At 39.5% G+C, this 121896-nt stretch overlaps 5 protein-coding genes and 1 long non-coding RNA gene across 9 annotated transcripts in view; 2 read left to right on the plus strand and 4 right to left on the minus strand.

Annotated features, from left to right (window-relative positions):
- Positions 1 to 47392, minus strand: part of LOC102219407 (FYVE, RhoGEF and PH domain-containing protein 3-like) — a 65649-nt gene extending 18257 nt beyond the window's left edge. The window contains exons 1-4 of one of the 2 annotated variants that reach the window (XM_023336204.1): positions 47084 to 47392; positions 5961 to 6131; positions 2395 to 2596; positions 586 to 1201 (exon numbers count right to left, since the gene is read on the minus strand). In XM_023336204.1, coding sequence (XP_023191972.1) covers positions 586 to 1201; positions 2395 to 2596; positions 5961 to 6131; positions 47084 to 47105 — 1011 coding nt within the window. In that variant the 5' untranslated portion in view covers positions 47106 to 47392. Of the gene's footprint in view, positions 1 to 585; positions 1202 to 2394; positions 2597 to 5960; positions 6132 to 9769; positions 9869 to 47083 lie in introns of those variants that run through there. The other variant, XM_023336202.1, reaches the window with a different exon arrangement.
- On the minus strand, positions 21241 to 23058 carry LOC111609049. The gene is made up of 3 exons (XR_002752975.1): positions 23034 to 23058; positions 22636 to 22688; positions 21241 to 21884 (listed from the first exon to the last, which is right to left on the minus strand). It is a non-coding gene; the product is annotated as an uncharacterized LOC111609049 (long non-coding RNA).
- Positions 47393 to 52533: 5141 nt separating the features above from the next.
- On the minus strand, positions 52534 to 96540 carry LOC102219911 (protein bicaudal D homolog 2-like). 3 transcript variants are annotated; one of them, XR_002752955.1, is made up of 11 exons: positions 96031 to 96540; positions 78517 to 78729; positions 69388 to 69540; positions 68040 to 68254; positions 67708 to 67951; positions 66048 to 66305; positions 65762 to 65965; positions 65139 to 65687; positions 63667 to 63818; positions 56151 to 58857; positions 52534 to 54714 (listed from the first exon to the last, which is right to left on the minus strand). XR_002752955.1 is itself a non-coding variant. In XM_023336113.1 (11 exons), the coding sequence occupies exons 1-11, from the start codon at positions 96265 to 96267 to the stop codon at positions 54712 to 54714; spliced, it is 2463 nt and encodes an 820-aa protein (XP_023191881.1). In that variant the 5' UTR covers positions 96268 to 96539; the 3' UTR covers positions 52534 to 54711. The 3 variants fall into 3 exon arrangements, 2 of the variants coding, with proteins under 2 accessions (XP_023191881.1, XP_005805753.1); XM_023336113.1 differs by having other exon boundaries at positions 58623 to 58857; positions 96031 to 96539; XM_005805696.3 differs by having other exon boundaries at positions 52534 to 58857.
- Positions 96541 to 96548: 8 nt separating this feature from the next.
- Positions 96549 to 105815, plus strand: LOC102220171 (protein tyrosine phosphatase domain-containing protein 1-like). The gene is made up of 11 exons (XM_005805697.3): positions 96549 to 96638; positions 99408 to 99624; positions 99969 to 100050; positions 101949 to 102114; positions 102735 to 102815; positions 102927 to 103045; positions 103542 to 103679; positions 103772 to 104763; positions 105162 to 105344; positions 105433 to 105543; positions 105636 to 105815. Exons 3-11 carry the CDS (start codon positions 100005 to 100007, stop codon positions 105768 to 105770), a joined length of 1971 nt encoding a protein of 656 aa, XP_005805754.2. The 5' UTR covers positions 96549 to 96638; positions 99408 to 99624; positions 99969 to 100004; the 3' UTR covers positions 105771 to 105815.
- A 194-nt stretch (positions 105816 to 106009) lies between these two features.
- On the minus strand, positions 106010 to 111995 carry fbxw12 (F-box and WD repeat domain containing 12). The gene is made up of 10 exons (XM_005805698.3): positions 111797 to 111995; positions 111671 to 111708; positions 110587 to 110753; positions 110369 to 110493; positions 109161 to 109367; positions 108928 to 109092; positions 108557 to 108767; positions 107536 to 107717; positions 107320 to 107450; positions 106010 to 106268 (listed from the first exon to the last, which is right to left on the minus strand). Exons 1-10 carry the CDS (start codon positions 111893 to 111895, stop codon positions 106169 to 106171), a joined length of 1425 nt encoding a protein of 474 aa, XP_005805755.1. The 5' UTR covers positions 111896 to 111995; the 3' UTR covers positions 106010 to 106168.
- Positions 111996 to 112448: 453 nt separating this feature from the next.
- Positions 112449 to 121250, plus strand: LOC102233666 (protein Wnt-7a). Its single transcript, XM_005805666.2, has 4 exons — positions 112449 to 112969; positions 113350 to 113576; positions 116387 to 116658; positions 119630 to 121250. The coding sequence occupies exons 1-4, from the start codon at positions 112899 to 112901 to the stop codon at positions 120110 to 120112; spliced, it is 1053 nt and encodes a 350-aa protein (XP_005805723.1). The 5' UTR covers positions 112449 to 112898; the 3' UTR covers positions 120113 to 121250.
- The last annotated feature ends 646 nt before the right edge of the window (positions 121251 to 121896 follow it).

Below are 121896 nucleotides of genomic sequence, written 5' to 3' on the forward strand. Positions count from 1 at the left end.
CACAAAAGTTTTCTTTGCATATGTTTTAATCTCTCTGGACTGGACTGGACTGGCCCCACTTGATCCTCTGAAATCAGAAACTTCAGGGTACTTACAGGACAGTCTGTCTCAGAGGGAAATGCATGCACACAGTTTCAAGTACAGGTGCTGTTTACAATCAATAGCCCAACTGAAATCTTAGTTCAGCTGTGGGAAAACTTCAGGCCGTGGACTTTGATCGAGCGATCCACTCCAGCTCCTGTTACAGCTTTCTGGCAGGTATTTACCCTTTTATGTATGGGAAGAGATGCTTTTAGATAGGAGTCAGTCACTTGTACCGACTAAACTCAGGCTATTAGTGTGTCTAAGGTTTCATGCATAAGAACTCTTTGAAACCATTCACCCAAGCCGAGATAATAATAGACACAGGCTGTTTTTTTCCGTGACATAAAATGCCGTCTGAGTGTCTGAGATAAAGTTTTTTACCTGCTGAAAAACCCAGAGAAATTACCTAAAGACAGGAAAATTAAACAAACTGCAGAGATGAAAGCTTTGAATTGGATTGATGAGAAAGTTTTGCAGGAGATAGGCATGCATGGTACTCACTTTCTGTGTGTCTGCGTGTGTATCTGTCAGATACCCAGTCTGTGTGTCTGTGAGAGACGGGATCTCCCCGCTGCTCCCCTCGTCTAAGTCACTGTCCTCGTCCTGCGTCGAGTCCCTCTTATTGTCCAGCGTAACACAGCAGGACATGCTTTCCGTTTCAGTGACGCTGTCATAATGATCCTCCTCGTCGATGGCATCCTCGTTGGGGAACGCCTCCCCTTCGGTGGCACACGATGGGCTGTCGATGCCGCTGTCCCGGTTGGGAATCTTCCCGTTCTGCTGCGAGGAGTCGGGATTGTCCGTAAGTTTATGGGAAGAGCCCTGTTCGCGGTCTGCATCATTGATGCAGTCCACCCTCTGTGTGATGTCATGCTCCATGCAGTCGTCCAGCCCGCCGTCGTCCGAGCCGTCGATGTGCATTGAGGCGAGATGAGAAAGTTCGGACACGCCGTCAGTTCGTTCGGAGGGGCTTAGTGCAAGTTTGTCCACGGAGGAGGAGTCTCCTGCGACCTTCGCTGAGGCGTCCACGCTGCAGGATGGAGGGAGGTCAGACGCAGTGTCCATTCTCAGACAAAGATGCAGCTGCGACCGTGGGAGCACCCCCAGGATGGGGACTCTGGGACAGAAAGATATTATTAATCACTAATTAATGACTAACTGGAAGCCGAAAGAAGAAATCTGTTAAATTTATCCACCAACAATTGCACATTTGTGAAATGCCTTGAAAAAGCATTCATACCCCCTTAACATGTTTATATTGGATCTTTTTACAAACTTTATGGTATTTTATGATGATTTTATATGACAGATCAACACAAAAAGGCACATAATTTTAATGTGGAAGGAAAATGATTCAAAGTTCAGAATGTTTTCAAAATAAAAATCTAAAAATTGTAACCTGCATTTGTATTCAGTCCCTTTTATTCTGATCCAACCTAATTAAACTTGTTGGATAGAATCCAGCTTTGTGTTATACTCTCAGTATGGATCCAGCTAATCTGTGAAATCAGACGTTTGCAATACCCCAAAATGCATCATGAAGAAAAAGGAACAGTTATGTTTATGGAAGATTGCCAAGAGAAAAGTGATTGTTGAAAGAAAGCTGCAAGTCCTACAGTGTATGGTTTGCCAGAAGACATATAAGGGACACACTAAGCAAGTGAAAGAAGCTGCTGTGGTCACAAGAGACTAAGATATTTTTGGACAATTCTGTGAGTTAAGGCACATCACTCTGAACCCACAACCTGTATGTTAAAACATGGCGGTGGCAGTACCATGCTATAGACATGGATTTCTTCCCAAGGGACAAGAAACTTGGTAGGATGGGAGGATAGACGGAGGCTTCTGTTAAAAGAAAACCTGAGACTGGGGCTGGTTTACCCACAGACAGGAAACAACCACAGTGGGGTTGTTTTGAGAAAAGCACAAAATAATAAAGTCAAAGCTTGAGCAAAAACCAGCCCAGAATATGTGGGAAGACTTGCTGCATCAAATATCGCTGAGGTTAAGCTATTATGCCAAGAATGAGCAAAAACGTAGATGACTAGATGTGCAAAGCTGGTAGAGACAAAACCCCACAAGACTTGCAGCTTCTGGGGTTTTCACAGTATCAATTGAAAAAAATAAAAAACACTTTTTTCTAAACTTCAAAATTACACAGAACATAGTGTGTTGCAAAAAATCTAAATAAAGATACTAAAGTTTGTGGTTGTAACATGACAGGATCTAAGAAGATTCTGTCATGGAGTACTAAAAAGTCCAAATTATGACTTTGATAAATGAACTGAGAGTTCCCTCCCAGCCTCTTACCTGGAGTTATTAAACCTCTCGATGAGCTGTCCAACCTTCTGAGGCTCTTTCTGTGGCTGCGCTCCCTGGCCAGTAGGGCTTAGGCAAGGCTTTGGCTTAGGAGGAGGAGGGGGCGCCGGCAGAGGTCTGGAGGGCGGCGGGGGGATCCTCTTAGGTTTCTTGTCTTGGCCAAGGGCGAGCAGGTGCGCAGGTTTAGGGGGCACTGCACATGCATAAATCCAGACAATACGAGAGCATCAGAACAGGAGGAGACGCATGAGGCTGCTGGCATGAAGAGAAACAATCAGGTGACACGGATAAATCCCAGAGAGAAAATCTCCATGGCTGAGTCAAAAACCTTGGTTGCTCCTTCCTGAGGCTTCGAGAGAGAAAACTTTTAAAAACTGTAAGGAACCGTAGCAGCAAGGCAGAGTAACTTCGACCGTCAGTGACAGCTTTCGGACTACTTCCTTATTTCAGAACAGGATGCTGACAGCTCTGCATGTGCGTGCATGCGTGTGTAAGCCGCAACACTTCCAGACAAAAAAAAAAAAAAAAAAAAACAAACAAAAAGAAAAACAAACAAAAAACTATAGTCTTGAAACCAAAACTGCTTCATGCGTGCATGCACATTACTGGCTTACCATTTTGATCTCAGTCTTTATATTTGCATTAATTTAACTTTAGGAAAACAATTTGTTTGAAAGCAGGAAATAAAGTTTAATGTCACAGTCGTTCAAGTGAGCGTTTCCTCTGTGTGCATGTTTCAGTCTGATGAAGCTAGACACAGAGGGAGAACTTTGCTTCACACCTGCATTCAAGTGTCCAAACAGAGCCTTTGTGAAAGAGACCAACCAGGACTATATACACTGCAAAATGTAGGAGGATTCAAGAAAATACAAATAATTTTCAAAAGCAGGTTGAAAAACAAAAGAGTGGATCCTGCTTTGTGTGTATTTGAGACAAACAAAATGACTGAATATGACATGTTCTACAGGAGACAAATTTCAGAGAAATGTCCGGCTAATAGCTTTAACTGAAGTTGAAGTTAAAGATATTTTAACCCAATTTAGACAATATTATGAGTCACAATATTGTATTTTTTAGTATTTTTGACTAAATACCAAAATTATACATTTAGATGTCAAATTTTAAATTAGATGTCAAATTTTAAGACTTTGTTTTTTTTAAACAAAGTCTTAAAAAAAAAGTTTATTTTAGGTCACGACAAATTAATGCCAACTTAGCTGCATAAATGAATGCAGTGTCAGTCTAAACAGAAGAACAAGAAAAGATGTGGAGTAAATGTAACTGTAGTTCCAAAACACTAAAATAATGGAAACTTTCCATGAAGATATAAACAGAATATCAAGATATTTAACTGTAGATCTCCTTTAGGGGAGTGGCTACTGACCTTATTTTGGATCTACAAAGAAAATAGACCCTTCCTTCCTGCCAAACCTATACTGACTCACTGGCAGATGTGTGTTCAAACAAAAAGGCTGTTTCCAAATTTTACTCATAATTCCATCCCAGGAAAGAGCTTCACTCCCATTTTTCCTCTCATGTCAGAACAAAATAGTAAACCCTATTTTTATCATCCAGTCAGGTGGTTCGTTTGTGACAAACTGGATGGTGACAGCTTTTCTCCATACAGTATTGTATTAGTTTATGAAAGGTCTACTCAGTGTGGGTGTAATGATGATAAACCAAAAACTGTTCGACACTAAATCCTACATCTCATAGAGATCAAAAGCTCATAATTTCTCCAACAAACCAAACTTTGAAAGCCATTAGCCAGACTTTTCAGTAAAATCAATAACATTCACAACATTTTGTGTTCAGTTTTTATTTGTTTCACAGTGTACTCAAAATAAAACACAAAAACAAGCTTTCTCTTGGTCTCTTGTGACGTCACATGAGGCAACAGGTCAGAGTTGTTTAAATTCTTTTTGTACATTTCTATCTGTCTTGTTCTTTAAAAATATGTATTCAAATGATTTCCATCAAATTCCTCTTTTAGAGGTTTTTGCTAATGCAAACTGATTGGTGAAGTCATCAGTTCAAATACACACAAAACATAACTAATGGTTGTTTTTCCTCAATGTGCTTTTTCAAAGCTTGGTTTTCTGCAGAAGTCTGCAGTGGAAATTCATATCAGATTATGCAGCTTTATCTAGTATCTTGAAAAGAGCAGGTATTTATTTGTTTCTTTATGTTCTATCAGACCATGAAACATGTCCAAAAAAAAAGAATTTGTGTCAACACCAGTGACAAAAGAATAATTCTTTCTTATCTATTAACAGAACAGAATTTGATCATGTTATACATTGCTATTTACAGTTTTGTTACTACAATGAAACCGAGGCATTTCTACAGGAGGATATCAACCGGAAAGAAACTCAAGTCAGCCCACACCTAGTCACTGACAAAATAAGACTTAAACATTTCCTCTTAATTTGTGTAGAGTACAGTGTTGTGTACATTCAAGCATAAATATCTACACAGAGGATTTTAAATGTGCCAGCGTAACTTAAGTTGTTCAACAACAAAAACAATTCAAAACATTTCCAAATCTTTACTGCATTCTCTTCTTTTGGAAAAAGAGCACATTTATAGACTCTGGTGACTAAATCAGGCTTTTTCATCCTGTTGCACTTTAGAGAGTCATTTATTTGTGGTCTCCTATTTTAGTCACTTTTTCCATGTGTTTATATCTTTTTAAAGCAGATTTTTAGTAATTTACTTTACTTATTTACGAAATCATCTAGTTTGCAAATCTTAGCTCTTTTGGCAGTTACTTTACATTTCAAAACACAAAAATCCTTGGTATTCTGGAACCAATGCTTTGCCATGAAGAGCTGAAAAAGTTTATTTGTTTAAAAATATTTGTCTAAACATTTTTAGGAGGATAAAGGATCAGAAAAATTCAGATATCTGTTCCAGTTCTAGTTCCTACTTAAAAATTCAAAAAGTGTGATACTTGTTTACTATTAAGTAATCTTTGTTATGTTGAGTTCTCTGAAGGATCAAGACTTTAATTTTATTTCAAATAGACATGATTAGCACCCAGATTCTTTGAATCTTTTTGAATTATTTCACCCACTAACACACTTGAATGAAGTATCGTTATATATTAATCTTCCCACGAGGATTTTCAGCTTGAGAAATTTCCAAAGACATATTTTGCTTTAAAGTTATCACCACTTTGATGATGAGCTATGTAGAGTTAGCAGGGATTTATCCCTGCACTTCTCATGGCATAAGAGGTCTTTTAAAAATCGGGGACAAGTCTGCGGTGTCCCAGTATTGCTCCTCAGAAGCTCTCTAAACTTAGCGCATGTTGTTCGTATTTTTCTTTCTTCAAATAAAACCAAAACACAAACACTTGGGAACCGCTGGCCTCCTTTCCCACCAGCTGCTCCTGCAGCAGCGACCTATTAAACAGCGTGAGTGGCAGAGTGAGGCCTCACAGAGAAAGGAGGTTTGTCGGCACAGAAGCAATGACAGATTAATAGCAGAGGTCCGATCCTGCGGACACCCTTCAATTACGACAACAGGGGCCACACCGTGCCATGGGATTTTACCTTGAGGTTTTTGAGCAGTCGGCGGTCGGGGTAAGGTGGAGGTCTGGGGCCGCGGCTTGATGGCTGGCTTGTCGTGACATGGTCTGGTGGTTGGGCCTTTCTTTGCCAGCCGTGGAGAACACAGGTAGTCCACTGATCCACACGAGTACTGCAGGGAGGAGGCCGGCAGATCTGCAGACAGGAAAACAAATCACCCACAATATTAGATATCGATCACTCCTAACAAGATTCCACTGAAAAGCATGTCTATATCCCACTATAATCCTGCTGCCACAGAAACGCAGCAGTGTCAGTGAATGACCTTCATGGCATTGTGTGCTTTAGGAAGTCGCTCTGAGATCAGAAATGGAGAAGAGGATCCTGAGAGCATCAGTCCTGCAGAGAAGAGCCACGGGCTTCTGTCAGTGTTTTGTGGCCTGAATCTGATTCATTGCATCTGACCTACTCTGAACGTCTTCTACAAATAGATTGTGTGTTTCTATGAGTGAGTTACATAAACAGAACAGAAGTATGCCCTTTTATTTTTTTTCCAACATAAAAATAAAGATGCAAGATATTCCAGTCAACTAACTTCCACTTTGAGGCAAAGGTAAAATGCAATTTTATTTTTTTTAAAAAGGGATTTTTTTTTTTTTGCAATATAATTTTCTTGACTTTATGAAACTCTGGTGTCTTTGTAGCCAGTTTCTGCCTAAACATATAAATGACTGAAGTACAAAATTTTCACGTTGGACATGAAAACTAAGTTAACACTAGTGTCAAAGGCGATATTAAAACCTATTTTGCATCTGCAATCAATATGACAAATAGGTTGATCCAAGAACAGCTGGAGTTTTCCAACATAGTCTAATTCTCTGAAGAAAAAGAAAACACTCCAATAACTGGAATTGGCAGAGAATGTCTTCCTCAGTCTGCATGTTAAGGACAGAAAATCTGTAAATGAAATAGTAAAAAGAACAGTTCCACTATAAAGAAAACTTTTATTCTTTATCAAGTCATGAACAAATCACTCAGGTTTTGACCTGACCTGTATGTTATTTTGTTTATTAAATGCATCAAAACCAAACTCAATCTGTACATGAATAAAAACATCTTATTCTTGGATGCAGTTTTAATATTTTGAGTTTAGTGAAAATCAGATAGTATGGGGACAAAATGCTTTGATGCACAAACAGGTCTTGCAATCCCTTCATTCTCTGTTGGATTTTAAACTTCTGCTTCAGTCAAGAAGACTGCAGCCCCTTTTCCATTTATGGTCAGTGTTTAATGCAATAAAATGTTAAAATTAAACAAGCTTAAACTGATGTATTTGTATCATTTATGCCTAGAGCAGAGTCATCTTGAAAAGATAATGTTGCCTTCCCTTTAAATAGTGGATGTAAAAGTTGCTCAGGCTAAACAAGCCTGACTTTCATCGCTTTCATTTAGGTTAAATGGGAACTAAAACGAATCAGATGGCAAACAGTTAACCTGAAGTAGCTGATAAAAACATCTATCGACTTGAAATTGCAAATCTGTCATCAATTTAAAACCTGATCAGTGCATCTCCATCTGCAACAGATGTAAAAACCCAGAATTTGCTCACTTCACCCCAGAATTTAATGTGGGACATCAAGGGGAGAGATAATGTCCTGAAGGAGAAGAGAGTATGACACTCAAAGAAGGCACATGTGTATTGAACTTTACAGGTCAGGAAATGGCTGCAATAAAACTGCTTAAACTTGCCAGCAATAATTAAAACATTTAAAACTACAACAGTAAAAAGAAAGGAGAAAAAAAAGGCTGGAACGTATTATACCATGCAGTGTGAGGAGGCTTGAAAAGGAGGCATTTAAAAAAATCTCTAAAGCTTACTGTTGAAGAACTGCAGCAAAGAGCGTTATCTCCAAAGTAACCTGAGATTTTTCTGTCCCACCATCACAAAAGTAGACTAACATAGCCACTTTTAACCCAAACAATGAGATTTCATCAGATGAGAAAAGGATTGAGGTTTTTGGGTATGGATAAAAACTATGGCTGAATAAGAGTAAAAGCAGTAGATACCCGTGGTAAAGCACACTGCAGGATCTCTGATGCTGTGGATCTGTTTTTCTCCTAAAAGTCCTGGGAACATTATAGAGTGCAGAGCGTCATGAACCTTTTGAAACAACAAAAGGTTCATTTGACATTTAAAATGTCAATGAGGTGGACTTTAACTACCATCTTATAGTGAGATCAAGATCCAAAATGTATAGCCAGTGTTTCACCAGAACCAAAATCCCACCTGCATATGTAGCAAAATTACCAGAACTTAAATCCTATAAAAAAGCTGTGATGAAACTAAGAGAAAACCCAGTTCCTTCTCTCTGTATATACAGCAACCTTATAAAATGTGAGATCTACAATAAGACTAAGTGCTTTCTTATTGGCAGAAGAGGGTTGTATTAATAGCAACAAATGGGTTGTAAAATAATGACAGCTGTTATTCCCTCCACTGAATAAAAATAATCCAAGTTAAATTTGGATTTTTCTAAAATGTGCAAAATGCAATACAATATAAATTTATTTTAGTTTCCTTACATTTCTTTACCCATAAACCTACCAAGCACCATATTTAGGATCAACCAAAGAAAAAACAGGAAGGAAAAGAGTTTACTGATATATTTTTAACATCTACAGCTCAGTTTTTTGTTCTATTTTGCTTTTGGCAAAGAATTTAAGTTACCTGGTGAAAAAAAAATCTCATCTCTTAAAACGCATTACATGTACGGCCTGTGGTTGGCTTCAAAAGCAGCAAGAGAGTAGACTTTGTTTGTGTTGCATCTAATTTCTTGGTTGGTTATTTTCCTCAGATTTGAATTTACCCCAGTGACACAGTGTCACAGCGGTTCTTTCTCAAATTAATTTTAACCCAAAATTACCCCAAGCACCTTACAAGAGTCCTGGCACATCTAATTTAGTGTTTTGAAGCTGTGCTGCAGGCAGTGGAAGCAGAAAAAAATTCAGTCGGTAATGAGTCCTGTTACGCTTCCCGCCCCGTGTGGCAGACGGCAGAGGGCTAAAAGCAGCTCTTCAGGCTCTGCTTTTTACACAGGAAGAAGGAAAAGAAAATAAAAACAAAAAAAAGAAACATTCTCCACGGAGAGGCTCACCAAATCAGCGCAGTAATCAGAGATGACTCAAGAAGGCAAGACAGGAAATGCTCAACCTGTGATGAAGAGGACAAAAATGTCCAGCAGTCAAAGGAGTAGATCGTCAAGAACTCCCAGAGCCAAGACTGGTTGAGGTCTCTCCTGGGAAAAGCAAACAGCCTTGGCAGAGGGAGGCACAAGAGCTGTTACCTATGGAAACACGGTGTAGCCATGGTTACCTGAGAGCTCAACCTGGCCCTCAAGTCGAGCAGCAACTTGATGACACAGCAGAGAGGAAGGCAGCTGATTCTCGCGCTTTTTAATAGGAAACTCTATCAAAGCAAAAAAAAAAAAAAAAAGCTGCACAGCTCAACTAAACCATCAGTATAACACCTGAATTGGTAAAATTAAATCAAAAAAAGAAGACACGTACAATACCATTACCTTGTGTAAAGTCTTTGAGCGCCAAATATCCAAAGTCCAAAGAACAAGTGCCGGTAAAACTCTGCTCAGCCAGTATCACAATAAATCCTGCCCTCCCAGTTTTTTCCAGCGCGCGTGTGTGCGGCTGAGACCAGTATGTGTCACGCACACGCCCTGGGAAGTCCTTCAAAGCTCACCTCTGCATTACGCTCCAGCACACACGTTTTACCTGCCGGTTCCCAGCAGTGTTCCTGAAGCTGCACCTGTCTGGCTCACCTGTTGAACTTGATCCCGGTTCCTCCTCCTCCTGGGGCCCCGAGTGACAAGACTGCATGTCACAGAGTAGCCCCATAATCCCTGGACTTTGTCCATGACACGCAACAACTCATATGACATTTAATAACTAAGCAGGCTTTACGAGTCCGGTACAGAGGAGATCCTAAAATGATTGCGCAGAAAACAAGGAAGTTATAAGAGTTTTTGTTCTAAACAAAAACAAGACAGATCTAATCTCAGTCTTTTTTTCTCTGTTCACAGTCACAGACAAACTAGTAATCTCCTGTTTTACCAGTCTCTTTACACCCGGTGTGACTCGGCACCTGAGAGCAGTCAGTGGGAATATTTTAAGCTGTAACCTGAAACTTTGCATTAATGTGTTTTCTTAAACCCACTTACAGTGTCTGCATTGCACCTGAGTAACAGAAACATCCAAACACTTTCAGGTATTTCAGTCTGACGCAAACAAAAGGACAGTGCCATCCTCTGTCTGAAATCTCTGGTTGCAACATGACAAAGAGCAAAGAACAACCTAAAGGAATGTGACTCTTATCCTAACAAAAACAACATGCATTCCTCTGCATATTTATCTTTCAGCTCTTTTAAGTTGTGTACGATTCATAAACAATAAGCAACACAAAGAACTTAACATAGCAACCAGTGGTGGGTTTTGGTATAGGTCCTTTGGGCGGTTTCCCAGGGTAGCATCAAAAGGGGCAGAGCAATGCACAAGAACTACATAATAAAAGTAGAACCTATTCAGTTTCCCCTTGAATACGTTGCATGCATGTGCATAGAGAGCAGGAAAGAAAATGGTAGCCATTTAACATTTCTCCAGGAGTTACATGATTTACTGCATTTTCATTGTTTGGAGAGCAGCAGAGCAGCAAAACGAGAGACTTTACCCAGGAACCATTCCTATAAGAAGCACCACGGATTAATACCAGTAATTACATTAGTGCAATCCTTTGTGATAGCAACATTGCACACTGATATTGTAATTCAACATGTTCTGCAGCTCTAAAATAAACTAAAAATGCAATAACAGCTTAACCTTAGGTTGATAGAAAATATGGATAATGTAAAATATGTTACATCCATATTAATAAAACTGAAACCCTAATCTCTAGACGGTGATTTAAAAGGAAAGATTCATACCCTACCTCTTATCAGCCTTCAAACATGTGTAAACACACACAATTCACAAATACAGCTGCCTGTCAGTCACTGTCAGCCCCGAGGCGACTCCCCTCCGTCCTCTCACAATCATTTATCACCCATCACCCCCTGAGTACAGTCCTCTCATCCCACTGATATCCGGGAGACGGATTGCTTTGAGTCAGCAGAGTCTCTGCACAGACAGACAGTCAATCGGGTCTCCAGCCCCGGTGAGGACAAGCTGACAGTAGGGCTCTGATAACAGACCGCCATGTTGTGATGCGCACACTAGAATAATGAAACGATACACTCACAAACACACATATCCCAGTTTCTCTAACTTTGTTGCACACATTCCATTATTTCAATTCTGATTGGCTACATTGGAAATATTTACTGAACAAAAAAAAGTAAAATTTGACCCATACATATTGAATCAGTCTATTTTCCCTTGAAATGAGGAAAACAACAGAAAGGAGAGAGATAGGTGACCCATCACTAATATCTTAACCCCATTTCATGTCCACTATTGCAATTTTTTTCCAATCTTCCTGCTCCTCCTCATTTTGCCTCCCCTTGTCTTTTTACTCCAGGTGAAGCAGGAGACAGTAATGAGCGCTCTGACCTCGATCTACTTCGGCTTTTACTCCATGATTAAACAACAGAAACACAAATCCAGAGACAATAACAAATAAAACAGTATATTCCATTTATATAAGTCCACAGAAAAAGAAAAACACATGGATTAACATAAAAAACAGAAAGCTGACAGGTTTCAGTACAAAAATAGATTTAATCTTTAAGTGACTGGTTAAAGTCCAGAGACGATCCAATATTTCTTTTTGGTTTCTGATTTTCTATCTTTGATTTTTGTGAAGCTGTGACCTGCCAACTTCTCTTAATTGGCAGCACTTTATTCTTTTTCTAGTTTCTTTCTGTTGCAACTGGTCATTCAATGTTTACCTTAGGGTCTGAGGCAACGTCGTTTGAGACAGGAACCACTGTTTTGTTCCGGAACTATTATTTAAAAACAAGCACATTTTGAACCATCTTTAGTATTTTATATTTGAGATTAACATAGTTACTGTTACTAGCACTACAAACCACAGAGTTCAGGCAATGTAGATCTTTGCATAACGGTGAAATTTTCAAAATGATTTTTAAGCCCAAAATGTTCCATGACAGACAAAAGGTAAAGGCTTTAAAAGAAGAAACATAATTCAGCCTTCCTGTTATCTACCAGAAGTCTTGTTCTCTCGCTCGCTATCTCAGCCTACACAAACTCTTTCTTAAGCTGTACAAAACTGTCCTTATAAATGACTTCTTAAACTCCAGGGCTATGCACACATTTTTACTAGGAGAACCAGCAATTAAGGGTGCTGTAAACGAAAGCCAAAGTTCCCACTAAACATTGAAATAACATAAGAGAATCAACTACAAACACTGAAATAACAAAAAAAACACACAGCAATATTAGTGAGGCAAGTTGGTGTCAACAACATATAAAAACAGGACTGTTGCAGGATTTAAGTCGGTTTCTACAAAGAGGCTTATTTCCTTCATGAACCAACAAAGCTTCAACTGTCACTCCACCGTTGGGTTTCTGAGAACTTACACACATAATATGCAGAGGGATCAACAGATTTCTAATCATCCATTGTGGCTGCAGATTGTACATCTACATTAATCTATTTCTTCTCTGCCCAGTTCTTCTAGTCAGCAGATCCATTTCAGATCCATATTTATTATGTTGTTTAAGGGTCAGTGGCGCCTGAAGTTTCTGCTGTATCAGTGAGCAAGCAAGGGGGGTGGTAGGATATCTTGTTAGGTGCCCTTATTCGGGTCAGTAGGCTCAGCGGGCACAGTGACATGTCTCCCACAGTAAGTGGGAAGATTTCAGATAAGCACTATGTGATATACTAGCAGGATAAGATAGGAAGAAGCTGAGAGCTTAGAAAGAGGATGAGGGTGCAGTAGATGGCTGGAATGTGTTAAGGAACTCAAAGAGTCAAAAAATGAATAAATTATGATTAAAATAATTTTATAGCAACACTCTTCAGTGGGGAATGTCGTTACTGAATGAAGAGAAGCTCACCAGGGCAAAGGTCTTATAGGAAACCATTTCCTACTGAGGCATGCAAGCTGTTTATTCAAGCTGCCATGACAGGGAGCCGAGAGCAGGAACCTGAACATTTCATAGCCTGGCTGCTTGGGTTTATTCTGGTAAAGAGTCCAGGTTTATTTGATATTTGCTGTGAATTTAGGAATATTTACAAATAAGACAGTTAAGGTCTTTTTACACCAGGGAACACACATGTTTATATGCTAATCGAACTAAGTATGCCAAAATATTTGTGAAAATAGACAATATATTGCAACAGAAAGACTAGTTAAAATCTCCTCTCAAATAGCAGATGTGCAAAAAAATTGTTCGCAACTGATGGCATGTTTTGTGAAGGAGTAATCAGGTTTCACTGTGTTCGCAGACACACACACAAAAAAGATATAGCCAAGACTCTAAAAATTCTAATTTAAATAGTTCTGTTATTTATCATTTTTAAAGAGAATTTGGAATATGCAAAATTTTATATAGACGAATCAGAGCTTTACAAAATTAATTATATTTAGTTAAGAATAATCAAAAACAGTGATTTGCAACTTAATATTAGACTAGTAACTCTTAAACAGTCTCAAAATGAATCACCTCCCTGTAAAATGTGCTCAAATCTTCCCTGAGAAAACAAGGGAGAGGGCATTGCTGTGGCAACAGACCTGATTTATACTGCTAATATAAAAACCAGGTCAGAGTATTCTCTTAAATGTAAACTCCCTCTAGTTGGAGCTCAAATCTGATAAAAGTGTGGGTGTTTAGTAAATGAATAAGTCAGAAATCTCTCTGAAAACCACAGCAAACATGTGCATCCTTTATTTCCCAGACATTCCACTGTCCTTGGCGACCGGTCATAAGAAAAGCCGAGGGTGAGATATGACACATTTAGTGACCTTTTCCCCACCACATGACTCAAGGCTTCACAATCAGTAACCAGGAACACGTTGAATAAGAGTCACAGGAGGACAGTCAGAGGCTACAATAAAAGCACAATGTCATCAGGCCTTGATTATTAAAATTTGAATACAGTTCTGTGGTTGCTTCCTCATTACCAGAGCTAATGTAACTGGATGTTTTAGAGGCATAGTGCAGAGAAATGAGTCTCTGTTTGGCTGCAGTCAGCTCTGTAACCCTGAGCATCCCATTACCAATCTGTAGTAAACAACTACAGATTGGCAATTAGGACAGCGCTCACACACATGCTTTGATGAAAACAAGAGGGTTTACAAACCTGCCGTTGGAGATGAGTGCCCAACTGTCCCAGAAACTTACTGAAGCCTTACTGAAAGCTACTGTGGCTGCTTTCAATGGTGGCTTTTCACAGTGCAACACAAAAACCCAACTGGACTCTGTGAACAACAATCAAAGCTGGTGCTTTTTTTTCCATTCCCAAAGGCAGTGAGGGAGGTCTTGACAAACATGGTTCTGCTCCATGACTCACCAGCACCTAGCGCCCAAAATAGCATTTTCAAAACAAATTTCAATCGCTTTCCACCCCAAGGGACTGGACTGTAATAGGAAAAATCCTCTGTGGTCAAGGCTTGATCAATTGTTGTACTGACGAAGGCTCTTTGAAGTGCAAATACTTTGATTATCTCATGCTGACAGGTGGGATTTACCAATCATTAACATAGTCAAGACTCATCAAAAATGGCCTCAGTGGCTTAATTCGTGATTGATTAAATGTTGATTGAATGAATAAATGCAGCTTCCACCTGGAACAAATGCATCAATGCATGGATGCCAAGTCCCAATGCATTATACTATGCAAACGCTGCAAAAAAGCTTCAGTTTTTCAATTTATCGAGATCCGTCTGCAGCACGGACCATTAAAGAACACTTAGCTCATCCCATATAGCAACTATCACACAGCGATATGCTAATGTTTTACTGCAGACTCTAAAGGGTTCAAATCCCACCAAAGAAAAACATTTATATGTAACCGAAAACACGACCGTCTAAATCATTGGTTTTCCCAAATAAAACACAGCCCACAGGGAGAGAACATTCTGCAAGCAAACAAAACACAGCTGGCCACAAAATTACACCTCTACAAAAGACAGAGAAGCAATTGGTGTATGTTGAACTTATTCAATGAATATAGTTTTTTCTATCTATACATTTGAAATTAAAATTAAACAGAGGTTGAAACCACAGGAAAATATTTTTTAAAAAAGCATTTAAACAAGTTTGCTGATGTTTCTTTAACATCACAGAAACATATACTACTGGTACTCCATTAACTTAATATTCACCTGAACAAAATATTTTTGAGGGTATTTTGACCCCAAAATGTGTAGTAAAACATCTGGAGTTACAACAGCTTTTATTAAAAGTAGGGAAGAATAAATGTTTATATTTACATATCTCAATGTCAATGCAGAGATGGTTAAGATTTTAACTGTAAGAGCTCCGCCCATAAAATACAACACACTGGCAGCAGCCAGGAGATCACTCTATAGTGCTTAACTACATAGACTGTTCTGTGTAACTGTGTCATCATGAAACACACTGCTGTACAGCTCATGCTTCACAAGATGTAATCAGAGCAGGTACAATATGTTCAAAAAAATAAATAAAAAACCCTACACTGCAGAGACAGCAGCTCTAACCCACACCGCTTTTAGCTCTGATCAAAAAAACTAATCTGTTTTAAATGAAGACTATATATTTTTTCTTAACGTGTCTAAACCCTGAGGGGTCACAGTGAGGCTGAGGCCTGCGGTGAATGAGTGAGAGTCACGGTGTATGCTACACACCTTACAGTTTTTGTTTGAGGGCATTGCTTTACTTTAATCTTATTTTTAAGATTTAGTGGGAATAAACCCCGTTTTAAAAAGTCCATCTGTTCCTGTTTTTGCTCTGGATTTGTTTGCGTGACATGGCGACACGAGCTGTAAGTGCTGCAGCCCCCGCAGCTTTACCCAATCAGCCTCTGGCAACCTTCAGATTCCACTCAGTTATCTCTGTATCAGGTTTATTTCTTTACTCTATTTAACAAAATAATATTTTTGTCCAAATATTCCCTTTTTCAACTAATTTTATCCACAGTGCTCAACAACTATTTTTTTTATGTGTGTCCATGCCTTTAACCGGGCTCCTCTCACACCACCCTGCATCTGTTCCAGGCAGGATGGATGTCAGCATGTGAACAAGGAGTGTCTGCAAAGGTGCTGACAGTCAAACAGCCCCAGAGTGACCCAGCCCGGCCCCGTGCAGATCAACGTGTTGCTCATTCCTGTCTGGATCAGCCCAGTCTGGTTGGTTTTATCCAGAAAGCGTGTGTGTATGCAGGTGTGAAGGACTGGGCCGATGAAATCGAAAGGTTGAGGGGGAGAGGAAGCGGGATGCTGCTCCTCTGTGCTGATACATCTTGGATTCACACCAACACACACAGAGAAAGAGAAAGGTCACTTGTACTGAGCAGCGAAAAGTCTTTTTTGACGTCAGAATAATTTTCAAAATGTCACTTTGCTCCTCGGAGGCAAAGTCAGCATCGAAGGAAGACTGAACTTTCAAGAAAATGTCTGACTCAGCAATTTTCAAGATTGGTCCCTCAAACTTCAAAAAGTTGCAAATAAGGTTTATACTAAAAATCAATGTTTGTAGGGAAAGCCCTGAACCGAAACAAACAAAACTACTGAAACAATTTTGAGATGAACGTCTGAAGAGTGAGACATACCAACAGCCATGAGGAAACACTCACACAACCACCACTATACAAGGAGAGGGTTGTTATAGGAGCCAGGTGTACAGTAGACAGACTAATAAAGGCTCCCGTTTCCTCTGTAATGGCTCCCTTGAGTTCAGCACAGCACAGCACAGCACAACGCAGCTTGGAGGCTCATTGGTGTTCTCAGAAAGAAGGGGACCAAATAACACTCGTATAAAACCAAACACTAAAGAACCTGTCTCGATATTTAAACTTGATAAATATGTGCTGACCTACATGAAAACTGGCACTATACTTCAAAATGACTGCACCATAATAGATTAGTCCCTCTGGGAAGAAAACATGCAATTATTATAATCTCTGATGTAATTAACATGCAAGCCACACCGACAAGACGTTAAGGGATTATTGTGAGATGTAAACTATAGATTTTATTATTTTTCAGCATGGGACTTAATTAAGACAAATATATTGCTTTATTAGAGTCAATATCTTAACTGAGGAAAAGGTCAAAAAAGAAAATAAAAGAATAAAAGTATAATCTACCAGTTAAGGTCAAAGGTAAAGTTAACTTTTTAATGTCACATAGCTATATAGACTGTCTGTGTGATCGTAGTGCTAAACACTTAATCCTGAGGTGGTGCAACATAAAATAAAATGACTGAACGAGAAGCATTTTTGAGGCTCAAAATACTCCAAAATATTTTCTGTCATGTCCTGATCTTTAATCCTAACCAAATACTGACTTCTTACATTAACACCAGGCTTAAATTATTTTTGTTTAGGTTTCTCCTTTGTGCCTAAGCATTAGGAGTCTTTACCCAAGTGTTATTGGATAGGAGCAGAAAGAGGGAGAACGCTTGTTTAGACTGGATAGTGTGTTAGAAGATTTGCTGCTCAGTATTAGGATACCAACGCTGTGCGAAACAGATCCGAAATCACTAGAAACACAGACAGAGAGTGGCTGTGGACTGGAATCAGACGATTTTCAGGATCATCCGCCCTGACTGTCCGTTGGAAACTAAGTAAAGAAATTTTCTTTTTCTTGTTAGTCACCATATTATTTTTATTTTCACCCTATCTGAGTGGAACTGGAATGGTAGTTTTAAGTATCACAAGTTCAGTCCTTATGATCTACTATCCTAGAACTGTTAGATGCTTTTCAACAACACAGCTGAATCGAATGACTTATCAGCATTTTTTAGCTCTACAGAAGCCTGGTAACGAGCCATTCATTTAAGCCAGTTGTGTAAAAGCTGGGATGTATTCAAAAGTTGCAAGATAGTAGATCTCAATGGGCACAATTCTGCCATTTAAAAGTAAAGTGTAGAAAGAAAATTAGAGTAATAGAGAGCAAGACTTTCAGCTCATAACGGAAAGGCTAAAAGGACTGAAGCATTGTTGGCTATTGGATGCTTTGAGCTTTTAACATACCTGGCCAAATTGTTTATTGCATAAATTGGGATACGCTTGTAATTCTTTTGTTTTCAGTTTGAGTCAAAATGTTTGTTTTGCTAGCATCTGGAACCGGGATGCCAGAAATTGGTATATGCAGATGATCAATGCATCTCCACAAAAAAGTGGAAACTAGACACTTTTTTGTACCGGGGTGGTAAAATGTACTACCATGAGCTGCCTTAGGGCTTACTCTGTAAAGAAGTTTGTCCAAACCTAGAATAGATTCAACAACTCACATGAAAACAATGTTACTAAAACTGTCACAAATCTTTAATTAAGACCTAGTTATCCACTATTCTCAGTTGGTCATATTACAACTTTAAAATGTAATATTAGGAAAGAGAATTTAGAGGCTTTTGGAAATTTTAGCTGGGACACACCTCCCCTGATTTATACAGTTTATATAGTCAACCTTTCTAAAAGCTGCTCATTGTTTTTCTTTTACCTAACTCGTGGTTAAATCAAAGCTCTAATGGAGATACTTTACAAAGAGCTGCAGGAAACTTAACTGCCTGCAGCTGGCAAATCTGCCCACCTGTCATCTGTCACCTCTCTCTGTCTCATTAGTTTGCTCCTCAGGGGGGTTTAATAACCCAGATTTATCAAGTGGGATCCCACAGAAATCTGAAAACAATTTCTCCAAGATATACAACACTGTAAAAACGAGCATGAAATAAACATATTTATATGAAGACAGCACGTTGTGGATTTTAATTTTCCTCCCTTTTGTCTCGTTGACAACCGCCCCTGTGGTTGCTCCTGCTCAGAAAAATGAGTCCGGCTGCGAGAAGAACAAAACAGAGATCACAAAGAATGACTTACTGTCATGAAATTTACCATTTATGGTAGCTCCCCGCAAGCAGGACCATGTGTGCACAGGTACTGACTTCACTTTACGAGAAGACATTAAACTCTGCCTGCTACTGATGTGAAAACAGCAAGAAAAGGACTCAATAGAATACATTCCTTGAGACAAAAAAACAATATTTATGAAAAATTTCTCACAATTAAACTTATAAATATAAAAGAAAGAACATTAAAACACCTTCAGAGTTTTCAGAGCAGAAGAAAAGCATTTCAGCTCCACTTGGCAGCCTCTGGAAGCCACCTTTCTGTCCGCCCTGCAGCAGCAGGCTGCAACTACAAAGCCAGTTTCTTCGTTAACGCTAAAACCCTGGGCGTTTAAAGGAAGCTGTGATTTTACAGCACAAGCCCACAATTAAAGGCAAAAGGCCTCTCTGTCTGAGGGAGGTCACATTAAAAAGATGTGAAGTTGCTCCTGACAGACCTTTGCAGGATGTGTGTGACGTTTGTGGGCATGTGTCATTTTCACTCCAAGCGTCTGACGCCAAAGTTTTGCACGAAGGCAGGACACATGCTTCAGCGGAGACAAGAGCGTGTCTAACAGTTTCCGACTGACTGCCCCGACTAAATGGGGAAGTAAAGTATAGAAGCCCACAGATGCACGCAAAGACCTGAGGAGACACATGATCCTAGAAAGCAGAAAAATATTTGTCTTGCTTGCTGATCAGCCTGAGGCATGGGGAAAAAAATGAACTCAATGTCAAACAGCTAAAGGTTTTCAAAAGACTGAATGGCAAGATGTCTGTAACGAACTTCAAAACAGGTTCTTACATTAACCAAGCAAAAACAAAACAAACCAAACCAAAAAAAACCCTCCAACTGTTGGGGAAAAGCTGGATTACAAGGAAGTTTCCAGTGTTTCCATACTTAAAAGTAAATATGGTCCCTTCATGTAATGTTTTTGTTTTCTGTCTATGTGCGCCATGGTCAGTGTCACCACACGTTCTCCATTATTTCTGACCAACAAGAAGCACTTCCTTCCCCTGAATCTGACCAAGGAACTGAGAGAAAACCACAAAAAGGAGTTGAAAGAGTTCACATCCCCAAGAGTTTGTCAAATGAGAAAATTCACTTCACAAATACGAACTTTCTAATAAAGGGGAACAGTTTTAAGGAATTAGACTAAATTGCAAATGTACACAGAAACTACAGCGATGCTAAAGGAAACCATAACACCTAGAATATATGTCCTATTACAAGTTTACAGAATGTGTGACTATATTCTATTTAAGTGAAATGATGGTCAGTGAAATATTTTATCTCCTCCAATAATAAATGTACATGCACTCTAAAATTGGTGGTAGCAGCATCATGCTCTGGGACTGCTTTCCTGCTAATGCTACTGGTGCAATGTAAAGTGGGAAAAATAATGAAGAAGCTTCAGCAGCCATGTGAATACCTCAACTCTAGCAAGGATTGAGAGAATGACTGTTTTTAGCACCAAGTATTTTTGTTCACTGAATGATTTCAGCTTAAGATTCCATGTTATTCTTTCTAGTCAGCAACAGCCAGAAGATTCATACATTTTCAGCTTTCAAAAAGTGTAAAAGCACAAGTACCTTAGTGATAACCTTGTCTCCAGCACAGTAGAGCTACATGCCATCCCAACCCAGCCCAGTATTAAATACTTGTGGACACTGTGGGCTTACAGAAATCCTTTCCTTTGGCTTCCTCTAAAAGCAAACCTGACAAGACGCAGGAAAATGGGTGCAGTATGACTAACTACTTTTTCCATTGCCAACGGGGTTCTGGGCTCTTTGCTTTTCACACAAGGTTACTGTGTGAGCCCTTTTGGCCTCGAGTGCTGACAGTTTCTACATGGGAGCTCCACCATAAATCTCAGCTTGAAGAGTTCCTGACTGATCTGAGATCTCCTGGTTAACCTGCTGTTGTTCAAAGTGTACCATAGCAACTGACTTTGTTTATGCTGTCTTTTGGAAAATATGGATGTTTTATTGTTTTTTGGAAAGAAGCAGCTATTTTGAAGCAAAAGATGTCCTTAAGATACAGGAAAGGAGAATTCAAATTCACATGATTTAGCCTTTTGAGACTATTGTGAGTTTGTTCTTGAGTTTTATATTTAACATTGAATTGAATTATCTGAGGCATCATGTATAAGGATTACCAGATCAATGTAACAAAAACCCTCTTTGGTGTGAATACTTTTATTGAGTGAAGATACAAAGTTTGTCGTGGAGCATGTGAATACCAAAACTACACCGATTTCTATGAGAGAATCACAAGAGACATACAGAGAAACTGACTGGCGAGCAAAATTAGACAATTTTATTTCTATCATCCGTGACTGGTGACTGACTGAAAACTCAAAAATCTTTCCCAGATTAGTAAAAGCACTAAAAGGTAAGCTTGAACATGGTGATTACAACTACTATTGAGTGACTCAATATGATTAATTTTAGCAATCAATAAGCAGCCTACTGCTGCATCACGGTCACATGGCAGCAAGATGGAAATATACATTGGCCATTATAAAATCAGTCCAATTTTACTGATGGAGTCGCTTCGATATGCTTAAAACCACACCAAAGCAAATTTTAATTTATTGTGCATTCTGGGTAAAAACAGCCTAAACAAACATGAGGGTAGAACGCTAACAGGACAAATAACTTGTGGTCTTTTTACCAAAGAGAAAAGAGAAATCCTTCAACTGCTAGAATCTAATGCCACTCTATTTTGACTATAGTTTGTGAAGAAGGAAGCTGCGCTCAGTGTCCTCTTCAGATGTTTTTGTGTCATTTCCTTCAGTAGTTCTTGGTGCAGCGCCACCACAGACGACGGGGTGAACAGGTTTTTCAAATTGTCGGATGGTTTGACACAGTGAACCACACCAGCTGAAAATGTAACAAATGTTGCAGCTTTGATCCACAATCAAACAGTGTGAAAATAACTTTAAACTGCTATTTTATTTATGATCGCTGAACTAAACTACCAATATAAGAAATCTGAGGACTTAAAATATAATTTAGAATAGTAAAATAGTTTCATGGTGCCTGCCTTATCAGAGAGGTGTGGCTTTACAAACACAAAGCTATTTAGGGCATAAATAGTCCTCATGGTAGGCTATATATGCATATCAGTACCACTGTTAGGCTGCTAGGCTCATTTCATTGATCTGGGTCAAAAGGTTGTTGATCAGTCTTGCAGTCTAAGCAATGCGACAGTGTCTGGCACAGATTGGGCTTCAGCTCTCCACAGCTGCCAACGGTCCTCATGGAAACACACACAGACTCCCCTCTCTTCAAGACGACTCCCTCGTCGGTCAGTTAAATTATAGCGTGGCCTGAAACAACTTGAAAACACTGGCTCCAAACACTAACATAACTGCGAGAAATAACTGTCAAAGTACACAAGTGGCAGCTGTGCAATCTGCTAAGCTTTAAATCATCTGTTACAATGATTCGCAATGACATCATTGTGCAAAAGGGGGTCATTTGTGTTGCTTCAGCTGCCACATTAGTGACCTTTTATTGATCGGTCGTTTAAAAATTGTCAAAGAAGAAGAATCTGAGTGTTGGTGTATTACAGATACATCAGAGGGAGGATGAAATGTTGCCACTGCTTCCCGCTAACTGAATTACTCACCAAGTCTGAGCAGTTCAAAGACCCAGAGGAGCTCAGTGCTTACTCCAAACAAACTGCAAGAAGAAAACATCTTACACTGTAATATTTCCTGGCAAAAAACAAACAAAAAAAAACCGCTGGAGGGAATCCAGGAATCAAGGCAGCAGAAAATTGCCCTCGATGTTCTCAATAAAACATGCAGCCTGGCATTTATATTTCAGAGGGCAGCGAAAAATAGCCTGGATTCTGGAGACATCTGCAAGCCCACACACTCAAACGTACGCCAGACAGAGGTTTGGTTTGGAGGAAAAGCACGTACAGCAGCTGCACGCTGTCATCCTAATACCACCTTACGTTAAATGTACGGTACACAACATGTTTATTTAAGAGGAGATGGTGAAGAACAATTACCAACTCACCGGACAAACTCAGATTCCTTTCGACCTCCCTGACCAAAAACTTGGTATTTCCAGTCACCTCCTGCTGTTTCACACAAACACGAACAGAAAAAGTAGATCTAGTCCATCGCAGAACCACAAGGAGGTTTCCTGATGACTCTGAATATTTTAGGCGTACAGCGTAAGTCTGCTACTGCCGCTACTACTACTACTACTCCTGCTCCCTCATCGATTCTGTCTAACCACCACGCTACCCCTCTCTCTCTTCCTCTTTCCTCCTGCCCTCCTCCTGCTCTGTCTCCACCTCCCTCACAGCCTACAAATGCTCAGTGCCTGCCCTAAAAAAAAAAAAAAAAAAAAAAAACAGAGGGTGAGATGCGTTCCTCCTGTCCTACGCTCTGATCCCCACATCATTCAGAGCAGCGGACTAAACAATGCCTCCACCGCCACCGCTCTGAAAAGAGCCTAGAAGCGGTTCTCAGTCGGCGATAATGCCTCCCCAGCTGTCGCTATGGAAACTAATGACAGGAGGGAGGGTGAAACACAGGGAGATGGAGAGGGAGGGGAGAGTTAAGTGAGAGGGAGAAGAGTGGAGGAGGGAAAGAGGAGAAGAAGGGGCTGAATGAACGATGGGGGAAGTGTGTATAACTACAAGTGGGTGTGACCGCAGTTGATGCACGAGAGAGTGCATGGGGGTATGAGGGAAGAAAATTGCTGTAAAAGTTGCCGCTTGGCACAAGGGGAGAAAATTGATTATCCAACTAATTAATTAATCTATTGGAAAAGTTGCTTTTTTTGTCCAGAAAATGCAACAGAAAAAAACAGCACTCCAAATAAAACCAATGTGTCTTCCTTTTTTAATTATTTTATATATGATAATATCAATTTACAGATCCATTAATACATTTGAATATTTCTGAAAGACCCATTTATTTCAGGAACGCTTCAGTGAAACACATTATATAGATTAACTACACAACGATGGACATATGAAAGTCTTTATTTTTGTTAACTATGATGAGTTTTCAATCACAGTCAAAAATATGACATTTTTAAAAACAGAAATGCGGTCCATGTCTGATACCTGTTTAAAGGTTATTTTAAAAAAACGTCTGCTCAATCTTACAAACAGGGCTCATCTGCACACAGATTCTAATTTATTGACTGTGCACATTATATTATATTTATAATTTTTTTCATTACATTTTTATTATATTTTGGAATTTATATGATATAACATGCTTTTCTTACTTCTAATAAAATAATAAAAGCTACATTCATTCCGACTGCTAAAATGTATTTTTACAATTATAATGCTATGACATTTACCTCTTGCTGCTTGAATACATATACTATACTAAAACTACATATTTTAAACACTTCCATCTTCAGAAGAATGTTAGATTTTAAGTAATTAAAATCTAACAAACTGTCATGCTGCTTGTTGATTGCCCACATTCATTTTAAAACTGCATCTCCTGTATAAGAGTGATGGGCTCAATACGTTTGTTTTGCATTATGAATTATTTCCAAACATCCTAATTTGTCCTTTTTTCTAAGCTAGGGAAAAGTGGTCAGCTGGTTAGCCAGCTGGTTAGCCAGCTGACCATCAGTGTGCAGCCACAGGTGGCGGAGTGACTCTGTTGCATCACTGTTCAGCATAAAGAGAGAGAAAACTCTGATGTCTCTTAGAAGGACTGAAGGGACGATATGATGGAAAATTTTAGGAATTTTTAAATTGTGTTGTAAAAGAAAAGAAGAAAGGACTTTACTTTATTGGACAATGCACTTTTCAGCTGTAGTCATTACAATAGTTACTATTTCTGATGTGTAAATAAATAAAACATGTTGCGTCTCCTGGGGACCCAGTTAACCAGCGCTCTCAGGGGGACGCATCCCTGTGCAGCTTCCCCCCACAGACCTGCGAAACACAAAAGCTGGCAGAATGACGCGCCCAAGCTGCTCCGACCCTCTTCGTATGCACATATAATTACAACCACCAACTCCCCCTCTTCACCCCAACCCATCCCCTTCATATCTCTCTGTGCTCCCCCCTTCTAAACACTCATGAGCTGATGTGGGCTTTAAAGACGGGGTGACATTGCCTGACACCGGCTCTGAATCCTGAGACGAATGCCAGCAATAACCATGGAAACACTGGTGAAGTATCACCAGTTTCAAAACGATAACAGGGCTTCGGATATGGGTGTGAGGAGTAGAGTGGAAGCGATGAAGAGCAAGCAGAGGGGGATGGGAGTCTATGTTCGATTTAAATTTAGAGGTGGGGGGGGGGAAAGCAGATAATTTAAAATCAGAGGAGAGTTGTGAGTAGGAGTAAGTGGGTTAAATTACTCCTTAATTTATCTTCTTGTCGTTCTACTGAATCATTAGTGACAGAATCCCCCTCCTCAAACCCCTCACCTCCTGCAGCTCTCACTAAACTGGTTAAAACTACTTTGTATAGTGAATTATGCATCGGTTTGCAAGGACGGAACAGGTGCTACAATAAAACTGGCTGCTCATCCCAGCAGACCTGACAAGGAGAAATCTCCTTACATAAAGCAAAGGTCAAGTAAAGAATTAGCTCTACAGCCACGTTGGAGTCTAATCTTAAAGGAGGAAAACAAGACCACAGACTTTCTTTTGCTGGCAGCGAAACATGGGGCTAATATTCATAGCTTCTAGACCAAACAGTGTTAGCTGATGGTTAGTTAAAAATATTGAATCTGGCATAATTTAGTTGCAGACTAAATTTTGTCAAAATGACAAAAAGGTTTAATAGTATGTGCACATTTATTTAACAAAAGGTACTTAGTTAATCATATATTTTTAATTGAATGTTTGTGGTAATAGAATGATACTATTAAAGTATTTTGACTCAAAGTACTTTGACTCAAGGTTATACTGTCAGAATGACTTTTAGGTTCAATTCCTTAAAGATTAAAAAATGGCAGTTTTTACTTTTAAATAGTGACATACTGACAGTCACCACGGAGACCAGGAGAAAACCAGCACAGATTGTCCATCTTTCTTTCACCCATTTCCTCCTCTCGCTAATCACATTTTCTTCCCATCTGTCCATAAATAGGAAACTTTGTGAGTTTATTCTGCCCGTCGCACACAAACCCCCTGAAATATTGACGACCGACCGCCTAAATCTCCTTCGCCTCACTGACCTACAGATGACATCTGTCAGACATCTGCTGACATACTTTCTTCTGTCACTTAGACATCAGTTAACTTAGGAAGGGAGATCAGTAAAGGGAATCCACTTCTTTTTTTTATTAAGAAATAGACATGTCAAACAATCTCCTGCTTTGTTCACGTTTGTTCTTGTGGATGTTTATGCATAAACTGTGTGGTCACAGTTTATAACTTGACAAGACTGCTAAATGAGCAATGCGCCGTCAACAAGAAGCAAAACTAAACAGTGCCGCTGTGTGAACGGCTGCCAGAGCTCTGTCAGCTTCCCCTCAGAGGTCTGCGCTGTGCACAAACACACTGCACACATTTTTCCTGTAGACATGCAGGCAAACTCAGGAGTACATCCAGCTCCACTCACAGAAGGACTCTAAAAGGACATCTGCACAGATAAATCAATGAAGACTTCCTTATCAATTCTTTATTAGGACTCTTTTTTTTTTTTTTTTTTTTTTTTTAAATCTGTGGCTGATTGCATGGCTGATCTGGCTCGGTTTCCTCAGCGCGCACCCCACTGAGGAAAGCCGGAAGAAGGTCGCTGGGTTTTTGTCATGGAGACAATTCAAATTCCACTGCATGTTGGCCCGACCAGAAAGCCCTTTCTAAATCACAGGGAGACGCATGAATAAATCCCACACACACGCTCACTCAGATGACAGACATAAGCTTAATCTGAGAAAATAAATAACCCTCTTATTCACACATCCCTGAAGGTCCTGGAGCGCCAGGAAGACACAACAACGACTCAGGCGTCTGGTGATCGAGCAAGGATGGAGCTTTATTCTTCCGTCAGTGGCACACATTCGTGTTTTCTCATTTACCCTCTGCCTCAGATAGAACTGCGCTCAATACAAACTCAAATCTGTTTCCTGGAGTAGATTAGAGATGAGGATGGAGTCGGATAATAACAGCGAGGTGAGATTTTACAAGTAAACTTTTTGCCGTCTTTGTTTGAACAAGTCTTTAGTGGTCATTCTCAAATATCTCCCTGCTCAAATATTGACCCTGGTATCCACCTACATCTCAAACATTCAGCAGCTAGAAATCAAAGAGCTGTTTAAAATTGCTCCAACAAGCACACCAGCACCCTCCCTCTCTCAAAGGAGAGTCTCATAAGGGGAGGTCATTAATATTTCACCCGTAGGACAATCTTTTAATTCATTATTAATGATTAAACTTATCTGCAGGAGGAGAGAGGTCTTATCTGAATTACAAAGAGTCTGGAGCCAACGATAATCTGTGCAACTACACAACCCCCCTTCTCGCCCCCTTTTTGAGAGGAAAGTGAGGCGGCAGACCTTCTGTCCCGTTCTGTTAGAGCTGCAGAGATCTGCAGAATATAATTCTGCATTGATCCCATGCTGTGAGCGAGTATCTGGCCCTGGGGCAAGGTGGCAACGATGGGTGCAATGCAAGAAAGAAAAGGTGGAGATTTGTCAGATAATATTTTTCTCTAACATAAAACAGATACAAACTGCTGCAGTTTAGGATAATATTTCTGAGAGCTGCCAAGCTGAAAGGTAAACATGAACACAGAAATTATATAGTGAATTATTTTAATCTAAGACATCTGATCTGTAACTGGCTAGTTGAAAAATTCAACTCTTAAACCAATCATAAATGCCCTATGATGTTTGTGTTTTTCAGCATATGTCTCCATGGTTCCTTGACATTATGAAAAAGCATCAGCGTACTTGAAAGCATGACTGCAATTATTGTGTGCTGTTAGGTGGTATAATTACACTACCTAATGCATTTATTGCATATTTATGGCAAAGATTTATTTTTAGAGCATGCTTGTGTTTTGGGGGTACCAAAAGTATTCAAGGACAGAAGTACTGCCAAAACCCAAACTTTTTAAATACTTGTCATCATCACTTTTATCATAAGACCATTTGCTGGAAGGCACCACCATGCAGGCCATGTAAGAAATCTACATGTATCACACAAAACGATTTCACAAAAAGTAAACTTTAAAGTGGTCTAAAGGCTTCCAGCTGGGGATCATCAGCAGGATGTATTTATGGATCTCAGTGAGCAGGAAAGAATATACCAGGTTGTTGGGAGTCTGGTATGCATTTATGTTTAGGATCAATTTGGGTTTTAAGGTGAGTTGTGAGATTTTATAACCGATTTATAAGTCTACCAAGAAGGCAGTACTGGAAGCCAAAAACAGAAAGTAACTTGTTGCTGCATTTTTGTCTTTTCTAGACAGCAGGGAGAGCTCTGACCAATACGATCAGTCATTAGTCTCGGTGGGAACAGAACAAAAAAAGTTTTTTGTACAACTTTAGCTGAAGAGAAGGAAACCAGTTTTAAGAAGTCTGTTTTAAGTAACTAGTCTTAGAGTAAAATTTTAAAAAATGTCAGTAAAAACACAATGGATTTGATGTGTGGATTGGTACACTTGTAGATTAAATAACTTAGATTAAAAGAAATTAAAATGAATTGAACAACTCGGCAAATACCAGATCAGTATTTTAATTAAGCCTAGAGATAACAAAGGGACCACTTTCTCTTTACCATGACTCAAGGTATAAAGCAGGTGGTAAAATTAAAACAAGTACTGAAATAGACTTAATATTTAGTTCTGTAGTTGAACAGCAAATGGTTTAATGACTTCCTTCTCTTTCTAAAAAAATAAAAATAACTTGGGAAGAAAGTTTCTTTATTTTCCATAACTTTGTAAATATGTCGTTTTTATAATTTTTCACAAGTTATGTAACCCAATCTCAAAGATTGAGCAGAAATGGAAAAACTCTGTCAAAACAGACACAATACGAGACATTCAAATGTGGTGGTTCTTTTACAATATGAGCCTTTATTATTGATTCTGGCACTAAATGTAATAAACTAAACATAAATGGTTGCACAAGGCATTTGGTTTTAAAATTCTGTACATTTTGGTAGTGCGTTTCCACTATGTCTGTGTTATATCTAAAATGTAACAAATTAAACTTCAATTTAAAAGGATTTGCTAATCCAAGTATTTCCATTTCTTCAAACATTTGCCAGTGTATTGCTACTAGGATTGATAAGGAAAAAATTATTTTAAACACTGTGTGAATACTGCTAGGACTTGTCATCGCAGCACTTTTTAAAACACGTTTTACCTAGTTCCTATGCCGCAGAAGACCAATTATAGCGTCATTAAGTGGCTTATAATGTAAAACTGTGATCGGTTTTTCCACAAACAGGATGATTTAAGTTTCTTTTAAAATTTTGCGGCAGTCAGCATTTCCTAACGGTAATAAGCTCTGCTGCAGACCATGAGGAGGGCATCGAGGACACTGCAGAGTAATTTTAGAAAGATCCTAAAAAAAATCCCCAAAAAACCACAGAGAGCATATTTGGATTGGACGGCTGTCTGGAGGTCAGATTATTGAATTTCAGACAACGTGAAGCCTGTCTGTACAAAGCAAAAATTACGACCCCATTATTTTTTCAATTTTTCTACCTTGTTTTGGGATTTATTCCACACCTCCACCCCCTCTCACTGCCTAGTTGGGCTTGATCCTCATCACAGGTACAATGGTCACTCTGTGGGAGATCAATACCTACAAATGAGGTTATTTTCTCCACCATGAGTCACAGCAGCAGTGTGCTTGGATGAACTTTGTGTCCTTGAATAAGCTCTCATAAAGGTGTGATGAACGTAAACAGGTACATGGCAATTTGTGAACATTAATGGTGTGACTGTGGATGTGCATGTCGTTTTGCCCACTGTGGGTTTGGTCATCTGATGAGCTGCAGGCTCATCTCTTCCTACAGCGCCCAGATGGCCTGTGATTATGAACGGCTCAGTAGAGATTACCGTGCAGCAAAGAGATGAAGAGAAATGGAGAGTTAAAAAAATAAAAGTTCAAACTAGGATAAAGAACGGATACAACTGAATGAAATGAATGTGGGGGTATGCAAGGTCAAAGAAACAGGCCAACAACATGGCACAGCAGCAACGACAGAAGGCAGTCATGAAGGCAAACCTCTCATCTGTCCTTCTGCACAGCACCGTAAAGACTTTCAACAACTTATCGCTTCCCTCGGCTTGTTTTCATTTCAGAAATGCTGACGACCAGTTATTATGATCTCAGATTTCACGAGAGTGAGGTGCAGGCAGATAAATGTGAGTGTGTGTCAGATGAGAATGTTTATAGCAACAAATACACTAGGGGACATTTGTCCCCAGCAGCTGGCTGAAATGATGGATCACACACAGGCAGGTAAAGCACGCCCAACAGAGTCGCATGAAAAATTATCAATGCTCTCCTGAACCAACAGTAGTTAACCTCTCGATGTGTTTGCTGTAGCAGCTTCACCTGAGGGGAAACACAGAATGTGTCTAAGAGAGCATAGGATGGCAAAAAACCTCAATGCACATTTCTGATCCATGGTACACATGGGATATACTGTATATCCCAAACTTTTGGTCTGTACTGTTTATATACTGTATATATATATATATATATATATATATATATATATATATATATATATATATATATATATATATATATATCTGTATAGCTGGTAGCAAGCTGGAGAAGCTCTATTACCTTGGTTCAGATTTGCTCTTTTACAGACTTTAACTTTTTTTTTTCTGGTTGACACATTTCATGTTTGGACAAATTATTTCCTCTGGCTTTGGATGCATCAGCGAGGATTTTGCTCTGTATTTCTTTACTTTCAGAGTTTATGATGCGCTACCATGGCAACACGATATCGTTTTTTTAGAACTGGGAGCAATTGATCAGCATCTCAAAAGCTCCAATAATTCTTCACCTACAACCCTGAACCTCAGAAAGCTTCATGGATGCAGAGACGGATTAAAGAGCAGAGAATGAAGCAAAGAACGTTCAAATTATTGCTTCCATTGAACACAAAGTTGAGGACGCTCATATCTGGACACTGAAAGGCACATCAGTAGGCAAATTTGGGTTCCCTGTTGATGCCCACCTTGTTGTGTGGCAGGAAAAATTTTGAATGAAATCTTTACATTTTAGATTGCAGGATGACTACCTAAAAACCACACCCATCCCAATTCGTGGTAATGTTACTGTTCATGTTTTTTTCTTAAAACCATATTACGTAATAATATCTAAGGCCTTGGGTATTCTTGTACATCCTTCTCCCTTCTACCTGACTTACATCTTCTTCTTGACATAAAGATCTCTGTAAAACTTTAGAAGCTCTCTGTGGACCATGGTGTTTTGTTGCGAGATCGAGATGTAAAAATGTCAGCGAATGTTTTATAGAACAGCTAGACTCTATTTGGTGTTAATCAGAGGAGCCAACTTGAGGGATGGTGTGTGTATACTGACTCTCCAAAACAGGAGTTTGAAAGTAGTGGTTATTTCTGGACATAACCACATCCCCAGTTATACGAGTGCTTGCACAGCATTATTTTAGCTTTGTATTTCCACCCCTAAAATATATCTGTTCACTTCTAAATCGAGTTGTGTGGGTTATAGGTCGTGTCAAATGTGCAAACAGCTCAATAATGATCTCTCAAGGCCTTATTTTTCTATTTAACAAAAATCTGCCATTTGTATATTATTTTTCTAAGTACGATACATGGAGGAGTTGCACAGCTAGATTGAACTGGAACAAAAAAAGATTGCTAAACATTCAGGGAGTCTCTGAAGGCATCATTACCTTGGACAGCTCAACCATCACAAATACTAAACTGGTAGTAGCACATTTTCACGGCTCAGCCCAGCTGCAAAACAGATCAGAAGTAAAGGCAGCACACCCTCCTGACTTGATTTTAGATATCCTTCACTGAGTGAGATATCAGAGAAGCACGATCTCACTTGGCAGAAGGCCAGGTTTAATAAGACTCATCATTCACGCCACAGAGTGACAGATGACAGTTTAACAACCGACTGTACAAGCCAGGCATTTCTCAAAGATGCCTTTACAGGAAGTCATTAGACAGTCTAGCTTCAGGAAACTCTGAGACAGCTTCAAAGGTAATCAGCTGATGCATGCAGACACAAACCTTCACACACATGCTTGGACTAAAACCCAGATGTTGTACCACCCAAGGCAGTCATCTGTTTCGTTACTTGTCGACCTTTTAGATTCTCCCAAACTCTGATGAGGAGCTTGTTAGTGAGTAACTAAACATAACAAAACATAACTTAAAATACAAAATAGAAAACAGGCAACTCCTGAGATATCAGCAGGAGGAAGATAATCCACAGCGGGATGCAGGAACAGGATCCATCTGTGTGGATGTACCTCTCATCTCCTCATTATGAGCAGGCCGTTATGACTGTCCTCTGATGAGAGCTGAGGAACACGCATCATAAAGTGGGAATTTAAACTAAAACGCTCAAATCACAGAATCAAGTCTTCCAAGCCAATTATATTAAAAAAATGAAAGTTTTGTCACAGAATAACCATGAAATTCAATGAATTGATGGGATTTTATATGATAGAGCAGCATAAAGTACTACATAATTTTCAAAAGTAACAAAAATTTGGTGTGTTTTTCTGAACAGTGTTGCAAGAAATACTTTGTAAGACCACCTAAATTGCGATTACAGCAAAAATCACTGTGTGTATATCTCAACCAACTTTGCACAGCTAAAGACTAAAATTTTAGTTTCAGTTCTGAATTGCGCAAAAGGTCTAGCTCAGTCAGATTAGATGGCGAATGTCAGCACAGGGAACGTTTTAAGTTTTGCCACAAATTCTTGACTGGATGCAAGTCTGAACTTTGACTAGGTCATTCAAACCATTTTCAGGTAATGGACAAAACAGTGTTCAATGATCTGTTCAAAGTTGGAAAAATTTTAATTTTCTCTTTCTCTCTGAGCTGCCTGGTGTATACTTAAGTAAACTTACACACAGATGAACTATGTTAATAAATTAATTACTTAAAAAAATTTTGCACTTCACATTTAGGAGTATCAGAGTAAATAATTAATAATTATTTTTTTACAATTATACAAAAACATTAGGTTAGTCTATCAAACTGAATCCAGATAAAATGGATTACAGTTTTTGTTGTAAAATGACAAAATGTGGAAACGTGCAAAAAATTTAAATACTCCTTGCAGGCGATGCATAGTTAATTCAGATACAAACATAACTTTAGCAGCCGTTGAGCAGTGAGTTAGAGTACAATTCGCACGACCATATGACATGGCTACGTCGCTTCACAAAGTCATTAGAGGAGCAGCACATGATAAATGGCCGAGGGCCAGCCCAGACTATAATAGGAAGAAGAAGAGGAGTCCGTCGAGAGTCAGTCGTCTGTTACCGGGGTGACCTTCAGCATGAAGAACCAAAAGGATACTAGCTCGACTGCTGCAGCTTCGAACCAGTCTGAAACGCAGGGACAGGATCCTGGTGAGCCATCAGGGTTCACTGTCCCTACAAATCACTGGCCGGTTACTGGAAATGTTTATTCCACTATACTGAATAGGAATAAAGCAAAGTTTAACACTTAATATGTAAAACAAACTCGTGTGTTTTAGCAGACTTCATTACAGAGTCTCAGTGGACTTTCAACAGCTTCAGTCTTAATGAGGCTGATTCCAGGATTTTGAGGTTACTCTTTATCAGGAGACTTCTTGGTCTGCGTCCTTGTGGGTTTAAGGTCTTTTTCATACAGAAAAAAAATTAAAGACAAATATAAATTAATGATATTTCACAAAAAATTATTCACAGCAAACTTAAAGCTGAAACCCTTCTTTTAACATCTAAATGTTTTTAAATCAAGTGAAAAGAATAACTGTTTGGGGTCTCCTGAAGCTGAGATTATGCTGCCACCTACTGGCAAAATAATAGCTGTACAGCCAAAGTACAACAATGATTTAACAATATCATTTTTTATGGGGAGGGGCAGAGAAAAGTACCCTGAAGTTTCTGGCTTTAAAAGCAAAAAATGAAGGAAACTATATGCCAGAGGTTTGTGAGGCCTCTTCGCTTGCTCGGTTTTATATATTACCTAGAGTGGCAAAAGGACTCCACTCAGGGTTTACTGCAACACCTTGATACCACCAATGAAGTAAATACCCTGTGTAAACACCAAAAAGGAAAAAAAGAAAAAAAAATTGTTGACAGATTGAAGCAGGTGCCTGTGAGGAGGAAAGGGAAGAAAAAGTTTAGAGCTTCCTGCTGACAGACGGGCCCCGAGGCTGTTTGTTGATGTCTGAGTGCATGAATCCTACCTGTGCGACATGTCAGCTTTTAAAAATGTGCAAAATGTTACACAGACCACACACACAACTCCGAGAATGTGAATCTTTAAGTCTGCCTAGTTTCTTTTGGATAAATACTTAGGCTTAAAAGGAAGGAAGAGTACAGAGAAAGACAATGGTTAATTGGAACAGAAGGACAGAGCAGAAGGAGGGGCATCCACAGGGGGAGAGAGCATGGAGAATTGAACACAGGCTGCTGTTGTTGGCTGCGATCAGCCAGACTGGGACGGCATTTACTGAAGGGTTTATGGCTGCATCAGGTGAGGCAGTGTGAATAGCAAAGATGATTAGGAGGGTGGTTAGGCTGAAGGAGGAACATCGAGCATGAAAAGTCCTGTAGGACAACTTTCAAATGTATAGATCCAGGATGGCTTTAAAGCAGTAGAATGTCATTTTTATAAAAAAGAAAAAGAAGCATGCTTTCACATATTTGTTAAACTTATCACTATGTCATGACAGTATAGTATGAGACAGATACTATGCGAAAAAAAGAGGTTCTCTACCTTCACCCTGCTGTCATCTGGACAAATACACAGCTCCATCAGAACTAACCAATTAGAGCGAGGCGGAGGGTCTTAGCGCTGTCAATCATTCTTGTGTATGCACTGCTCACATCCTCCCATTTGTACATGACGTTGACTGACATCACTACAACACCCCTCCTAGCTTTGATTGGTTGTTTTTGACTGGGAGCAGTGCATTTCTTCATACACTAACAGTAGCTCAGGGAGCGAGTGGAGAAGCTTGATCTTTTCACAGATTATCTGTCTCATATTATCCTGTCACAACATGGTGATACTTTTAGAAATTATGTAAAAAAATGTATATGCTGCAGCTCTAAAGCTCGCAGACTCAAAAAAATGTGGTGTAAAAATGAAGCTTCAGTCGCATCATCAACCAGCAGGTAAAAATTATGCATTTTTCTAGTTATAACTTGATGGCAAATAATAAAAGTACCTGAAGACTGCAGTTATTTCTAAATGGCTGAAAAGCCATGCACAAGCCATCACAACTCAGCCATCCATGTCCCTATAGGTTAATTCTAACCAACTTGAGTCTTTTCACAGAAAAAATGCAAATATCTGGTTCGAACTGTAGATACCCCCTTATTAGATTTTTAATAACCTACAGAAGAGCACATCACAAAATACATGCTGTCAGGTGATTTATTTATAGAACAGAAAAGGCCAAAGCTCCTTCGTTTTGATGCATTTAATGAATAAAAACTGTCAAACAAAATTAAGAAAGAGACAACAACACAGTCAGATACTGAACCACATATCTCTATTGTGGATATTAGCCCTTCCTTCAATAACATTTGACCACATTATGTTACTACCAGGTTTATTAAGTCACATGATTCTTAATCTAGTTATAAAAACTATTCTCAAAACCAAAATAACTAAATGATCTACCTTCCACAGAGGATATAAACAGAAAAACAAAGAAATCTTTACAGTCTTTGTAACAGAGTCTTGAAGAACAAATCTCCAGAGGCAGAACTATTTTTGGACATCAAAGTATTTAAAGCAGTTCATTGTTGCACGCCATGCAGTAAAGAGCTCATCAAAGAGCAATCTCAGGCTTTGTGTATACAGACAATAGATTATTTGTCGATGGCTTTGTGCTTAAGATGGTTTTGTTTGGAATTATTAAAATATCCTTAACATAATATTCAATAATAAAATGTGTGTATCTCACTTTTTTTTCCCTTTTATCAATGGATTAGCTTTTATGGTTATAGGCCTGTACTGAAGCTAACCCCTCTAACCTGACAGCAACCTTCACCTGGCTCTGTTCCCCACTTCCACCTCTTTTCTTCTGCCCTGCTTCCCTCCTCTCTAGATCCCAGGGCCTCACCCCACTGTGTACAGGAAGCTCTGATTCTGTAGAGCCTGCTCTTCTTGATGATGAGAGAGAGAGAGAAAAACACAATGCTTTCTGTGTGCTAGGAAGGAGCTGAACTCATAAAATGCACACACACGGACACACAGAAGGAGAGAAAATATAATGGAACATGCTTTTACTATTAGGGCTCAGTTTTTTTTTTTACTTTCCATATAACTTTCCCAGGAAAATCCCCCTCATCAGGAAAGGTCAGATCCAGACAGACAGCAGACTGGAGAAGAGAGACAAAGATACAGGCAGACCAGCAGAAAATGCTGTGCAGAAACATTCCTGTAACTGAAATACTTATTTTTCTGGAACCGACTACTGAACTGCGACGAAACCTGAGAGCATATCTGCAGATTTAAAATGATTTTCCACCACTTTAAGAGCGACCACGCTCCCACTCTCAGAAGCCCAAGACTTCTGCAGACAAACATCTGGCTTGCAAACATTTACACAGATGACCAGGGTGAGATTTATTTGTTCTTGAAGCTGGTGCACAATATCTCACATTAGCCCGCTTTATTGGGTGACGCCGAGTAATTCTGTTCTTTTCTGGAAGGCCTCCACAGTTGGTACCATTTAGGAAAACTAGGTCACTTCCGCCTTCTGTGTGTGTGTGTGTGGGGGGGGGGGGGGGGGGGGGGGGGTGCGTGTGTGTGTGTGTGTGTGGGCGTGAACGCGCAAGTGTGTGAGCCAAGAAAACTCCAGTATAAACAAAACGTGCAGGAAGAAGTGCTACTCTGAGCAGAAATATCCCAATCATAAACTATAGTTGACTTGGTTCTGCTGCAGTCACTGTCAAACTTCAGCAGGATCTTATTAATCTGGAAATGTGACTTCTTTGGGAAAACAACAACAACAACAAAACAGCCCATAAAATTGAAAAAGAAGAATTAACACATCACAAAAACATTTTCGTCAGACTACGATTTGTTTAATTATGTTTATTTTAATCTGTACTAGCTTTAGTAACAAACCACAGCGTTGATTAACTCTGTGCAATTACAACTTAGATCTCATCTGATGTCACTGGTTTTTCCAGATATATACACTTTCATGGAAAGAATACGGCTGCTTTGTGTAATTTCGAGACATCACAGTTTCTCCAGAACACTTGTTCACACTCTGCTATTGCAACACCTCCCATCCTCTCTACTAAAGCTTTTATAGCAGTGTACACCTCATAGCTTGGTTATGCTGTCGCTTAAAGGATATAATTAAGAGAACAAAGATAGGTAACATTTTATAGTAAGACGGGAATTATTTGAGTGACTTGAATGACAACACAAAACATTCCTGAGGCTAAATATTTGCCTCCATACCTCAGTCAAGTCAATTCACTGCAAACTGCTAATTACAGGTGAAAGAAAATCTTGTACTGCAAGGTGTTTTGACATTACAACAGCACTACTTTTCCAGTCCTACAATGTGCTATCCAGCTGAAAGCACATTGTAAAACAAATGTCTTACAATAACATGCCAGTATTTGCCGGCATGTTAAGCCGGCAAATACTGTTGTTTCTATGTTTGAGACTTTTATTTTGAAGTATGCAAGGAAGTTTCCCTGTTAGACTGACAAAGTTAGCTAATACAGACTCAAATGGGTTAAGTATAGAAGAGCACTTTCAATAATTTTTTGTGCGGAATTTCAGTCATGAGGCTTTGGTTTTAAGTTGGTATAAACAGTAGCTTTCATATATTTACAGCGTTCATACACTATAGACAGTATCTGATTAATAGCTACATATTGAAAGTAAACCTAACAACTAACTCATAAAAAAGAACGTGGAGTGCACTGTGTCATCTCTAGGTCAAAATCTAATGTATCAAAGATAATTTAGACATATTCCACTCTGAAATGAGATTCTTCAACACAAATTTTGAGAATCATAAAAATCCAAATAGACATCTTTTTGATTTTTTAGTATTAGCACCACCTTAAAATTAGGTACATGTAAAATATAACAATATATATATTAGACATGATTGCTCTACACCTATTACAGAGCTTTTAAAAACAATTTTATTCTATTTTTTAAGTTAAAATAAAAAAACAAAAAACTGAGATTCTAAATTTTTTGAATGCAAAAATTTTGTCTAGTGAATCTTGTCTCATTAGTTGAATGAATTGTTACAACTTTGCTGTTTGGTGTTCAGAATGTTTCAAAGTGGATAGATATTGATACTTAAATAAATATACAAAATAAATACAAAAATAATGTATTGAAATAATACAAAAAATACCTAAAATTAGGGACGAAACTAACGTGCACATTCTCTACAGTACATTGAATTAACTCAACACAAGACATTCCAGCCTCAGTCAGCAAAAGCTGCTTCTCCGACACACTTGAATTCAGTTAGTGACCACTTACTGAAAAAAATTTTTTTTTGTTTATTAAATGAAACAAATAAATATTTTTTAATTTAAAAAGAAACAAATGAACAAACAGCCTACCCATTGTTTCACTAGATTTGAGTAAAGTTAAAATCAGGTTTGTGACATTTGTTTTAATAATAAAAAAATATTCATACTCCTGTCAAATTTTGGTTTACAGTAACATTTTAAAAATTACCAGCACTCTTTTTATGTTTGCAAGTAATATTAATGTTTAGGAGTGACCTAGAAAAAGGAACATTTTATTCACAATATGTCGCCCTACTCTCATTTGGCTTAGTATTACTGTAGAGAGTGCGTGCTTGCTTATGGACGTAATGCCTGAGCCATGCCTAAAACTTATGCAATAACCAGTTAAACAGGAGTGTCAATTATGCGTTTGCTGTAGTTATAATAGAAAAGAAAAAAAACCATCAAAACAAACCAGTTCCTAATTCCATCCAGTCCACATTCAAATGCTTCTGCACTTCGCTCTCCCTCATCTACTAATGTTGCATCTGCGAAATACAGCAAACCACTGCGTTTATTAGGCACAAAAAAAAGCTAAGCCAACTTCCAAAGCTATTACAGTTTGAATAGACAGCTTGATTATTATTTGGAAACATCTCTCTTCCATAAAACATATTTGAGCTGTAGAAAACAAAACAACGAAAAAACTCTGTGTACACATGTTACCATATAACAAAGAAGACCTGTCAGAGAAACATTCCATCACCTCCAGGGCTGCTTTTCCGCTCACGCAAACAAACAAACCGCGTCACGTTCGGATGAATCTCAGCAACAGCAGGACACATGCATGACCACCATCAAGGAAATCAGACTGACACCCAGGCTGGCCGGGAAAGAGCCTGAAGCTTCTCACTGTTCCTGGATCTGAGTCATGCTGTCTCACACAGTTGTAACCAGATGAGACAGGAGGATGTAGAGATCCACAGGATGTATTCTGATAACCGAAATACACCCAGTTCTTCTGTTTATAAGTATTAGTCACCAAGAAGTTTTATGTCAGCAAATACTCAATGGGGTGTTGCTGTAAGAAGTCAAGCAGATGATTGCATTAAGCTCCTCAGATTCCAGCACATGCACTAGAGAACAACACAGGACAAACATGTTTGCTGTTATTTGGAGGCAACATTTATGTTCGAAGGGCGGAGGCTTTGTGGTTTCTGGGTTGAAAGGCATGAACCACACATGTTCACATGGGCTAAAACCTCTTAACTGATATTGTTTCCCAAACTGAAAAGAAACAACCGGGATAAGATAAAAAAGCTTCAGCATATAAGAGATGTCTGATGTACTTTTTGTAGTACTCTATTAAAACCTTTTGCTGTCTTCTTTCATTTGACTTAGAAAGGAGAGGAAACGCACAACAAAAGGGAATAAGCTCTTAGAATACAATGAAATCCAATAGTAATACGCCAAAAACATTTTCACATTTTGTCCTGGTACAACAATAAACTTCAGTCTTTTACTGGCAATTTTATGTAACAGACTCACACAAATGAGTCCATAATTGTGAACTGAATGGAAAATGATACATGGTTTGCCAAACAGCTCCCTCAACCCCAACAGCTGCGACATACATTTATACCCTGTCATTTTTTGACACCTCAGATTAAATTCCAATGAAATAAAATCAGTAAATACTGTCCACCTGTGCATGCCTTAATCTCATTATAGATATAGCTGTTCTGTGGAGGTCTTAGAGGTTTATTAGAGAATTAGGAAATAAAGGAACACAACGAACAGGTCCAAGATGAAGATTTGGAGAAGCAATGATAGCCTATAAAACAATACCCAAAGCTTTTGACATCTGATGGAGCTATGTTCAAACCATTATCCTACAATGGAAAGACTCGGACTGCAAACCTGCCAGGATAAAACCGTCCACATACATATACAGACAGATCAGACAAGGAGAGCATTATTCAGAGAAACGAGCAGTGGTGAATCTGAAAGAGCTGCAGAGGTCCACCGCTCAACTGGAAGAATCTGGTGACAGGACGGCTATAAGCCACCCAATCCACAAATATAGTCGTTATGAAAAAATGGCAAGCAGAAAGTCTGTTCTGAAAAGTCATTGAATACAGGACAATCATGAAAGGAAACAAGTTAGGAGTTGCAAAAGCCTTGAGACCGGTATTGAGCTTCATCTCCCAACAGAACAACTATAAACATCCAGCCAGAGCTGCAACAGAATATAGTTGAAACTATGTGTGTCACAATGGTCCAGTGAAAGTCCAGACCTAAGTCTAACTCAAAATTTGTAGAGTTAAAAACTTATGTTTTCAGGTGTTCTCCATCCAAACTATTGGGCTTTTAAAAAAAAAAAAAAAAAAAAGAGTAATGGGATAAAAGTCCCTGAATAAATGCAGCAAAGAGGGGCTCATAGGAAGCACTGACTTTAATTTTCACTTTACACTACATTTCAGTGGTCTACATAATACAATCGATCAATATACATTGAAGTTTGTGGTCGTAACTTGGCAAAATGTGTAAAAGGTCGAAGAACAAAAATACCTTTGCAAGTCATTGTAATTGAGAAGAACTATACTTACGACCAAGAGATCAGATTAGCATTCTTACAAAATTCAATAAAACCTGAGCCTGATTTAATTTAACCCATGCGGTTACACGATCCACATAGTTACACAGACTGAAAAGGTGCTGAAATCTCTCTGAAACTCACCACAATCAATATTTATAAGACACCTTGAGTGTCTGCTGGTATGTCTGAGGAGCTGACTCACACCTTTCAACTCTCTGTCTGGTTCACTCTCAAGAGAAATAATTTGAGTTCTTGTAAAAGTTGTTTTTTTCCAGCTCTGTACATCTGTGCAGCATCTCTAACTCTAGATGCCAGATATGGTCACTGAGCTCTGACTTTGTATATACAGCCCTGTACAGTCTATGGTCAAAGTGTGCTGCGTTATTGTAACTCCAGCTACAACCAATGAGCAGCCGATGCTAGCGTCAACTTCTCTCTCACCAGTCAGTAGAAAACATTTAGTGTGCTTCATATCTGCTCCTCAAATGTATGCACAAGCCTAACAAGTCTAGTCTTTCATGCATTCGAGCATGGTGATCAGTGGCTGCAAATCTAACTGCAAATTTGTCTCAGATGTGGGCCATTTCCTTCCAATCTTCAAAGGCTAGAGCAGCTGTCTACTTTTGTTTGTAGGGCTTTACATTTTGTATAAATGCCAGAAGCTCATATTTACTCTTTGGCCAAAATAAAGCACAACACTTTATTCTGTCTTTTTGGCCCAAAACCAAGTGTCTTTTTTAACATGCTGCTATGTTTTGGTCAATCACTCAATCTGTAGGATCCCAAAGTAGACAGAGCTGAGTGACGACAGTATTACCCACAAGAGGTGTTGCACATGTCCACTTCTACTTCCACTGTGCATGCCCCTCTACTCCAGCAACAATATCTATTGTTAATTCAGGGGTAGATCAGCTTCAACAAACTATAGACCCAATACATGTTTATATTTACCTCCTGAATACTAGCTCATGCACTGGTTGGCAGAAACCAGGAAAGAACTCAGTACCACGATAAAACTTTAAACAAATTGAGATAATGCTGATTTTCAAAAAAAACAAGCAAACAAAAAATGCTTCCTTCAAACCCAGAGTGGGGAGGAATGCTGGGGAAGCACAAAATTTGAGCTGCTTGAGTTCCAGTGTGACGTTTCCATAGTCAGTGCTGATTTGTGGAGCCGTGTCACCTGTTGGTATTGGTCCAATGTGTTTTATCAAGTCCAAAGTCAGAGCAGCAGTTTGGGAGAATACTTCACAGCACGTTCCTCTGCTGACTGGGTTCAAAGAAACTCTGACTTCATTTTCCAGACGTGGTATGGACTCCCACACTACAAAAAGTACCTCTAACCACTTTAATCATCATATTATCGCTGCTCTTGATCGTCCTGGAAACTCACCAGGAAGGTGAAAGTCACCAGATCCAACAATGCAGACAAGTTGCTCAGCAGGCTGATAGATGATGCAATAAGTCTTGCAAAAGGAGCCCAGACCAAGTATTGAGTGCATTTACCCTACAGTACTACATGGAGATACTGTTTAGTAGGCCAAAATCTGTATTAAAAGTCTTTTTTATTGGTCTTGCGTAATGAAAAAAATTTCATCTCTTTCTGCTTTTTAAAATTGTTTAAAACCACAGTTTTTCTCTTTGGCTTTTAACCCAGAAAGAGAAAGCATCTGTGATTTTTAATTTCTATTTTCTTATAGTTGTCTTACTGTTTTAATATTGTTCTTTGTTTTTATTTTTGTACGATATTTTTGGCCAGTTGCCATTTTGTTTCTTAAGTGCCTTAGAAATTAAGTAGTATGGTATTTTTGAGAAACTCTGTGTTTTTTGCAATAGGTTACGGTGACTAAAATTAGCAAACAATTGAAATGTATTATTGCTGTGTGTAATAAATCTTTATATAATACAGACAATTCACTTTAACAACTTAAATAATGCATTAAAGAGACTTATTTGTAGTACTATAATAAGCAAAACTATATCTACTTGCTGTCACATTACGTAGAAGTGCAGCTCATCCTCTATTATCCCCATGTTTCGTTTCCCATTTGAACCAATGATTAATCATCTAATGCCAACAGCAACAGTTCATAGGAACATTGGGTATGTAAATCCTGTTTAGAATCCAGGATTGAAAAAGGCCACATTGTTCTGTGGGTTTATGTTCCAGATTTCCTCTTGAATACTTGGTGACCCCTTTAACCCAGAGTAAATGCTGGGTACTCCCTCCGTGAGCTGCTGTAAACTGTTTCATTTATCATTACTGACATACAGACTTTACTATAAACAAGAAAAGATACAGTACAGGGCTGAAACCCTCCTCGGTGCTCCACTGGGTTCCTGTGCAATAATTCACACCCTGGGATAATTATGCTATGTTCCACAGACAATATTTACCAGCTAAGCTAAACAATGGTCTAAATTGCAAATAGTTGTGGGCAAATTTTTGCCGCGCAGGAAACTTTCCTTCCCGTCCTGTTCTCAAACTCCTAAGGAAAAGAGGAGGTGCTAGCAGTAGATCTGACGCTGAAGGATTTTTTTTCATGACACAAACTCCAAAACAGCCAGCCGGGACATCCATGCTGCCACTCATGAACCACTATCACCCTGTTTTTGTCAGAAAGACACTGACCCACCTCTGAGTGTAGGAATAAGAGCAAAATCTGTCCATAAAGTTTATGGAAACAAGTCAGAGGACTGTGGTGGACCTCAGACTGAGAGGCATGCTATCCATCCCACCACAGTTTATTTGTGATGTGGTTTGTTTTAATAGATTCTCCAATGATTCGATGCAAGCAGCCCGCAACCCGCACGACCCTGCTATCGTAAATACAAAAATAAGCATCGGAAAGCGCTCTGGCTGGGGTAGGGTTCCCATGTGGAAGTACAGTAAAGGGAAAAAGAAATAACGTATCTGATTGCGTGTGCTGTGCTGAGGGATGAGGATTTAAGGGAGAGGGGGAAAAAGATTGATCTGGGACAGTGTGGGAGAGAACGAGGGAACGGGAAAAACACAACAAATGAAAAAAAAAAAAGAAGAGCAAGGCCTTGAGAGTCAATATGAATGCGTGTGTGGGAGAGAAACGATACAGTGCTGTACTGCAGGAAAAAGAAAGTCAGCCAGGAGGACGGCAGATCGATTCCTCCCCTGAGCCTCACAACAAACAGACTCTCTTTCACTCTGCATAGTTTACCTCAGCTGCAGCCTGATATCGTCCCATCAGCACTTCATGTCAGCCATACCCTCCTACCACTTCTTTGTCTTAGGCATTGCTAACGCAGATGTATACAAAAATATATAGAAAGAAAGAAATCCTTAATTTTTACTTAATTTTCAGCAAATTCATGGTTTAATATTAATAATTAAAAAAAAAAAAACATGAAAGCTGAGTCAGACTATCCTGTAAAATCAATCAATCTCCTTAGAACACGTCATGCTCAGGTTTTCTATTTGGTCAGATTTTTTTTGTTGTAAATTGTAACGTGATCCAGATTTTCCCAGGGGAAAAAAAAGCTTTTATGTGGATATTTCTAGTAAAGTCTGAGTTCATTTAAAAATGTCAGTTAGCCTTTTTTCCATTTTTATTTGTAATCATAAAAATAAAATGTATGGCAGCAACAAAGCATTTAAGCTTTGTGAGAAAAATGTTTCAGTAAACTTTGTTTTGCCAACTAAATGTTCGTCATTTCACACCTTTGTAGCATAAGTCCAAACAACCTCGGAAGGTCCTATGCATCAATTTGAAACTTTTTTTTTCCCATTATGAGTTCTCTGTTTACTGTAAGCATTTGTAGCTCCAATAATGATGTTCTAATGAACATCTAATGATGACTTTGATTTGATCAGGGTTCATATTTCACAAGCCGTAATCAGAACCACAATCAATGCAAGTAAAGAATAATACAACAATTTTTGAAAATACACTACAAAATTAAATCATATATTGAAGTTTAGCCTTTTAATGAGAACTCATTTTCATTATATTACCTAATTACAAATATCAATAAAATGACGCACAGCTACTTATGCACATGGTGACGAAATGTTAATGTCCAGAAGCAAGCAGAAATTTGAAGGAATGAAATGGCAAGGGTTGGGTAGAAAATGTCAAAGGGGCCAAACTGACCTGGAGCCCAATGAAACACATGGAAGTGGTTTGTGAAGAGGACCAGTGCAGATCGGAATGGCCAGATATCATTATCAGAGATCAGACCAAGTTAAAATAAAAACCATCTGGTCTGGTCAATGTGTTGCATTAAGCTCCAAAGGTTTCCTGCAAAACTGCCGGTTCACAAGCTAATAGATAAAAATATAAATCAACCTCATACTGCCAGTTATAGTACAGTCTATCCTACTGCCATCATTCAGAAGGAAGAAAGGTAATCCCAAAGATCGGCAGTCAGCTCCACAATACTGACAAATCATTTAACAATTTAGGTCTTGCAGGCGGAATATACCTTTTGCCCATTTTACAAACAAGGAATATGCACAGAAACCAATAAGATGAAAACATTCAAACAGAAATATAAATAGATTCAGACCATTATGCAAGTCCTGTCATAGTTAAATTTACTTTACCATCATCAGTCACCGCATTGCTTGGGAAAGATGCAAAGATTTGCAGTGTTGCAATGCAATGTATCACAATCTTTGTTAAAATCTGTCAGTCACTTGCTAATCCATCTACCGGACATAATTGTATTTGTGTGAATTTAATTTATTGCTCTATTGTGTGTTATTGAAAATTAGTTGGATCTTTTTGTCATGTAAATGCTCTTGTTGCGTATTTGTTGTAAATTGGCACTGATCAACTCCATTCATGAGCCTTTTGTGATGTCACTGACCCAAATACGTACAAAATAGTGTTTGCATTTTTTCTTCTTCAGTACATTTGTAATTAAATCAGCCATTTCTGAAATTTTGCACTGGAAATCCAAACTTTATTACTCACCTTTAAAAAATTTTGACAGTGTACATCTGGTAGTGAAAAAAAATACAGCACTCAATAAATCTTTAAGACTGAACTGAACCATCATAAAGTTGGACAGCTAGGGAGTATGTTAATTATTTAGTTGTGGCAGAAATGCAAGTCAGGATCTCATGAAATCATCTTGCTACTAAGAATATGTCTGCACACACTGCAGAAGGGAAACCACAGAACACATACTCATCTCTAACCTGTGGTGTTCTACCGACCTGCAGGACAGATATACACCCAAACATTTTCATAGACCTGCAGACTTTTAATATCTGTCTCACACACACTGCAACTCCTCCACTTAGGTCACATTCCTCACAGGGACACTGTTACTGCCACTCACAATAGAGAGGACAGTGCAGAAGCCCTCTTGTTATCAGAAAGTGTGTTTACAGCCTGATTTCCGGTCACGGCTTACTAACTAAATTACTGCAGATATAATGTGAGTGTTTGTGTGTGTTTCAGAGAGAAGGGGCTCAGTCAGACCGGACACACAGTGAGGTCAGGGCCTTTTCTCTCAGGGTTTGGCACCGCTTTGCTCCTATTCTTGCCCTTTCTGCCAGTCAGCCCGAACTCCCGAGAAGCTCCAATATTAATGCTCCCTTCAGTTTGTGTTTATGAGGCCGCCTGACGAGCATAACAAGTCTTTTTTTTCTCTTTCTTTCTTTTGTAATTCTCTTGTTAGATACGGGCCTGTAGCTGCCCCGCTGACAGCTGGCAAAAGCATTTTGGAGATTCAAATCCTGTGCGCAAAACCCGCCGCGACTATTTGGAAACAACTCCAGAAAAGTGGAGGCTGTTTTCAATGCAGACCGAATGATCTGGAAGGGCAATTCACTTACCCGTCGCTGAAACCCCCTGCATTTTTTCCACAAAGTTTCTCTCAGGTCCTCCCTTGCTGAAGTCGTCTTTTTTCTGGGAGAAACTGGCAGCAACAGCGGCGGCTCCAGCGTACCGCGGACTAACAAAACTCTTGAGAGCGCTCCTCTTCTCCTCTTCGCCGACAAAAACTAACAGAGACACTGGGGACGCTTCATTTTGTCCTGATGTACAAAAAAAATGTTACCCGGGTCAGATTTTGTGCCGAATTAGAGTCCTGTATTCCTCCATGTAGCCCTTTCTCCTCCCCTCTCCTCCGGAGGCTGAACTCTCTCCTCTCCGTGCCGCTGGAAAAATGAATTGCGCGTTCCCGTCTGTGCAAGGCGCAAGCACGACAATCCCATTCATTTATATGTAGAATTGAGACTTTAGAAAATAACCATTAAAAGCTAGAGGTGTATCTTTTAACAATTGAATGTGTTTAAGCGCTACAAAACTAATACAGATAGAGTTTAATGTCAAACACTTAGCAACAATGGCGCTACCAAGGAGGAGCCAGGAGGTTTGACCCTAACCAATCACAATGAACTGTTTTAGGTTTGCAGTTGAAAGAGAGAAGGGTAAGCTTAAAATATAAAGTGAAGTGATAATGGTTTAAAAATGATGTTTTTTAAAATTAGTTAAGTCCTTTGATACAGTGAATTTCCAGTACTTATATTGTTATAGGGACAATAGTTCCACACAAATAGCTAAAATCTGCACATATTTGGAACCCACCTCTTAACAAGTTACATAATTGTCTGTTTTAATAGTTTAAACACCCAGTATACCTTAGTGTTCATTAACACGTATGGTAGAGACTGTGTTTGCACTGCCACAGAACCTAATAAGGTCTTCCTTATTTCAGTTGTTCAGACAACCTTAAACCCCCATTGGATATCAAGTCCAATGAAAATTAAAGGTACTCAGTCTGAAAACACTCCTGTATCTCAGCTTCCCATGCTGCATTATCTTTAGCATATTTTAAATGTGCTTCATGGAAAAAACAAAATCCACAAATAGGCAAACTTTCTGTGAATAATGTGGAGTTGCGCTTCACAGGAAAATCAATGAATACAGAACAACAAATAGGCTTGGGTTCACTGTATCTCCATATTTTGAACTACTTAAGCCTGGGTTTTGCCTTGAAAGTCAATTTGCTAGCTAAGCAGAGCTAATCTTTGCTACTATGCTAATAGCATGTTCAAATGAACTGATATGCTATATTTAGCTAGTAAGCTAGCCTCAACCATTATTAGCACGTTAACTATACATACTCTAACAATATGAAAATACGTGACACGTGACATGGAATTGTAACATAAATAAATATTTGAAGCTGAAGTCATGAGGTGGCAAAGGTGGCAGAGTTTGCCCTGCAATCAGTGAGTCACTAGTTAAATTCTCAGTCCATGTTGTTTATGTTCTTGGGCAAGATGCTTCACCCACCTTTCCTGCTGGTGTTGGTCAGAAACACTGATGGTGCAAAACTGCAGTCTCACATCTGTTAAACAGTGGCTATTATCCAGAAGCTTACCAGCATCAGTGTTTGAATGTGTCCTTCCAGATCTCAATTTGACATATCAATAAAATTTATTATTATAAAGAGCTGAACATTTAGATATAGCAAAAGTTGAAATAACATAAATGTTTCAAAGTAAATAGACGTAAAAAAAACAACAACAAAACAAAACAAAACACACAGAAGAATCTCAGTAGCATGGATGTTCTAAAGTTGTATCAAACGTTATCCTTTTGCTTATTTTAATTCATTATTGCTTTCTATTTTTAAGCACGGCTGTATCTTCAGCCATGACATGCCCACTGGCACAGAGGCATGACACTGGCTGTCACGTGAAGTCATGAAAAGGATGAAGAGGCCCGTTTCAATAGGCGGCTCTGCATGGAGAGCTCCACATCTGCCAAGTAGTGTGGAAAAAATCTTGGAGCACAAACTGGGACAAGGTTTCCATGTCACTGCACAGGCTTTCTCCTGATCTTCTAACTGATTCCAAGTTTTCAGAGTATTCAGTGATTGCTGTGAACTTAATAAGCAAGAAGAAATGGACAAGGGAGGAAAAATGCTGGGATTTGCCGTCTTGGTAAAGTAAAGCCTTTTTATTTGTGCTTACTTTCATCATTTTTATCTAAAAGTTGAGCTCAAGTGGTGCTAAAGTAGAGAAGAAAGTTATTTTGTCATTTTATACTTGATTTGCCATAGATTAATTTTAATTTATATTGCCACTTGTCATATCTAAGTTAAATCTTAAAAGCCTTCTAAGCAATAACCTACAAATGGTTTGATTGAACAGAAAACAATAGGATTATGAAAAAAAATGCGTAAATAATCTATGAACAAACAGATGTATAACCATGTTTAATCTTGTCCAGCATTTTGATGCTATATTATGTATTTCTCTCCCTCTCTCAACGCCTTACACATTTTTTAGCTTTGAGATTTGTTGTCGAAATCCTCCAGGTCCCAAACCATTGAGCTGACAACATCCAACCACCTTAACTGTAAGTAACATAGTTACAGCTCCACCCTAAACACCTGCCATAACAAAAACAACAGGCTCATCTGGTGAAGGATGATTAATAATTCAATGTTAGTCACAGAAGCATCTACAGGGGTGGTGATTAATCTTTTCATCGTCACATTAACCACATGAAATCCTTCCTTACTAATATTTTCTACAGCCAATCCTTAGAGGTGTGTGGCTGCTATCAATCCCTACGCCTCTCTGTGTTTGCACTCACTCCTCCTCCTCCATTCATTCGAAACTTGTCTATTCAGACACGCACCATTAAGTTCTTTGTTGCAGCTGCTTTGGCTGCACGCTTGCCTTCGGCTTGGATCGAAACAGACAACAGCAGAGTCTCTAAATGAATGTCTTCCTCTGTTTAGAACCTTCTCCCTGACCTGGACTTCTCTTTTTAGATCCATCGCTACAATCAGAAAAAATGAGGTGTACTCTGATTTCAAAAAATGTTATTTTCTTTCATTATTTGCTTTGGATTCATTCTAAGCATGTTACCAGAGAGAGGGTTTTGATGGTGAATGAACTCGTGTTTGTTATAGCAGAGGCCTCAGCTCCTTCTAACGCTTTGAACGGCCTGTCAGTACGAATGGAGCATGCTGGCCCACAGAAAGGAGAACGTCAAAGAGCTCTCTGGGAGAAGTCCTCTGTTTCCCCTCCCCTGAAGTTCATCCACTCACAACTACAGAGCAGAGAGAACATTCATGAAGAGAAAAAATAAAGAGAGGGTAAAAATGTTAACAGGAAGAGGGGGAAATGTGAGAGACAAAAGACAATTAGGAAAAAAAGATCGGAGCATCCAAGCTGAACAATGGGTGTGAAAGACAACACGTGTTGGAGATCAGCTTTTTACACTCATCTGAAGCCATCTGGGTGTAAATATAAATACACTAATCATATGGATGATCACACCACACAGACATGCCACTCTGTAGCTTTTCACTACTTTTCATGTGCAAATTAAAATCTCACACTGTGGTTATCAACATCTCATCTGATATTTGGCTCAGGCAAAGCTGCTGATTAGAGACAGTAGTAGAGACATTTAAAACCTCTGTCTACGTTAAGTTTAGGGAAAGAAGCTGAGATCACACTCCATAGCTAAGACACGCCTCAACCTTCTTTTAATTAAATTATATCTGCCTCAGTAGTGCAGTACAGAAATGTGATTTTTGTTTGTGTGTTCATTGCAAACCGGTCTATGTGAAGCACGTGTGCTGTTGACCATCTGATCACAGCTGCCTGGTCCTTCAGGCTCCATGTAGATTTATCACATGGCAGCACAGTCTGATTCACATGAAAAAAAAAAAGACTCTTTGTGAGAGCTGAAGAAACACTCTTGTTTTTTTTTTTTTTTAAGGCAAATACTCACCGTTGTGGTAAGCTACCGTTCTTGATGCGGAAACAGTTGTAGTATAGTGACCCCATGTGGCAGATTTTAAAAGTGCGCCAGATATGAGAGGCGAAACAGCTGCTGTAATAGGCGGACTCAGCTTCCCTAGAGTCTAAATAGAACCAGAACACCTGTATATTAAAAGGGCAGGACTAATGGCATGCCGACCCACATTTCTACTGTCAGCTGTGGGTGGATTTGAGAAGGGAGTGGCACTAACAAAAGCTCCAATATTAACCCCCGTACTGACCTCTTCTCTCTGGCTCTCAGTAATTCAATGATATTCACTTCAATCAGCGCTGCATATGGCAAATGGGAACAACTGGTTCATCATGGCAGTGTGTCAGGGTGACATGATGGATCATTCATATTATGGATCTCATGGCTAATCCTACATAATGTTAGCAGCTGCGCTAATATTAGGTTTCTCATGCTTACTGTTATGTGATCTAGTCATTTCTCTTTCAAGTATATATATTTTTTGCATTTATTGTGCAACCACAGTACCCAACAAATTGTATTGGTATTTTATGCAGCAGACTAACACAAATAAGTGTAGAATTGTAGAAAAGCAGGAAGAAAACGTATTTTACCTTATATATATATATATATATATATATATATACTTTTGTTTCCAGCCTCTAAATAAAATCTTGTGCAACCAACCTCAATGAGGAGTATTGCACTCTTGCAAGCATACTGAGACAACATGGTTTTATCAGAGAAGCATAAAAAAGTCCAATTAGACTCTGGAGGAGCTGCAAAGATCTCCCACTCAGGTGGAAACATCTTTTGAAATGATGTCTAATCATGAATGCCACAAGGAAAGTCTTTGTTGAAAGAAAACAACAAGGAATAACTTCTAACATATAGATCACCACGTAATACATGTATTTACTAATCTATCTGATTTAAAGATTAGTTTGATGATCTGAAATATTAAGTGAGACAAAAAAGCAAAAACAGAACAATCTGTAAGCAGACACATTACAGCTTTGCATTAAAGGGTCACACTGCACCTCTTAAAGTTGATAAAAAATATCTAATATCTACAAATCACATCAGAAAATGTCTGATTTTCTGTTTGTCTCTTTAGCTCTGGAAAGTATTAATTAGTCGGAAAGCCGGTCTCCACAGCCTGGAAAAAAAATTATCTTGAATGACTGTAGGTCAAACTTTGATCATGTGTAGGCGTATCACCAGACGGAAGTGAGGAAATGGAGTGAAGCAGGAGAGGGAAGGACAAAGTGGGAGGAGAGAGATTTAAGTGAGACAGCAGAAAAAAATACAGGGAGAAGAGCTGAGAAGGGGGATGGAGGTGCCTTTGTGTGTAATGTGATCACATCCTGGATCCCACTTGGACAGCTGGGAATCCCCTTCCTTCCCCCCTGACTTCCAGCTGGGAACACTCAGACGACACATCAGAGCAGAAGAAAATAGACGTTAACCCTTCATCCTCTCCTGCTGTGCATGAGCTATAAATAACAACACAGAAACAAAGTGGAACTTAGTCACATTTATTGATTTTAACCAGTATGACTCCCCTTACACAGCCACCCCACCTCTCAACTAGAAAACAAACACTTTTAGCGCAATAATTCAGCAGTAATACATCAAACTCAACTCGCTTCTTTTATTTCCCGGACAAAACTTTACATGTTTGTTTTCAATCCTGTGTAAAGGTCCCATGACTGAGGAACATGCATATGACATTTAGCTGGAATCAATATGCCACTAATCATAATGCACATTATTGATAAGAATACAGTACTGCATGACAGTTCAAATAAATACCAACATACAGGTGAAGTGGTTATTTTATATAAAGATATCAAACTCTTATGGATCAATACTGAAAGACAATATGACAATAGTTTGCACTGCTAATTTTATTATCACAATGCTATAGCTTCCAGCAAACAGAAAACTTTTCAGTTGAAAAAAATAAAAAAGTAAAACAGCATCTGAATTGCACTTTAATTGTTCAGCTTTATCTCCATATTGGTAACTTTTAACGCCTCAACAAGCAAGCATTGGCTGTAATGGCACTATTCAAGCTTGTTGATGCTAATTTTTGTTTTCTGTTTACTGAAAACGTAAATGTTGAAAACATGATGTAAAAAAAGAGATAATAATAAAAAACAAACTTAAAAAGAGACAAAAAGAAAAGAAAAAAAATGTGCTCCAAGCACATTTTTTTTCCAACAATACTATTAAGATCACATTACCTTCACCAAACACAGCTAGAGATGCGTAGATGTTTCCAAATGTACACCGATTTGCCCCTCAGCACATTTAGTTCAACAACAGGAGGCCAAAGGAATTCTTTTGGTTCCCAAAGTTTGGTAAAAAAAAAAAAAAAAAACAAATAAAAAAAACAACAACCTTTTCTTAATACCCCTGAATTGCTTGATCACTGACCTGCACAATTCAATACAATTTTAGTTATTGAGCTAATTTTAAAACTATTACCTCTCTCACGCAGAAAAAGGGGCTGAAATCACTTTGCTCTTTATTGCTGCTCATAGTCAGTTCAAACCCCATGTCCCTCACCTATAAAAAAAACCCCCATCAAAAACAACAACAGAAAAACGTGAAATCCTAATCTAAGATTCTCCCTTGAAACAATGAAAGGCACTACTGGTCAGAAACAAAGTACTAAACAAACCAACTGAACATAAAAACCCAAAAGCCCAGGTGCCCGCTCGCACGGAGAGCCGCGGCTGCCTCGTCTTCTTTCAGAGTTCTGATTCTTGTCGACCTAAACGGTGTGCCAATATTTGGCACGATAAACGAAGAGAGAATGAAGCAATTCCAATTTGGAATTTAATAGTCGCAACTTGCAGAGAATTCTGAAGGCCAGTGATCGGTTTCGATGGAACGCCCTCGGTAAGAAGCTCGGAGAAAACCTCGTCAAGCCAACCCGAATTTTATCTCCCGAACACAACTTACCCATTTGAATCAGAGCGTTGTCAAGTTTCATTGTGTAAAATTTCTTGTACTATTCCTAGGAATAATAAATACATGAAAAAACCCCAGAATCTGATCACCCTGGATTTTTTTTATATAGACCATGGCAGTAGAATGAACATACAACGAAAAAAACAACATAACATGTAAAATGTAACAAAACAAGTTAAGAATGGTTACTTGATGGATAAAATCTTGAGGACAGACTCATAATAGTACTCTTATGGTTTGTGGAGCATTTACTCAAGTAATTAGTATATTTAATCTGTGTTAAACTTGCGTTGGTTAACTCACAAACCATAGTACTACCACGCTTTCCTATTAGGTTAACAATAATATGTTAGAATCCTATATAATCAAAGTGCACATAGAGAAAAACTAAAATAAAAAAAGTAAAATAAAAACAGCTTGTTTACAATGAGAAACAGCCACATGTCCCCTGGCTTCTAATTGGACGGTTAGATTAGTCAATCATAATCTGTTTCAGAATGTTCACTGGACTTGTGAGAAGTTTGCTTCCAGCAGCGATGCACTATTTAAAAAAAAAAAAAAAAAAGATTTGATGTGCCACATTTAAGTGTTCAGATGTAGAAGACAGACAAGTGTTTTAGTCTTTACGTCCAAATCGGCTACAGTTCTAAGAGTTTTTGGAGCTGCAAGGGATAACTCTGTGTCGGTACTCCGTCGTCCTCGAGGAATTACTGTAAAATTACTGCAAAATGGAGACATAAAGAAATGATCAGCATTGTTAGCGTTCAGGTAGTCTGAAAGCAGCTGTCAGTAAAGTCAGGTGATGAACAAGACGGCAGCCGGTGTTAGTCAAAGCAGCAGAAGGCAATTTTAGGAGCTCAAAGCCAAATATGGTCTCATTTTGAAGTTTTTCCAATAAATTAAAATTGGAACTGCGCACACACTGCATTTTACCCCACAAGCGCAATTAGGAAGCCAAAAAATGTCACAAGTACTGTGAACCTTTCTTCTGAAGACAGCGATGAAGCCACAGAGAGATGCCATGCGGGTTAATGAAAAACGAGTAAAGTTTTCACATGCAGGCTTTAACGAACAAATACAAGACGTGATTTAAGGTGAAAACTCAGAGGTGGTGAGGGAAAAGCCTGCAGGCGGAGGTAGGAGGAGCTGCACAGGTGCCATATTGTAATGACACCAGATTAGTTAAACACATTGATTTCAAATTCGACGGGGCAGTCGACACTCGTCTAAGGATTCTAGTCACAATCACATCCTGAGATCTATCTACAGCTCAGTGAAACCACAGGGCCTATACATGGGAGAAGGTTAGATCATTTAAATCAATGTCCTTGGGTCAACTGAGTGACCGTTTATCGGTTTCCTGCCTCTGAATATCACCAGGAGTTTCTCCCTCTGGAAAATCCTGGACTTGTTTCTACACATTATTAGACAGACATCTGGTTTTCCCATCTAACGTGTAGGTCTCCCTCCTTTTCAGCACAAACTGATAGAAACTGAATGCATTGAACTACTTGTATGTTGAGTGATTATAAAACATAGAAGTAACCGACCTCTAAGGAGGCTCGTTTTTTCATTACGTCGTACAACAGCCTCGAGTGCTTTGTGCTGTGGCCTACTGATGCACGCTCAAGCAGGGTTGATCACCAACAGTTTTCCTTTTTTTTAATTAGGAATCAATCCGCATTGCATCGCATCGCATCAAAGATGGTGGAATACTGTCGTAAGATCCTGCAAGATCGCAACCTGAAGGAATATATCAAGAATATAGAGTTTAACATAGAGCTTTGTAGTGTTAGAAAATGGTACAATTTTTAAAAAACCTTGCAGGATCACCTTCCATCAACCCTGCTTTTAACATCATAAAGCAAACATGTTTATGATCCACAAGCGGTACATGGATTTAATAAACACAAGCCCCACTTTTATTCTTTTTTACTATTTGCTTAATACTAGCTTGCAATGGTTTAAAGCTATTGTAAATACTAAAACAGTGTGCAGTGTCGTTCTCGCACACCAAACGATACAGAAATGAGAGGCCCTCGATGCGCAAATGGTTAAAAACATACCGCGCACACACACATCCACGCATACACACATGAGGGCCCCTTCACTTCCAACACTGAGATATACACACGCAGCGTAACGAGAGGATGTTACCTGACAGAAATATTTTCCTCACAAGTCCTCTTTCTAGTTAAAGGGTGATTGGTGATGCTGAGGGAGCAAGCTGCTGACAATCTACGAGAGAGAAGGCGGTTATAGCTAACAAGACACTCAGATTGAAGACATAAGGAGAGCTCATTTTTAGCTGTAGGTATGGGCTGGTTACTGGCATCAAGGTGTGCCATGACTTTTAAAAGATACAGTTTCAAACTTAGCGATGCTCCTCTAACATCTGTAGCTATGAGCTATGTACAGGTTTTAGTGGCAATAGGAACATGTATTCATTTCTGTCTTAAACAAAAAGAATTTAACATGTTATATAATCATGTTCAAAACTAGTCATATTCCTGGCAGATGTAGATTCCAAGGGATCGTTTGGTAATGTTTTGAAGCTGGCCAGAGTCTTGACTTGAGGGCTTCTATCATCTCAAGAGTTGGAGCTCATTGTTAAATGCTCAAAAATATCAGTGTCAACACTCATGACAAGCCTTTAGCTGCCAAGAAAGGCTTTTCCATTTATTATTTAGGGAGGTATGGATATTTTGATATGACATTTTATAAATAAGAAGACAATTTATCTTTCTTCAAAAGTCAAAAATGCCTTTGAACTTTGTTTTGTCTTTTGGGAGACTGTTGCTTCATTTACAACCAGAAAGTCGCTTCCTGGATTAAGAAAAATTATTTTAAATCTATGTCCGGCAGGAATGTGAATAATTTTCAGTTCAATTCAATAATTTTGAGCCAAGCTATACATTTTTCTTTTTGAGTTCCATAAAAAAAAACTGTGAAATTTTTCCTCAATCTTATACAGCTGTGGCTACAATGTAGCTTATAACCATCAGGATGGGTGAATGACTAAAGGTAGCATGAAGCACTTTGGGGTCCTCTGAACTTGAAAAATGTGCTATTCAAGTACAGGCTATTTACTATTTACCATTTAAACTATGAACATCTGGAACCGGCCCATGCCTACTCGGTCACATGACTTTATGTTCTCTATTATATACTGGCAAGCTATGGCGTGATCTCCTACAGGTAAAGCAGGAACATGATAATGAGTGGGGGAGAGCCGAGACATGAGGACAGGGCTTTGCATCATCAACAGATAAATACACTGAATGTTTGCGTCGACAGGCACTTTCGCCGAGCAGTCAGTTTTGCTTAATCCAAATTTGAGGAAGTTCCTCTTGAAATAATTTGTGCTCTTCCAGAATTTTGCTGATTATTTAAAAAATAACCTTTGAACAAAACTATATTGTATCTCTGTTCACAGTAAAACAGAAGAAGTAACCTGAGGCACCTATGTTGAAGTGCACTTAATTTGGATGCGAAGATCGATTTGTCAAACGTTCTCCTTCTCTCTCTCTTGTGATATGGCTCTGATAGGACCCAATGTGACATGTAGGGTCACGCGGAGCTCACAGCCCCTCCTGTGTTTCACCGTACACCAATTAACTGGGATTTTTGCAATGTAGAGCCCTGCATTTCATCTGATAACACACCTGATGACAGAAAATAACGGTAAATCTTTTTTAAGCATTTTCAGCTGCAAAGCCATGCAATCCTACTGACGTTATTGTATTGGTGTGCTAGCATCACAGCTTTAAACTGATCCTGAAAAATACACCTGCGGTCACAGATGCTCCTTTTTCTGCCCGAACCTTTTCATTATAAAAGCAAGAAACTCCCCCCCCACTTCTCAGTTTAAATTGGTACATAGATCCATTTTGATGCTCCCCTAGCCACAAAGCAGAGGGAACTTGCATATTTTAGTTCATTTTCTTGTAAACATCAGTTACTTGATTTAAACAATGGGCTGCCGCATACAGGAGTCCCTGGTCAGGATGGAAAGGAAGGGAGAGAAGTTAAGGGCTATTTTCATCAAAGGAGCACCGACAGACACGCCAAACAGAGGATGTCGTTCAGTCCGACATCTTTACATGCCTCCACACCCCCCACCATGTGTTTATGTTACTGGGCCAGAACAGATAAACACAGAAGCTGCAACCTTTTACATCATAGGTACAGCACCATGACAGCGGAAAGAATAGACACTCCATAAAATCCACAACACCCTCCCATTATAACCAGGGCCCTTGAACCCACATGCCAGTTATGTCTACTACAGTCCACAGCACACTGTACATACATCTGCATTCCCCTAAGCGGTTACACGAGCACAAACGAGCAGCCGGTTAGTAACGCAGCAGTCCCTAGAGGAGAGCAGGCTGGCCGGGGAGCAAAGCGAGCGAGTGGGGCTCTTTTACACTAAGGGCAGGGAGGGTTCGGCCCCCCACCCTGCCCTCTGTACACAGCAGTCCAGCTGGACGTCCAAGCCGCCTCTCAGTCGCAGTAGATCTTGTACTTCTCACTGCAGAAGATGGCGGGGCCTCCCAGGATGCCGTTGGGCATGGTGTTGTTGAGCTCGGGTCGGCCAGAGCCAGAGCAGGTGAGACTCTGACTTACGTGGGGGTTGCTGGTGGCAGTGGTGCCGGCAGCCTTGCTGCGGGCCTTGGAGCGCCCGCTGTTACCGCCGCGTCGGGTTTGCTCGTGGTCGAACTCCAGGTCCTCCAGGCGCTGCGTCAGCGCCAGCTTCTGCTGGATGGCCATCCTCAGCAGAGAGTTGAGGGTCTTCTTCTCGTCCTCGGCTGCAGCCAGCTGCCTCTGCATCTCCTCCAGCTGGGTGACATATTCGTCACAGCTGCAGGAGGGAAGCAAACAGGAAAACGTGAAGCTTGACCTGCAGGTTCACCACAACCTGAATTTCTCACAAAACTTTCTAATGACCATTAGACAGCAAATACTTGGTCAGAGATCATTTCGCGTGAATAACTACATCAGTGAGGCGAGGCCCAGGCTGCACACAATCTTTTAACAGTATCAGATTCTGTGCAGAAGAACACCATCTTTGTCAAAGTCCCACTAAACCTAATCTGTAGAAAGATCAAGATTCTCAGTTGTTTTCATAACCAGCAGATGGCAGCAACAAGCCACAAAGCTCAAGCTTGCACCAAAGATGTTCCTGTAATATTAACTTCTGACTCAATCAGCCATTTTGCCACCTCTGCTACAAATACATCAACTAATATTAAACTAGTATTAAAATAACTTTTAAAAAAGTGAAAGGATGAGAAAAAGACTGTGCTTTATTACTTTCAACAGCTGCAGTGAGACTTCGTTCCACCCTGTCCATCAAACATATTGTCTCAAATATGCAGTATAACTAATAACTGTGTGCAGGACTGTCGCATTATTTCCTGTCCCTCATTCCATGTGTGTCTGTGTCTGTGAATGATTTAAAGCTGGACAGGTAAGAAAACCGGGTCACTCAACAGGATTGGGTTTAGTGGGTTGTATCTCGAGTCTCCATCTGCTGTGGAAGCACTCCTGTTTCAGTTTCATCCTCCTCCTCCTGGGTCTTATCTCACTTCACAAGCCTGAACATTTTCTGCTGCTTGTATCAGAGCCTTTCAGTCTCATTTGTGCTCATTTACACTTTCTTTGCTTGCTGATATAAAAATGCAGTGGACTTTTCTTCACTGAGTGAAGAGGAAAACAAAGAACTTTTGTTTAATTTTCTTGGCAAATTAGTAGCGACAACCCACTATTTTGCAAAGCCTGATTAGTGAAGTTAGTGCCAAGACAGGATAAGTTTATTTGTTTAGCACATTTCAGCAACAAGGCAATTCAAAGTGATTTAGATGAACTACTTGTGGTTTTACCATTTTAGCAAACCATTTTAGATAGAGACACACAGATCAGGTTATTCCTGGCTGACAAGGATTTCCATTTTTTAATATCTGACTTTGGAATTTTGATTTATTTTCCCCAAGGCCTGGATCACATGAAATAGAAAATATAATGCATTTCTCAATATCAGTCTAGCTTTTAATGTTTAGACATAAAATTGTCACAAGAAAGCCCAAAAGTACTCAAAGAACAAGTGGGACTGCCAACACCATCTGGAAGAAAACCTTTTGGAAAACTTTGCTGTGAAGTCAAAAGTCATCCGTGCCTGCAGATGTTTTTGTTGTGTTCAGGTCTGCACGTGGTTCATGGCCATGTGAACTCTGCCCTTACCAGACCACCATACAAACAAACTAACACCTCCACCCCTGAACCTCTGCTCTGCTCCACCCTTTGGGACACACCCAGACAAAAAGGGATCAGTGCCTCTTCATTAAACCCAGTGTGAGACTCTGGGGAGGGGGGCGACCCTGTTAGGTGTCGGCGCTAGTGTCGCTTCAGATAGTTCAGTGTGTCTTGCCTGGGAGTGGGAGGTCGTGCGATTTTTTTTCCCGGGAAAAAGACAACGGGATACAAAAGGAGCCTTTTTTGGCCCGCTGACGAGGTCATTGTGGCATGATAAAAGGGGAGAGCCAGGAGGCGGCTGCAGGCTTGTGTAGGATGAATACAAGCCGTATTGATGGCTGTGACAGACGAGCATATTATCTGCATCCTTTGTGGAAATGTACAGTGGCTCACTGCAGCTTACTGCCCTCATAAACAAGATGTTTCATGACTGAAACTGACCTTAAGGCATATAAACAACCTCCTGAGCTGCAGTCCTGATCTGAACATGACTGATCACGTTGAGATCACACAGATAAAATGAACAAAACAACATTTCTTAATAGCATGAAAACAACAGGTTAGGGTTACGCGTAATTGTTTGACCGTTGATCAGTGAGAGCAGAAAGGGAGAGCATGTTGAGGCATGTCTGAGGAATGTTGGAGGCAGGACTTTAACTGTTAACATGACACCAGAGCCCGCAGCTGGAGGGGCTCAGACTCTCGCAGGGAAACAAAGAGGAGAACGTAAACACATGTGAAAAATATTCCATGGACTTCCCACTGCAACATCCACTCCTGTTTTCAACAACTCCATAAGTAAAGTGTTGCAACAAAACCCTAAGCTTTCCCCAATTTCACTCCATCTCCAGGTTTTTCTTCCATGAGGACCACACATCATTTGTGTGTGAGAGATTTTGCCCCAAATCCCCTTTTCATTACTGTCAGAGGCGATCACTCTGAAAAATTGGGCTCCTGGAGTGGACTTCAACTACAAACCTGGTCCTTCCTCTTGTCACCAGATGCTTAAAGATGTGTGTGTTTGGTGCTGAGGAAGCACAGGAGGGGGACAAGGGATACAAAGGAGATGGGGAGTGTGGGAAACTTCACTCAGGCAAGTCCCCCAGCTTTTCAAAGACCCCCTGACCCAAACTCTGTGCCGTATAGCACAGAATTTACATACCAATGCATGAATCCCATAAACAGACTGAATGTAACCCTACAACAGTAGTGGGCAACCGGGACTGGGTGGGCACAGAAACAAATGTCATCTGGGGTAGGTATTTTGAGCATATCAATGAAAAGACGCATTGATGGCAGGTTTTAAGGCACATCAACAGCATCTTCAGAAAAGCAGAAGGATAAAAGAAATGAACTCAATGGGCTCATCCAGACCACAGTGCATTGCAAAGGTTTTTCTAGACCTTGAACTGTTTTGCTTTGTCTTTAGAAAGACTCACTTTTATGTTTTTTATTGGGAATTTTATGTGACAGAAGTGCAGAACTAAAGTGGAAGGGAAATAGGAATGGTTCAGAGTGATGTGCATCGTTAGCTTTCCCTCAACAGCAACTTTCATCCTGCATGTAAGCCTGTTACAATAACAAATTTTGCTGGAAGATAAACTGTCCTAGTAATTATTGCAATAGACAATAATACTGATGTTTGGAGACCATTTTTCAAGTAATATATTGATGGCATAATAATGCAGGTTTGCCCTCTCAAAGACCAATGAACTTAAATTTTCCAAACAACAATCAGCACTGGAACTGGAAGAGATTTTAAATATCCAAAGTAAAATACAAACATAAATAATAAATAAAACAGAAATAAAAAAACCACACACAACTGAAGACATACATAATATGGATTATGATGTCTCTGTAAACAAAATTGCCCTTTAAAATTTTTAATAATCAGAATGGAAACTATTTTGCTCATTTTAATTTACCATGCAATTAATGCTCAATTGCTTATTGCCACTGGCTTACCTGCAACTCTTCCATAAAGGCTAGATTTACGGGGCGTGAAATAAATAGCTACCCTGTCAAAGTTTTCTTCCGCTCCTCCGTAATTCAATTGAGCTTCGTAGCTGTTTCAGATATTAATTCTCTCATCGACAGGCCAGTATGCTTAAGTATATGGTGAGATCCTGTTAGATACTATTTACTATACTATACTCCTTTCAGTTGAAGGGTTGAACAGTGCTCTGCTATTTTTTTGGTCTTTATAAAGCAATCAATTGCACTGGGTTTTATGTAGGGCCATTACAGTAAAAGGGCTGAATACAAATACATGCCACACTCTCCAGGATATTAATTTGAAATCCCAATACAGTACATTCACTTGTTGTTGTAATGTAATAAAAGCTGAAAAAATTCTACGTGTTTGAATACTTCTGCAAAGTAACTGTAAATGTAACTCGGTAACAAGTCCTTTAGTCATTTCACTCAGTGGCAAACTAACAAAACTGACAATATGTACAGACCTGTGTGTACACAACTGTAACTACTTGATGAGACATTGCTCTTATATAGCGCTACATCAGAAAGTTCAATGCAGACGAAGGTAAGGTTTCAATTTCTACACGGGGAAGATGAGCTCCTAAAAGCCGCCAGTAGCCTTTCTCCACTTTAAAATTGCATTATCATCTCAGAGCACCATCACTATAACGATTTATCACTCAGTTGTGCATTGAAAAGGAGTCCTAAGTGCAGGAAGATGGACTGACTCTGCTATGAAAATCACATTTAAATGCATTTAAATTTAAAATCGTACAACAAATGCACACTTTGTTAGCTTTAACACTAACTTTGCACATAACGTAGGTAAACAAATAAGCAGTGTGTGAGGACTTAGTCTGCTATGTGATGAAAGCATAATCGCAGCCAAGATGAGGTGGGATTATGGACACAACCTCTGACCGGCTTCTCTTGGGAATCAGAAAAGATTAGTGAGTATGTCGGCCCATCTGAGACACAAGCACACACCCCGTCAGTAAACAAAACCAATACTTATGTGACATGTTTTAGCGCTAAATAGATGAGATTCATTCACTCTTTAATATTCAGTCTCATCGTAATAAAAAACCTCTTCTTCCTTGGTATGAATAAAACTAGGAGAGCTCAACCTTGGCAGACACAACATATGGTAAAGATGGATTACATTTTAACAATAATCCTGTCTTTAGCTACCTGCTTACTGTGTGTTTGGCCTTTGCATGCAACAATAGCTCTAAGAATAACACCCATTCCCTTTTTTAACACGAATTATACTTGTCTGGTTCCCTATAGTAACATGGCAGACTAGCACAGATTAGGATTGATGCCAGTTCATTAGTGTAAAGAGGAAATGCTGCCTAAGGCAATTTACCTGGAGATACAAACATAGTAAAGATTTGAAGGTTTTAAAATGCTTTGTCTTATGAGAGGTGCTTCTTACCGTGTGGCAAACATAGCTCGGAGAGAAGAGAAGGTAGCAGCGTCTTCCTTCAGAGCCTTCAGTTCGTTCCTCAGCTTCATCATGGTCTCTGTCACCATGGCCTTCTCGTTCTCATACTTGCTCTTCAGATTGGCCAAAGCAACCTCAGCTGTCTGTGAGTGAACAAGAGGAAATACAGAGTGAGAATCGCAGGTAAAAATGTCTTTTCTGTCGTAACAAGCAGATACACTGAGAAATCATCAACACATTCAGACAAACACAAGAGAATGCAGTTTGATGACAAACAAGAGAATGCAGTTTGATGACTTAAATAAACAAAATCTACCAGCAAGACAACACGCAGATGTCTTGCTGTAGATTATAATATACATTTACATTAAAATATATGTGGCGTGACAATTTCTATCCATAAAACATGAAAATGCTTGTACATCATAGTTTGTTTAAATAAATTGTTTACAGATACAAAATAGAAGTTTGAAGGGACAAAATTGATAAGTGTGATTTTATGTAGGGATACAAATTCTCCCAAAGCCTCCTCCAGACTGTACAGGCGACAGCACTCTTCTGTGTGGAAGTTGTTACTTAGATAAAAAGAGTAAAAATTACCCATTTGTCAATCAACCACTGAGGTGTTACAAAATTAAGTCAGGAAAAGCCGATTTAAGAAGCTATTTCAAAAGGAAACTATTTTCTACATCATGTTGTGTCTGAAGAAATCAGACAATATGACTTTCGGAGGATTCCAGGAGGCTTTTTACCCGTCATGTGGAAATGTTGCCAATTGCTAGTATAAGATGTTAAAGAGAGTTCAACATGACATCTCAGAAATCGGTTTGTGTAATTTACTGTAAAATCTCAGAACAACACAATTTCTCTTTCCAATACAGATGGAGTAAAGAATCACCCTTCTGCCTTCACTACAGGAAGGTGGTTCTTATAGTATCATCATGGCTCTCAAAAAGAAATCAGAATCAGCTGCCAGACTGGAAACGTTCCACAAAATTCTGGTGCATCGCTACATACAAGCCTAAAACGGATTAATTGCCGACTCAGTCTAAAATTGGCTTCCTCTCGGTCAGAGTTACCTCTGTTTAAATGGACCAGTTCTCACAGCTGAATGTCAAATGCTCATTTACAAGCTGTTATTTCTTTTTCTATGTGCTCTCAGTGAATAGCCCCACACATAGCTTTAAGGGCTGCCACAGCAACTGCAAACACACCCAACATTAGGGCTAAAATTCTTTGCATTTCACCCAGCAGCTCTGTTTTCCTAAACACACTGATACTCAGGGCAGCTGGCACCATATGGCTGCTTCCTCAGCGTGTGTTTGCGATTGTAACCCTTCTGCAACCTGTTTGGTGCAGCAGCTGATGAGACCTGAAATAGCTCTGTCTTTCACCGTTTCTGATAGTAATGACAAGCAGGCTGAACAAACAATGACAGGAGCGGACAAAACGGATCCACCCACCTGCTTGTTGGCCTTGAGGACAGTCCGCAGAGTAGCGATCTGCTCCCGCTTGGTGCTCAGCAGGGATTTCAGCTTGAGGATCTCCTCCATGCAGGCCTCTTTGTCCTTGTCTGCCATGGTGCCGAGCTCCAGAGACGCTACCCGCTGGCGCGAAAGCTCGGTGGTGCGATCCACGGCCAGCTGCAGGTGCTTGATCTGGTCTCTGATGATCGCCACCAGGTTGTAGATGTTCATGGGCTCGCGACGGTGGTCCGACACAGGGGAGGGGAGAGAGGAGACGGGCGAAGGAGTGCCATCACTGAGGTCAGTCCTGCCGTGCTCTGGGAAGAGACCTTTGGTCAGCAGAATGGGAGAACGCCGACCGCGGCCCTCTGGGCTGCTCCGGCCACCTTTGCCCTCCTTGTAGAAGTCAAGCATCACTCTGTTGGGGGTCTCGTTGTTGCACATGCAGACGTGGTTGTAGAGGGTGGCAAGTTCCTCGCTGAATGTTACCAGCTCATCCTGGGCCACGTTCAGACTGCCCTGGGACTCGCCCGCCACGTCACTCAGCTAAAACACAAAGAAATAAATCAGCTCCTGCTTCTATGGGAGCACAGAAATTGTTTCAAACATAAGCCTCTCACCTTGCGCAGCTCTTTCTCAAGTTTAGCCTTCTCTTCTCTCTCTGCAAAAGTGGTCTTCTCCAGATTGGACAACTTATCTCCCAGTGACCTTACATCGTTCTCCAGACGGCTCCGCTCCTCATCGTAGCGCGACTGACAAGCCTGGTATTCTGCTTTCAGCGTCTTCAGCTCCTCCTTCAGCTCCCCTGCCTCAGACATGGCCACCTGCCGGAGAAAAATGATGACTGAGCTTAAGATGTCAAAATACAGACATTTTGTTGATTTGTTCGAGAGAAGTTTGAGTAACCTTGTACTTGCACTCCAGGATCTCCGGTCCGTTAATGTCCACTTCGTAGTAGTCTCCGTCCTCGTGGCTGTCCCGCTCTTTCTCATTGTCCAAAGCAGACTGGCGCTCTTTGCTGGCTTGGAGCTTACGGATGGCGTTGAGGTTCTCTGTCAACCTGTTGACCTTCTCCTGATGCTCGGACAGAGCCCCATTGGCCTGCTCCAGCTGTTTCTGGGAGTCCTGCAGATTGGACAGCAGGTTGACCTTGTCCCGCTCCATCTGAGTAGAGATGCGTAGAGATGCAATTTATTCATTTTTTACTAACTAAATGATGAGAAACGGGACTCCTGCTTTTAAGAATAATATTAAATCAGAGGATTAACTGTCCATGTGATAAGCCCCGTCAACATCAGGATGGTGTTATCGCAGAATATGAGGCAGAGTGCCAGCAATATCAGCATCAGGGTCAGTGTGACCTTAACGGTTCAGATCGACTGGGTAAGGGTCGTCTTACACACGTGAACAAACTGCGTTTATATCAGCACTGAGCTATTTCAAAAACTATACTGGCACGATATGTTCATGAAGTTTATTAGTGAAAGATGGAACTACAGTGCAGAATATAAGACTTAAAATAAATCTGGTACCATAAGGTGGGCCTAGGTAAAAGCTGTCTTAGGTCTTTATCCCATTAGATCTTTTTAGGAGGCTTCAAGGTCATATCACCCCTAAAAAGAAACAGAAGGTATGCCACTGAAACAGATGCTCCCCAGCTGCTATTTCTACATCTGATGAAGGCAAAAGACAACACAAGACATAAAAATAATAATAGTGTGCAAAACAATTCCTATCCATAGGTTCAGATGAGTTTCTGGTGACCATGGTACCCAGACATGTGTGAGTGATCTTGTGGTGATGAGCAAGCAGATGGCAGGACCTCCGGTGGCACCACCTGCTGCCCTGGGAGCCCAGTGGAGCCTGGAGTGTGTGTGTGTGTCTGGCTTTCCTTGGATTAACTTTGCTATAATGGGATTTAGATGCCTGAGGCTGACGGGTCAGGATACAGCAAGCCTCTCCTCTGAGAAACCCACCTTTAAATACAGATGAATTCTGTCCTGGTAGTTAGAAATGGACCAATCAGGACTTTACAGCTAACTTCTCGGATCCATTTGTTTTCTTGCAAAGCTCTGACATGCTGATGCCAATTATAGCAAATTCCAGTTTCTTATAAAAAATACTGGAAAACAAAAGAATAACATTTAAAAGGTTTTTTTTATTTAGCATTCTTTAATTACTTATTTTAGGAGCAGAGGCAAAATCACATCACTCTGTAAGAGCAGGAACTGCAAAACAAGTGTTTAAAAACATTTTAAAGGGAGATCTTTTAAACTGTTTTTACATCTTATATTAGTGATAAGCACAATTTCTAAGGTTTCCTAAAAGCTGTCAACATGTGACCTGTCCAGGCTGTACCCCACCTCTTGCCTTCTTGGTCCATTTTTATAAATAATGCTTTAGGATAAACAAAAGATTTTTGATCCATTCAGATTTTGTCTTCTGCAATTTTTATCTGTTTTTTATTCCACTGAAATGACGTTTAACTCTACAACTGACAGAAAGAAGTAATCTCTAAGACATGGCAATATTGCTGTGTGGCAAAGAAATGTGAACAGAGACCAACCTGCATCAGCTGCTGTTTGAGCTTCTGGATTTCTGAGATGTTCAGCTCACTCAGCAGGTCGTCGACCAGGCTGGGCACCGGGCAGAAGAGCTCCTCCTTAGGAGTGGAGATGCGGTTGTCCTCGTTGATGGTGTTGGCCAGTTTGGTGAAGCTATTCTCGTATCCAAGCAGAGCCTCATCGTTGTTAGGTTCCGTGGCGACGTCGTCACTGAACTTGAGGCCATCCAGAGAAATGCTTAAAGGACTGAGGGAGAGATGTGGGAAATTATGTAATTTGATGATTCGAACATGTTCCCTAAAGCCTGACATCAGCTTGTTTGTGTTCTGGTTACCTGTGATACAGAGTGTCTCCGATGTTCATGTAGTGGGAGAGCTCTTTCCTCAGAGAGGTCTTGAGCTCCCGCTCCGTCTTGATGGTCTCCAGAGCCTCACCCAACTGACGTTCAGCAATTTCCTTCAGGCGGATGGCGTCCTCCAGCTGGCTGTTCAGGAACTGAGTGTCTTCTTCCAGACGACGAATCTCGTGCTTCAAACCCTCAAACTCCACCTAGACAGAGATCAGGCAAGAGGAGTCAAGATTTCTGGAATTTTACAAAATCAGCCATTGGGTTAACTGATGAGGAGGCTCCAAAAACAAAAGAATCATTATAAAAACATGTCTTTTTAAAAAATATATATTTGAGATCCTTCTAAATTTGGAAGAATTTTATTGAGCATACACTCATATATCCATATGAGTAGTTTTAGTTTAGTACAAAATAAAACACCAAAGGTTCATTGTCAGTCAGAGATTGTGGTGAAAACCACCTGTAAATATTATGACAAAAATAGTCAGCAGTAGTCAGTATGCACAAAGGCTTATAGTTCCATACAGGTTGCATTTTTAATAAGACTGTCATCAAAAAGTTAATTTAGTTCAGTAAGTCAATTAAAAATTAAACACTATTTAATTTTTGATATATTAAATATCAATATATTTAATATTGATATATTTCAAATGTTTTTTTCCTGCTAGTTTTGATCATTTTGACTTACAGCTAATAAAAATGCTCAATTTGGGCAAAAGATAATTTTTAATTCTATATGAGATTAATAAATAATGATTCAGCAGTTGTTCACCAAACGGATGATATATCACAGCACAATAAGTAAAAGTTGGGTGGAAGAAGAAAGCTCTACAAGCAACAGGGACTTGTGCACCATACTGTATCAACATATTGTAACAAAGAACCTTAAGGAGCGTTAAGGTTGTTAATGTTGTTGCTCCATTACTATCTAAAGTACAAAACAATTTGCAATAACATACAATTATAAATTTTAGGGAAAAAAGAGATGTTAAGTGACAGTGGTTATTTTTTTAATTCTTCTCATAGTGGACTTAAAACTCAACAGGGAATTGCATTACAAGAAATGAAAAAGAGGTCATGTTTTTTGTTTATGTTATCAGTGAAAACAGGCCAGTGAGAAGTAGCTGAAATGATAATCGACTTTGGGGTTTATATTTGATAACTGGCTTGTTTAAAATGAATTCAGCCCTGAAGCAGCTAAATGATACTCAGAAGCAATTAGAAATTTGATAAGAAGAGGGATCTCAAATAATTTTATAGTTAATCATCTCATCCTTTTATGCATGTATGTGATTTTACCGTGACAACACTCTGCCCTCTGGCACTTCCTCACCTGACTCTGTTTGAGCACAGAGACTTGCTTCTGCAGAGAGATGTTCTCCTCCTCCAGCTCAGTGTAGTCCTGCAGCAGGCGGCCCTCCCTGAACTTGTACTCCTTGATGTCGTCACGCAGCTGATTCCTCTGGAGCTCCATCATCTCCCCGTTCTGACGGTAAGCAGAATTAGAGAAGCCGTCAGCTTGAGCAATGTTGATTTTGATTGAGGAGAGCTGCAGCACTGCAACCGTTTTTAACATTTTCAATCTTACTAAATTATAAAGAGCTCCCATCTGGATGAACCAAATGTGTGCCTGCTGGGAGGTAGGTACCAGGTGTCGCTCTGGGCAGTGGGCCACCAGCTCTCTCACTTGACACTTCTAACTGCACTAAAGGGATTGAAGCCTGCCTCGTCTCTCTTAGGGACGAGTGTTTCCTGTGAGTGGGTGGAAAGCTGTGCAATGGTCCAATTATCCAAATGAGAACCTCATTATGAGTCTTTCTTTGTATCTAAAGAGTAATTGACACAAGTGGGGAAGCTACAGCAGAAAGGTAGTGCAAAAACTGGCTGAAATGTTCCAGAAGTGTGCCAGAGAAACAAGAGGTTTGACTTTTTTGTTTGCTCCCATTATCAAACACCACTCTGTTTCTAATGTACTGTAAGTGCAGTCTGATAACTCATGCTGCTCAGGCTTCATTAATAAAATAAAGCACAGAGAAGCCAGGAACAAGCCTTTCCACCATAAGGCTTCTATCTCCCTACTGAACCATTCAAAACCTTACCAGTTGCCTAAAATGAAGTACTTAGTTGACTATTATGCTTAGTTAGAATAAAAAAAAACATATGTCTGGGATTTTGCATTAATGTGTTAATGAGTGTGGTCTCTCATTCAGGAGATTACCTAATACCGAAGAGACTATTAACTATCAATCTGTGTGTGCCCATTTGGCCCCTTCCTCTCATGCCATCGCCATGTGGCCACGTCAAAATCCCCTCCTCTCGGGTCATTTTATCGGTCTCACAAAGTCGCTCTTGAGGGGGTTTCACTTAGACATACATCTAGATTAACTATCATTATTATACAGGGCTTTGCAACAACATTCACACCCCTGGAACCTTTTAAGTTTTGATATGTAACAAAAAGAAATCTAGATTTCATTGGGATTTTTTGATAGCCCAACAAGTAGCACATCATTGGGAAGTTGAGGGACTGTGTTTTATTTATTGTTGTTTTTTTTTTCAATCGTAGAAATACATCTGTATTTACTGTATGTATGTATTAAATCCAGGGCAAACATTTGCTTTCAGTAAGGCACACAATTAACAAATAGAATCACCTTGCTTATAATTTAATTGTAGTATAAATCCAGATGTTTGAAGGCACCAAAGGTTTGTTAGAAAGCATCAGAGAACAAAAAGTATTATGAGACAAAGTAATAGCAAACAGTTGTAGACATACAACATAAAGTTGTAGAAAAGTTTAAAGCAAGTTTACCTTCTAGAACATTATGTCAAGCTTTTAACACATCACTGTTTTCAATCCATCAGCTAAAAACATAAGAGTACACCACAATTGGAAACATACCAAACTATGACTGTGCACCTAAACTGGTAACAAGGAGCTAAAGATAAGGATTTTAAACCAAAAAAAATAACAGTTCTCAACCTGTCTTTTACTATCCGAGAGTTCTGTTTGACCCACGTCATTGTGTCTCTGTAAATGCCTCATTCTTTTATTGTTTGAGCCTACTCTGGTTTATGAAAGATTGTAGTGTAGATTGCAGGCAGTTTAAGCTAACAAGTATTATTTATCTGAGTGTCCCTGCAATTAGATGCCATTAAACACCTAATTTATTAACGCTGTCTTAAACAACCAACAGCTTTCTCCTTTTACAGCATACTAACCTTAATATTTGGTTCAGATGGATAGCAAGGCAGTAAAATGCTGTCAATTCCCAGAAATCAAGAGTATGATCTATGTTAGCGGCTCAATAATTAAACACCAAGTGAAGAGCAGATTTAAGACCATCATTTGATGAATTAAGATTCATCAGATGCACATGTCTGATGAACCATGTTGGTGCGTTCCTAAATAAGAAAGTCATACTTCTATGACTTCTGAGGGAGACAAGAATCAAAGCAAAGTTGAGAAAGCAGCATTAAGAACATCACTAGCTCAGATGTCTCCGACAATATAAACAATGAATTCATTATGTCTGTAAAGATAATCTCATAAGCAGAGTAATCTATTTTTGTTAGCTGAACAATGCAGAGCCAGCTGGCTGCTCAGGTCTACTACTGTTCAGGGCTATGTGCCTCAGCTGGTGGGTTAGCTCTGTTCGGTCCAGATGAAAAGACGCTGCTCCGATCTGATTAAAATGCACACATGGGGGGTGACCTTCGACCTTCTCCGTCCTCTCTTACCCTGTGCCCCAGATTGGAAATTGTGTTCCAAAACTATAAAGTGCTAATAACATTTATTTGTGTGAGGGCCGTAATGACACTCTGGGGAATGTTACTGGAATTATTCTGGAGAGCAATCTGCTGCCTCCAACAGAGCTCATTAGGAAGAAGTCACTCACAGGCTTATGTCAGGTCAGCGGCAGTAGCTTTTGTCACCACAGGTGACGCCTTGACAGCTGTCCTATCAGCCACACACGTTCCAGACAAGAGTGTCACCAGGGGCAGAACTAACACAAGCAGGCTATGCCAAAGCGCAGAACTATACCGTAAAATTTCTGATTTTTTTTAAATTTTCATCTTCGATTTTTTTTGCAAAGATGATGATTAAGAAATTAGCTGGTTTACAGCCATAATTAACGACATTTTAAACAATGAAGGATTTAGAAGTCGTTGGAGTCTTTAATGTCTTAAGTTAGCAATTAGCATGACTACCATTATAAAGAGAGCAATCTCTTTGTAATCTTCTACTCTTAGTCTACCTCTTGCTAAAATGATGGCTAGACTCTAACATGGTACAAGACTGTTTTATTTATACATTCAGCCAGTCTGACTGGGAAAATACATATTTTGCCCTACTTCTCTGCTTTCGCATAAAGCCCCTTGACCTGACCTCAATTTCCCTCTCCATCTTATTCACTTTGCACTTAAGCAAAATGTATGCGTCAGTTCTTTCCAAACACATTTCCTCACAAAGTGCAGAAGCTCAGAAATGCCACGACAGAGAGACAGACAGAGAGGCAGAGCACCAGCTCCCCTGTGCTTATTTTTACTCAATTTCTCTACTTCTACTGATACCACTGACCTCCATCTTGCCATTTCACCATCCTTGTTGCTCTAATTTTCCCAACCTCCACTGCGCCTCCATCATCCCTGCATCCGTGTGCTTTTAAAAGCAATGCGTCAATCACTTTAACCCCCCCCCCCCCCCCCCCGCTAAATCTATCGTACATCACATCTGAAAAGTAGAAGTGAAAGAAACGTCTTCCTGAAATCTCTCTGCGCTATAAATTGAAGTCAGGGACGAGGAACAAACTGACATGTCCTTCAACATCCTTTCAAAGTCATATGAACTCATGCTAAATCCGCCAAGCCAAATCTACCTCAAATCACTTCCAGGTGAGACAGTGCATGAGTAACAGATGTACAGCAGCTACGCGAACAAGGCGAAAGAATATCAAAGCTTAGAGGCATTGTGCCACAGTCAAAAACAAGGAGGGTGAAAGCCGATCCGCTTTTATCCTGATCTTTGCTGCGAGCGGCTGCCATTGTTTGCATGGAGCTCCAACTCATCATGAAACCACAGACAAGGTTGTACATCCAAAAGAAACAGATCACATAAAAACATAGAGAACTCTAGAAGTGACTGGCTCGTCGTACTTTTCCCTTTGTATGATTACCTAGAAACCTACAAGATGACTCTTTCATTCACCGCACTCAGCGCGTTTGTGAATTTGAGGTCATATGGGTGAGATCGAATCAGAGTGGAAAATCTGAGTTTACACCCATTAATGGAAGTGCCCATGAGGGCCTGTGTGTGTGTATGTATAATCTGTAGTTGTTTCATTAGTAAACATTGATCCACAGCAGGAAATCTCTGTGGTCTAGTAATGCAGCGGTTAAATTAATAATTATAAGGATCAATTGAAAATCTCCTAAAGGTGTGTAAGAAATGCACCCTAAATATAGGAACCAAACTATTAGATGCATGACTCAATGTTTTGAGGAATAATGTTTTGTTACCATTACAGCTGCAAGTCTTTCCATGTCTCTGATGTCTCCCAGTTTTTCCCCACCTAGTAATTGATTCCATGATTGGATGGAATTCATCAGTAAAAATATTCAAATTCTTCCACAAATTATCCATTGAGTTTAGATTTTAACTCAATCTAAGCTACTCTAAGACACAAAAATGCTTTAAACTAAGCCACTGTTTGTGTTTGGGGTCTTTGTGTCGCTGGAAGGTGAACCTCTGCCTCAGCCTTGGATATGTTGGTCTATTACTGAAAAAACAAATAAAATCCATTGCCTGTAATTAGAAGGTAATAAAATCTAAAGTTCAGAGAGTCTAATGTTTTTTCAAGGTTCTGTATCTAAACAGGGAGTAAAACACAGTAACCCAGAAATTCATTAGGTTGTGAATCAGATGTGCCAGCTGGAGTAGGAATAACGCTGCTAAAACAGACCGATCCATCTCAGTAATAACCCATTCTTATCCCCCACTCCTGATATTTGGTGGCTGTTATTGTGATTTCCTTTAAAAAAGCTGTTTGTCAGCCTTCTCTCCATTTATCTTTCCTTGCACCCTCTCCACCTCCAAAATGCCATAGAAAAAAACAGAGCAGATCCATCTCAGCATTAATGTCACAAGAAATGATGAGGAGGCAGACATCAACACCCCGGAGTCCTCCAGGACTCGGAGTCTTATTACATTAGCCTCTTGACAGTAGATGATTATAACAGGGAACAAAGAGCAACCTTCCTTAGATCTCTATACGACGCTAGTCAGACCTTTCAACACAAGGCAGGGCTTTAGGAGTGCCAACAAAATTGCTCTTGAGCCTCTGAGCGTCACAGTTTCAAAACTGAAAACATGAAGCCCCGTACTCAGATTTCTTCTGGGTATAATAAAAACAGTGGTTTTGTTTGTAGTGAGCTTTTTCCTCCCCCCTTGGAGAATTATTCCATCAGTAAACAGCCCTTCCACTTTCACACTCTTAAAGAAACTGAAAAAAACTGTGGCTACAAACTGTTAAAATGAGCTGAGAAATCTCATCAGTTAAGGGCCAATGTTAGCTTTTTAAAATGGAGGCGTAGAGAGAAACTCTTTCTCTGGGTGGAAAACACAGTGTGAAGATAGACTAAACCACACTGATAACATTTACAACATGGCTATGACTTTGCATGATAATGTTCTGACACTCATCCATTGGGGCTTTCTATTCTGTGAAGATAATGAGGCGCATCACTAGAGGCATATTCCCCACAATACATGAGATTGGATTTAATGAAGTCATGCCTATAAGCGTGCGCCTCCTCACAATGTTACTGGCTCTTTGTCTGACTATAATCCTATAGACCGAGACATACCAGTGGCATATGTCTCATCTTTGCTTTGTGCCACCATATGAGTGTTTGGCATGAAATTGCCTGGTTGGTTTAAATGGGAGATATGGAACCAGCTGAGATGCTTCAGCTGCAACAAAATCCTGTTAAGTAAATGGAGCTTCCAGATATGTGAAATTTTGCTTTAAAACAACTGGTTTTGGAACAAAAACCATGAAATTGAGAATGTTTGGATGCATTTTTTTCAAATATACTGAGTCAGTGGAAGCTGTTAACTAAAATATATTGTTTCTTAGACTGAAAGAAAAATTGCAGACTTGTATGGCTAGAGTCATTTCAAACAAATAAAAGAAAGAAGATACAGTTGCAGACTGTCGCATTCCATGTTAAACTTATGATAATTGAGTCATTCAGTCCACCTTCTGACTCTACATGATTAGCCATGCATGCTTAGAAAAAGCAGAGCAATCCACTATTAGCAATGGATTTGTGCCCATTAAGTCCAGCTCCTTCTCAAAATGGGTTTTAGGTCTCCTTTTTCTTTTGTATCAATCTCGGTGTTTCCTAGTGCCTCCCTCCTCTCCTCTTCCAGCATCAGCTCAGGGCTAATTCAAAATCCTAGAGACAAAAGCTTCTTTCAGGCCTGCCAGTGTGGTCACAATGCCAGCCTCAGTGCCCGGGCTTTCTCCATTTGCCCACCACAACACACTCCTAGCACCCAGTAAAGTGGCACTGGTGGGGTGCCATTATCTCAAATACATGAGGTAATTTACACATCAGAACCTTTTATCCGACTAATTAGTGTGGATTGAAGTCCATTGCAATACAGCACGGTGGTCATAAAGGGGGTGACGTTGGCCAGAAAGACACCAGTGAACCACCCTGTAACACAATAAATCAGAACTGCTCTGTATTTAAATCCACCAAGAAGGTATTTGTAATAAATATCCTCAGGTGATGGATTTAATGTCTAAAATGTAGCAGGAAAAAGAAACCATGTTTTGAGTAGATGGTTGGCTCAAGGCATGCTTTACACAGTGGATCAATAGCATGGCAGAGCACATCTAGCTTCCATAATACTAACTTTCACCAACACGGAGAAGCAGCAGCTGACCTAATTATTGCTGTATTTAGAGCTTTTCAGAACTTAAGTCGTTGGCAGGAACATGCCATTTTTAAGTCTTTCCCTAATCTCTGTAAGAAGCACTGCTGACATCTGTTTCGAACAGTGACTCAAAAAACAGCAGTCGGTCTTGCAGATGTCTACGGACCAATGAGGTTTCTTCAGAAATTCATCAATTCCCTTATTGAGGACTTGACCTTAAAAACTGAGCACTGGGCTAAATCTGCTGTGGATGAGCAGCTGGGTCTAACACTATTATGGAAAGATAATTAAACTGGAAAGAGAAACAGGAAACACAGTTAGTCCCATGCAGATGTACAAAGAAACCAGATGGTGATTTTGGATGGTCAAATTCATGTTTCAGACAATTAGTCAATACAAAATAACAAAAAGAACAACAACAAAAAAACAACACAGAATATATTTATAGTTCAGTGAATGGAATGCTTGGTGTTTGACCCAGATAATTGCAGGTGGTTGTCTGTAATCATTTGGAATAGCGCTGCATCTACTACAAATTGCTAAAGAGGGTTCAAAACATCAAACCTGTCAACAATTTCTAAAATATTTTTTAACAGTGATTGCTCTCTTTCTCAGATTTGGTTAAAATGAGCATCTGCAGGTCAAAAAGCTGGGATCATAATTTGTCCACAATATTTTGATCAGTGCATCTCTACTAAGAGAAGAGGACAAAGTCAGAAGCAACATTCAAGGTGATACATGTAGCTTCATTAACATGCTATAAAAACTAAAGATGATGAAACTTAAACAAAAACGCTCCAGGTGTCTGTTCCCTTCATTCCCATAAAGCTCATCTCACCATCCAGTCTGCTACTCATAATCCCTTCATTATTATTCCAGTTTTCACTTGGCCGCCAAGGGAACATAGACCTCATCATCAAAGAAACAAATCATGCCCAAGGGCCTCCACCTGCCTCTCTGTTCATCTCATTTCATCCTTTCATGTCCTCTTGTCTCAGCTGCATCAAACACACCTGTCAATGTAATTCCAGGCTGTTTTGCTATCTTGCTAACATTATGTCATCATCACTTGTAGAATCACACACAGAAATTGCTGCACATGCATCACACAACTCTTGGCAAAGACACGCAGTCCACGCCCTGAACTGGGCTGTTGTCTCTTCAAATGAGGTCAATTGGCTGTGAATGTATGTAAATAGCAGCAATGAAGAGGGCAAGCTTTGTCCAAAGTAGGGCAAGAATAATGGCTTTTTACATGATACTAGGATAAGCTTGCTGGAATGTGTGCCGAGAAAAGGTTTGGATTGAGCCTCAGACAAACACTGACAGGTTTGTTTTATCGGAGATGAGAGTTATCTAATAAAGAAGTATGCCTAGGATGCAACGACAAAAGCAACAGGCTGAGAACTATTTTTATGTAGGGATTTGAACTAAGATAATTGGTCAATTATTTGTGTGGGATCCTGTCATCTTTTTGGAGTAGACACATTTCCCATGGTCAATCAATTAATCAAGTTTATTTGTATAGCACATTTAAGCAACAAGGCAGTTCAAAGTGCTTTACATCGTAATAACACAAATAGATACCTGGCCCAGCTACTTTATTCAGTATTATAGCCACACCTCACATGACAATAGGGTGGAGTAAAGAACATCAAGTTCAAAGATGAGGCGTTTCCATAATTATTAGGTAATTAATGTTGTCAAAACATGTCAGAAGCAGATGAGAATGCATCTCTGCTATCAGAGACACAATAAAGCCCCTGGATAGTTAACGTATTTATACAACAGAATTAATGCAGCAACATACAACCATACTAGAGCATCCACTGAAATTGGCTACCATGGTAATGATGTGTACAAAAACATTTCAAATTGTTACTATAGAGATGCAGTAACCTCCCCTTCTTCCCCCCAAAGATGTCACTTTTTTTCTCTGGTTCTCCAACAGTGAGCTTTAGAGACTCACTGCAGAGACTCCTCTGCATCTGCATGGCAGCAAAATGTCCGCCCTCTTACTGCCATATCAGTCACATTCCCAGTTTATGTCATTAATTTTCATCTTGGTCTGACTGTACTTGTCTTGAAAATTAACTTAAACTTGTAAATGTTTAATAACTTAAGAATGGCACTAAGGCAGACCGGTGTTCATCATCGTATGTAACCTGTTTGTCTTTCCCATTTTGAAGAGAGGCTAAAAGAAATCAGCCTCAATCTCTCATCATACCTGTACACATGGGAAACAGGAAGTCACAAATTCCTAATTGAAAGCCTTTGCACACACACACAAATTTAAAAAAAGTAAAATAGAGATAAAAATGCTTCAGATAGAATTATTTTAGAAGGCCAATATGTCTTGCAGCAAAAGAGCTCACTTATGTTCCAAGTCGCTGTGTGGTGTTGGCTAAATCTTGCGCAATGCCATAACCAAGAATATTAAATATAAATAATTCATTGTTCTTTAAAGCAAATACAGGGTGAGTTGTACAATAGGGGCTTCATATTACTCCTTACCTCTTTCATCTCCTGGGAGATGGCAACAAGGCGTTCATTCTCAGACTGGGTATTGGTCAGGATGTTGCGCGTCTGCCGCAGTTCGTTTTGCAGCTCCAGGACCCTCTGCTCATAGTAGGCCTCCTTACAGGCCGACTCCTGGATCAGAGACTCCTCCCGGCTTTCCCCGTCTGCTGCCACCTTCCTGTGGTTGGTGTAAGCTTGTCCAAAGGCCTAAATGTGCAGAAAATATTATTTTAGTGCCACAAAAATAATATTTGATACATGGTGACTAAGAGAGTGTCACATTTTGGAATATAAGGGTCGTTGATAGAAGAAACATTTGCTTGTGCTTCACCCGCTTTAAACTGACACTGATCTCTTCTTTAGTGGTTCACCTGAGGACTGTGGAGCAGAATCTACCAAAACACTCCCGTCGCTCAGTGGAGATTATCATTTAGGGTCCATCTGGGCTGCATCAGAGTGTCTTACCCACCAAATCCCCCCTCACCCCCTTCCTTTGCCTGCAGGATGCTGGCCTCTCCAGCATGTGCACTGCAGTGACCCCACAGATGGAAACAGGCAAACAGCAAAAGTAGAGCAAACAGACGAGTGTCTAAGTTTTATTGAAAGGACTGTTTTTAATGCTCTTTAATACCTTAGACCATATCAAAACAGGAGAGGGTCACAAGATCAGATGAGGAGAGGATCAACTTTATGAAGATTAAAAGAACATATGACATAAAGCTCCGGCCTCTAATTTTTCTCAGCATTAAAAGGCAACGAACTGTCATGTAATATGAGACATTTTATTTTCCTGTTGATACAACCTTAATGTGTTATTAGCCTGCAAGGCAGAAACGCCAAACCATTGAAAGAGACAGACCTTCATCACAGTGGAAACTAGGTTAGGGCACGCACTGCTTTCTCAAACTAATCACCCGTCTGATAACAGATTTCATTTTCAATCCCGTAACCGTCGTTGTTTGGGTGGAAATATTCCTTTTTATCTCTCCTCGTAGCGGGTGTGCACACAGTAATCTAAAAATCACGTGAGATGCAGAACATGACCTTATTTGCTTCTCTCTCTGTGACCAACTACTACAATTGGCTGCTGGCAGGCTGCTGCATTGTATGAATCCCAGTGATTGCTTCTAAGCAAGCAAGAAAAAAAACAAAAAAACACTTATATTTGTATTTGTCAAACTGACCTACTTGCAGAACCTGGACTAATTTGTGCATTTGTAAAACAGAAAATTGTGGAAAAGTTTTGTGCAATACGACTAACCGATGGCTCCCAGTCATGCAGAAATTCAGATGGAACAGGGTTTTCCCCAGTGTAATATAAGCCTGGCGGGCCACCAGGTTTTATTTGTGACCCCATCAGGTTAAGCATTAATTATTTAAGTCTTTTTAAAATGTTTGCATTTTTTAAGACTAATTTTCCAATCTTTCAATAACACATAATTATCAAGTGATATTTTCAAATTTCATGTCAACTTTAAACATTGTTTAACTCAAAAACACAACGGGCCAATGGTTGACTGACTGTCCTAACGCCCAACCCCCGGGTTCAGCAAATTTTCTGGAGGGAAGCCTTGTGGAAGAATAGATTAAATCTCTCTTAAGGTTCGCACCATCTGCTAACAGATCCTCATCAACACACCTTCCAGAGGTAAACCACAACTTATTAAATCATTGCCACAACTTGCTGAAAGGAGTTGAGGAATGTCCCAACGGTTTTTTTATTTGCTCAGATGGTAGAATCAATCTTACAAATGAGTTAAAATACAAAGATTAGTACAAAAAAATATATAAACTTCTGTGGCAAACATCCAAACTCATCATTCTCTTTACTCTGCTATGGAACATAAAGAACCATTGAAGATATTGTTTTCTATCTTTCCTGCTTGGAGCGTTAACTAATTACTTTATGGGAATAGGTGTGTGTGAAGGAGAAAGACTTTACTGTGAAACAGTATTTTTGCTAAAATAAGATGCTAGATTGTTTTTAGCAACTTATATCGTTGATCAGCGTGGTGAGGATTATTAAAATAGTCTGTAATTTCTTTTGGAAATGTTTCAAAAAGGGTGCAGACATTTCAAACACTCTGTCATCAGATTCATAGGCTTAAAACTCAAAAAGATAGAATAAAGTTTCATGTATTCCATTTAGCCTTCATGTTATCTACTAAAGTCTTGATCTTTCTTGCAGCCACAATGAACTGCAGAAACGTTACAACATGTGGAATATGTTTTCCTTTTAAAGAGCTTCTTACAGCTTTAGTGCTTCCTGTTTAATTTTATGAACGCTTCCCTGATGCTGAAATGTAACCAACTCAAATTCCTGTTTGCTCTGTAACAGCACCCACACTGAAGAGTGTTCCAGTCAGCTGGATCTTGCATATTGAGGAGGTTGCATCCGTTTATTAAAATCTTTAGTTTCTGACTAACGAACCAGAAGAAATTCAACCATTATCCATCAACAGAAAATGTCTCTTTATATCTTGAGTATAAACAATCTCCTACCTATGTGGAGGTGGTTGATCGGTAAATACAAAACCAGTAGTGGGGATTTTATGGAAAGCCTTTGTAGCTCAATATACAATTTGTGCTTTAAATTATGGATTACAGTGTGTGTCCTAAATGTCTTTTCAAATTGTGCCACATGCCAAGGAAGACAATCATATCAATAATCAGCAGGGGGCCATGTTTGATTAAAATGTTATTAAACACACAGGAACCAATCAAAATCAGGGAAATCCCATCATTATAATCTGAAAGCAGGCTTGGTTTCTGAGGGGACAATCAGTCCAATCTAAAGAGAGCTATCACTGAAGCAAACAGAGTCCCCTGCCAAAACCCCACTGACCCATTGAATTTAATCTCAGTTCCCCACAGGGGCAAGAGTTTAGGCTACTTTTGAGGGAGGGAACACTGATTGCACGAGGTCAAGGCTGTAATCCTTCAGTCAGCGGCCAACTCAATTTATAATTCATCTTTAGCCGACCATATGTTGCAGTTGTGCTGGTTTTTATAAGCTAGACTGTAATTCAAAAGCCAAAGTGCAGAACAGTAATGATCTTCAACCTCATGTGTCTGAGGAGAAGATTCTTGAACTCTGATCTTGTTTTGATTTGCTCATCTTTTCAGAATCATGACTTCCTCAAACAATTAAGAACTGAAGATCAGTGTGTTGAAGTGAATTACAACAGACTGCTGCGTGGGTGAACTGATACAAACTATCAGAAGGAGGAAGTGTGCTGCTGTTTTTATAATTTAGTTTTACATGAAGTCTTCTTCATGTAAAGAAGTGTTAGTGTTTATTTATGGTGGGTTCAGTTTATATTTGTTTTACAGATAGAAACTTGAAAACAAACACTGCAACTTAGCAAGAGTTGCTATGAAAGACACATGGCTCAACATGGCAGGACTCGTGATGCAGTATGTCTCCTAATCTGAACAATGTTGCAACCTTCAAAGACAAATACGCTGATTAAAAGGCTTTGGTTCAAAAAAACATTTCTCTGTTTCAAAACTTTACAAGGAAAAGGACCGCAACACAGATGAAACACAGACCAAAGCATTCACTGTTTGCTATTCCAACACATAAGCATTCTGTTTATGATTCACTTGACCTATAAGGGGGAGGGGAGGTGTGGGGCATCGGGGTCTTCCAGGTGAAAAATAAATCAATACATCTGTGCTCAGAGGCACAGTGGAGCTGAAATACACATATATCGTCTTATTTTGTTTTTCTGTGTTCCTGGCTAAGATGGTGCTGTTGTAGGAGTGAAGGAAGCACAGAGGTCATAAAATACTGCTAGACTCTAAATATAGCTAACACGAGTGAATCAGTATGAAAACACCTAATACCTACTCATAGCATCTATGATATAATCTAGAGGGAAGCTCTTCAAAATCTGAGAAATAGATTACAGCTGACTTTGGTGCAATCACAGGATTACGGTGTATGACTGAGAATTTGTGGGCTGACAGACGTAGACATGCACTAATGTAATAAAATAACATTTTGGCAGCATCTGTAGTGTGGGCTGATGCTGAACTGAGATTTTCGTCTCCTCAGCAGCATTCTTGGGCTCTGAGAGCCTGTAGCGAATGCTAAACAATGAAGCTGTGTGGTGTCGACTGGTTCTGTTACTCATATACAGAAGGCTGGAGAGCCGGGGTCAACTCTGGATGCCAAAGCAGTGATTCAGCAACCCTGAAGGCTGATCAGTGGAAGGGTTCTCATTGTAAGCAACTGCAGAGGAAGCGAGGAGCAGCGAGGGACAAAAAACAGCAAATACACACACACTGAATAGAATCTCCTGCCTCGTGAATCTCAGCTCACGTGGAGTCATAAACTGTGATGATAAATAGTCCTGCTCGTTTCCTTCCTCTTCCCTTTGGACTGAATTCGCAGGCCACTGCGCATCCAGTGAGTTTAACACAAATTGCTCCGAGCTGTGTGTTAATTCTATATTTAGCTGGCTCTAGAGGGATGGAGTTCAAATGTGTCCAACAAGCTTGTGGTTTCCAGAGAATGACCCAATACTCTACCAAGCAGAATTTTTTTTTTTTTTTGCCTGGAATTTAAAACATTTTTGGTGATCCACCAATCAGAATTTTAAGGTCAACTCCATTCTTCAGTTTTTGGTTAAGTTTTGACTTGCCAGTAGAGATTTTAGCTGATTACTATTTCTCTTTTAGAACAATAAGAAAATATGAAGTCAGAATTTAAAATATTTTTTTAAAGGTCTTCTTGCCATTTGTCATCACAATGAAGATAAAATGAAGAATTGACATTTTAATTTATAGTTAGGAGCTTAGCGTAACTAGCATTAATGCAGCCCAAATGAACTGCAGAAATATCCTGACATGTTGTAGGAAACAGATTCTTTATTAATATACTACTCATGACTTTATTGTTCAACACAATGCTAAAGCTGAACATATTCAACATAAACAACATTATGAGATAAATACAAACAAAAGTATTTTTTGTTTGTTACTGCACCTCTTAGTGTTTAGTCATGGTGGGTTCAGTGACAGTGACTGGAAAAAGTTTGTATTTTGGACTTTCCAACTGGCTGGTCATCAGTCAGAGTCAATCCAGCTCACTTTTAGTCATTTTGGTGCATTTTCACTCTACATGTTATATCATGTATTAATAGGATGTAAAGAAATGTAAAACCTGTATCACAGCACTAGTTCTTTGGTTTTACAACACTGCTGTTCGTCTATCTTACACACATGGCATTTGCTATAATGAGTAACATATAGCAGCTAATCATTTACTCTTCTGTAAATTGGGGCATGGGGGAGAAATTAAATACAGATTCACTTTCATCCTGAAGGTCATCTTTCCAGTGCCGTCTTGCAGTTTACTACTGATCTCGTCTTTTGCTGCTTTAGCACGTTCCTATGGTCAGCACCAGCAAATCACAAGTCACAGAAAAACTGTGTCACAGCACAAAAACACCCCTTCATGTGTAGGAAGAGAAAATGGAGATGGTTTAAGGTGAGATGACTGAAAAGCATTGCAGTGCTAAACAACATGAGAGTGAGAGGAGAATAAGGAGATGAGAGAAATGCTAACCAGGGAGGCAGAAATGTTTCCTGGCACAGAGCCACCGACTCTCTGCAAAGGACAGAGCCGTTGGGCTATTATTCACACACAGGCCTGGGCAATTTCACAGACTCAACACACATACACTCATGTCCTATTTACAATTCATGCAGCACGCCTCACAGTCAGCCATTCTGCATCACCCGAAGCTGTAGTCATACTGATGCACGCTGACCCTTCTATGGAGAAGGAGCAGGAGGTGGAAGACTCACAGGGGTTCCACCAGCACTAAAAGCCTTTAACGCACAGAGGAAGTGGCGAAGAATACCAAACACAGACGATAATACAGCAGAGGTCAGAGGAAAGCTTTGCAAAAGAAATGCTGTTTGCCTGAAGTAGACACCAATCATAAGACTGAATGGCATAAAGCTTTAAAAACAACCAGGAAGCTGCACCAGGAGAAAGTAGACACATGCTATAAATGCACACATGTATTAGTGCATTCAGTGTTCTACATGCCATGCACTAATAACACTCATGAGGCTCATTAAGAAGCCTGACTGAAAGGCTGATCCCCAATCATAAAAATGTAAGACTCATATAATTGGACTGCAGGAGCTCAGTGATACGCAGCTGGTACATGAATTCTCTCCGCTCTCTGAAGTCTGTAATGATTCAGCAGCGGTTAATGCTTCCAGCAGCTCTGGCTGCTTGATGTTTTATTCTGACATTGGAAAGGCCAATAATCAGAAGTGAAGTGATCCTTTGGTAAGAGCAGAAATCATGGTCAAACACAACGCTAAATTATCGTCATCATGCTTTTAACAAAGGCTGAAAAAATAAATCTTCAAAGGGCAGAACACCTGCAAGTCAAGGAAAACACTAACAGTAAGCCGACTGAGGCTTTGCTGTGTGTGCAGAGACTAGTTCCTCTACTATTACACAGTAAAAAAATAGTCATTAAGGCCATAACAGCAAGCTAGAGAACCTGTGTTATTTTCTCAGCTTTCAATCTGGTTGTATGTGATTTAAAATCCTCATACATGACACTGGAGAGCTAATATACATGTGTGAACAGAAAAGAAACAGACAAATTTGGAGTTGGAAATAAGAAGTTTTCCCACAGGATTTGTTTTCTGTTTGTAGTGTTGTACTAGGTAATAAAGTCATTGTTTTAATTATTTAACCATAGCAATCATTTAATAACAAGGACGCATCTGTTTGTGTCTGTTTACTGATTCTATTGTTCAACTGCTACAGTATGGAGGAAAAAAAGCCTTCGGGGTCTCAGGAGGGAGGCAGGAATTCAATAGGCCTCCCATTGCCCCCGTACGTCGGCGTCAGAGCAGGAATCTGGTTTCTTTATCTCTGGAAGCTGTAACAGCACCAGCTTGGCACATTCACAACCTCAGTCATTTGCAATGCAAAAGGAGCCTTATCTGTGCCTGCCTGTAATCTGCCTGCCGCTTCCTCTTTCTGCCAGGCAATCTGTCTGGATGAGATCTCCCAGGTCCACGCGCCCGCATCCCAGGGGAGTAGGCGTCGTTATGGTTACTAGGCCAATTACAGTGACAGAGCGGGAGGCAGCCGGTTAAAGCGAGGGCTGCGCAGATGGCTGTTTTAGCTCTCCTCCCTCGTATTCTGGTGGCAGCCCTCACCCACATCACCAAGCCTCTCCAATCAGAGATCTGGTTGAGCAAATAATACACTGCTCAATGATTGGTTTGATTATTTTCATTGCAATTTAATGAGGTCTACATTATTGCAAAAAATCACTAAAAATCACTAATCCACTAAATAAGATGTTTAGGCTATTCCCCCTTAAGAACCAGCTCAATGTGCAATAATATGTTTTGCATATGCTTTCCCCTTTTTTTTCTGACTGACAGAAACAACCAACAAGGGGAGCAGCTGGGACCATGTGCACACAGACACATTTGAGAGCTCTGACACACCCACCCACACAAAATGATCTCTCTCCAGTGTTAAGAAGTTCAGCTTTGCAGGAACTGGGTGTAAGACTGAAACAAAAAAAAACTGACCTGTTATTTTATAGCTACAAGCAATGAGTAAATCAAGACTTTTATAGACTCATGCTATATATAACAGAGTTCTGCATCATCGCTTCCGTCTCTTCGTTTAGTGCGAGAATATTTCTAATAAACCTGTCATTTTATATCAACTGTAATACATCCACCCACATATCTAAACCCCAAAAGGCAGTTAGGCGACAGGGTTCTGCCCTTGGTAATGGCCAAATACAAAACACTGACCTACTTTTCCAAATTACAGCAGTACAATTCTCATGTTCTGATCACCAGTGCAGTCTGGCCAAGTCTAGAGTCAGGTGGATAACGGTTTCATTTCAATTTGCAAGAAATAGTGGCGGCTCAGTGACCTTCCTACCACCACTGTGTGCTTAATGGATTTTATACAAAGTGAAAAAAGGGCTGCAGAATAAAGATAACTAATCATCTGCTCAATGCCTACAAATTATTATTTTAATCTGGCCTTTCACACAGCAACACTGCCATGTTCAATTATAACAGGCAGAGCAAAAAAAAATTTTGATATGGGTAACTACTTTTCCCCAAAGGTCACATGAGTAGATGTGATTGTTGTTGAGGACTGGATATACTGTATAATATTATTCTAAAAATATATTACATTTTTAACTCTAAGAAATTGGGTTTTTCTTGGCTGCTGTTAACAGTAGTCATGGCAACAGAATAATAAGAAGTGATAGATTATACTGACAACTGGAACCTCCAATTATCTTAGTGTAAGTGACTGTCTGTTGGAAAAATAAATGGAAAAGAAAAATGCACAAAGTCCTGTCCTCCATTGGATGTATAGTCTGATTATGTTGTTTCAAGCTGTAATTTGTGAGGACTGCAGTTAAACAAACAGAATCACATTACCACTAATATATTAGGAGTTTGCATTAGGGTCTTATTCATGCTCTGTAACCTTCATCTTGGACTCAGTCTAACATCTGATTCAGGTTTGGGACTTCATCCAACAGCCAGAAGATCATATTGGAATGCAAAGTGACAATTGGATATAAGAGCAAACAAATACTGCAATTCAAAGAGTCAGTTGCTATACAATTAATACACACACAGATGCTGCAATTGTGGTATATTCTGCAGCCCTTACTCAGTTTACTTTAAGCATGAGCTAGCATTGGTGTGCACACACAAGGGTGCTGAGGTAGTCCCCCAAAATGATTACATTTACACTTTTTTTTTCAAAATGCAAGCACCATGTTCAGATTTGCATGCAGAATAAACACTTTAGGATAATTAATTTCTGATTTTCTATTGACCACCATGGGCTGGCTCTAGAATGCCCAGGCTGGGTTTAGGTGGTGCATCATCTTTGTTAAGCAAAAGCCAAAATCTGAAAGGGAAACTTTAACAGAGAGCTGGATAATTCAAGACCTTTTAAGCCCTTTTAGTCAGCTGATTGAGTAACCCTCATCTATCTCCCATATAAAACAATACAAAACACCAAGGTGGTTCCCACAGGAAACCCATGCTCTGCTCCGTAACTCCTCCTTCAAACCCATTTCCCCTCTGTCTGCTTTTCTCAAGGACCCATGAGAGTCTGGCACACATCCAGTTACAATCTCAACTCCCTTTACTTCTCCAGTTTCAAGAATTAATGTTCCATCCAACCTCCTGCATAATTTATGTCCTTCCACTGACTAGATATCTGCTCCTCCACTTCTGATAAGCCCAACATGAGGGCTTCAGAGTACGGGACCGAAGAAGTCACATTTTGCAAACCGTAACGAGGAAATCAAACTAGTCTATTTACAAAAGGGGGCCTGGCGAGAGCAGAGAGATAAGTGGGGGATGGAGGAAGGTGGCAGAGGGTGAGCATAACATGTGGGAGGAATGTAGCCATGCTGCTGTTCTCTGATCACACAGTGGTATTAAAGCAAGACGAAGCTCCAAGGCAAAAGGGCAGCCCTTGAAATTAGGTTTGCTAATGTTTGAATAGATGGCCTATTAAAAGTTGACAGTGCTTCAGAGGATCAGGGATCTGGTTTAATTACTTTACTTGACACAGAAAACACCACTCAATAAGTCAGAGTATAAATATGATGAGTGTGCAAGACTAGATGGAGAACACGCCAGAATCTAATAATATCATCAAAAGGGAACATCTGTGTACAGCTTCATCTTGTTATCAGCTGCTTCAAATTAGAGGACAGTGCAAGATTTGGAAGCAGAATATGCAAACAAAACTCCTGTTTAGTGGTGGGGCCATATGGGTGGAGCGTGTCAAAAGCTTCAGATCTGAGGGTGGGGTGGGGCACAGACCATCTGTCCTGTTAGAACCAACCTCAAGTTTATTTACTTAATGCATGCGCTTGAAGCCTGCGCCAGCATTTTTTTATGTTTTGTTCCTTCAGCAATACTTTACCTTACAATTTAAAAACACACTTTGGCAGTTGTTTTTAAAATGCTCTTCACATTAAAACAAGATCCATACATATTTCTCATTTTGTGAAATTGTGGGGGAGAGTTTCACCTTGAAGCTAGCAAGAGTTGGCCATTTTTTAAGTGGGAACACAAAAGTTCACAAGCAATTAATGAAATCAATTTTTCTAGTTAAGTAACAGACTTAAACTATAAAACTTTATTGGGATGGAGGGAGAGAGAGGCAACTATTCATTGACAACCATTTGATTTGACATTTTGATTTAATTCAGAACAAACCAGGAGAAAAAAAGTTTGATAATTCCTTTGAAGACAAGGAATTCTCACTTTAGTGTTCCTTGGTATTTGTAAATGAAACCAAAAGAACCAACATTCTGCTTTTATTTAAACAAAAACTAGGGTAAGACGCATAATGAAGAGACTTGCTTAATGAACCAGATGTGGTCACTTCCCACATACCACTGAAAAAAATATCCGGACTGATAAAGGGTCATATTTCATATACTTCCTCTATGTTAAAAAAAGGAGCCTTCACATGTAAACAGGATGCTGAGCTGGGCGCAGGGGAGACCAGCTTCCACTTATTTTCAATAGAAGGAAGAAGAACGATTTGATGGAGAATCAAGCAAAAGACCTTGTGATTGAGATAAGACTCAATCAAACAAAGATGCAAACAAGCATCGGCTGGTCTTTACATGTTTCTTATGAGGGTGCCATTATGCCAATCATGTTGCTTAGACTCTGTAGCAAAGCAGATAAGGAAAGTCTGTTGATACGAGCCCCAGACAAAACCTTTGGGCACTATTTAAAGAGGGATGCAGGCAAGTCTCTAAAAAATAAGGGATGATCATCATTAGTTTGTGGAGCTACGATAAACAAGAGACAGTTAAAGAACTGTGTCTAATGGGAGTTTAAGGGTAAGCAAGTGAGAGAGTTCTGAATTCTGTCTGTATTCTGACAGTGACAGAGAGTTCTCTCTCTGTCACTGTCAGAATACAGTTTAGAGGAAGGAAAACAGGAGTCTGACCTTTGACTCAGTAAATCATGTTGTATTGTGTAAGGCATACAGCCACTGCCATGACCTCATGCCTGCTTTTAGCCTGGATTCCTGCCTTATCCGCTCCGAGTCTTTGCTAAATGGATTACAGTAACAGAATCATGACCCTCCAGGGCTGCTATACATGTATGTCTGACTTTATTCAAAAGCTCATTCTGTCTTCAAAAAATACATTATTCCAAAAGAGAAATTCGGTTCTGACACTGTATTATTTTAAGCATGTCAGTATGGAGGTGCAGTGGAATAACTTCCTTGCTATTGGATGCCTGAGAACAATTTATTGTTAGCTTGATGTAAAAGTAATTTAGTATTTATAGGGTCCCTGAAATTCTTGGTCCATACCTTACATTTTTAGATTTCAAAAACTTCTCCAAGAAGAGATTGGCCTAACATAACCCCCTCCACCCAGAGCACTCAAAAAGTTGCATTTATAAAATTATGAAACATTTGTTTGCAACTTTGCTTCTAAAAATTACTTTTATCAAAAAAAGTTACATTGTTATGAGACATTAATAAGTAACTCCTTCAGTTGATCTCAAAGAATGATCCACAGAAGAAAGGAGCAGTGAATGTGAAGAATTCATAGAGCAATTCCCAAGTGATTCCTAAATATTTCCTTTTTTAAAAAAAAAAAAACAACTTGACATATCTACTGAGATTTAATAACAAACCTCTTAATAAACCACCTAAAGCAGATCAAATAATGCATTCATTGAGATCTGGAAAACTCGCTAATGCTTCAGCGTAAACTTGACCTCGGTTTGAACTGTGGATGGGTGCTGGTGGTATTCTGTTCATCTGAGTGGACGACAAAAGCTTTTAAAATCATTCTGGATTATGGCTGGGCCATTTCACCTAAACTCTGCGCAGAAGCTTTCATTACCATTTACCATATGTTTATCTAAGTGGACTGTAAGGATAAGCCATGAGGATGGACAGGAAATCACTGTTATACATATTAACTACTTTTTTCACTTTAATAAAATGCAGAGTGGAGTTTACACATCCAATAGGTGTGGTGATCACTGCAGTACAGGCTAGTATACCAGAAGTGGGAGACCTGAGCTTAGAGACTCTCAGTAGCCTTTTCACAAAAAGCATGTAGCTGCTAATAAGTGTGGTTGGGCCTGACAGACTCACAGACTGCTGTAAGCCCTGCACATAGTGGCTGGGATTCATCCTCTTATGTCCAGAGGGAAGGGGATTTGGGACTTTATTTAGTGCCATTTAGAAAAGATTACCCCTTAACTGCAGCCTTGCTCTCTGGCAAAATAAAATCATGGATAAAAGGGCAGATCAGGCTGCCCAAAACAATGTTGGAAGCTTTGTTCTGGTTGAAGAAATTATAACGGGGGGCAGATAATAAGACCCAGAAAGTTAAAAAAAAAAAAAAGAAAAGAAATAAGGAGTTCTGAAAGTTTTGGGGATGGTTGGTTTGTAAAGTCCAAACAGAGAAGTGAAAAACAGAACCGAAAAGAAAGTGAGTGACTTCACAATTCCACAAAAGGACATTGGCCTTATTTATACCACTTCAAACAAAGACCAGATACTTTTGTGTCCTTGTATTTTCCACTGACATCCAATCACCATCCAAACCATTTAACATCAGAGATAGGGGTTCAGAGTCAGAGAGTTTTGTTAGGGAACACTGGGATTTTTATCCTTTAATGGTCTCCCATTTCACAAGGAACTAAAGAAGACAAACCTTTTAAATGTAGCCACAATGGAATGACTCTCTCAATATTCTTTTTGTTATACACAGTCCTCCCATTTCACCAAGCCATCTACAACTGTGACACTACTTAACCCCAATGGGCTACAGGCAGAGTCACAAAGGCTCTTGGCCTGCCTTTGGTTCATGATTTTTCGTGTTTCTCTGGTTGACCTCAACACTGCATTGTACAGCTGCCGCCTTACTGATTGGACACTAGAACTGGAGGGGAGTTTAGAAGAAAAGACAGACCGGCTGTGTGGGTCTCAGACATACAACGCTGAAGGCTTTTGTTTAAGTTGGAGACAGTAGGCTGAATAGAACCAGGAGCAGAGAACAAGTAAATAAGAAACGAAAACTGTGGCACACATAATAGCCGTTCTGTCTTTGGGGAGAAGATGACGTCTTCGTGGTCACAGTGTCCATCTCATGAGATTCACAGTTACCAAGAAAGACAAGAGGCTGAACGTCAGGACCAGTACAGCAAATACAAAAATCCCCCTAAGTCATAGCCACTTGTATGTCCTTCTGATCTGCATTAGAGCAGAGACATGTGGTTGGACATGTGTGGAGGCAAAAATAAGGTATAATGACTAAAAACTGAGAGACCACCTCCATATGCCTCTCTTAGACCTTTGGCTCAGTAGACAATGTTTCCACTACTGAGTAACATCTCAGTCAGCTGCCAAAATATCTTAATTTGGTATTTTAAGTACTTCAAATTGATACACAGTGTATTCATAGCCTTTAAACATTGTTTTTAAAAATAAAAAGTAAATGCAGTGTTCCCATCTATCCAGTCTAGCTGATTCTGTACTACAGAAGTACCTTTAGCTACAGAAAGGGAAAGTGATTTATTTCACTTCCGTCTATGTATGTAAAAAAAGATCAAGCTCTGTCAGTTTTCCCAACATATTATTTTACATGTAGGCCTCCAAGTTGAACTTTGCTGTCATCTGACTTAAATCTCTCATTTTCCCTTCTTTCAACAATTCTATCCTTAATGCCTATTTTCCATAAAGTCCAGATTTATGGAGAAGATGACTATTGGTTGTCTTATCAACAGATTCTTCCAGCTGAGATGTGACTTTCTGGAGTTCCTCCCGAGTTAGCATGGATTTCTTGGTGGCTTCCTCTGATTAATGCTTTCCTTGTCCAGCTTGTAAGTGGGTAGACACCCACATATTTGTAAATTTGTAATGCTGGCATGCTCTTTTCCTTTTCATATGATACAATGGAGCATGCTACAACTTCATCCCTGACCCTCTAAAGCAGAGGTCTCAAACTCCAGTCCTCGAGGGCCGCTGTCCTGCAACTTTTAGATGTGACTCTGCTGCACCACACCTGAATAGAATAATTAGGTCATTAGCAAGGCTCTGGAGAACTGATCTACACAAGGAGGAGGTAATTAAGCCATTTCATTCCAGTGTTTTGTACCTGTGGTACATCTAAAAACTGCAGGACAGCGGCCCTCGAGGACTGGAGTTTGAGACCCCTGTTCTAGAGTGTTCCTGGGTCTCCGTGATGCTGTTTGCAATTTCTTTCAGTGGATTTTATTTAGGGTTATTATTGGAAAGAGAGTGCTGAACACATAGGCCTACCACACTTTTCAGATTTTTATTTCAAATAAGGCTAAAATTGTTCAAGGGGTACATATACTTCTGGAAAGAACAGCAACACTTAAGCTTTTCATTGTTCCTGCATCCAATAAGTAGCACTGGATTAAGGTTTGTAATGAGTATAAAACAGGAGGGGGATCACTTTACTAGAGTACTGCAGTGGGTGTGCACTACAACGCCACAGGGGGTGACATCACATGCAGCCAAGCAACTGCAGAGCTTTAGAGGAAGCAAGAAATTAAGGAAAGGACTGGTGGGATCAATGTATGTAGCAGCATATTCCCAATGTCAGCAAAAATACCAATGCTATGGATTATGTGAAGTAAAAAAAACAAAAAACAGGCAAACCGATAAAAACTATCAGAGATCATCCCAACTTAATACATGATGCAACATGTTTGCCTCATCTGTGTTACTTACGTTCAATTTCCCCGCTAAGTCTTTGCTTAATCCTTCTGACTTTACCTACAAACACTCTCACACTGCAGCACCTGCTGAAGAAGCAGAATGGCTGCTCAAATTAAACCACGAGGACGGGCGTAACTAGGCAACAGCAATGCACAGCATTTCTCCATCTTCCTGCCACAGGAGTTGCATGGAGGGGGGTGTGGTACATGAGCACAAGAGCAATGTGGCCTAGAGGCTGAAAACTGGCTATTCATCAAAACCTTACCCATGTCCTAGTGATTTCTGGCAGTTTTATCCACAAGGAAGTAGAGTGGCATGTTGGCATTTTTAAAGCAGTACCAACTCTTACAATCCTGAATGATTTACATTGTTTGTGCATGCCAGCAAGCGAGGGAAAAGGTTTACAGTCGCTCGATGGGGTTGGGTGTTAAGCAACTCATTAAGTCTTCCAGAGAAAGGAGCAGTCACTTCCAGACATTGTTGTTGTCAGTGTAAATAGTACAGCTGAAGACAACCTTACAGACAGCAACACCTTCACGTAAAACATGAAGATAAAGAAGCTGGAATATTTGCAATTTGAAGCTATGGACAGAAACCCAGCAATAATGTTGAACATCTCTACAGTGTTTTTGTCTTCCACAACTTGATACTTCGCTCAGCAGTGCAGAGGAAGTGTTGGGGGATGTTTGAAGAATGTGTTTGTGGTTCTCCTGCAATGACATCATGTCTGCCCTTTACAGCTGAACTAAGGGGCAGGGCAGAGGGGAAAGGGACCAAAGATGTGACCTCCTGCAATATCTCCCCCCAATGCAGCTGGAGCCAGTGGCAAAAGAGAGAGAGCAAAAAAAATCTGTCACTTAGCAAACAACTGATTTCATTAACCACAGGTAGGAGGCTGGGCTCCCGTATGAGACATTATGATGACAGAGAACAGAAGGGAAAAACTAGCCTTCTGGCACAAACACCAATATTTCATCCTCAAATTTTCTGAGTTTTATTGATTTTTTAGACATTTTATAAAGTATAGATACAGAAGTTCACTATGAAATGGAATAACAGCTGGATGAACAGACGAAATAATGAACAGCTGGATAGCAATATTTTTTTACAATCCATTTCCTTCTCCATTCTTATCCCAAAAATCTAAAACCAAACAAACTTTTTGATTCTTTATAAATATTTCATTTAGTGTATTTCTAAATAAAAGGAAAAAAGAAACTACCAACATCATTTATAGCCATGTTATAACCATTTAGACAATTTCTGACTAGCATCTTCTATCCAGAACTTTTTGTTGTCATTCCTCTGCAACATGGTGAGACGTTCAAGCAAAAGAATCATGGGAAAATTGTGCAGCAGCAGCTGAGACAGCCCAAACACCACCTCCTCTCTCTCTTTTGTTTTTCTTTTTTTACAAACCTCTCTAGAGAGATGGCCACCGGAAGACTGAGAAAAGGAGCAGGAACAGAGGGCTGTGAAACATTCCTTTAACCCTCAAAGAGACGAGGAACAGATTTCTGGCAAACAACACCATGAAGTAAGCTTTGGTTGCTGTTCTGACTGAAAGGACACAGGAGAAATGAGTAAATCAGAGGAGGATATGAGCAACCATGAACAAGCTAGTAAATTTTTACTGGTTTTTTTTTTTTTTTTGATCCTCATAAACTGTGACACGAGATCCACATTTGAGAGCAGCACACGTCTCCCTGTCTGAATTACAACCCAGTGACAAACTGCTGCTGCAAGAAGAAAATTGGAAGCAGCATGTTCCGATAGAGGGGGAATAAGTTCAACTATTGTCCCGGGAAGAAACAGACACATCCTTTATCAGGCTCTCAAGGCCGTTTTTAACCACGCCGCTCAGCATTCTTTCCATTCCCAAAGGGTTGTAACTCTTCTGGCGTCAGCTGTAGGCTGTCCACATGTGAGCGGGAAGGTTCAAAATTCAAACCTGCTCCCGCCCTTCTCAACCGAACCAGAAATTCTTGTTTTCACCGTCTGAGAGAGCTCAGAAGACAACTTGACGAGATTTAAAACTGACATCCTGAACCTTAAAATGTATTGGATACAAAATGAGGATATCCAAAAATATAGGAAAATAACAAAAATAAATCCAAAGAAGTTCTGTTTTTGTATCTTAAACACTCTCCACAAAACACAAAGCAACAGAATCTTAAACGTGGGCTAGTACGATACCCTTGGTTAGTAATATTTTTGAACCTGTTAACTTTTCAAAATCTTGGTATACCTTTTTACCTGTAACTGTGCCACATTACCCAGATCACTGCGATGACATTGATCTCATCAGTGCACTTAGCAAATCCACTAAAGATAATTAAAGAGCAGGCTGTGGAAACACACCAGGCTTATCTGTGAGAAAGACTTGAAGACGAGGAGCTGCATAAATAAATAAAGATGGCAGTGCAGTGGGGACTCCCTAAGCATGAAAGGGAAGTGGGTGTGTGTGTGTGTGTGGGGGGGGGGGGGTCTGCCCACAGTAGAAGCATCCCTACCTCCCTTTACACTTTTGACCTTGTAGAATGATTCTGATGCATGTTCAAATGTGACATCTCTTTTTGCGCACAAATATATAACATGAAACTGCCACAATCAACAACAACAAAAAAAAAACAGGGAAACAGGTTATAATGCTATTAGAATGTATTGTTAATAAACCCGGCGTTATGATTTGAATTTTTTTTTTTTTTATGTTCTACCTCTTTCAGTTGGTCCAGCTCCTGCCTGACAGCCTCGTACTCGACCTCCAGGTCGTCATACTGCTGCTTGAGTTGTTGCTTCTCCTCCAGCACCGCCAGCCCGTACTCCGCCGCCTGGATCTTCTCGCTGGATGTCTCGCTCAGCTCCCGGGAAAGACGCTCGACTTCTGCCCGCAGCCACTCCGGCCCGGCCTCCAGCAGCATAGCTTCAGGGTATCCCTGCTCCTCTGTGGACATGATTTCTATCGACCAACGTGCGCCAGCTGATCTGCGACGAGAAGACGTAGGGGCGGTGTAACCTTGAAGAGAGAAGCAGCGACTGCTCAAATTCGTCTGTATTTAAATTGCATGGTTATTATTTCTGCGTTTCCTGGTGCGGGTCCAGCTTCTTTGGTCATGTAGTTGTTTAATTTTCTCTGTATTTTCTTCTGCCGGCTTTTTTGTTATCTCTTAGAAACGCTCCATCGTGTTGCGCTGAGGCTTCCCCTCACCTCTCCACCGGCTTGTCGAAGTGATTCTGCCGGAGTCATTGGACCAATTGCCAATACAGGACCGGGAGGACACAGCTTGTGGTTCCTGCTTTCAGAATAAGAGTATACTCGGCTAAAGTAAGCAATCAGACAGTACTTAAGAAAGACATAAACTAGAAATATAGGTTTATGTCCAAATAAACCACTATTAAAACACTAGCTTAATGAAATATATGTATACTGTTTCTATTGTTCATAATCTTTCAAAAACAGCATAACTTATTCATTTTATTTTGAAAACATAATCTTTCCTTTTCCGGTACTACAACTAGCTTGTTGTTAGTTTGCCGAAATCAGACACCTACGCAATCAGCTGGGAAAGACGTCTCCTACCTTCTAGCAGGGCTTCTCGGGAACTGTAGTCCTTGCGGTGGTAGAAGTAATACGACTGCAACGCAACACGAACTCATGTCCCACAAGGCCTTGGAGACCTGCTTATGTGGAGCGCGGAAATCTTCATACAAAACCGCTTGCTGTCGCAGAAATAGAACGAGCAGATTGGCTCTGTAGCAGTGGACAGATGCATATCTGCCGCCATCTGTTGGAGAATCCTTTTCTATTTCAAAATGAATCTAGTGGAAATTTATGGAGGCCCAATAATGAAACACTTCAATAAAATCATCAAACAAATAAGATTAGGTTGTAAAACAATATCCATACGTTGAACATCTCTGGTGAGCTGTGTAAAGGAAAATGATTATTTGTTGGCGTTTAATACAGCTAATATACGACATGTGTAATACTTATATACAATACTCTTATTTGGAACAGGTCTCGTCTGAGATGAGGTAAGCAGACAGAGCAGGGCCCTTTTTTCCTCCCCCTTTTGACAGACACAGCAATAAAAGTTACATTCCGATAGAGCAGGAGACTCTTTGGCGCCTCTCCCCGTATCTGGCACGGCCCAAGACGAAGTGGTCCGCCCGTTTGCTTAGATAAAAAACAGACACCTTTGCTATAAATCAGGGAGTCCCAACTTTCTCTGGGGGCCTGAGGGAGTTCTAATTGGTCAAAGAGCAGAACGCCTACTTTGCATATATTAAATAGGGAAACGCCTCTTTAGTTAAAATTCTAGGTCAGCACCGGAGAGTCAGAGGTTTTTTTCCATCTTTTCCTCCACATTTTGGGCGCCTTTGTCTGTCTTATGTGTTTTGTGTTTGTCTGTCTTCCCCCTTGTGTGTTTTTTATTTTTATGAGAAAATGCATATCTCTGTATCTCTGCAGCTTTGTTGTCGATTGCTCTGTATGAATTAAACTCTGTGATCTGTGACGTCATTCTGCTTCGCCGTAGTTTTGCCGGCCGTGACGACATCTGCTCGAGACCCGGCTAACAGGAGGAAAGCAGAGCCATGCTTTTTCCAAAACTTAAGCTAACCAAATAGCTTTCCTCCTTAACAGCTGCTAAATCAATCTTCTGAAAAAAGAATGAATTGCCACAACAAACTTAAGAAAACTTTGCCATTGACTTAATCTCGTTGGCGAGGCAAAAGAGAGCGTTAATTAAAGAAACATCTGAGACGCTAATGTTATCCTGAAGCAGCTCCAGAGATTAAATCCGTTGACACAAAATCTATTAGTCTCTATAAACTTGACCTGTTTATATGGAAGACAGGCAAAAATAAATTCATTACTGAAAGGAAGTCATAAGAAATCTTGTGGAAGAAAGTGCTCTGGTCAGATGAGATCAAAATCAAACTTCATGGTTCACATACAAAACGTTATATTGAAAATAAACTATACATCACCATAAAAATATTAAACCCAGTGGTCACAGAGTCACTATGAGAGAATGCTTTTGCCCAGGGAAGCTGTTTTCTGAGTGAGTTTGAGCTATTTTGCAAAGAAGAATCTGCAGAGATATTCTTTTGTGGATATCCAAAGCTGTTAGAGGTACACCCCAAGTATTGTGAAAAAAAATTAAAAGGATGCAACATTTTTCTTTCACCTTACAGTTATGCCCGTCTTTGTGTTGGTCAGTCAGATACTAATGCTAAAAAGATCCATTAACATTTGTAGTAATATGAAGAAGTCTTAATAAGGTACATACCCTTGAAAAGGTAAATGTAAATTTAATTTTTTGTGCAAGTATGTCTGGAAAAAGATGATAGGATATTCTTTAAATCTCCAAACTGACTTAACGTTTTAACATACTAAAGTTCTTGTTATTTTGTCATTAAGAAGAAACATGTTTCTGATTGAAATGCAAATGTGTATAGATGTGATTTTCCCCCCTCATTATTATAAAATGTTCAGCAGAGTTTTGAACTTCATGAGGATTATTGGCTTTGAGATCTCAAAATGCTTTACTTAGTAAACTGATCTCTTTGCAATCACCTGAAGCCAACCTGCTTTAGTAAGGTGAAAGGTAAGCTAATGAGATTTGATCTATGTGCTACATCACTAGGATGACACAATTTGTACATTGCAGTTGGTAGGTCAGCTTTAGTGTGCTGATATGAGACATTTTTCGACCTTTCCATCATGTCTATTATTATTGCTATGTTCAGTAAATAATAAAATAATATGTATTTATCTGATTAAATAATTTAAGAATCTAATGTAACTACCATTAAGCTAAGTAACAAAAGTGGATGCAAAATGTAAGCAAGCCCATTAAAAATGTAAATGTGACATTTTTCTTGAAGAGTGGGAACATTTTGCTTTATCTTGACCTAATGAGATTAGTGGTCTAATCTGGGAGGAGTCAGGAATAGGTTCAGAATGTCCTCATAGCGTCAGAGAGACACAGAACCTGTGCATAGTGCTAAGCAAAATAGACAAAATGCCTGCAGTTTCTCCACACCCTGCAGTTGATTTGATCTCTTGATCTGTTATGGCTTTTTACAGAGGAGTCCGAATCCATAGCTTCACTTGTACTGCATCGTCTCACGACATGGAGATAATCTGAAGGCAATGAGGCCACAAGATTGACTTCTTAAAGAGCAAAGTGGGAAGGACAACGTCAAAGCTCTGAGGAATGATGTCAGAAATGTCGACAACTGGAGCACTGGATAGTTTTCCTTCTGAGGTTGGAGCTACTGGCAGCTCCTCTCAAGTTCTAAAGGTAAATCTTTGCTTGTGTTTCTTTTAATTTTGTTCTGTTTGTCTGTTTGTTGTGTTAAGACTTAATATTTTTCCAGCTATTGGTTTGAGAATCATGGTCACTTTTAGTTTAAAATGCAACACAGGTATACTTGAGAATTAGATACTGATAAAAGAATGCTAGCAGCCTAACACTGGAGTTTAGCCAATTGGTTTTATTGTTTTAGACATTTTCTGACTTACACACAGAGAATGCTGTGAACATTGTCTCCTGTTGTATTACACAAGTACAATTTTAACAGCATTTGTTGTATGCAAATCAGAAAGTGTGCTAAATAATATAACAAAGTTAATTTGGTTTTCCAGGCTCTGCTATGACCATCAGTCAGTGTGAATGTGCGCATGGCATTCCATGGAAGATTGGGAGGAGAATCTCTGATGGAATATAGTAAGTAATGATAATTAAAACTTGAAAACATACAGCCAACGACTTAGGTATGAACCGGCAAGAGCTATACCTGTGCTTTTATCATGGCAAAATATTACAATCAAATGAAATAGAAACATATTAGAATAGCAGCTACGATTAGTGTCAACCCAATCTTTTGGCCAGTTGGCCAATTTACTTTGATTGTCTCTAAACAATGATGAAAATGTCAAACATGGAAAAATTTGAATATTAAATACATCAAAACTGAGAAACACCCACTTTTATGCAGCTGAATTCAAATCTGTCTGAAATTAGATATTTTTGTGTCCTAAAGTGCCAGATGTTAGTTTGGTTGTGAATTAGCTCTGTGTAGATAAACGGGATTGAACTGAATATTTTTTTCAGTCTGTTAAATCATCAACTAACATTGTGTTCCTTGATCCACTTTGTCTTACAATCTCTTTGTTTTCTGTTCGATTGAAAACTACTACCTCTAACACTTAACCTGACAATGTTGATTAATTTTAGCTAAAGAAATAGAAAAGTTTACATAAATGAGTTTATACCCCTTAAAAGGGATATATGGAGATCAGCCAAAATTAGAATCATCTCTTTAACCGTCAAACCAAATCAGAAATCTGTGTGAGTCACTAAATGCTTGATTAGTGCATCTCTTGCTATTTTTACTGTAATGCCGTGGTGACGAACTTGCAGGGCCAGAGCAAGGATTAGAGAATGCTCACCACTGATGACCTTAATTATTAAGTACCACAACTGTTGATCAATGTGGTTCTAAAATTCTTTTCAAAACAAGTATTACCTCTCTAAATACATATTTTTCTAAGCACACTGACAGGGCTTTTTAGACAATGTTGCAACCAGACTTGGACTTTTTTAGTTTTTTTGTGTGTGATGTTATTAAGAAAATCAATAAAACAGAGGAGAAACATAAAAAATTTTTACAGTTAAAAATTCAAACTGGAAAATCAGAGGTTTCTATGTTGGTCCAACCTTAAAATCCAAAATGGCCACTTTGGATATAAAACATTGCTTCTTTTTAGACAAATTTCTGATGAATCAAAGAACAATGTGGATAAAAAAAAAGACATCGTCTTTTTGCTTTACATCATAGTTTTTAAAATTTTCTTAACAGATGATTTATACCATTTACACCAAAATATCTAAAGTGCACCAAAATTCATAACAAATGTAAGTGTACTGTAACTTTTGTTCTCAAGCCTTATTTTGAACAAGGGGTGTTCAAAGTGCAGAACAGGGACCATTTGCAGCCCTTTCAATTGTTTTATTGGACCCAGATCACCATTTTAAGACCAGAGTAAATGTAGCCTGTTCATCTCCAGCTAATCCAGATTAACACTTTTTTTAGGGTGAGAATTTTCACAGACAAATAAAATCTTTGATGTTAGATTTAACATAAAGATGTTAGATATAACACAAAGTATTGGTCTTAACTATAATTGTACTTTCATTTAAATTATTTAGTAAATATAAGTTCCATGGCCCCCTTTAATTGTGGCTAAACACAGCAAACTCTGATGTACCCCTATCTTGTTGCTATAATGGAGACAATTTTATTTTTCGGGCTGTAAAATGAAAACAATTGACACCAATAACAATTCTATAAATGGCTTTTATGTTTTGGATCAAGAACAATTTACTGACTATTCCTCCACAAAAAATGCGACTATGTCATTAGTTAATTTTGTTGAAGATATTATTGAATGGATTAAAACAACAACAAAAAAATCACAAGAAATGTAGTTTTTTATTTAATTTAAAATATATATATTTTGTGACGTTCAGCCTTTCTAACTTGGTGATTTAGGCTCCCATGGCAAACAATTTGGACATCACTGGTTTAAACTGATTTCTCTCTTTTTCTTCCACCCTGACAGTAAAAGCCCCCAAAGCAAAATACACATTCATAGGAGAAGCAATACGAGGTGTCTTTCCCCCACATATGCAATGTTCAATTGGCTGTAGAGGGAAAGACTGCAAGTATGACAACCCAAACTACTGGAGCGAGGACAACCAAGCAATAAGAGGCCTCTATTCATCCTGGTACACGAACGTGTTATAACTTACTGTATCGTTAGAAAGTATTTGCTCCTTGATAGATTTCTTTTGTCTTTGCTTTTTTGCCCCACTGTTTCAGATCATCAAACTTTAATGTTAGACAAAGATAACCTGGGTAAATACAGATTATCAAAGCCATTAATTTATGGCTTTGAGTTTAAGAATGTTTTAAACATTTCATCTTGAAATGATGTAATTTACTAATGGGAAAAAAAGCAGACACACATTGGTCTACTTGTAGAATTTAAGAAATGAAGATGAGTAAACCAACACTCAACCACAGCAATATTAAAAAAAGTCTTATTCAAAGTACTTGATGGCAGTTGCTGACCATCAAAATCATTTATTAGTTTGATATGAAAATTACTTTTTCACATGGGACCAGGTTGATTTGGATAGCTTTAGCCTTTTAATGAAAGAAATCGATCAAACTTTCAGACTATGGTAGTCTTTGTGTTTAGTGATCTGAAACATGTCACTGTGAAAGCACTATGATTGTTTTTTTTTTAAATTAAATAAAATATTTTTGATGAACTTAGAAAAGTATGAATTCATATGTACTGCACATACAGTTGCTGACGGTTTTGTTCTTTTGCTCGTTTTAGGGTAACCGACCATCTTCTTGCTATGTCTAGACCTTCAACAGAGATCATTCAGAAGTATGACATTATTGATCAGTTCATAAGGTAGTCACATCATTAATTTATGGCTGTGAGTATAAGAATGTTTTAAATAAAGCGTGGAAGAAATGAGATCAGTGACACGGTCTGTGGTCTGTTTTTGTTCTTGTGCTGAAGGAATGGCATCAAAACAGTGATCAACCTACAGTTACCTGGGGAACATGCAAGCTGTGGAAATCCTCTGGAACCAGAAAGTGGATTTTCATACCGCCCCGAAGTGTTCATGGAAAATAACAGTATGTACTTTTGCAGGAATTTTGAAATATACAGTTCTGGAAAAAATTAAGAGATCACTTAAAATGATCAGTTTCTCTGATTTTACTTTTTATAGGTGTATCAGAGTAAACTCCAATATAGTATTAACAATTTTGTGGTTTTCAAGAGAAATACTGCTATAGTATTGTTAATCTGTGAAATATTCCCTCTCCGTTTAAGTCTAGTTGTGAGAAAAATGTTTAATGCAAAAAATAGCAACAGGAAGTTTAAAGTCTACCTGTAGTGGTCTCAAAACAATGAAGATCCAATTATTATGAAGATCACTAATGGATTCTATGTTCTTGTCAAACCAAAGTAGAAAAATGTTTTCAGATTGGAAGGTTTGAAGTTGTGATTTCAAAACATGTAGTCTCAAAAACAGGGACTTTGTTAGTCAGAATGCTTTCTGTTTAAGGTGTCTTCAGTCATAAATGTATAATGTTAAAATGGGGAATGCAATGCATGTTGCCATTTCAGTTTATTTCTACAATTATGGCTGGAGAGACTACGGAGTGGCCAACCTTACCACCATTCTGGACATGGTCAAGGTCATGGCCTTTGCAGTGCAGGAAGGAAAGGTAGCAGTCCACTGCCATGCTGGACTCGGCAGAACAGGTAGGTTTGTTGTACAGAGAGTTTATTTCACATTGTGATTTTTCACATGCAGATCAAAACGTTGTGCTAAAGATTTCCTGATCTCACTCCAGGGGTACTCTTGGCATGTTTCTTGGCCTTTGCAACCAGGATGACTGCAAACCAGGCTATTTTGTACGTTCGTGCCAAACGGCCCAATTCCATCCAAACCCGGCATCAGCTGCAGTGCGTCAGAGAGTTTGTCCAGTTTCTTGCCCCTTTAAGAATTGTTTTCTCCCACGCCAAGCCTCACTCCCAACCTGTAACCCTGTCCCAGTACCTTAACCGTCAGAGACGCATTCTGCATGGCAATGAGAGAAAGCAACTGAAGCACTTACCCAAGATTATACACCTAGTGTGTGGGCTCTTGGTGGACATTGCAGAAAACAGGCAGGTGATTGAGGAAGACATTCTTGAGGCCCCTGATTTTCAGGAAATTGAAATGACTCTCAGTCTCATTGAAAAGATGGGGCCTGAATTATTTGTAAAGGAACCCCGCTTGCCCGGTACACCCACCTTACCCAGGCATTTCCACGAGCCTCCCATCTTCTACCACCGCAAAAGTCTGAGCTACAGTGAGTCAGACCTGAGACGATTGAGCTCGCAGTTAAACCTTCTCACGCAACCCCTGACCTCTGTCTCCAAATCACAGACAACTCTCCCCTCATGCCACAATCAAGGCCAGAACATCAACACATCCGATGTTTCCCACAGTTCGACAGGATCGCTCTGGCAAATTAAGAATGATGAAAGCCAGAAAGATGGAACGATTGTGGTGAAGAAACTGAAAAGGAAAACCATGCATCGTAGCGAATCGGTGGGAAATGAGAAGCCAACTAAAAAGGGCAACATGTTGTCCAGGTGGAAGGCAGAGCAGAGAGAGGAGCTAGTAATGAATGGGGTAAAGTCTAAAGATAAAGAAGATGAGCAATCAGTACTTCCCTGCATTACACTGCAGTCTGAGCTGTCTCTGGAGGCCAGGAGGCTGCTGGTGGCCCAGGCACTGGCAGTGGACCTTTTTCTTGAAGGAGAAGAGGAGCATAAGTCCAAAGTACTGGCCTGGCAGGTAACCGACTTACCATACTGAAGTTTGTTAAATATATAACAGTAAACACATTTGTAATTATAAACCTCTTCCTATTCCTTGGACTTTTCTACATTTTGTTAAACGATAATTAGAAACTGTCCTGCTGAAAGGCGAGTCACTACTGCAGTCTCCAGTGTTTTACAGCTTCTACAGGTTTTCTCTTAGAATTGTCCTGTATTTTACTTCCATCAGCTCTGGACAGTTTCTCTGTACCTGATGCAATCATCATTTTCTTTTGAAAATTATACATCCTTTTCCTCCACTTCACAATTAAGTAACACAATGTGGAGAAAAAATAGTATAAAATTCATTACACCAAAGATGCATTCAAACCTGCAATGTTGCAGGGGCTGATGTTAGTGCTGAAATGTGTGCAGGAGGACATGAATCAAGGTAGCGCATGGGAGAGACTTTGCACAGAGCGAGATCCGTTCATCCTGACTGGATTAATGTGGTCATGGCTGGAGCAGCTTAAAGAGCCAATCATCTCTATCAAAGATGCCAAAGCCCTGAAGCCATGCAACACAGATGCTAAAACTGCCCTCAACAAACTGGGCCAGGTAAGAGGCTATTCTGAACTTCTGAACTGCAGACATAACAGGAAAAAAAACCCACTTTAAGCTAAACCTTCATGCCACTTCTTGTCAGGCGCCCAAGGAAACAGTAACATGCATACTGAACTGCATGGCTCATATGATGAATATATCAGAGGAGGTTGAAACAGCTTTTCTGAATAGAGCGATCAAGGCATTCACCTGGGTAAGAAAGTATAAAACCTGATAATCTGGGACCGCAAGTGGATTATTTCACCAAGTGTTGTTTATCTTTATGTTGAATGTTGATTTTAACAGATCAACATTATTTCAACGGAAGAGGGCAAGCTGTACAAGAATATGGCGGCAGTCCTGAGGTGTGTTCTTCTGGACCTAAGATCTATGGCTGTGGAGGAGGAGGACAGAGCCAAACCTGCGCTCCCTCCAACATGACCACACCTGGTCTTACTGTACATGAAATACATACTTCTGTGCCTTGTGACAATTTTTTTTATAAGTCAAAATCCATAATGTAAAAAAAAACCAAAAAACTAAACAAACTTTACCTTAGTAGAGTTTAGGTGACACTTCAAAGAACAAAACAGATAGTTTCAAAACATTCTGCCTTAAGCCTGGTCACACTCATCTCTCCTTACTTTCCCCCACAGTCAACGAACATTCAAAATACAAACTATTTTATAGTCATTTATTATTTCTTAACAACCAAATTGCAGGTTGTTACATTCCTGTTAATTGTCAACCCACACCCACCAAAGAGTATAAGAGTCCATAATAAAATCAAATGTCAGAAGGTTTTGCAAACTGTTGGTCTTTGTGCTGGGCCGCAACGCTCAAGATGTGAAAGAGTAAGCTTTAAGAACGTCCTTCCCATTATTTCCTTCTACTGAAGCCACGATGCTGGCGTAGTCACAGGTAATGTGAGTGAACCCTCTGCAACAAAGAAATATGCAGTAATCAATAATACGGAATAAATGTACTCTTCCAGAGGTCGGCAATAATTACTGGAGTGTGTCACAATCCAATAATCATATACTGAATATTTTATCAGATGTATTACCTAATGACACTAATCACATGTCTATTGTGATATACTGTATGTTGTCGTTGATTTATTGTCGCAAGAATGGTGCAAAATAAATAAATAAAATACAATAAAACCAAAATTTGGATTTGGGAATGACCTAGTGAAAGTCGGGATGTAATCCAACTGAGATAATGTGGCATGAGCAAGCAGTTGGTCCTTAAAAGCTGTCCAATATGGCTGAATTTAAAATATTATGCAAAGAAAAGTGAGCTAAAGTTCTTTCACAGCAATGTATAAACACTATGCACAAATAGATACACATTCTAACTAGCCAGGAATGTTTTGCACATCTGATTTTAATTTGTAAAGCTCAAAATTTTTTTATATGATACACATTACTTAAAAAAACCCCCAAACAAACAAAAAAAAGCAAACTTGTTTTTACCTTTCACAATAATTGAGAGAAAGCGAGGAAGATTGTATTCATCTTTCTGTCTGTGCTACATGACCTATTACGCACGCTATGCTCAGGAAGAGCTGTGCAATGCATAGATAAAACTCTAATCGAAACTACTTTCAAACAAAGCCCTTTTCTTAAAGAAACTTTTTTCTGTCAAAAATAAAATAATAAAAAATAATTAAATAAATAGGAGATGGGCAAAACATCTGTCACTCGTGAGCAAAAGATGAGATTAATGTCTTGAACACCACTATAGAATGAGTTAAGTGGGGAAAACAAAGTCTAAATACCTATTCAAACCATGTAATACTGGTGACATACCAGTATTATTACAATAACTATAGGTTATTGTAGTGCACTTTTTGTGAGTTTTCAAGGCACATGGCTCTAATTTTGTTAACCATTAATGGTGTCAAATTTAGAGTCGGTATCAGAAAAAAAACATGATTAGATCTGGCTGGGACATCCTTGGTAGATGAAGGAGGCATGACACTAACCTGGACATTGTGTGAGAGCCTCCCAGTAAGTGGTACTGACTCTCCAGAGTGAGCCCACTATCTTTGTCGTTCTTCCACGTCAACACTCGTAAGGAGAGGTCTTGAGACGCCGTGACGACACGAAAACTGTCCTACAAAACAAAATTCAAAACTCAATGCTAAGCTTTCAACCAATTCAGGAACTGGACTTCTGAACTTCAAATAAAAACAGCCTACCACACATATTGAGGAGATGGGCATGATATGATCTTTAAAATTAGCAAGCACGACTCCTTTCAGCGAGTACACCCACAGCTCCTCCCCGGCTGCTAGCACTATGCAGTTGCTGTTCTTGGCCTCCAGAAGGATTTGTGATGAGTAGCGGTTCAGCATCAAGGGGAAGGACTCCATCTGCTGGACTACAGTTGGAAAGAGATTAGAATTTATTATATTAATTTAAGGGTTTAATATAATGTCTACCCACCCCTTGCAACTGGAACGTGTTTGGGAAAAGCTTTCCACAAGCTATAGTGGTGAGCATGTAGGACGTTTCATCATTTATCCTAGAAATCACTTATGAGGTCAGACATTGTTGGAGGAGAAGATATGGCTTGCTGTTTCCATTCTAATTCATTACAAAAGTGTTCTTTTGGATTGAGGTAAGGACTTTGTGTAGGCCAGTCAAGTTCGTCCACTCCAAACTCACTCATCTATGGAAACTGCTTTTTGCACTAGTGTGCTGTCATTTTAGCCATTATTATGCCTTGTTGTTGTACAAAACAACAAGGCATAACAATGCAAATATAAAAACCATGTGGTTGAGGTGCAAGCTGCTAAGTGAGATTCTTCAAACTATTAGTTGGGAATTGTGTATTTGTACCTGCATGTATAATTATCATACTGTGTGGATTAGAGGAAACAACTCAAATTTGTTTTTAGAAATTATTAACTGTTTGCTGTTCAGTCATTTCACCCTGAAAAAAAAAAGAAATTTCAAGCCAATGATGAGCATTAAGTAAGCTCATCACTGGCACTGAAAATTGTTGTTATTAAATCCAATGAACGAGTAATAAAAATGTTCTGCATGCCATGAGAGTAAGCTAAATAAAATACTGGTGCCAGGAAGATTTCCAAACTGTTCCTGTGGTGACGCAGACATTTTTCCTGGATGACTCACTAACAGACTTTTTGTTTCCCAATGATCTGAGTTCAGAGCTAAAGCGTTTTCCAAGTCATTGTACTAAACATCAGGGCTCACCCTGGATCTCAGTTTTGTACTTCATCTTTTTAATGCTGACATCGAAGACAGTGAGGGCTTTGTTGCCTCCGAGCTCAGTGTGGTGGATGATGGCCAGTCTGGCAGGCTGGGTGGGTATGAAGACAGCAGCTTGGCACCCGAGGACTGGCACAGTCTGGCACAGAGAATCTTCATCTTCAGATGGTGAGGTCAAACTCTCACTGTTAATCACCTGGCACAAAAGAAGCAAAGTAACACAAGTGTACAAGGAATGTATCTATACTTTCCATTCTTATCAATTTTCCTTCTGGTGGTATTTGCACAGAGGTAACACGAAACAATCTGGAACAGGCAACACAGACAATTATGTAGTCAAAGACAACCTCAAATACCTTTAGGCTTAAATCATAATTTTCCTTGGTTCCAGCTATAATCCACTTCTTGTCAGGTGAAACAAGGAGTATGTTAACTTTGAAAGAGTCACACACCATTAGACTTGACTTTTTAGTCAAAGTCAAATCAGCCAGTGTGCAAATTGATCCCTGACCAGTTCCAACCTGGAAGAGAAGATAATGTCAGGGAAAAAAACCTACACAATCACCAAGGAGATTGTGGGGGTACTTACAGTCAGGAACCAATCATTGTTGATGTTGTACTGCAGTAATGTACAGTGTGAAGATGCGGTAGCAAAAGAGGCCAGCTCCTGACCAGTCTGACTCTGCCAGGTCTTAATGAGGCCTGTAGAGTCTGTTGTGATAACAACTTCCTCCTTCTCATCAGCTACAATCCCTGTCAAAGGACTTTGCACAGGACTACACCACAGGCTCTCACCCTGAGAAACAAAACAAGCATTAAAATCATGGCTCAAGAAGCCCAAAAAGGGTCACTGTTTAAAGTACGCTACAAGAAATAAGTGGACAAAATTTTTTGAGTAGATTTACAATGGCTAATTCAAAGTATGATTGCAGAAGGAAAATCAAACCCTGTCATTTAAATGTGAGCATTAACAGCATCTCCCTGATTGGTAAAGCTATAGAAGGGTTTTTATGTTATTATTTTTTTCTACTTATTTTAATGAAACACCCGCAGTGGGAAATCCATTTTAACCAACATACAGAGGACAAATGCAAAAGTATATGCATCACCAAACAAAAATCAGATTAAAGCCAGAAAGCACTTAAATGGTCACTTTCATTATAACTATCAAGCAAGAGGCTGTGACAGGCAAAGAGAAGAACACCCGTTAATGGGTAGAATATGTTAAGTGGTAAGTGAAAATTTTTTTCCCTCAAACTTGATGTGTTGGAACAGAGGTAGTCAAAATCCTGTGTCCTGCATGTTTTAAATGTTCCGCTTGGTTCAACACACCTAAATCCAATGAGTGGTTCATAAGGGGCCCTCTGCATAACTTTTTAACACTGTCAAGAGATATTTTAGTGATTAGTTGTGTTTAAGCAATATTGTATCTAATACAGTCAGGGTATTTGCTGGCTACAACTTGTCCTGGAAACAGGAACAATTGGCAAGAGTGAAAATTTGAACAAATTTGACCAGGCCCAAATTGTGACGGCCTGACAACTGCATGAGAGTATCTACAAAACTGCATCTCCCGAGGGGCCTTGCTGATCTGCATTGCTAACATTTGTTCCACATATTCCGATCAATCAGATAAGCTACTGTAGCTCAGACGGCTGAAGAAATTAATACTGGATTAAACAATGTAAAGCAGTGTATAGCGTATAGGGCAGGATATTACAGGACAGTCATAATGCTATGCCAGGCAGGTGTATGTCTGCTATGTATGGGTGATGTTACTGAAGGAGAAGCACTGACTTTTTGGATGTTCCATGCCCGAACTGTCCCATCAGTGGACGCACTGCAAGCAATGGCACTGGTCTTGGACAGGTTTGGCAGCAGGCATGAATTGCCCTTCAGGTACACCAGGCCGACCACTCTGCCTGAAGAACAAGATGTTTGACACACAGGTTAGACAAGAGGCATAATGAAGTCATGCTAAGGATATTTCTAATTAACAAAAAAAAAATGCATACCTGTATGGCCTCTCAAGCTTTTGCATGTGTAATTTCCCGTCCGACCTTCTGTCATGTTCTTCTCCAGGTGGGAACGCTGCTGGAAGTATTTCTTCCATGAAAGAGTGACCTGGTCACCGCCCAAGGCGGCAAGGTTACAGAAACTCCAGCGCTGCAGGCACATCCTCCTGAGGAGAACATTGATGTTTGGACGCATTTATTATTTTTCAACAACTACTGCAAATTGTGGATTAAAAGGGAAGTAGCACTGTGAAGTTTACAGTATGTGGATGAAAAAATGAATCTGATCATCAGACATCAGCGTGGTATTGAATCAAAACGACAATAACGCAGTTTGGATTTGTAAACCTTTAGACCAAACGTGAATGGAGATTTAATGTGGACAATCTATTGCTGTTTTCTTAGTGAGTGACGTTCCACAACTTGTCACAGGAAGAAAATATTTGCCATCACAGCAGTCAACCCTTCTTATATTTAATCACCAGGATCTTGCATTTGCAACAAGCTCCAAGTCTTTTAGGTTTGAAGGTTTCCCCCAACTCTTTATCTTCAGCCACAAATTGTGTATCAGATTCAAGTCAGAATTTGTCCTGGGTCACTCTGAAGTATTAATATTACTTCAAAACAAAAGAAACAGATGTGTAAACTGAAATCTGCCAGGGGTATTAATTATATTGGGTTTAAAAGTAGCTATGAAAGAAGAACCAACAGGCAGACACAAGGAAAACAAAAGAGTTCTAATTATAGAACCTTGAGGTACTCCAGAGTGTGATGGCACTGCTACTAAGGACTGCTAACCAGGATGGTCAGAGACACATTCATTTTGACACCTCCACACAATTAAAGGCGTCAGGGAAGAATCTTATGGACTTTGTCAAAAAACTACAAACTGGTCTAAAAACACACAGACATCAATGTCCCTGGAATAAGCAGTTAAAAAGTAGATCAATGAAATTTATTTTTAAAAACTAGCGTAACATTTTTATGTATGCTACTGTACAGTATGACATGATCGAAATACAGGTAGTTTTTTTTCTGCCATGAAAAACCAAATACTATTAAAAAAATATAACAAATAACTCACCTCCATAACCAAGGAGTCTCTGCAGCTTCATGCCAGTCCTGAGAAATACAGTTAAAAACCAAACTAAACTTACTTGTTTACGCGATGTGATTGCTTTCTGCCACTTCCGCAAGCGAGAAGTCTTACCTTGCACACAGTAGAAACGCTGATTAAATCATCCTCACTCAGAAATGTGAAAATGTGAATAAGACAGTCACCGATAAGTTGTGGATGATGGAAATCCATACCAACATCAGTTTTCACAACCTGGCGAAATTTCAAAGAGATAAAGAATCCGTACGTAAAAAACACACTACGGAAAGCGCAAAGGAACTACCCAGTTCTTTATTGCAGAGCCTTTATTTCGCCACCAGATGTCACCATTGTAAAAGGTTGGCGCCAAGAAGGGACGCGCACATGAAGAAGCCCCCACTGGATGCATAAAAGTGGAAAAATAGTGATGTTTTCATTTATAAACACGAATAAAATAAAAGTCAAATCTATTCGTAATAAAATTATTAATTTCACAAATGCTGATTCAAAATATCAGCTTACCAGAAGAGTAAACAAAGAAGGTTATTATTCTATGTGAGTTGGTGCGTGAAGATCCTAACACAGTAATTAAAGCCGTGATTATGCCTGGCTTTTGCCTTGTGTTTCTTGGCAGGTGTGGAAACATTTTGTTAGCTGCGGTGAAACAAACACATGCGCATGACACGCTGACTCATAATAAGCCAAATTAATTGCAGTTCCAATCAGTCAAGGTGATTTCTCAGTAGAGGAGTGTGCGAAAGTACAAAACGTAGGGAGAGTAGGAGAGACTGCGTGTGTGTGTGTGTGTGTGTGCGTGTGTGTGTTGAGAGTCACCCCTGGCGGGATTCTTCAGCAAGGGCCCCTTGTCTCCTGTGAACACGCCCCAGATAGATGAGGCAGATATATAGCAAGACCTGCGGGTAGCAGAGGAACTGTGAGAAAGAGATAATCGCACTTGCTCACCCCCAAGGGTTACCTGTGACACCCTCGCAATGACAAGCGGGCCAATCCAGAGGGGGCCTCGCCAGGGGAGTTTGGATGCTGTCCCGCTTGGTTTGTAAAAAGTCCTTCGGGCTTCTTCTGTTTTTGATGCTTTTCGTGGTTTTGGACTTCCCCCTGGAGTTACCTGAGCTGTGGTCGAGCGGAGAACAGGAGCGACTCGCGTTATTAAAATCAGCTCTGCAGATCCGTGCATGAAACTGAAAGCTGGGCCGCAATGAGCCGGAGAACACGACGCTGGATTTTAAGAGTTTTGCTTTGTTTAGGGATTGTTTACCTCAAAATTGGGTAAGGAGCGTTTATTCAATTTCTGATCAGCAAATGAAGAACGATGTCCCAGAAAGATAAGACTTTAACAGAAATAATAGCAGCTCTCAAGGGGTTAATTTCTCCAAAACACATAGGTCTTTATTTTCCCCATAACAGGTAGCTGACTTAATGAATACCATTATTATAGAAGCGGGCGCTTTTACTTTACAAAAGCCTACCTGTAAATTATGCAAAAAACTCCTGGAACTAGGCTATATGGGACTTTTAAGAACTTTTAATATGAACTTTTAATATGATTTACCTGTTTAATGGTTTGGGTATATTCATAATTTTTGTAATAATAAATGATTCGAGCAGGCTCTCAGTTCTATCCGTTTTTTTATTATTATCATTGGCAGTGGATTTTCGTCGGTGGTGGCCCTTGGTGCGAGTATAATCTGTAACAAGATCCCCGGTTTGGCTCCCAGACAACGGATTATCTGCCAGAGTCGCCCCGATGCCATTATCGTCATCGGAGAGGGAGCACAAATGGGCATCAACGAGTGTCAATTTCAGTTCAAAAACGGGCGCTGGAACTGCTCTGCTCTTGGAGAGAGGACTGTCTTCGGAAAAGAGTTGAAAGTGGGTATGTTGCTGTCTGTTGACGTTTGTTATTAAATATTAAAAATGTATACACTTGATGACTGTGAGCTATGATTAACCCCATTCTTAACCTTTTGCTCTGTTATAACTTCCACTATAAAAGTGAGCAATATTTGAAAAAAGACAGAAGTGAACTTTGAAATTTGGACTCATGAAATGATCAATGTTTTTCCCTTGATAAAACAGAAATTGTTTGAGCTTGATTGGCATCGCTTTTCATATACTTTAGGTGGTGTTTCTCCAGTTGATAATTTGCTCTTCAAACTTTTCTTCTTATAAATAACACAAATAGCTATTGCACCTGTAAGCATCCCTTAGGGATGTCAGTGTTGTTTACACCAGGCCTATTTGCCCTTTATTTTTCTCCGAGGAGGGACTTTCTGAACATGTATAAAAGGTATTTTGAAGCCAGTGTTGGAACAAAGCTCTTCTGAATGTTGGCAACCTTTCTTTTCATCCAGTCAAAGTCTCTAGAGGCACATTTTCCCTGGTCTTTATCCTGTCTGGTGATGGGTGCCGTGGCTCTCACTGTAAGGATGTAGAGCTTACCACGGGTATAAATTACACCGAGTTACAACTCAGAGCAAAGCAAGTGCTAAATAAGAGATAGAAATTATTTCAAGTCAGTATTCCTGCTGCTGAGATGGACAAACTCAAAGGGGATGAGGAAATTACAGCTGGAGTTTTGTCACTTTTAAGGAAAACTTTTCAGGGAAATTGTAATTGAAATAATGCCAGGAAGAGGAAGGACTTCAGTTACCTCAGGTGGTTTTGTAAAACTGTTTTAGAAAGTACTGAGATATATTTTAGAAATTTTCCTCCTTCTACCTTCTACCTCCTTCTCTAGACGAATATATTTAAATAAAAATATCCTAAATACAATAGCTGGCAGCTTGGACCAGCTGTTTGAGGCATTGTTGCCTTCCGCTGTTGCAAAAAGAGGATTATCTCTGTATTCTTCTGAAATGAAACAGTGCTGTTTGACAATCTGCTTTATGAATGGAGGGTTTTTTTTTTTTAGCCAATCTGGAGTTTTTATTTTCCTTGCAGTCCATGGTATGGACAGCCATACCAAATAGATTGGTTTCACTGGTCAGATTAGCATAGATAGTGAATGGTTTTAAATAGATGGTATTGTTGATGCCCAGACTAAGGGGAGCTGAGCTGTTTGCAGTTGCTCCTGAAGCAAAAGGAGAGATCAGCAAAGTGGCATAATAGTGGAAAACCTTACATTTGACTTATTTTTTTGGCCTAAAGTGAAAAAACCTTTTATTTATACTAAAAATAGCTATTGCTCTTTTTGTACTTAGATTTTTTAAATGGTGGCATCTTCTGTTGGACCTTCAGTACCGAGGCTGTACCTAGGTACCTTTAACCAATGATTTCAGATGATTTTGTTCATTCTAATTATAGTCCACTGTAAAAAAAAAAAAAAAAAAGCAGTTATATGACGTCACACATCGCACCTACCAACAAGAGGTAAGAAGTATTTTAGGCTTCTGCACAGATATGCATTGACAGAAAATTGATAAGATGGATGAAATTATACTTGAGATTTGAGCTTTTTGATGAAAATTATTAATTACAGTGGTAACCAAAAATACCATTGGTTTGCATACAGTTACAAAATGGAAGTGGGAAGAGACAAAATGGGAATAAACATGGAGTAGGAACTAGTGAAGGGGTTAATTGGGCCTACACTAAGCTGTTTTAGTTCAGAAGTTCATCATAGATACGGTAAAGTATGTCCTCCTCAAACCTGTACAGGCTTTGGATCTTAGATCTTCCATCTCTCATTCATTCCATCTTTTGCGGTGAACTTGTGCACTCACAACTGAAGGGGAAAGAATTAACAACGGTGCAGTCTGCACTGACACACCTTCTTTTTTGGCTCCTCGCCCATCGAGTCTATAAAAACGTCCACATAATTAATGCCTCAATATTAGTTTTTTCTCCTTTCTTTCAATGACAAGGGCACACATCCAAGATGTTTATCAAAAACATGGCAGCTTTACATAGTGAACGGTGTGGCAGGAGGAAGCACAAAGAAAGTATGATGTTTGTTTAGAGCAAACAGTGACAAGAGGAGTTTATTTACACATAGATATGATGGATGTCGTAATCAGCAGTTTCCTGTTTGCATTTTGATAAATCGCGGATTGGAAATTTAAAAGTAAAACACTCTTCTTGCTTATTGTGTTTAACAATAAACACTTTTATTCCATCACATGGTGTTTTAAGATGGCTTTGATTATGAGAAGGGATTTTATGATTCTTTGAGACCATAATTACTTTCCCCTTGGCTCAGTACTGAGATATTGAAAATCTTTCTGCCAACCCTGTCTATACTTCTACCAGACTTTCTGTCAAACCTTTACTTATTTTGCCAATATTTCCGTATGTGTAAATGATTTGTTAGCTGGAATTGGGGACAGATAACAGCAGGGTGAAGATTCTGACATCCCTATCTTGGGAGTGTACACACAATGTAACAGCTTTCAAGAAGATCAATAGCCCTTCCTTGTCTACAACCCTCTTATTCATGCAGCTTTGTTGACTATACCGCTAGCAGACATTTTGGTTCATGGGCAGGACAGTTTCCAGGTTAGGTTTCAAAACACTGCAGCTCTTGAGTGATATGTCAGCGAGGCTGTGATGTAAGCATACAATTGGTTAATAATTGACCTCCCTCTTTACCTATTTATTGTATTCACTTTAGCTGAAGGAGATACACCAATCACTTCAATATTTCACAGGCTGTGTTATTGATCACCTTCTTTTCTGCTCCCCTAGGCAGCAAAGAAGCAGCATTCACCTACGCAATCATTGCTGCCGGGGTGGCCCATGCCATCACAGCCGCCTGTACGCAGGGCAACCTGAGTGACTGCAGCTGTGACAAGGAAAAGCAGGGTTTCTACAGCAAAGACCAAGGATGGAAGTGGGGAGGCTGCTCGGCAGACATCCGCTACGGATTAGGCTTCTCCAAAGTTTTCATAGATGCAAGGGAAGTCAAGCAGAATGCAAGAACGCTAATGAACCTCCATAATAATGAGGTGGGACGCAAGGTAAGGGACAAGAAGATGTACTCTATCCAAGTTCAAAGAGAAAATATACACTAACACACCTACAGTATCTATAATAAGACTTTTCCAGCTTAACATGGATATTTTGGAAACAAAATATTCCACTCCATTTGCACCATTATTTGTGGGAAAAAATTCATTTCAGAATATTTTCTAAAGGTTTAGTTTTTTAAAAAACTGTTGTGGTGTCCAGTCATTGGCTGGATTTCAAAACAATGACTTAGAAGCTTAATTTCTACATGTGCACTGTTGCTTTTTATGTGAGAAACTCCCACAACAATGTCCTGATTCTGTTTATGTCAAACACCAAATGTTACCTGAAGAACCTAATGACCAGTAGCAAAGGGAATGAAGTGCCAATGAAAATTTGCTACACCGGTTTCAGGGAATCTATATCCCAACACTTCTTTAGCCATGCTCAGAATATTATTGGAAATTTTTATATAGTTAGTGTTAATGATGATATTGCCACCTACTGGCTTAGCATTTACTACAGCATGTTTGATTGATCCAGCCATGTAGGCATATATTTCTTTTAAGAATGGTTAAAAGATGTCAGTTTAAAAAAGAAAATAATGTAGTTGGTACCTGAGTTTTTGGAAGGAAAAAAAATAGAATTTTATAAAATAGTGTCCAGATGTCAGGAGACAACATAGAGCTTTAATACATGACTTTCTGATGCTTTGCATGTTAAAAGGCACAGCAAGATTGGAACCACTTATATATGGGCAATATTGAACATTTGACTGCGTTTATTCTGGATTTGGTCCCAATAAGCATTATATGTAAACTTAAGATTTTTTTTTACAGAAAGGCAAAGATAAACATAAGCTAAAATCATTCTGTTTTTCTTTTGATTTTTTAAAAAACTTTATATGTGGCCTACATGTGTGAAATTGATATCCAGAGATTTTTAGAATGGATGACACAACTCTGTTTTCCTTAAACCTCAAATGTAAGTATAAGAAGTTAAATATTAAAAGAAAATGGCTCTTTAGCCATGGTCAGGATCTTCTACTGAATTAATATTTGATGTAGAGGTCTTCATCATTACCTGCCAGTGCAGTGTAAGGATTATGGCATTTTTGATTGGAATTTCACTGTCAATACCAACAGAGGAAACATACGCTTAAAAAATATGTATTTTGAAGTTTTTTGAAGTCTCAGGAAGTGCTAACTGTCTCTACCATTAGTTGGCTTGTCAAAGACCTATGCAGAGGGGAAGTGGAATAAAGAGCTGCTTTTAGAGGGAGAACTGTCTAAGTGGCAGGGTTTGATTACAGCCAAGATCCATGCACTGAAAACAGACTGACACTGTACGAAAAGGCATTAACTCTGTCGCTCCCCCCATGTTGTACACCACTAAGACAGTCTTCAGTTGCAGTTATGACAATCTGCAACCAACAGTTTTGCTAATCTCACAAACCCACATCAGGTAAAATGTGTCTCCACATGCACCTTGGGGGTGTTTACTTTTTGGCTTGATTGTCATTGGTGATGGATCTGTTTTTGTTTGAAGGATTGCAGTTACTTTAAAATAGATAAACTCTATCTTTATAATAAGTCAGTTTACAAGAGTCCTGTATCCTAATCTAGAGTGTGACTTTAAACAAAAATTTTATTATGTACTACAAACCGGTCATGTTTAGCTCCAAAAGAGATATAATCAACCGTTATTCACAGCTGAAAGCATCAAAAGCAACAAAACGCTGGAGATTATGCCATAAAAACTTAACGAGGAACAAGACTAATATGATAAAATACCAAGGAGGAAAGCTTGCCTGATTGTTTTCATTTGTGTTTTTCTTGCATGCATGGTTGCAGAACACTGCAGAGTGACAAAGAGACTCCAGTGGGTCTGAAAGCTAGACACTGAGTGGAATAATGTGCCAAAGTCAGGGTTAGAGGCAGCATTGACCAAAGTTAACAGATATCCTTTCCCTTGCCGCCTCTGCCAAAAAGACCTACTTCACACAACCAACACGTCCAAAGCAGTGGCTGAAAAGTCTCCTCACGCCTGCTTGTATAAAGTAGATCATGCATGTTTTTGCACCTTGAATTCAAATTGGCTTATCTGGAAAGCTAAATTGCCTCCCAAGGAAAAGATTGTACTTGTGGATTCAGTCCTCGAACTGCTTTTCTTTTTCTCCTTCCGTTCTGCTAGTAAAAAGACCCTCTGTTTTGATGCCCTACCCACCCACCAACTCCTTTATTTATGCTAATCAAAAGCGGCGACACCGAGCAGGAGCAGCGTTCTCAGCTCCCGAGTGGAAGACGGGTAGACAATAGCTGTCACAAGTGTTAGCTTCAGGACAACTGATGGTTAAAGGAGCTGCAGCCAAGGTTTTCATGAAAGGGTTCACCAAGGAAAAAGTTCTTCTTAACACTTTTTTGTTTAGCATTTACTATTGCAGCTTTGTTTGCCAAGAACACAGTCATAAGTTTCCTGCACAGGTCTTTGGGAAACAGAATTATGTACTAAATATGCAGCATTTTAAGAAAAAATTGGAAGTTGTGATTGACCTTGCTGCTAAAGAAAACTGCAGTGGCACTTCTCATTGTCATCAGCTCAGGATTTAGCAGTAATCCTAGTCACTCAGCGCCTTGTACAGTCACTCTTGACTTTTGTGGGTTGTGTGTGGTAGCTACATACACAGGGTATGAAATCTGATACATTATTTTGGCTTCTGTGTATTTGGTATCATTCTCCATTGTGGTGGAGCTGTAGTTAAGCTGCCATTGTACATTTTTAAGTCACATTGAGTCAGTTTCAGTAGTTGCAATCTCCTCTTTAGGACATTAAGTTTGTTGTCCTAAATCAAACTTAATGATTTAGGACATCATGAAGTCCTAAATGATGTCCTGTGCGTTGCATTGGAATATACCAGAACTTGTTAAAATCCATGCTCTCACCAGTTCTCAGTGTTTCACCTTGTTTTCTTTCTGCGTCTAGATTTTGGAGAAGAATATGCGGCTGGAATGTAAGTGCCACGGTGTCTCAGGCTCCTGCACAACCAAAACCTGCTGGACTACACTTCCCAAGTTCCGCGAGCTTGGCTACATTCTCAAGGAGAAATATGCCCATGCTGTGCACGTGGAACCAGTCAAAGCAAGCCGCAACAAGCGTCCAAAATTCCTGAAAATCAAGAAGCCTTATTCCTACCGGAAGCCACTGGACATGGACCTGGTGTACATAGACAAGTCGCCGAATTACTGCGAGGCGGACCCGGTGACGGGAAGCCTGGGGACACAGGGGAGGGTGTGCAACAAGACAATGATGCAGCACATCAGCGGCTGCGACCTGATGTGCTGCGGAAGGGGATACAATACACACCAGTACTCCCGGGTCTGGCAGTGCAACTGCAAGTTCCTGTGGTGCTGCTACGTTAAATGCAACACCTGCAGCGAAAGGACAGAGGTGTACACATGCAAATGAGAATATTTATTGGAGGGTGTGTGTGCGTGTGGGTGGAGATGTGAGTGTGTTTCTGTAAGTTTTCACAGTCTACTTTCTGTTTAAAGTCTGCGTTTGCAGTCTATTCTTTTTAGCAACAACTACTACAGCACTGCTGTGCTGCATATGCAGACAGCTGAAGATGGGGTACCACAGTTGTTTTGCACAAGAAGTTCTTCACCCTTCTTCTTGGACTCTTTGTTGGGACACAGCACAACAACTATCTGATAAAACACTGGAAATGGACCAACTGAAACCTGGAAAATGGATCGCAGTTTCAGTCAATGAAACAAAACATCTGATACTTTAAGCTGAATGGACTGGTACTGACGTTTTCTCTGTTTGGACTTTACAAGATGCGGATGAATTGAGGTGGATGGGGTGCTGAGCAGGACACACTGCTGTAGTCCGTACTCCCCTGTGCACAGACAAAATTAGAGAGATAGCCATTTTAAATATTTAACATGCTGTATTTAGAGAATGAGACTTATTAATATTAATTTATTCTATAAAAAAACTACTGATCTTGTCCTGTATGGATAAAAAAAATAACTAAATATCAACAGTTTTTTAGTTTGTTGAAGCAATCAAACATGTCTACAGTTAACACACTGGATTCGAGTCATATTGTAGCATAGTGTTGTTCCTTCAGGAATGACTGTAGGCTGCTCACATTGACCTATCTACCTTTTGTGAGTTTTTCCTTCTTCTGTTGCTGCTAGTCTAGAAAATTCCACTTGTTGAGGTAAAAGTCTGTATACTGTACTTATTGTCTTGACTTTGACCTGGTTCTACTGGACTTATTTGCTGATCAAAAACAAGGGCACATTTTCCACGGTAAATGATAGTTAATAGAGTATATATTTGTAAAGGACTATTTTTATATGAATGTTTTATTTATATCTTATTGTTCCTACTCGTTGTCAGATGTGGACAATGAGATCTGTCTATAAAGCCCATGTGAAAAAAGCTGATATATGTCAGTTGGCTGTCACGGCCATCGCTTGTTGTATATTGTACGAGATAGAGGCTGTCTATATCTGTTTGTGTTCAAACCTTTGTTTACTGCATTTCACAACTACTACTGATGGAATACAGGAACAGAACTACGCTAACAAGATCATATTTTCATTATTGACTCATCACACAACACCTAAATATTGCCAAAGAAAAATGATTGATGCACTGAGAAATACACTGGAATGACTGAAAATGGCTAGCATAACTAGAATCTGATGACATTACACTTGATTTGTCCTGATCATTGATTGGTGGTCAGTACTGTTGGAAACTAACAGTTAGATACTTTTCCAACTAGTGAACACAGTAAATGTCTCTGCTACAACAAGACCACACTGACTACAACACGCTTTAGTGTACAACATAGCAATTGAGAAATCGAGTCTCTTCGACGTTAGCATAATATTGGCAAAGATTTGTGCACATTTATAATGGAAACGCAGCTAGTGAGGTGTTTTAAAACAAAACCAGAGGAAACGAAAAGATGCTTGATGGATCTGGATCTGTAATTTCACTCAGATTAAGACATCAACAGATAACAGGAAACTAAAGGCATTACAACAAAGTTTCTCTGTTTTATCCTTTTGAATGATCCAGTTCAAAATGATATGAATGACTATTAGATTAGGAAGTGTTCAAAATCTTTGGGTAATTTCATAGCTTTCGGAAGGGTATTCTTATTCTCCATGTAATACAATACTTATTAATGCTAACCCCATTATATTTGCTGATAATGCTAATTGCTA

The sequence above is a fragment of the Xiphophorus maculatus genome, chromosome 1 (assembly GCF_002775205.1).
Source record: "Xiphophorus maculatus strain JP 163 A chromosome 1, X_maculatus-5.0-male, whole genome shotgun sequence".
Classification (NCBI taxonomy): domain Eukaryota; kingdom Metazoa; phylum Chordata; class Actinopteri; order Cyprinodontiformes; family Poeciliidae; genus Xiphophorus; species Xiphophorus maculatus.

Excerpts from the sequence above, each read along its gene's own strand:
- LOC102219911 (XM_005805696.3), bottom strand. The coding sequence starts at position 96,267 with ATGTCCACAGAGGAGCAGGGATACCCTGAAGCTATGCTGCTGGAGGCC. Across the intron at positions 69,541-78,516 it reads TCTCCCAGGAGATGAAAGAG|AACGGGGAGATGATGGAGCT; the intron begins GTAAGGAGTAAT and ends GCTTACCGTCAG. Across the intron at positions 66,306-67,707 it reads TCAAACAGCAGCTGATGCAG|ATGGAGCGGGACAAGGTCAA; the intron begins GTTGGTCTCTGT and ends ATCTCTACTCAG.
- LOC102220171 (XM_005805697.3), top strand. The coding sequence starts at position 100,005 with ATGGCATTCCATGGAAGATTGGGAGGAGAATCTCTGATGGAATATA. Across the intron at positions 102,816-102,926 it reads ATTATTGATCAGTTCATAAG|GAATGGCATCAAAACAGTGA; the intron begins GTAGTCACATCA and ends CTTGTGCTGAAG. Across the intron at positions 103,046-103,541 it reads AGTGTTCATGGAAAATAACA|TTTATTTCTACAATTATGGC; the intron begins GTATGTACTTTT and ends TTGCCATTTCAG.
- fbxw12 (XM_005805698.3), bottom strand. The coding sequence starts at position 111,895 with ATGGATTTCCATCATCCACAACTTATCGGTGACTGTCTTATTCACATT. Across the intron at positions 108,768-108,927 it reads ATTATGATTTAAGCCTAAAG|GTGATTAACAGTGAGAGTTT; the intron begins GTATTTGAGGTT and ends CTTTTGTGCCAG. Across the intron at positions 107,451-107,535 it reads CCATCTCCTCAATATGTGTG|GACAGTTTTCGTGTCGTCAC; the intron begins GTAGGCTGTTTT and ends TTTGTTTTGTAG.
- LOC102233666 (XM_005805666.2), top strand. The coding sequence starts at position 112,899 with ATGAGCCGGAGAACACGACGCTGGATTTTAAGAGTTTTGCTTTGTTTA. Across the intron at positions 113,577-116,386 it reads CGGAAAAGAGTTGAAAGTGG|GCAGCAAAGAAGCAGCATTC; the intron begins GTATGTTGCTGT and ends CTGCTCCCCTAG. Across the intron at positions 116,659-119,629 it reads ATAATGAGGTGGGACGCAAG|ATTTTGGAGAAGAATATGCG; the intron begins GTAAGGGACAAG and ends TTCTGCGTCTAG.